A 143,095-nucleotide genomic window follows, 5' to 3' on the forward strand; every position below is an offset into this window, starting at 1 on the left:
GACTCCAAGATACTTGAAGTGGAGGACTAGTTCTAATTCTGCTCCGTTTAAAAACACATTGGATCCTTCGATTTTGACTGGTCGTTTACTGAACATCATGCATACTGTTTTTTTTGCATACTAGCAACTTACAGTTCCAAATTCTTAATGATAAAATATTTCAGTCAGAATTTAGATTGCAAAAGAAAGTATGAAAATTCAGGAAAACTCAAATTAGTATAGAGGTTATGGAATCATAATGGATTATCGACACAGTGTCTAACCGTAAAATACTACATCAAGCTCCAACTGGGATGCAGTCAGATGTGAATGTGTGGCTAGAAATGAGCTGAGTAACTATATCACTGGTATGGTAAAAGTTACTCAAACAATGATCAATTAAATATTTGTAATTCCACTAGAGCTTCCTTGACCATGATACAAATATTCTCTGAAGAATGAATTAGATCTATTTTTGCTACAATATACTCCCTCATCCTTGGACTATAGTTACATAGATGAGATTAGCTCAACTTCTCAGAACAAATGCTGTCTTGATTACTAATGAACTCCAATGCTACCACTAACACACAGATGCTCTCACACACAACACATGCATACTGGAGCTGAACTGAAGACCCTCTGTGGAAACACAGCAGGTGCTATAAGAAGCTGCCCTCTCTGTGTTGATGCTTTAAGGCCAACATTAAAAATCAATGATTTTCCAAATATTTAGTTAGATAGATAATTGATCTTGACGATGAAATAATAAAAATGACTATTTGTTGCGTATCTCTTTCTATTGATGAATAACAGATAACTTCTATATGTTGTTTCTGCAGTGTTAGTTTGCCTGGGCTTTCTCCATGGCTGCCAATGAGAAATGGTGCTTGTTCACTGAGGTGAATGCCCTGTTGGTCCACTCATAAACCCTGCATTTCTCTTACTCTGTTCATCTGTATGAGCCCATGCAGGAAATGACGAACACACTCTTGACGGAAATGTTTATGTATTTCAAATTAAGGTTGTGCCCTGAAGACACCCATTCATCTCTTTCACATTAACCCTATTAGCAGGCTCACTGACAGAGCACGCCGATATGTGTTGCCAGGATATTGCTGTTGTTATTACTGTGACTCTATTTTGAGATTCAATAACTCTATTAGGTAATGAGAGGGGTATTTAGGTGTGATAAAAAGAGTTGATGGGAATGAAAAAAACATATTTTGCTCAGTTTGGTAGAGCATTACCATGAGAGTGATCTATTATATTATATTATATCAAATTATATTATATTATATATATTATTTACTCTAGTGGAATAATCAACACAAAGCATGTCAGTCTAGTTTTGTCTCACAATGAAATTGGTTATTTTGATGATAAACATTAAACACAAATTATCACTGTTCATATTATTTCATTTCATTTCATTTCAAACCTTTATTTATCCAGGTGTATCCCATTGAGATCATTGATCTCTTTTTCAAGGGAGACCTGCTCAAGTAGGTTCCACATGAAACATTAAAAACATAAACAGAACAACAAAAAGGACATCATACAGCATCATTACAGGGATTACAATTTACATAACTATCCACATGAACAGGTACCAACAGCTTCCGATTGAGTAGCATCCAACCGAGCTTTAAAAACATTTAGTGGCACCAGATTGCTCAGTTTTCATTTCAATTGCAGACTATTCCAGGACAGTGGAGCTGCGCATCTAAATGCTATCTTCCCTAAGACAGTCCTAGCAGTTGTCACATTTAATAAAACCACAGCATGCGATCTCAGGCAGTAGCCACTTACAATTCGCTGTGAGATCAGGGAGCAGATGTAGGATGGAAGTTTCCCTAACATGGCTTTGTATATAAAAATGTACCAGTGACTGAGCCTCCGTACAGTTAGCGAAGGCAAACCAGCCCTTGCATACAGGGTACAGATTATGAATTATAAAACAATGAATATCCTTTAAAACTAAACTAAACATTTGCACAAGAACACACACATTAGCGTGCACTGACTGACATACTGATTCAAATCCGAGACAGGGCTGAATTTCTTTGGAAGACTGTCATGAAAATAAATCCATCATTCATCATGATCTTACTGATGCCATCTGCACATATGGCCACATACACATATAATTATACATGAACACAAACACACACAAGCACACACAAATGCGTGCACACACACAGACACACTCAAGGGCACACACTTCACCGTCAGCACATCAACGTCAGACAATCCAAACAGTGCCCAGTGCTAGGCAACTATGCCATCCCTGTGCAGATGGCTCTGATCATGTATATTTTACTCCAATCTGATGCACTCAAGTCCCAATGCCTACCCATGCCTTCTAAATGACGTTACTGGGGGTATGCTAGTGTTGGCGGGTGGTCAGCTAAATGGTCAGTGTTCACTTACCCCTGTATTCACAACTTTTAAGACTTTTCTTGTTGGAAACCAAAAATGAAAGAGTCAATGATTTTAACAAGTCTTTCAACTACCAAGCGAATCTGTCATCATAATGAATGGACCCTTATCTTTCTTTCATCAGATGAGCCTTAACGTGTGTTCTCATGAGCCGATTTTCCAGAGAAGTTTTGCAAACAGTGACACAGTCAATAGTACTGATTTGGGGCAAAATGTCTCAACATACAGTAGTGACTCAATACTGTATGCTGAGACATTGTGCCCCTATATCAGAGGCCCTTTTCGAAACAGGAAGGGTGGATTGTCCTGCCATGACATGTGTGGGTATGGTTTTCCATGGTACAGCTTAATGATGTACAGGAGCTGTGGCTGCGGCAGTGGGTTGGCATGGATTAAGTATGAGGCAGTTTGTAGCATTGACACAGAGCTAAACCACTATTATCTCATTTCAGTAATTTGTGCATGTTTGCAGACAGGGTGAGCTGCCCATGTAGCCAGGCCTCTTTAGTCACTCCACATTCCAATTATCATTATAACCATTACGAAATCGTAGTTATTTACACGCCCTCTTTTTCTTCTCCTTAACCTGTTCCATCTGCCCTGTCATCCTGCAAACCATTTGAACAAGTCAGAAGCACCGAATAATTAAAGTTGATATGAAGAGAACAATTGTATGTAACCATCCTTAACTGCTAAAACATATATCAAGGTTGGCTGCAATTACAACAGTTTAAATGGGCAAAACTATGATTTAAAGTACCTAATCCATATTTTGTATTGTAGCAAAATAAAATCACAGTGTGAAACAATAAGACAATATTTACAGGGTGGCTCAAAGTGACGAACCTTTCAAGAACTCTAACGTAGATCTGCAGGTCAACTTAGCTGACAGAGCTTTAAAGCAAGTCTGAGCCAATTTGTTGAGTTGCCCCGTCTGTAACTATATTGGTCTAACAATGCCATTCTTTGCTGCAGCTTGAGCATAAAAGTACTAACACCTCACCCTCAACCTCCTGTTAAAATAATACAATGGAGCATTTAGCAGCCAAATAACCCAATATTTTCCTCAGAGATTGAAAGAGAGCCAAAACAGAGCCAAAGAGAATGATAATTGGACATATTTGCCAGATGGCCAGAAACCCAACTCCAGATCAACAATAATGTTGCTCCACTAGATCTGTAATAAACAGTAGTTTGCTAACAAGTTCACCATATCAACTTAAAATAATTAAAGATTTATCAAATGTTTCCAGAAGAATAAGGATTTAATGAAGCCTTTAATACCAGCTGTTGGTTATTTTACAATACAGTGCCAGATTTTCAATGCTACTGAGTTATTCCAGCCAGTGGAAAAAATACATCCATCCATCTTCTCCCGCTTATCCGTGGTCGGGTCGCGGAGGTAGCAGAAAAAATGCAGAAATTCAAAATTCAAAAAGTTCTATGCAACACATAAAGTGAAGATATTAGTACTGTACATATTCAGTGTTTTCAACAACAGCATTTACAAGCAATGTTCACCTTGCTGCAATTATACCATGATTGCCTCTGTGTCGGAAAACGTGCTATATAAATAAACTAACCATAACCTTAACCATATAAAGATATTTTCTGATCAACTGTGATTGTAATTTGACCTATTTGTGGTTTGTCTGCTCATCTGTCAGTCAGCGACAGCCTTTCAGCTCTGTCAGTGTGTAGTACCACTCTTCCCTTTCCATTTCAATGTGTTTAAAATTAAATATCTATTTATACAGCATGTTTACAGGGGCTGGTTTGGCGCTTGCTTCATCAGAGAGCTGGGCTGTCTGTGGCAGCAGGCTGGAGAGGCTTTAGACTCTTCATCCCCCCCGGTGAGGCTCAATCCCCGTAGGCTTAGCAGCACAGGCCTAGGCAGCTGCCACAAGGCTGCTGGGCCTGGGATAAAATGCTCTTTCTCCACCACAGTAATGAAGAAACACTCAGAGAAACAGCCTTAAAAATGCATGCTGTGGTTTCACATACAGATACCTACCACACCCAATAAAGCATAAGATCATAACTGGCATTGGTGGATGTGTTTGTATTGTAACCTGGGTAAGGCAGACTGGGCTTGGTCGATACCGAATGTACAGTTGTGCGCTGGACTAGCTTGTCTTGTTGGTCAATTAACTATATTTAATAAGAATGTGAAACTTCGTCACTTCTTAATAGCTGGACAGCTGAAAAAAAAGCCAGTCCCATAAACATGCCATAATGACAACACACTGTGTCCTATTCATATTGTGTGCAGTGTGTTTATCTTTGATGTATAGAAGAAAGACACGTCTGACCACTGGGGGGCCTTGCAAAACAAATGTTTGACTTGCGCTTCACATTAATAGAGTATAAGTATCTACTGGGGAATATGACTCGAGAAGAATGTTGCTCTACTACTATTGATTCTTGACACACCTGCACGTACACACATGAATACACAGTAGAATCATATCATATCTGAGAACAGTTCATGTTGAGCTCTGATCTCCCCAACATTGTGTGCTCAGCTGTGTGTATCACCTAAGATCTGACTATTGACAAGTATTGTAGCAACACAGCATGAGCGGCCCCGGGGCTGTGCATGGGACTAGAGCTTTGAACAGAACTATTGACTTACTTAACAAGAAATAAATGACTGCTGTTGTTTGTATCCACTTGTTTTTGTGAAACGTGAAGTCATATTCCATGTCTCTATACTCTCAACCCTTTCTATTACAAGTTGTATACTCTTCTCTGCTTTTTTAAATCCTTTGCTTATTCCATGTATCACTTTTGACCAACCGTTCCCTCCCTTTCTTTTGTTCCAGTTAGTTATGTAATCTAAGTGCATGTGTCATTTGCGAATATCGATAGCTTAGTTCTCCATTGACACTCTCCAGCCAGTATAGTTAGTTACCCCACTCCAGGCAGCTGGGAAGCATGACACAACATACTGAAAATGTTTGATTTCATGAGGAGTTTGTGTTTTCATGCTACTGGTGTACAGCCATCAGCATTACCTGACTGTCAGTTGGTACTACATTTGAGTAACATCACATGCCTTGTGTGTGGGTTCAAAACAGTCTTGTCAGTTGATGTTATGCGACCGGTGTTGACTGCAAACCAGATAACACTAGTACTGTAGGATTCTACATGCGTTGCCATAAACTGACTAACAGCACGCAATTCCTCGCTGACCTAATTCGTTCTTATCTTGTTACGATAAGGTTGGTGGTTTTATTTGGTTGCCTGATGTGAACTTTTAAAAAATTCCCATGATCTGTGATGAACAAGACCAGGTTTTAAAGCTGAGATGGCAATTGAATGTGAAGGCATTTTTAGCTTGTTTTAACAGATCCTACAAAACAATATATGTAATATATATGTACTTTGGGATGTTGTGTCTTGAGTTGGTTCTGCACAGTCATTCTGAAAAATTGATTATGTTAGTAAGTAGATTGCTTTTGGCTGAAGAAAATGTGTTCTAGTTCTTCATGTCTTTTTGTAGGAAACATAACAAGAAAGCAAGGTGAACGTATACATCATGGAGATCTCATAGGCATGGTTGGAAATTTGTTTCACTTTTGCCGTGTATGTAGATGTCTTGCCCTATAACAGTAAATTACAATAATGGAGAAAAAAAGTAAATACATTGAAAACAAATCTAGTTATACATTGAAAGTCTGCCACATGTCTTCGAACATGCCTGGAAGAGAAGAGATGTTGCCCTACTGGGCACGAGGGGGCCTGTGGGGCCGCACACAGAATAAAATCACAATGTTATGGTTTTTTAGATAGTCCACTTCAGTGAATAACTTTTAGGCCACTCCACCTTGTCCTAAAGTGAAGTCTGTCAGCACTAAACTGTCATTGGCCTGCACAAAGAAATAACATAACCAACAGCCCCATCTATTGGTGGATTTGTGAAGTGCAGAATTACCAAGATATAGTTTTTTTTTTTATAAAAATGTTTACTGGTACAGTTGTTTAAAACATACATTTTGTCAGAAAGAATAATATAATATTTATAAATGTTAAAGCTACATTTACATACATGTATATACGTGTACACGTTACTTTTGAATTATTCTGTAATAGGCTAATTTTCTTCCTACATTTAAAGACAAAAATAACATGTAACATGTAATGATTTTCCCATGATCCTTGCAGAATGTCACCATGACCTTAAGCTGGCCACTTATGACTCTGTTTCTTTGAGTTCATGATTTCTTTCAGAAAATTCTCCAATTTACCAAATTCACATTCATATACGTCAACTAGAGCACATTCCTATGACTGGGTGTAGCGAATAATCTCACTCAGGTCATACCCTGTCACTGCAAAGGCGTGACCATCGCCGTCACAGAACTTGGCGCCACAGATTTGTGTGTCTGTCACACACTCATTGTGCAAATGGGCAACCTAAAAGGAAATGAGGAAAACACACAGTTAGGGTTGCTTTGAGAGTAAGTTTTGTTTAAATGTGGAGAAATTGACTAGAAAAGTGTGCCTTGATTGTGAATGTATTAAAACAAACAAGTTTTGTATTTTGTGTCAAGTCCAGTTACCTCCACACTTAGGGACTCTGGTTTGATTGACAGGTGCCAGACCCTGACCAGAGAGTCCTCAGCAGCAGACAGAAGCTAAAGAAAAAGAAAAATTCATGAGATATGCCCAAACACCTTAAGATCTAAATAATGTTGGTCATTTAAAGGTGGGGTAGGTAATTTTGGAGAAACCAGCTCGAGATCGCTAGAATTTGAAAATACACAGCCGGAAGAAATCTGCTACTTCCTTACAGAGCCCCTCCTCCAACACACACGAACGCGCACATGACCAATGAGGGCACGAGATAAGTTTGTGCACAGATGGAAGGCTGACAGGCAGGTAGGCCATCCAGTTATTTTAGCCGGGCCGGCTAAAATGATTGGTCGTGCTTTTTACAGTATTACGGCTTCCACAGACATATGACATATGACATATGACATATTTGTATGGATTTTTTGTCAAAGCACTTAAGATATTCATTGCTATCGGGATGTTAAGAGCATTCCATGGAATATAACAAAAAGTGTATCTCAAGCCGATTTCTCAAACTTACCTACCCCACCTTTAAGTAATTATTCATTTTAACTAGAACATCTAAAAAGCATAACAACTTGTTCTTGTTATCTCTATAAACAACTCTATATCCATTTGATTTATACAACTCACCAGCCCAGAAAAAGGTGCAATGTCCAGTGAGTATATCCAGCGAGCGTGGGCATTGACCTCAGCATGCAGGATTCCCGTCACTGCTTCATAGAGACGAATCTGACCTGTGCCATAACCTGCCACGGCTGTACCTTTCCATAACTTGACCGATGTGCAGCTTATACTGAAAGCAGTGAGGTTGATGGAGGGTGATTGCAATTAGGGAGTTCAGGGAAAAGATCATGGACATTAGATTAGAGCCAGGAGGGAAAATTAATAAGGAATAATGGGCAGTGCAACAGAACATAATGTGGAGTAGATAAATACAACAATGCATGATAAACAGATGAAAATGAACAGTAGGAGACGAGTGATGATGGAACTTTACCATGGATCTCATTATCAAAGCTCGATATTTTACCACTCAAAAGACAATACATTATTATGCAATCAAGTTCTTACTCAAAGCCAGGGATGTTGTTGAACCGCTGAAATTCCTCCCCGGACTTCCACACACACAGGTTGCCCCCATCATCCGCACTGATGAGATCAGCTATGCAATCCTGAGGCAACAAAGGCAGCAACAGAATTGATAGGATCATGTATTAAAACAGGTAAATTATTAATGTGTATGTATTGTATGTCTTTCAATCATGGAAAAGTTAGAGATATTCCAATTCAACATAAGTTCAGATAGACAAAGAACTAGCACACACACACACACACCATACCTGGCTGCCTGAGCACTCCGAGGCAATGTCAGTGATGGACTTCTTGTGCCCCTTCAGGACGTCTGACAGAGTAATATTACTGCCTTTACTGGGAACATCAAATACTAGAATTGAACCAGATGAATCGCCTAGAGACAGTGAAAGAGACGATGGAGAGTTGGCCCTGTATTTTAATATACCGTATAAATATTGTTCACTAAGTACAAAACAGCAGTGTAAACTTGAGTAACTTGAGTTGGAGTCACACATTTGATTACTTGAGCCCTTTGACATGGAAATACTTGAGATTCCCAAGCCCAAATATCAAATGTAGTTTACACTTTCACTCATTTCATGTTGTCACTGCTTATTCTCAACAAGTTGTGACTTAATTACCCAGCTCCTCTTAGCTTGAACAAATTCAACAGCATCCAATGAAGTTGGAAAAAAAACCTTAAGAACCAACGTTACTTTACTGAGCTCCACGGAGAAAAAAATACTAAAGATACATTTGTGTAAGATAAGTTTGTGTACAAGAAGTTTTTGTTAAACAAAAACAGACTGCAATATGCAAAACCTGCTTGACGGAAATTGCATTACATTTGTTAAAGAGCACATTTTGACCCGTTTAGGATAGAACATAGTTTAGGACTTGGGACTTGACTTAACACCAGTCAGTCTTGACTTGGGATTTGGCATGGTACAGGAGGTCAAATACTTGAGACTTACTTGTGACTTGCAAAACAATGACTTCCATTTCTGTTACTTACCAACACATATGTAACTCTTCCCCACTGCTGATATCCCCCGAGCAAACACTGCCTGATCTGGAATACAATTCAGTTCTGGATTAATGCTTTTTATCCCACATGTGAATGTGTGATTGCACAAATATGCATACATGAACACATGTGTAGATGTGTGATCAGTGGTATCAATAAGTACACCTGACAAGCAGATCCTGCCATTTGTGATTGTTTGGGTATAATTAGGTAGGTGTAGATGTCTGGAAAATGTTAATTTGATTATAATAATCAGGTCCTTCCAATGATGTTTTTAATTATGTTTGAGTTGTGAGGATGGATCACGTACACTGACACATTTACACGGAACAACAAAGTATCTTAGTTTATATTCTATTGTATTATACAGTATCTCACACTATTAAACTGCATCATATTTATTGAATCTTTACAAAGTGTTAATGCAAATAGTTGAGACTCTGAGTGCCTGCATCTGTTCCGAATCCACAGTTTAGATTAAATGTACCTGTAGGTGTATCCGGAGTATCCAGTGCATGCCAATACACCATGGTGGAGCCATCAGATTCATAAATCTATAAAAATGGATGTATAGGAAAATAAAAGGATGTAAAACACATAAATAAATGCTAAAAAACACACTCAATGACAGACTTCAGTCCAGACATAGAGGCTGCCAATGAACGCAGAGAAAGCAAAACTCACCTGGATGCCTTTCTGAGAGGTCACCACCAGCAGATCACGAGAGGGCAGAGCACAAAATGCAGCCTGAAAACAAGAAAACACAGGATTTGTTCATTTGTTTTTGTTTATGATGCAGAATATGCCAGAGCAAAATATAAAATGAGCCAATGTTAAAAAATACATATTGTTATCTTTGCCAGCAACTTATTGAATAATGTATTTCAGAGATTTCACATCGAGGGTGCATGGATCCCTAATTGCAAACAGTAGGCTACAAGATGATCTGCCCTCTTTACACATAGTCCTCTAACTTTAGGACATGCAGTAGAGCAATACCTTAAATATACATAGACGACAAACAATACTTTGTTAGGGCCAGTGTTTCCCTGAATATGTATCAGTCTACAGATATATGTGGTTTCCTAATTTAGCCATCAATTTCTCTCCCCTCAAATTGAGGAACTATACAAATGGGGTATCAATTCATTGTTATGATCTCTCGCTGCAGATGTTGCATTGGGAGCTGCTGACCTGCATGATGAGCGATGTGCTTGTGGCGACATTTGGCTCCTTGGACTGCAGCTGACGGTGAGAATAGTTGAGGCCGTCCCAGGATGCGCTGACCATGTTCACCACGTTAGCATGGACCACCGTGAAGTAGGTGAGGCTCCTCGGGGCGATGCGCAGCACGCCGAGGTTGTTGTACAGCGCTGAGGCGCTGTTTTTGATCTGGATGCTCTTCTCTTTGTGATACATTGCACTTACTTCTCTTAGCAGCTCAGTTTAAACAAATGAGGAGAAGATCCGGTGTAAATCTAACAGAATAATGAAAAAAAAGGGGGATCACATTCTGGTTTAATTTGATAAGAAGTTTCAGTTAAAACACAGCGTTGTTTGTAGCAATTGGCAGCACTAAGCACTTATCAATGCAGCAAGCTAACCTATGTTAGCTAAAAGCGATACAAAACATCGCAGTTAAAGGACACCGTTTGCTTTCTGTGCTGCACTTACCCTTCCTTTAGATTACTTTACAGTTGATCCAGCAGTCATTGGATCTGTTGTAATTCACCATTACATAAAGTTGCCATAAACGAAGCACTTTCCTACCTCTTCTTGATAGCAACAGATTACCTCCGCGTCGTCCGCAGCCATAGATACAACGCCAGCTCTACGTAAAACGTCATCAGTGCGTCCTCGGTTGCCGAGCAACCGTACACTACACAGAAAAGGGGTACAAAAAAGAACAGCGTATGGTAAGTTACTAAATAAACCTCACATCGTAACGTTATAATGTTGATGATTCGCAAGCAGTAACGTATGTATTATTATGCATTTTAACCGTGTGGTTATAAATAGCTTACCTTAAATACAATAACACTTCACAGCCCACTAGTACCAGTATCAGCTCTGATTGAACTAACTGACAACAATTTTAGCTAGCTTGATTATGTAGCCTATGACTTATTTCTGATAAATAATTAAATAAATAGTATTAAGAAATGTTCAACATATTTGACATGACGATTAAGATTGTGTTGACATAAACGGGGAAGGACTGTAAAACATTTCACAAAAATTAACTACACAAGCTAGTATTTACTTAGAAGATATCTTTAGATTGTGGCTCTCACACATTGTTGTCCACATTTGTTTTAGGATTTAAAATGCACGAAATTATGTATTTGTGATCAGGAGCATTGTATTGCTATGCTATGCAAATACAGTCCTGTAATGATTGATGGTATTATATTTTACATCAAAGTTCCCAAGATGAAAGGAAACCTGTCATGTTTGACTAACACCACCAGATGGCGCTAATGGCTACCATCTGACATTTCACTGCAACATGCCAACTGATGTTCTTAATTTGTTTACTTTTTGCCAAATAAATATATACTAAACTATAAGGTATTGGGTTTTTGATTTTCTCTTCAAAGTTTTTTTTCCCATAATTTGTGTTTCATGTTTCACACCAGCGTCTGAGCCACAATGCCCCGCTCTGCAGCCAAGTCCCAAGCTGATAAGCGAACGCCTAAGCAGTCTATCCAAGTGAACACACCTCCAATAACTCCACCTCCAGCTCAGTCCCAATTGAGGGACACGTTGAGCAAAAAGGATGCAGATGAGACAGTGGCAGAAGGCATGGAAGAGCTGAAGAGCAAAGCCATGGAAGGCTGTTTGCCACCTCTAACTCCAGCTCAGTCCCAATTGATGGACATGTTGAGCAAGGAGCACACAGATGAGACAGTGGATAAAATCATGGAAGAGCTGATGAGCAAGGTCATGGAAGGCTGTTTGAAAGTGGACATTGAAAGACAGGTAAAAGTGAAATGTGTATTTTGATTACCCAAAAATGTGAACGTCTGCCTACTGAGCTAAACCAATGGACAGACCAATGAAAATATTGATTGTGTTGTCATCAATTTCATCCACACGTACATATAGTATTTATGACGTTGCATTTTGCCCTTAAGCTAGTACCTTTCACTGCATCCTGGGCCAAGAGCTACCTCACCAAGATTCTGGAGAGGCAAATTCTGTGCCCAGATGGTGGAGAAGAACCAGAGGAATCATTGAGAACAGAAGACTCGGAGCCTTTGCCAGCAATCCTAGATGCCTGGGTTCAAGGATGTGTGCCAATCGTAAGTGTTACCCCTCGAACATCCCCCTGCCTCACCACAGATTATGTTGTAAATCTATATCTCTTTATTTGTTTCTAACAGGAGGCTGACATTGACCAGATTCCAGCACAAACAGAGCCAAAAGTCAACCAGGTGTGTAATGTTATGGCCCAAACAAACATCTCGCTAAAGCAATCTGAAAAAGAAACAACTCCCAAAAAACCTGTCATTAACAAAGTGCTTAGTCCTCGCCCCCCACCAAAAATTGATCTAAAGAAAAAGCAGCAGGTTAATTTGACTCCTAAGCCTGTTGCGGGCAAGTTACTGCCACCCCTGCCCTATTCTGCAGGGAAAAAAGAAGTGGGTAAAGAGCGTGAAGACCGGACACATTCTGTTTGTAACTACTCGACTGAATCATTATATCAGCATAATAACAAGCAACCAACAACAAAACTTGATCCATCCAGCCTGCCTCGATATTGCATCTTTCCTCAGTATGAGATTATTGACGACAATCATAAAAAACCCAACAGCAAGAAAACAAGTGGGCTATCCAAACATGAACCAAGATATGTCAAGCAGCGTGAGCAACTAAACAGTTCCAAGGATCAGCCAGCAAAGGGGAGAAATGAGGCAGACGTCTGGCTGAAGAAACTGCCTCCACAAGGAAAGGAAAGGATGGTCTCCTCTGGGCCTCTGAGGCTGGACACAATGGTTTTGGCAAAGGGAGTTTCTCTCGTGGATCCCCAGGCCGTTGAAATAAGCCCTCTCAGATGCAACCTTCCAACTCTTTCTACCAAGCTGAGGCCGATACAAAGTGTTGCAGCTGTGCCAATGTTTTCAGTTGATCAGTTTACCACAGGGCAACCACCTCGGGTTATCCCATTGCTCAAGTCCAAGAACCCTGACAACTAATAGAAAAACTAAGTGATAAATGTTTGTGGTTGTATTTAGACCATGTGTAAATGGGGAAAAAATTACTTCTATTACAAGAAAACTGTATGTTATTGCTGCTGTAGGCTTAGGTGGGACATTTTATACATTTTTTAAAGATTCTGACTCTATTATTTATCCGTCTGTATTTGTTAGCAATTCTTCATTTGCAATGCAGTGGTGAGATGCACTGTGCACATGGAAACAACAGTACCTAATAACAATAATATTATATTTCATTTATATTGTTCTTTTTGCAGTACCAAAATACCCTTTTTACAATATATCCATTGACATTTCTATGATATTTGTATATATTAAAGGAAAGCTTTGTATTCTATAATTGCCTCCCACAGCATGCAAAGATTAAGTAAGATATACAACTACACCACTGTGATGCAAGTACATTTAAGCATGAGTTATTAAGACTGCAGGCTCTCTGTTTTCACTCTTTTCCATCTTGTCATATGCAAAGATAAACAGTTGCTGTGGAACCAGATTGTGTTTTAGCCACAACTCAAAACAGTGATACATTTAAATATGTGTTGTGCATGTGTAAAAATGAATTAATGCGTTGTGCCTTCATAAACATCTGTTGTTCATGACCCCTATATTACAGGAGTTTCTACTATTTGGTTCATAACATTTGTATCAATGAAGGTAGGCTAATAAGATAAACACTTCTTTGTATAATACCTACAGTTAAACAGCATTAACGAATGCATCCTCAAAACCATACTTTTTAATCAACAGATCCAACAAACACTTAAGTCCAGTTTATTCTAATGACATTTAAGTGGTGGGGACAAGTCCCCAGCGTTATTACATGCACACCACTCATAATCATCTGCTGCCGTCAACATCTGCCACAGATCTGTAGGTATTGGATTCAGAAAATAACAACTTAAGTTAATATATAACTATAAATAAATAAGTGTTTTACTGCATGAGGTTTTATTTTTATTTAACTTTAGGCATCTATTGCTACAGTAACCCTATCCCTGACACATCAGTGCCACAAGAAGACTGTTCATGCAACCTATCTTGTTGAAGCCGGAACGAGTCTCGACCACGCTCGACGTACAGTGAGCCAATCACATTTCACCCCGGCCACTCTTCCACCAATCAGCGGAATATTTTGCTTTGTAGCATGTATGACTGACCCTGTGCACATGTGAGAGCGATATGAAGGGAAAGCAGTGTTGATCAAAACTTCAACATACCGGATTTTTTCTCACATTGGAATCAGATCAAACATGAAAAATAAGCAAACTGTTGCCGACGACGCAGCAGAGGTAAGACTGCTGACATTTATTATGATTTTAGCTGCTAGGTGGCTAACTACCGCTTAGTTAACAAACGAGGCAGTTTACCTAGGGCTACGCGGGTGCTGCTTGCATGCTTTGCCTACAAATTGGCAACTACGTTACATTGTTGAGACTTAATGTGCACTCTTTAATAATAGAAATTCAGTGCTTTCCGGTAAAGTAACAAACACTAGAACAAACGCTCCAATAACTACTAGTTAGTAGGCCCAGTGTGTATTGTATACCCTGAGTATGATGCCTTACTAGTTATACAATACAAAGTTGGATAAAACCGAGCTGCTGTTGATGCCACTGTATTTTGTTGTTTTACAGATGATTCCCTCCGAGAGTCATGAAGAGCAGGAGAACGAGGCTCCGTCTAAAGCTAAAAGGAGCAAACCCGAAGACGCTGGGGGGGAGGAGAGTGTGTATCATCCGGTGAAGCTGTCCCGGAGTGATCTGTACAAACCCCCCTCAGCAGAGGAGCTGAACCAGCTGAAAGAGGCAGAGAGTCTGTTTCACTGCAGCCTGCTGAAGATGCAGGTAAGACCTCTGACATGGACAGAGAATGAAGTTGTGACTTAAGGGAAGCCTGTCAAACAATAACACACAACCTTGCTCACGCTTGTGGTAAAATGTCTATGATCTATCACCAATAACAGATGGAAGAGTTGCTGAAAGAGGTGGCCCTGAGTGAGCGCAAGAAACAGCAAATCGATTCTTTCATTCAGACAGTCACCAAGCTGATCCAGACTGTACCAGAATCACCAGAGGTTGAGGTATGTAGTATTTCAACTTTAAGAAAAGCTTCATGAAAAGGCAAAACTTCCCACACTTTAACCTGTAACCTTATTTATTTATTAATCTCTATATGTTCAGGTAAGTGACCTGTCATGGCTGTCCAGTGAAGTGAAGGTCCCTTTCCTCCTGGTGCCCAAAGCAACGAAGGGCAAGTTCCACATGGTGCCTCCTGCTTCTGTGGATCTGATCGGCAGCTACCCCCTGGGCACCTGCACCAAACCACGCATCAGGGTGGACCTGGCTGTCACTATCCCAGCTGTAAGTCTCCTGCCCCCTTTTATATTTTAATACATCACCTCAAGCCTGGAAAGCAATGTGCTATTACCAAGTACTGAATGCAATATAACAATTGATTTATAATATTAAAATAGAGACTGATTTTTTCTGGTGCCTCGTCTTTTTGTTATTAGGATGTCCTCCATCCAAAGGATGTTGTGAACCAGAGGTATCCGAGGAAACGGGCTCTCTACCTGGCAGGCCTGGCACAGTATCTCGCATCTTCCTCTGAAATTGGAACCATGCGCTATTCCTGTCTCCATGGCAATCGACTCCGACCCGTTTTGCTGCTGACACCTCCAGGTATTTCACTTTTGATTTCGTATAATTTATTTATTTACTGGATGAGTTTAACTTCTGATTTCCTAATGTACACAATCCTTTAATCTCACAGTGTTTAAAAGTTTGAGTTGTGATAGCTATATGTTATGTGTTGTCTGATATTTCAGGTAAAGACTCCTCCAGCTTCACTGTAAATGTCCATGCCTGTCCGCCTCCTGGATTCTTCAAGCCCAGCCGTTTCCACCCGCAGAAAAATAATATCCGGACAGAGTGGTACACTGGATTGCAGAACTCTCAGTCTGGTAAGATTGTTCATCTAAATATAATCAGCCATCACAATTTCACTGTCCCCTACAATCACTCTTTCTCAGACAATGGTCATACGTTATTTATGATTGCATTTTCAGCAACAATCCAATATAAATATCATAATATTTGTTTTTCCTTTGTTGCAGAGGGCACCGAACCTCCCACCCCTCATTACAATAGCTCTGTTCTGGGGGATTTACTGCCCAGGCCGCACCTCCAGTTTCTTTCTGCTGTTGGCTCCCAGTGCTCCGCTTTTGCAGATGGGGTGGCTTTGCTCAAAGTCTGGCTTCGACAAAGAGAGCTCGACCAGGTAGGAGGCTTGAAAGGGTTCTCTGACTTGTTGAGAACTTTTTACATGTATTATGTATTAGTATTCTTACACCAATTCTCTGACCTCACCTTTGTATTGCTCTCTTAATGTCTTATAGGGCACTGGTTGTTTCAATGGATTCCTGGCTTCAATGTTGTTGGCTTATTTGCTGAATAGTCGCCGGATCAGCAACTCCATGACAGCCTATCAGCTGCTTCGAAACAGCTTGAACTTCCTGGGTAAGACATTTTAAAACCCACTAAACATGATACACGTTATACAGTAGTTGGTCTTACAGCAATTAGCTCGTATTACTGTTTTGAATATCTTGCGACTCACCCAACTCCTAATTCTAACCCTCAGCATCTACAGACCTGACAGTGAATGGAATAAGCCTCGCCAAAGATCCTGACTCTTCCGCTGTGAGTTGTATAAACCAGTGCATGTAGTTTAACCCACACTTTTTCTTAACCTCCTCAGTTAATCATATTCTTTCATATTCTTCTTTTTCCTACAGCCATCTATGGAAGAGTTCCACAATGTTTTCCAGGTGGTGTTTGTGGACCCTTCAGGACATCTCAACATGTGTGCTGACATGACTGCTTGTACCTACAAACAGGTAAATACTGTAAAAACAAATGTGTGTAGATAATTTTTACACTGGTGAGATTAAACGGCACTCTATTGACTATTTATAATTTGGTTTTCAGCTGCAGCATGAGGCATCTGTGTCGATGCAGTTCTGGGACAACCCCACGGTGGATGGGTTCCACAGCCTCCTCATGACCCCCAAACCCATGATAAGGACAAGCGACCATGTCTTCCAGTATGGATCTTTTTAACATATCAAAATCCTGTCACTTTTCTATTTACTAAATGAGCAGTTTACACATTCTCACACACGGACTACATTTTCCACGGTTTATCACATGTGTTTACTGTTTCTTTGTTGTATCTGTCTAAAGATAGTTCATACACCCTCCTATCACCTAAATGATGGGTAATAATGTCGTTTTGGAAAGATACTGTTCGCTTTCATCACTAAAGTACGTTTTCTGGTCACATCATCTGTTTTGTGTTTTTCATCTGTTACTCAGGTTATGTGAGCTGGTAAAGCTTCAGTCCAGCTGTAAGAAACTGGACCTCCTCAGTGAGTTGATGGACCACAGTGGAAATTATGTCCACACTGTGCTCCCCTTTATTCTGTCACTGCTGCAGCAAGGACTGGGCCAAAGGATCAGCCTCCTCACCCACTCCCTCTCTCCTGACCCTGAGGTGGGAAACATTTTCATTCAGGGTTTACCAATTTCTGGCTTAGAGAATTGATAAGATTTTATCGATAACAATTCCATTACAATTTTGTCTTATTGATCAGATTCTTATTCAGCAGTAATACTACTACTTTTAACACTATGTTTTTGACTCATAACTTGAGTTTGAACGTGCCTTACAATCATAAATCACTAAATGTGTTTGCTTTGTTTTTGTTTTATCACAGTGGTCTGTGGAGAGTGAAGCCCCAAAACACAAAGCCCAACCTCCCCTCTGCTTCGGTTTGCTTTTAAAGCCAGAGCTGGCAGCCTCTGTCCTGGAGAGAGGCCCACCTGCAGACAGCCCTAAGGTAAGCCACCCATCTGTTTTTTGTGCGTGTTTTATTTTCCTAGATATCAAAAATGCTACAAAGGAGCCCATCTATATTAGTGTCTACTCTGTACTAACCGTACAGTGTTTGATTACTGAAGACCATACGAAAGTTTTCACATATGCTAAATCTAGTATGTTTGTAAAAAAGATTATAAAAGAAAAAATGTTTTAGCATTCATAGACACAACTCAATTACTTATATTTGTGTGTGGCTAGAATATAAACTTATAAAAAAGCTTTTCTTATTGGGGGGAAAAAGAGAAAAACTTGTCACATGATTGTATGGAATGAGGTCTTTCAAGTGGGTTGTTTTGTTTGTCAGTTTTAAAGTTGTTTTGTTTTGCAAGGCGTATGTTATGGTTAGATTAGAATCTTTAATGAACACACAGCCAGGCTGGTGGAATTTGTGTTAACAATAATAGTGTTTCTTCTGCTAGTCGGCTGAGTTCCGCCAGCTGTGGGGCTCTCGCTCCGAGCTGCGTCGCTTCCAGGACGGTGCCATCACTGAGGCAGTGCTATGGGATGGAAAGAGCATGTGCCAGAAACGACTGGTCCCCAGACAGATCATTACACACCTGTTACAGCTGTATGTATTTTATTTTTGCTTTACATACTGAGAGACACAATAGACACATTTGTTCTGTTAATAATACAGTGGTTAGTTTGGTCAGTGAGTTTCTAGCTGTATTGTAAATGCACATATTAAGAATGCTATCTTGGTACAAAGGAACAAACCAGTGCTTTTTTTCTTTCATTTATTTTACAATTGAGGTTTATCAGAATCACAGAGGGGAAATTTACATTTGTTACAGCATAAAAAAGAGACAAAGACAGCTAAATGTCTTTATGTAAATTTGATTTGTAGACTATTGTGAAGAAATTCATTCAAAATGTGTTCTTAACAGCTGTGTGCAAAACATATTACCTGTGTTAAGGTAACGCAGTCAGCAGACTTTACAACATGGTTGTGTTTACCATGATTTAAATGTAAGATTTAGATAGTTAGGTATTTGATTGCAGCTCAGCTCATTACAACTGTCAAGGGAAAAATATCTAACCATTTGTCGACTACAAATATTCATATGTTTAGCGTTGCTTGCGCCTACAAATATAACACATCAACCGTGGAAAAGTACCTACCAGCTTCTTTTCCCATACTCTTGAAACATCTAATCAAAGAGTCAACCTAACACTGCCATACAGTAACTATTCTCTAACATGAATATAGGTTGTCATACAAGTTATGCATTTCTGTTTACAAAGATCATCATGTCAACATGCTCTGGGGCCAGTCTTGTACGCATTTTTGCAAATGTTTGCCCAGACTCTGACAATAAAGACGGCAGTGATACCCCGGGTACACACAAATAGTGTCTCGCCAGAGTAGCCAGTTTGGGGAATCTTGGACCATTTACCTTCCACCAGTCAAGAGGGTTTATGTCCAAAGAGGGTGCAATGTCTCTCAAATAGTAATCGACCTGAGCCTCAGAGTCTGTGGCATAGGAGGAACTGTAGTTGTCTCCTAGGAGCAACATCATGGTGTTTTTGGTGTCACTTCTCAGTTGGGAGGGCATAGCTGTCTCCTGGCTGATATCAGGTGTGACCAGGATCTCTTGGTGTTCATCCTTTATCACATCTAATTTAGCAACCAGTTCGTGCAGTTTCACCTTTGCCGACAGTCTTCCTGTTGGTGTCAGAAAGCTGAGATGTTTGTGACGAGGGTCCAGCATAGAGGCAATCAGAGCTGGTTTGGAGGCGAGGCCATTCGAGTCAACCTGCAAACAATACAATTAAATTGATATAGTTATTTAAATGGAATGCAGATTGTTTATCATAATCAAATGTTGTTGTTAGTTAGCACTTGTTCTGCTAAAATGATTGCAAAATGAGATTCGTTTATGCCTACCTCCATGTGATTTTGAAGTAACTTTTGAACCTTCAGCTTGAACTCGGAGACTTGTTCCACATCGTTTTCTTTTGGCACCAGATGGGTCTGAATAAGGCTGAATGTGATCGGGTAGATGTTTGAAATGGACACTTCTGTCTCAGCAGATATCACTGTTGTCGCCCATTTCAGAGTTGCAAGCACAGGTGTGAAATTCTCAATTATTTGCCAGCAATCGTCTTCAATCTCAAGCATCTGGGCTTCCTGTCGGTTGGTGATTGTGCGATCGGAGAGCACCGCTTTAATTGCCCACCGTTGCTCCAGTAATCGCTCAAACATATCACAGATTGTGTCCCATCTAGCTTTGCTTGACTGGATAAGCTTGTGCTGTGGCAGACACATGTGAACTTGCTTTTGCTCCAAGGCTTCACATGCCTGCAAGTTGTGATTGAAGTGTTTGACTAGTTTCCCTGCGGCAACGATGATGCGGACCAAATCCTCACTCAGCCCATCACTGACTGCCAGCTGCAATGTAGTAGCAAAGCAAGTGGCATAGTCCCAGGTGACAGGAGGACACTCATGGGCTGACATAATGCCTTGTGTGTCGTTATGAACACATGCAGTCACTTTCCCATAAATACCCCAGGTTTCCACAGTGTTAAAAAGCCTTTCTGTGACACTGTCTGTAGAAGTGTGGCTGTCGGATGATAGCTTGTGTGTCTGCAGCACAACTGACCTGCCCTGCCAGTCTTCTGTTATGAATGAACAGGAAACTGTAACATATCTCTGAAATGGGAGGGCTGTCCAGAAGTCAGCAGTGAGAGCCACTTTCTCCACTTTACCAAGCTGCACTAGAAGCTCCTCTGCTTTCTCCTGGAAATGCCCTTCTATAAGGCGTATAATATCTTCAGCAGATGGCATTTTATAATTATGCACAGTGTATGCAAGTAGCTCACGGAAACCATCACCTCTAAGCAGGCTGATGGGAAGCATGTCCTTCTCAATCATTCTGGAGATGAGCTCAGTCACCTCTGTGTGGGCTGCGACCGACACACCATCATTGGGCATAGAAGAAGAAGAAGAAGATGGACCTTTATTAATCCCCCGAGGGGGAAATTCAGTGTCTTGGTGCTTGTTTTTGATGTGGTACATCATGTTGGTGGTACTGCTCCTGTACTTAAGCTTTGTGTCGCACATCGTACAGTGAACCTCGTCGGCCACTCTTACGAAAATGTCCCACACAGAACTCCTCTTCGGGCGCTTCTTCTCTCCGCAGTCACGCTCAGTGGGGTTTGCATTCATGATATTTATGTTGGCGGACATAATAGCAACCTGCATTATTTCCGAATTAGCGGTACTCTCCTCCTCGAGGCTCTGAACACGGCATATGACCGGTTTCTCGTCTTCGTCCAGCGGTGCGGTTGACGCATGGTGCCTGCTCATGTGGCTCATCATGGTGCTGGTGGCTCCGTCGCAGTACTTCAATGTAGCGTCACATTTAATGCAGCGGACAATCTTCCCCTCTTGTTCAAAGCAGTCCCACACAGAGCTCCGTCTCCTGCTCGCACGCTTCATTGGTTATTCAGTCAGAGGACTAATGTCTGAAAATGCATGTTAGGTTAGCAAGCTAGCGTTAGCAAATTGTACGCCAACTCGCAAAATCGGTCTTTTGGCTAATAAAAAGCCAACATGCGACCAGTTTCACTTCGGCATTACCCAAACAGATGTACAGTGAGGCGAATGTGTGTTTGAATTTCTTGCAACCTCGTTTTTATAAAGAAAATAATATATCTATTATCCACCAGGCATGCCGATATCCCCGAAAGTGCTATACGGTATGTGGGGGCGCTGTTGGATGACGTCATCAAAACGGGAAGTGAGGTAATCTTCTTCTTCTTTTCTTTAATGGCGCTTCCACTTGGAGCATATATCGCCACCTACTGTTGATTTATTTAATGTTCATACTAAATCCTTGTCCTCAGACCAGTGTTTTTGAGGAACTTGAAGATCAGCTTGTTTACTTCATTTCTTGATTTACTTGTATATTGCCTTGAAATACATGTCCTTGATGTTAAAAGGTAATGCCAAATCGTTTAGGCTTAGACAACAAATAAAATATAAAACGTTTGTGTTATTCATTAAAAACATGCAGAATCAAGTTTTTTTTGTTGTGCTATGTTTATCCAAAAAGAAGATCCTGCATATTTTTTAAATGCTATTTGTATTTAATTAAGTATTGTTAATTACATTTAGTAGTTTTTGTTCTTGTTGGAACAGACATTTAATTAATGGTGTATTACATGTGCATTTTTGAGTTTCTTGCTTACTTATTTAAATGGTCTAGTCTACCAGATGGGAGATTGTTGTTGCTGTTTCATCTTATAGTATTAATCATGTGTGTGTGTGTATATATATATACATCAAGTTACTGACGTGTATTGTATTCTGCAGGTGCCTAGTACTGGAGAGGAGGAGAGTTTACTGGTTGTTCAGTCCTATGATGACCTGAGTAGAAAACTGTGGAGGCTGGAAGGTCTGCCTCTCTCCATCACAGCAGTGCAAGGAGCCCACCCTGCACTCAGATACACACAGGTAAAGCTCTTGTTCTTGACATCATACTGCTTTTATTACTGTAGTAGTAGTGAAAGTTAAATAATTTCTCCTAATTTGAATTAATATTATAAATTGTGACTTTGACGTTAGGACCGCTCCAACATTTCATTTGTGCCTTGCAGGTCTTTCCTCCTGTGCCACTCAAGATGGACTATTCCTTCTTTGACAAAGAAAAGACTTCCAGATCATTGGTGCCAAAAGAAGGCAAACCCTGCCCTGCTTACATCACCCCTATCACAGGTAAACGCCTACCACTACTAGCAAATACTTAGGAGTTTTAACTCTTGTTTAATCAGTTTAAAACTAAATCTAACTTTTTTTTTTCGTGTATTGTATTCATTTCTGTAATTGACCTGCTAAGTGACAACCCATGTATTCAAAGTAGGAATACCCATAGGTTCTTAACCACAGATATTAAGCTATTGGAACTCATGTTGATATGCAAACTAATATCATTGGTAACCCTGCTTTTGCAGTGATCTGTCACATGGAGGGGAGTGGAAAGTGGCCACATGACCGCTTAGCCATTCGCCACATCCGAACCGCCTTCCACATCCGCATGGGAGAGTTACTCAAGAAGCACCATAATTATACATGCAAGCCCTGCCCTACACACCTAGATGTCTGGAAGGTATATTTTTGAGTTTGTGTACAGGTTGCGCACTTATCTGTAATTTGACTGTGGTTTTTGTTTTGAGGAATCTAATTATACGTTTGTTATGTCTAGGAAAGTTGTTGTCATAGTTTTTTTACGTATTCATTTATCTATGCTAGCTAATTCAAATCTTTTTGTGCATCCAGGATGGCTTGGTGTTCCGCATCCAGGTTGCTTACCATCGGGAGCCTCAAGTGCTGAGGGAGAGTGTGAATGCCGAGGGGCTGCTGGTTGTTCGGGACAACGAGGAGGCTCAGGCTCTGGAGATGGCCACAAATCACAAGCCGATACTCACCAGCACATTGCATGGGTAAAACTAAAACAGTAACACAAAGCAATATCCGTGTGTTTGTTTTGGAAAACAGGGTTGTTGTGCTCTTACAGGTCACCACACTATTTTCAACCTTACATGTTGCTGATATAATAACACATGATACATTTTTATTGGTTCTAAGTGTTCACTTTATTCAACCTTTGGTCAACATATTTTTGCCTCTTTCCTGTTTTATTTAGCTTGCTCTGCACGCACAATTATCGCATTTTGTTTTGCTCCATCTTATACATATCATCTTGGTCTCGTTAGTCTCCAGCAGGAGCACCCGTGTTTCGGGGCAGTGTGTCGCTTGGCCAAGCGTTGGCTGGGGGCTCAGCTCTTCAGTGAAGACATCACAGAGGACACAGCAGACCTGCTGGTGGCGTCCCTCTTCCTGCAGCCCGCACCCTTTACTCCTCCTGGGTAACTACCAGTTCTACTTTTTAATAAATTGTCAAACTCATTAGTCTCATTTGTGGACACATTGTTTTGTCACTTCTCTTTGTTCTTTCAGTAGGTCATGTCAATATATTTCTGTCTCCCTCAGTTCTCCTCAGGTTGGCTTCCTTCGTTTCCTTCATCTGCTCGCCTCCTTTGATTGGAGGAACAACCCGCTGATAGTCAACCTCAACAACCAGCTTGCAGGCAAGCTCTCACACCCCCTTTCCCTCTGTGTCACGCAAACAAATACACCTCTGACCTCTTTTTATATACACACTGAAAGAACGCAATGTTAAATTGTTGTACACCTCTGTCACGTGCAGTCTCCGACTACACAGAGATCAAGAATGACTTCATGGCCTCCAGGGAGTCTCTGCCCGTCATGTTTATAGCTACGCCTAAAGAGATGAAACAATCCATGTGGACCAAGAAAGGACCCACTGTACAGGTCAGTGGAACAAAATACAAGCACTCAACTCGCTCAACAACAAATTTAATAGAATAGGACTCTACTGAATTTGAAAAATGCTTATTGCAGAAGAAAATATCAAATACTAATATGCAATCAAATAGATCACAAGTTTATAGATTTTTTTTTACCCTGTTTGTTGTAACACACAGAGAATCACAAACAACGGTGTAGAAAAGAGTTGCATGTTCTCGGCAGATAGCAGTCACATAGTTTCCCGATCCTTGAGCCTTTTCTGAGTGCACACTGGTCTCCTGGATCACACTGAAAATATATAACACCAACATAAATTGTTTAACTGAAAGATAATAAACACTTTTGAAACGGACTGAATAGGTTGATTTAAGTGATTTAGATAATTGCAAATGGACTGATTTGTTACATTACATACCACAGACAGATAGCCATGCTTTTTTCTTAGAGCTGGAAATTGATTGTTCTGTAGTCTTTCCAAAACTCCATGTAAATCAATGATCTGAAAAGGCAGAAATGTTATGAATTACTTGAAGGAATTTGAGAATATCAGCAGAACATCAAATAAGAAACAACATTTTGAAGAATTTTGACTAGCACTTGTGCTTTGGGAGACTATCAAGTGTAGCTCACCAGTTGCCTTTCATTGCTGTCCTCTGTCGTAGTGAAATAAGTGAAGTGTTTGGTTTTGTATCCCCCTGTTTGGCTGTAGAAGAGTCCAGTGGCACACAGTACTGAACAGAAAAGGGGAACACGGCAGCTTCCCATCGTGCGTAGTTGACCCAGATAAACTTCCTGTGCTATAGCACCTCACTCCCTCTGCAAGCCCAACATTAACACTGAGCCTCCCCCAGCATCCTCCTTTATACCGGTGGCAGAGAACAGGAACTTTGTGCTCTGTGACGTCCTGACAGAGACGTCATTATTTACTCCTCACAATGCACAGGATCATTTCAATTTTACTTTATTTGGTTGCACAGGGTGCATAAATCAGCTATTGTTGAATAAACAAGAGACCTTCAAGGACTAGCACACATTTAAATCGTTTTAAAACAAATAGCTGGGTCGAGTGAATGATCCTGGCTCAGTGTGTTATTATTGTTGTCTCAATACCTCTGAATGGCCACAAGGAAGCAGGAGGTGATGGTAAACATAACGGCCCAATTCCAAACCACACCCTACCCACTCCCGTCTGTAGTCACACTCGCAGCTTAACGAGGCTCCCTTCTTCCAGGTGGAGGGTGTAAATACAGCGGCAAGCTTTGGGATGAACTCCCCTCTCTCCAGCTAAAACAAATCAGCATCTCTTTTACAAAAATAAAACTCTAAAAATCTTTTATGGCATATATTTTTTGTAAACATATTTTTGTCTTAAAATCTGATGTTTATAAGCCGCTTAGTTTTAGCAAAAGTCCGTGTAAATATACACAGCCTTTGCCGTTTTTTAGACTAGACATGAGTAACTTATTCTAAGTTTAAACAAATACGAGGTAACCATGAAGTTGTTAACATCTGTATGAAGATATTAAATAGCTCTTGTTGTGCAGTCTATCAATGAATGTTTCCACGGAACTGTTTGTAAACACAAACAGCGTTGAGTCTGGTCAGGTAGTGCAGCAGAGGCCTGTACTACGAAGCCGGATTTTCGCTTAGCGAGCTAACTTCAGGGAAAACTCTGGGTTTCCGGTCCTACGACGCTGGTTCACTTTTTACCGGGTTAGATCTCCATGGTAACTTATGCTGAACGGCTAACCTGCTCCGGAGCAGGTTAGGTTCCAGGATAATGGATCAAATCAGTGAAAGCACCGCCTGCTGACCAATCAGAGCTCAGTGTGCGGAGTTTAAAGCTATCGAGTCATATTACAGGATAAAGGAAATACGGAAAAACTGCCGTTGCAGGAAAGACGGTCGGCAAAAATCAACTGACTGTGTGAACGTGAAAATTAATAGAATATCCCCTCCCATCTTCAGAGCAATCTGACTAATATAACATTAGCGTTAAGAAAGCTTACTTAAATATCTGCCACAACATAAGTAACCGGATCAGAGTAACATTAAGTGCAGTCCGCGGCACTGTGAGTGCAGACGTCGATGTGTCCCATTATCATTCATATCATATCACATCATAATGTATCATATATTTCCTTATCTGAGTCAGCTTCTTGAGCCGTATCTGGCCGTGCAACACTCACAGTGTCACATACTGTATGCAGAAGTATTATTTTAAAGGGGACCTATCATGCAAAATGCACTTTTGTACGTCTTTTATACATGAATATGTGTCCCCGGTGTTCCAGGGAACTCACCAAGTGTCAGAAAACACAACCCTCTCTCTTTTCCTCCATACCCAAATCTCTAAAAACGGGGTTGCAACGGATCTGATACAGACTGATACAGATTTGAACATTTCGCTGACTCAGGACGGAGGAGCTCCGCCTATATGGCCAACTCTCCACCTATCAGCGGAATGAGAGGTTGCCGTGGCATGGTAACAGCATGGTAACATGACACTCGTAACTCGGCCCCCTCCTTTGCAGGGGGGCGTGGTCAGCTGCAGCGCATGCAAAGACAGGGGTGGAGGAGAGCAAAATAGAGCGAAATTAGGCATGGCTAAAATGCATGATCTGTTTGGTATTTTGAAAAAGAAAACGTATACATATACCTTATATAGGTATGGTCCTACAATATATTATTCAAATATAGCATGATAGGTCCACTTTAAGCAACACATTAAGTTGACGAAACACTCGAGTCAAATGTAATTAAAGTCAGATCCACAGTGATATCATAAACCTGTTAATGTACGCATTCAAACACTTTTTCTTTTACCAGCTGTATTCACCTTGCAGGTGCAACTATGTTGCTTTTATCCTGGATAAAGTGTTTAAGTCATGGATGTTTAAAGTTTAACTTCTTCATTTGTCTAATATTATAGTTCACTTTTCATTCAGGAAGTATGACGCTGCGCTGTCAGTACGCTTCTCCATGTTTGTGATTGGTCAAATGTTGCTAACCCCGCCCCTTTCATGTGAACGCGCACTCAGCCGGACAGAGAAACCCTGGCTTGAGTTACCGAGTTGATAACGAGCGTCGTAGGACCGCTTAGCGAGAGCGCGTTTGTTTTGGATTAGGTAAGCCGGGTAACTCAAACATATCCAGGGTATGTTGAACTGGATTCGTAGTACAGACCTCTGGTGAAGTCAGGACCGATGCAGACTCGCTGTTTGAGGGCTTGATAACCCACTACCCCTCCACACTCGTTGGTTTGGATCAGCACTTAATGTGGCAGACCCTCCGCGCGAATGGAGGGGTAGTGTGTAGGGGTAGTGTGTAGGGGTAGTGTGTAGGGGTAGTGTGTAGGGGGCGGTTTGGAATTGGGCCAACATTTGAGTTCCTTTTCACAAAGAGATCATAGTAGGTTTAAAAATTGCATTTAACATTTCCATGATAAATGATAATGGGTTATAATCTCGTTAACTGTAAACCAAAAAACTAAAACTATTTTGTACAAGTTCTTCTTGTAAAAGTCATGACTAGTTTAAACATTGGAAAAAATGGGTTATAGGAAACCCTTTCAGTAGGAAGAAAGTCGCTTTAACTAATTAAATGGAGAGTAAGGCATAACATTTGCTCAAAATAGTGCAAATGGAATAATAGTGATGTCAAATTTCATAAAGAACATTTTATTGGACAACTTCATGCATTGATTTTATATTGTCCAAAATGACAAAAAAAAGAATCTTCAACCATTTTGCAGGTGTATAGATTTACTTGAGAGCCATAAAGATTAGATCCAATATAAGACACGGATCAATGTGCCCCATATTCAGGTTAGCCCTGTACCCACATTCATTTACTTCAAGTCAGAAACACTGGCACATGACCTTAGACTAACTTGTTTTGTTCCAGCTGTAAATGTAAGTACGTTTTTGCACTGATACAAAAAACATATGGGTGTACTTTCATCAGACGTGTTGACAAAATGCAGTAGGCGGCTCCTTGTAATACAACAATAGCTGGATATCGCTCTATATAATGTTGTTCATGTTGTTATTGTCTTTTTTCGTGTCTGGAATTGCTGTTTGTATTTTCTGTGCCCTGTGAAAGTGGCTATTGAAAATTCCAGTGCTGATGTTACATTACATTATTACAGTACATGTTACTTATTACATGGCTTAGTTGAATACTCGATTCTGATTGGTCAATTCAGAACACCGTGACACGTTGTTAATCCAGAACAGACAGACCGCTGTCAAGGACTTATTGACCGTTGTTAAGGACGCTCACATCTGCACAAAGAAGTCCGGTCGATTTATCTGTATACAGTTTGGCTTCGAACTGACAAGACCAGAGCAACAAGAAAACAGCGGAGAAGTAACGGGCAGAAACCCTCCTTTTTACGCAGCGGTCCAGACATAGACATCAAACGGCAAAACATATTCAGTGTGCAGTTCCTTTGGCATTAGGGCAGGGATATCTAGATACTTCCCAAGGTTTGACATAATTAATTGTGCTACTTTTAAAGCAAGCAACGATGTTTTCAAATCTGTAATCAAAAAGCTCCGCCTTCCTGCCGTTGCTACGTTTTTCAAACGGTAACAACAGACTATTTTCCTTAGCGGATGCATGTCAATTTAAATCAATACATACAACTATTTTTTAAATCAATAAAATCATTTTCTAAATCCATAAAAGCATTTCAATTAATATTGGGAGTCATATCGTTACTTTGTTGAGAATGTGGCCATGTAATAAGCGGGATAATGTGCAGCGACTTGGTCATTATGGGGAAAAGAACACCGACAGGCTGATCAGGAGCCCGACGCGAAGCGGAGGGATCTAGATCTGCATGAACACCGACAGGCTGATCAGGAGCCAGACGCGACGCGAAGATCTGCATGAAGGTGTTCTTTTCCCCATAATGACCAAGTCGCTGCACATTATCCCTTACTTGTTAGACGCTTTTATCCAAAGCGACTTACATACTCAATACTGTGGGCAATCCCCACAGGAGCAATTTGTGGTGAAGTGTCTTGCCCAGGGACACAGCGACATGCTGACTGCAGTGGGATTTGAACCTGTGCTCCCCTGCTCCGAACACCAACGCACTAGTCCACTGCGCCACAGCCTCCCCATGTTGTATAGCTTTAAAAGCACAAATGAAGGGTTATATATGACATTATATGACCTTTCAGAATATCTTCAGTGAATACGAAATGCTACCGAGTGTAACCATAATAGTGTTGTAATTTGTGTGTGTCTTCAGATGCTACAGCGTGTGGTGATGGTGGCAGCAGAGAGTCTTAAATTACTGGAACATCAGTTGATGGACAGCAACCAGACACAAGATGTCAGGGTGAGTAGAAAGCAGTTAAAGTGTCTCATTTACTATTATCTTCATAAATATCCTACTATCGGAATGAATTAGGTTAGAATATTTCAGCCTTGTGATGCATTCGTCTGTGATTGTGCAGGTGGTCATGCGCCCTCCGCTGGATGCTTACGACGTGCTGATTCAGCTGAACCCCAAGCAGGTTCCCCTGCTCGTTCAGGCAGTGGACCCCCCCACTGTCACCTTCAGCAGGGGCGCCATCGCCGGCAGTGCAGCCCAGACTGGAGGGGCCCTGCCTGTCGTGGACTACAACCCTGTGACCCTCTACTTGGCAGAGCTCAGAGTGAGTGTTGTCTGTCTGGGATAATCGTGTGTTAAAAAGGATGTGTGGTGGTAATGAGGCCTCTTTGACACGGGATGTGGAAGCTATGCAGCAGGATTTGCGCATGCAAGTCGCAGCTCGGCTATTCAGGAACAACGTCAATTCTTTGTGACACCCAGCAGCTTCCTGACATTACAAATGAAATACAGAGAAGAGAAATACCAAGAGGGTTCTTACATTGTTCACAAAACGGATAGTTTCCTAAAAACAAAGTTAACAACTTCTTCAGCAGTTAATGATCATGTCCTTCAACTTGTCCTTACACTCTGGTGCACCATTAAGCATGTTTAATGGCCAGGGTCTTGCCTTGTTGAGTAATCTGAACAAATAGTGCCTCTCCCTTTCCTTATTTCTGCTTTTTCTCCAATGATAGTGTGATAAATAGGACACAGGCTGTGTTATGAAGCTAAGACATAGTGTATGAAAAAGTCTACACTTACAGCCAATAATGATGAATCATGCAATCAATCCTAGAGTTAATTACAAGACTTTATCAAGCAGAAGTTAAAGTGTTAAAGTAAACTTTATATCTGCACGCCTTCTTACTTCTTACTGGGAAGAGATGTTATGACAACATCACACCCGTTTTGGCAGATCTTCATTGGCTTCCTGTCAGTTACAGGATCCAGTTCATGTACTTACTTGTTGTTTTTAAATCATTGCATGGACTGGCACCACTTTACCTGTCTGAGTTGTTGCACCGCCATGCTCCAGCTAGAGCATTGCGATCAGCTCAGCAAAATATGTTGGTGGTTCCTCGGTGCAGGAAAAAGACCCGAGGTGATAGGGCTTTCAGTGTTGCAGCTCCCAGACTGTGGAACAGCCTCCCAGTACATATCCGGACTGCTGAGTCTATTGAACTTTTTAAATCTCAGCTAAAAATCACCTCTTTGCACTGGCGTTTAATACTAGTTGAACATTACATTTTTACATTTGTATGTGTTTTTTATGTTTCTAGTTATTGTGCTTTTTATCATGTTTTTAATTATTGTTTTATTATTGTATTGTGTTATATCCATTGTGTTATTTAATATTGTAGTTATTGCCTGTACAGCACTTTGGTCAACTGAAGGTTGTTTTAAATGTGCTATATAAATAAATAAAGATTGAGATTATATCTAACTGAGGATTCGATTTTCCCTTGCTTTTCTTGTCCTGGCGTGTAGTTCTGTTTTGAATAAAACTTTCCCTTGACTTTTGGCCTAGAGCACTGCAACAAAATATGTTATGTCACACTTGTGTCCTGAATGTCTACTCCATCATCTTACCTAATTCATTTCAGGAAGCTTTCGGTGACCTGGCCCTCTTCTTCTGTGACCCGCATGGTGGAACAGTGATCGCAGTTTTGTGGAAGCCAAAGGCTTTCATGCCAACACCCTTTAAGGTAAGCCTCAGACATGTCCTCCATGTATAACAAGCTTTATCTAAGTAAAAACAGCTTGCATCGTGTGTCCTTAGACCTCCATCCTCCTCGTGTCACACGTCAGCATCAACCTCTCTCCTATGTTTGACTTTTTCCTTTCTCACAGACGTCACAGCTATCAGCTCGGAGCGTGGAGGTGACTGGAGATGAAGCAAAAACCATTCCTAACGTCGAAGCAATACTGGAGGACTTCTGCGTCATGGGAAAGGGTTTGATCAAATCAGTGGAAGCCAGGACTGAAAAATGGTCATTTTAAACGCAGTATTTTCACCGGGTACATTACAGTGCATTACATTATCTTTGTTTTGTTTGTGCCTGACTTGAAAACTTCAAACAATGGAAACATAAAGACATCGTGGACATTTTGTTAACAATATTATAGGTTAATACATTTGCTGTTAAAGATGAGCCAGGTGATTGTTTTGTTGATGCAATATCATGTCTAATAAATCTACACTTTTTGATTCATATTTGACCCCTTTGCCTTCTTTCTTAATCAGTAGATGACATTTGATAAAAGCTTGGCAGATTGGACACCACAGTGACTGACTTTTAGCCCTCACATTTTGTTCTGGAAATTTCCATGCTCCAATAAATGTACCATAAATTATAGCACTTCATATATTTATTAGGTAGACTAAACCAGTTGATGTCTGTGCTTGTCGCTTCTGTTAATTAACGTTCATGAAACAGATGTTGTCAGCCTTCCCAACCTCTGTGACGATAAACAGGCTTGTGATGCAACAAAGACGTTTTTGCTGGTTATTCGCAGTGTGTAAATAGACCGAATATACGTACAGAACATAATGAGTACATTCAGTTAAACTGCTTTTATTCCTTGGTTTGACAGTAAGTCATGTACATGGACGTGTGTGTTTAAATCTGTAACAACCTGGATGCAGGTAGGCTTTTTGGTCCTTAAAGACAGCTTGTTGCGTGACAATCCCTCTCTCCCTCTGCAAGGCTAGTGTAAGATTTCATGATAACCACCTGTTACTGAAAGGCAATAAAATCAGAGAGGCAGGTGAGGGAGGTGTTTAACACGGCTATAAAATGTAGTCAAATATTGTCGGAATCGATGTCACTGTAACATTCTGTTATGAGCAAAGGGTTTGGAGAAAAATCAAAACGCAACATGGTATTTCTAGTTTACTGCATATCTTTAATGCATTTGTTTATTACAATTAAAATTTGGTTTGAATTAGCAATTGTCTTACTGAAAATAATGACCTAATCTTTTTCTTTAAATTAATACATTTAGGAAAGAAATAATGATCTATCCGATGGTCAACGGCACAGTATAGATCCACAGTCTGTTTGTCATGTCACTGAAAAATATAGCGGTGAAAAGCACAGCATATAAAATGACTAACGTGCCAAGATGACACATTCAGCTGTGTCATAGGATGTGTATACGTTTTATGTCTGCAGCTGTTGACAGACAAAGCATGTTGTATCAATTAAAGTCCATCATAATTATAGAGAAAGTAGCAATGTACCAGTGACGACTTACTTAACCACACACACAGGACTGTGTGTGTTTCCTTCTCCAGGAAAAAAGGAGAGTGTTATAAATCACATTGTGTAATCTTGACAATGTGATGATCAATAATATGCTAGCTTTTCCCAGTTAACGTGTATCATTAAATCAACTTGCCACGTCAAGGTTTTGTCTGGATGCAAACCACAACTTGCCAAAATTCACTGGAATGATTCACTGATCATTTACAAAACATATCCTGGGAAAATGATTTGAGGATGCAAGAGAAGTAATATTACTGGATCCCAAAACCTGGTGACTTTGGGCATTACTCAGGGATTTCATGACCTGACATGACTTCAGATTTCCCTTTCACACAGTCGGGACTCATGCCATGGGGCTTGTTGCTGTACTGTCAAATGAAGTAGAGATTATCATGTGCTACTTTAAGGACTTGACCTGCAGTGAAGTGTTTGAGACCTTTAATTTCAGTGTGTACTTGTTGCTAACCTAATCTTTGCCCGCAAGGCAGTATGCTCCCGCCCCATGTTCAATCTGGCTGAGAAATATAAATCTATCTTCACCTGTCTGTGCTTAAGCTGTCTTCCAGCCTCTGATGGAAAACAACTGGCAAACTGGCACTCCTGCTGAAGACAAACACATCTGGTAGACATAAGGACATCACTCACAAACAGAAACAACAATGATCACTGCAATTTCCTAAGGACCTCAGTCTTGTAAAAAAGGAACTTTATCAAAACTTTAGAAAACGGAGTTGTTATTTCCGAAAATGCATAGAAATTCATGTTGGTTCAATAGCTTTCCCTTATGTTTGTGGGTACCACCATTCTTTTCCATTTCCGATTTACTGTCCTGCATGTGAGCCAAACCATTCCAGGAAAAGTGATTCAAAACCATATGGCCCAAAAATGCAGGTCCTCTGGCCATTTCCTTCTGGAGGCCTGAATAGGTTAACTGAATCAGAAAGAAAAAAAGCAAAGTAGAATAAATAAAAGCACACCCCTCAATCTATCTTTGTAGAAGATGGCAACCCTGGCAAGATAATTACTAGTACATTCAAATGTTTGAGCCGATACCAGAGGAATTTAGGACTTGACCACATATATGCACCACAGGATAATGGGATAATGCAGTATAACTGAAAAGTTTCATACAAAATAATGCTTATTTCCTATAACTACTTATCACTGTTCATGGGCATGCACTGGTATGCAGTGATAACCCCTGTCAAGCTGAGAAACCCTAACGCACCACAAAGTTGAATGTAATTCTTGTTAAATTATCAAATGTATTACTGTTGTCGATTTGGATTGCATACATTTATTATACCGAAATTGGAGTTAACATCCCTGTATGATACAGATGGGAATAACATTTTGATGAACCAGTCATCTCCTTCAGCCCCTCCCTTCTCAATTGAGACTACATTGAAACAGCTTTTTGTGAAAGGTTGCGCAACATTCATTACGCATGTCGGTTTGACGCTTGTGTTAAGACTGACTCAGAATGCCTCAGGGTCCTTAAATTATGAAATATGTCACGTACTATGGCCTTGTATGAACTATGGTATGCCCATGCTCTCATTAAAAAACATTCTGCATGCCTGTGAAGTGGAATATTCCCACAGATATTCAAGTTATCGTCCCTTACTTCAGTTTTCATAGGTAGCAGGGATATTCTGTAATTGAAAACTAAACTAAATAAAGCTCTCTTTGGCACGTGTATAAATACAGATATGCCCACAGAGGTTTAATGTTAAGGTAATGCAAGTTCATAATGTATTTCACCACCACTACAGAATAGGTATTGGTTCTTGCACAGCAGTTTTTTGGTTCCAAATGCAAAACAGGTTTAAGGGCCGACAGCCGGACTCGCTGCGGTGGAAACAGGAAAAACTGGTTCGCTATCGAGCACTGGCCTAGATCTGGCCCTGGAACCGCTATGGTGGAAAAGGGGTATCTGTGGGATTTCAAAACTGCAAATGTTCTCACACCTCTTTTGAAAGCAGACAAAGAAGGTATAATATGTAGTGATGAGGTTTCACACGGGGACAAAAGAACAGGACAGAGAAAATTAGGTGAGGGACAGAAAGGGAAAAGATAAAGATTTATGTGAGCGGGTGGGAATTAACCGGGCAAACAAATAAGCATTGCACTTACTGTATGTGTTTTGTTTCTACTCTTATGAAGACCAACATATATGTCACGATCTGTCTGTGTTGTGTTTTGTCTTGTCTTGATCTGTGTTTGGTTTCCTGTTTTATTTTGAAAAGTGTTCACCCCCCGTCTTGCCTGTTGCTTGTCGTGTTCCCTCCTGCCTGATTACCCGATTGTGTTTTCTCCTCCCTCCTCACCTGAGTCTTGTTTGTGTGATTAGTCTTGTGTGAATTTAAGTTCTGGTTTTTCTGTCTGTCATTGTTAGATCCAAGTTTGTCTTTGACTGTGTTCACAGGGAAGAGTTCTGTTTGTTACATTAGCCTTGAAATAGAGGTATTTTCTGTTTAAATCTGCATTTGGGTCCTGCCTGCTTCACTCAACCCTGACAGAAGGATCTAACCAAAGATGGACCCAGCAGATGATCCATTTGAGGTGGAGTTACATAGATGTACCTATTCATTGGCTTTCTGCTAGTAGGTGGAGGGGAGCGTCCAGCGTTGAGCAGAAAGAGGCTGCTCTGGCAGAGGCGCACCAGATGGCAACAGAGAAGCCATGTTTAGTGAAGTTCTTACCTGGCTGGATTATGGACTTCCTCCCGACATGTGATTCCTGGCCTGCTAGCCCCAGGCATGCTAGCCCCCTGCCTCCCAATTCCCAACCTGACACCATACGTCTCGGTGTGTTCTGTCTGGAGTCAGCCCCTGCTTCTTCCCCATTTCCTGCTCCTGTCCAGGATCCGTTCTCGGGTACTCGTCTGGCTTTTGGAGGTCCACGGAGCCTCCAAAAGGCTCCTAGGAGAAGGAGTCGCAAGTCCAGGTTAGCAGCCCGAGCCCCAGAAGCCATGCTTTCGGCTCCAGTACAGGCCCCAGCAGCCATGGTTCCGGCTCCAGTACCGGCCCCAGCAGCCATGGTTCCGGCTCCAGTACCGGCCCGAGCAGCCATGGTTCTGGCTCCAGTACCGGCCCCAGCAGCCATGGTTCCGGCTCCAGTACCGGCCCCAGCAGCCATGGTTCCGGCTCCAGTGCCGGCCCCAGCAGCCATGGTTCCGGCTCCAGTACCGGCCCCTGCAGCCATGGTTCCGGTTCCAGTACCGGCCCCAGCAGCCATGGTTCCGGCTCCAGTACCGGCCCCTGCAGCCATGGTTCCGGCTCCAGTGCCGGCCCCAGCAGCCATGGTTCCGGCTCCAGTACCGGCCCCTGCAGCCATGGTTCCGGCTCCAGTACCAGCCCCTTGTGTCCTGTCGAAGTTCCGGCCCGCTCCAGCCCCTCGTATCCTGTCGGTGGTCCGGCCCACTCCAGCTCCCCGTGTCCTGTTGGAGGTCCTGTCTCGCCGGGGATCCTGCCAACTAGGGCTGTGCGATTATGGCAAAAATCATAATCACGATTATTTTGGTCAATAATTGATATCACGATTATTAAATACGATTATTCATTGACTTTGAAAACATCCATTTATTGAACTTTAAAACAAATACAAATAATAATTTGAACAGTATCTTTTTAACTGTTGATTACCCTGAACATATAATTCAACTGAAAAACCAATACAAAAATAAATAAAATAAATGATACATTTATATTTACATTTAAATAAATAATATCAAAATAATAAATACCAATAAACAAGATCAAGCTACTAAACATACGTAAATATGATAAATACAAATAAATTAGACTAAAATTAATTAGATCAAATATGTTGCACTGCACTGTCACAACCAAGCAAAGCAAAATAATCGTTTTTTTCGATTATGCTGTTTTCGTAATTGTGGCAGGCCAAAATCGTAATTGCGATTAAAATACGATTAATTGCACAGCCCTACAGCCAACTCTATGTCCTGTCCCGTTGGGGGTCCCGCCGTCTACTGTTCTGCCGGGGGTCCTGCCAACTCCGTGTCCTGTCCTGTTGGGGGTTCCGCTGGGGGTCCTGTCAACTCTGTGTCCTGTTCCGTTGGGGGTCCCGCCGTCACTTGTCTCGCCGGGGTCCTGCCAACTCCTTGTCCTGTTTCGTTGGGGGTTCCGCTGAGGGTCCTGCCAACTCCGTGTCCTGTCCTGTTGGGGGTCCCGCCGACTACTGTTCTGCCGGGGGTCCTGCCAACCCGATGTCCTGTTTCGTTGGGGGTTCCGCTGGGAGTCCTGTCAACTACGTGCCCTGACCTGTTGGGGGTCCCGCCGACACCTGTCCCGCCGGGAGTCCCGCCAACACCTGTTCCGTCGGAGGTCCAGCCAGCTCCGAATCCTGTTCAGTCAGAGGTCCCGCTGCCACCAGATCCTAACCCGCCAGTGGTCCCGCCTACACCATGTCCAGTTCTGTTGGGTGTCCTGCTGACGCCTCATCCGCCGACACCTTGTCCTGTTCCGACGGTGGTCCCGTCGACACCAGCCCTTGTTCCGTCTGGGGTCCAGTCGACACCAGCCCTTGCCCCGTCCGGGGTCCCGTCTGTGCCTGTCCCGTCGGGGGTTCCGTTTGCACCTGTCCCGGCGGCTCCGTTTCCTGTCCGGCCGACACCGGTTCCTGTTCCACCGGGGGTTCCGCCATCTCAAGCTCCCGGTGCTCCCGATCCCTGTGCTCCTGCTCCGGTGATCCAGCTGACCCCGGAGGGGCCCCATCGCGGCCTACGCCGTCTCCCTGCCCGTCCTCCGGAGCTGTCCCGGTACTGCCTTCCTGCCCGTCCTCTGGAGCTGTCCCGTCGCCACCTTCTTGCCCGGCCCCCAGAGTTCCCCAGCCGTGGCCTTCACCCTCGAGCCCGGCCCCCTGAGTTCCCCAGCCGCGGTCTTCGCCCTCGAGCCCGGCCCCCTGAGTTCCCCAGCCACGGCCTTCGCCCTCGAGCCCCGCCCCCTGACTTTCCCAGCCGCTGCCTTCGCCCTCGAGCCGGGCCCCCTGACTTTCCCAGCCGCTGCCTTCTCCCTCGAGTCCGGCCCCCTAATTTACCCCGACGAGGCCTTCGCCCTCGAGCCGGGCCCCCTGACTTTCCCAGCCGCTGCCTTTTCCCTCGAGTCCGGCCCCCTAATTTACCCCGACGAGGCCTTCACCCCTGTCTTCGGCCCCCTGAGTTTTCCCGCCGCGGACTTCCCTGCTCTGTTGCTGTTCCCCTGGGCCGTCCGCCCGAGTCCCCCTTCTCGGCCTCTGCTTTGCCCCCGGGCCGTCCGCCCGAGTCACCCTTCTCGGCCTCTGCTTTGCCCCCGGGCCGTCCGCCCGAGTCCCCCTTCTCGGCTTCTGCTTTGCCCCGGGATGTCCGTCCGAGTCCCTCCTCCAGTCCCCCTCCACCCACCCTGTTGGACGTTTTGGACTTTGTTTGTTTTTTAGGAACGTCTGGGATCCGTCCCTTGTGGGGGGGGGGGGTAATGTCACGATCTGTCTGTGTTGTGTTTTGTCTTGTCTTGATCTGTCTTTGGTTTCCTGTTTTATTTTGAAAAGTGTTCACCCCCCGTCTTGCCTGTTGCTTTCTGTCTCAGTGGGTGTTTCTCAATCGCGAGTAAAGCTGCTGCAGAGCCACTATTTCAAGCATACTACGTCATCGAGTGCCGCCGAAGTACTGTTCCAATCTCCAGCATACTTGGAAATCTACCGAGCCCGGCGTACTCCGTTTGGAGAAATATCGAGGCTGCACATGAGTAGACTCCGCGGTCTTAAAATCCCCACAATGCTTTGCGCATGGACCGATTTCCAAAATCTGTGGCGGAAAATGTAAGGCGGGGCCTCTCATATGACGCACACCTGCACACTTGCTAGCCTGTTCCACTCTTTGTTTTCCGAATGGCAGGAAGTATTCTTGCCTCGCTTCTGAAGCAAGATGCTCGGCAGACATGTGCTACCAAGCAAGCGTACTCGCGATTGAGAAACACCCTGTGTTCCCTCCTGCCTGATTACCCGATTGTGTTCACCTTGTGCCCCTGTGTTTTCTCCTCCCTCCTCACCTGTGTCTTGTTTGTGTGATTAGTCTTGTGTGCATTTAAGTTCTGTTTTTTCTGTCTGTCATTGTTAGATCCTTGTTTGTCTTTGACTGTGTTCACAGGGAAGAGTTCTGTTTGTTACATTAGCCTTGAAATAAAGGTATTTTCTGTTTAAATCTGCATTTGGGTCCTGCCTGCTTCACTCAACCCTGACAATATATTCATAATGATGTGAAATTAGGGGCATCTGGCATATTTCAAAGGGGGTATTTTAAGACTGGAATTTGGGTTAAAGTTAGACTAATCATTATGTTATGAAAATAAAAATGTAAAAGGCAGATTGTTGGATTAAGGTTGATAAAGGCTCCATTTACTGTTTAGAGGATTTTGCAGTGCAGGCGGTTCTCCTTATGTTTATCTATATTACTCAATTGCATAATCAGAGACTAATCTTAGGAACTGACCTCAAATCTACAAAAAGTAGATAATAGAAAAGTTGAATTTATGATTTAGCAGATTTAGAGCACTCAGTATCTAATGCTAAATGTTGAGGGTGGCAAATAGATTTGTTAAGTGTGCAAAATAACATTCAAAGTAAACTTAATTGCATGTCATCAAAATCAAATATATATACTGTACACATACCACTTATTATAAAGGGACCTTTTAAAAAATCTAATTTAGATTGAGAAAGAAGACTCATCACAAATAATATATTTTTGTAGCTGCTGATAACCAGATTACACTTGGGGAAGCTATGGTTTTGAAAAGGCATGTTTTTGAAAGAAGCTGAAGTATCATGTATGTACTGAAATAGGTAAATGAAGCTGTGTGTGTGTGCGTGCATGCGTGCGTGCGTGAGAGGGCGAAAGTGTACCAGTGAGAATACCTCTGAATCACCCTGTAACAGAAAGGGAGGTGTGGGGCAGAGGGTGGGGCCCCTAACCAAGCCTGTCTTGCCTATATAAGAGGAGCCCAGTCCTCCCAGCTTCACAGTCACTCAGAACTACATCCATCTCGCTTCTCAAAGTCCTATCAGCCTCCAGAAAGAAAACATGGGCAGACAGAAGGTGTATTTGGAAAAAATATCCCAGTTCTTTCAGATCCGAAACCTGCTGCTGCGCCAGGCCCTGGCAGAATGTCTTGGAACCCTCATCCTTGTGGTAAGTGTGTGTGTGTGTGTGTTTGCATGGCACTTACACCGTATCATCTAAATCTATCTATCCATCTAAAAACAAATAGATTGTTGTGAAAATTGACATTTTAAAAGAGCTATCAAGCTTTAAATGAAGTGGTTATACCATCAACATTATGTACGTGTACATTTATAATAGCTGAACTTTATCCTCTCCTCTTTAATTTACCATTCCATTTTCTTCTGATGTTGCAATATGATCAATAACCCTTCATATGACAGCATTCTTATTGTATCGTGTTTGAATGATTGCAAAAGAAACATGACATTTATAAACCATTGATAGACTTCAAACAGAGTATAAATTGAGTTTAATGAGTTCAGAACAAACAGGTAAGTAACAGGTTGTTCAGGACTTGATGCTTTGTAGACAAAGGAGGTTTTAAGATGACACCTATAATTGCTTGGAAGCTGTGATCCCGGAACCAAGACCTCATGACATCCTATTATTATTTAATTTGGTTTTTGTGTGTTGTCAAAGTGCATAATAATGTCAAGGCTAAATAATAAGTCAGTATCAAAGGCAATAAGTTGCAAACTGCACTTTCAAACATCAGTAGTTGTTTAAGTTAGCCATATTAATATATAAAAGCTGTTTTCATTTGAAAGGATCATATGAACATTGTTGCACTGTAGCATAAACAGACACTTGCTTTGTTAATTCAGTAAAAGAGATCCATAGGCAAGGTTATCTACACTGATAACAAAGGCTACTCTTCAATCAAATGGTTTCTACTAAGCCTGTGTTGGCAGAAACTTGTCATTTAATTTAAATACTTTAAATACACCAGCTTAGTGGGCAACCTAAAGGCTCTTGTAATGGTTTAAAAGTAAAGTGTGGCTGTGGTGAGTTTAGTGACTCATTTTCAGGGATAAACAATGCCATTTCTAAAGGCATAGAAGCGTGGTACTTTTAATGCAAGTGAACATTTTATTCTGAAACACAATCCAAGTGAATCTTACAATTTATTTAAAAGATGTCATATATATTTCATTCATATATATTTCCCTCCATTACACCTTAGACAGAATTTCAATTAGCACAATATAATATATAAATGAATACATTGTAAACACAGATAAACACAGATGTGCAAAGGTCAACTTCTTACTTTATAAGAGCTAAGGACTGAACATATTTACTTATTGTTGTTAGTCAGACATTTAGCATGTTATGTGATAGAAAGGTGCAGCAGAGTAATTTAATGGTGACACATGTGGATGGCAGCACTGGGAGAGTCATGGCAGAACAAAAGGCAGCACATCACAGGCGTGACTGACATCATTCCCATCAGAGATATTCTCTCTCTCCCTTTGAAATAATCTGTCTCCAAATATCAGCGTGTCAAAATATTTGTTTTACTAGGGACAAACTCAACAAGTCAAACTGCTTTTTTGGAAATCATCTACTAGGATAGGTGACGTGTGTGAGGGTGTGTGTACAGTAGGTGTGTTTAACTCTTTGAACGCATTGATTTGGCATTCTTGGCATGTTTCCCTATCTCCTAGCAACATGTTCGAAGCATTAAACAGGATGTTTCTGAACTCAGGTCATGCTGAAGACATCATGTGCCTACAGGCTGATGTCAGCATAGTGGTTTGTCTAGTCCGGTATAGGTCACTATAAAGGGGCTTTGAAAGTATGTCCTTGAAGGTCACCTATAGGCAGTTATTGTCTTTGGTTATCTTACTGTGACTGTTTTGTTAACCCCCTCAATGCACTTTCACAATGTGCACTTCAAACCAATGTCCGTGCCTTGAGTAGCCGCAGGGGGGTTTAAGGCTCTTCATCATCACACAGGTACTGTTTTAGAAATTGGTTCCAGGCCAGCAATTTCTTTTAGTTTTGCCTTCAGCTCCTAAACAATTTCCAAATATGTGTTTTAGTAGACTGGCTACTGTGGGGTTTTCTTTTATAAGCTCCCCGGCTGTGCTAAAAGCTGGGAGTAGCTGCATGGATGCGTGCAAGCTAAAGCAGCCAATTGAATGTTGGCTGAGGAGGTGGTGGGGTGCTGTTAACTAACTACAACATTATAGCAGCAACACAGCAAGTTGTTGGAATAATTCAACAGAGGGAACACACATTAGCGAATGAGTACTTCAGAGTTAAGATAATACGGTTGGCTCACAGATTCAGAGACTGACCTTTCTAGAAGAATGTGATCCAAGTAAGTAAATTGGCTCTTACTAGCTCTTACTATCTTTGTAATCCGATGCCTCCGACATTAAGAAAAAACTCTGAAGTGAAAAGTCTTGAGTATTTTTATTTTTATTGTCACATCACACAAGCCTATCATGGCAAAACATCTGCCTTTCCCCCACGCTCCAAAAAAAGTAAGCTAAGCACATTCTAATATTTATGAAGTATTCTTCCAGTAATGTCTGGCTGGATAAGGGTTGGAAAAGAGTTTAGACTGAGCCCAGTGATGATGAACTCCCCTCAGGCGCCAGTCCTTCTGAGTGTGGTTCCCCTCAAGCGAACCTCAACATTTGAGTCCTGCGGTCTGACTGAAAAGCATCCTCATCAGGGGGCTTACAGAGCAGAAGCCTAGACATGGACCACACAATATTACTCTTGCTAAACACATACGATGAGCACACACACACACACAGATAATCACACAGTGTGCAGAATAAACAGTATGGCACCTGTTTGGCAGAGTTAACATCTAAAGGCAACATGTTCTTAAATCCTTCTTCATTTGACAGAATTAGTCCCCTTGCCCTTAAACATATGTTTTTCTCTTTTCCCTCATCCCTCAAGTAGAAACCAACCTGTGTTTTCCGCTTCCCAGACAAATCAGCTGGGCAGTAGCAGTAGAAATGACATACTGTACTCTCGTGTGCCATTACAAACACAATGGAGCTGATATAATTCTAAGAAGAGCTTATATAATGGGTCTTTGTTCTAAACGGTTTCACTGATTAACGTCACATTGTCTAATTTCACTCCTTGGCTTGACCTCGATGGCCTGACTAAGCACTAAATGTACAGTATTCATGTTTTTTCTTTATACAAGTCTGAGACTAGGTCATGGTTTGTGTGCAAAATGGGCACTAGACATTCAAAAGGCCTTTGTATTTCTTTCAAATAACACCTCAATATCACACACAGCACCCATCACATCATCAGATTACTTGTCCCAACAAAGGAAACTACTTAAGCTATTATGTGCACAAGACGTTTTTGGAGCCAAGCATAAACCTGTTTTTTTATTCTCTCTTCAGATGTTCGGCTGTGGTGCTGTGGCCCAGCTGGTGTTGAGCGGTGGTTCCCATGGCATGTTCCTCACAGTCAACTTTGCCTTCGGCTTTGCTGCCATGCTAGGCATTCTGGTCTGTGGCCAGATATCAGGTACATATAATTCAATATTATGATTGAACATGACTCAATTGGTATTATTTTTGCTGCATGAGAATAACTCCCTAATCAGAATAATGTAAAAATGTAACCCTTTTCAGCCAGTTCTGGGAGTCTGCATTTTTTTCTATAATTAGGTAATGATGTTGCCTTTAGGTTTGGTTTATAAAATGCACTGACCTACTGTCACACTGTACATTTGCAGGGGGCCATTTAAATCCAGCAGTGACCTTTGCCATGTGCCTGCTCGGAAGAGAGCCCTGGAGAAAGTTCCCCATGTACTTCCTCTTTCAGACAATCGGTGCTTACTTCGGCGCAGCTATCATATTCGGCATGTACTACGGTAAGGGATGGCTTTAGAGATGGAGCGACATTTAAAAAATTAATCTTGTTACGACCATTTACAGTATATAAACAGATGTGAAATATACAACATTTGAACAACAGTCCAAATATAAAATGTTTTATGCTTTTCTTTTTTTGTTTGTCTTTTAGATGCCCTGTGGGACATTCCTGGAAGTTTTAATGTGACTGGGCCTAGAGCCACCGCTGGCATTTTTGCTACATACCCTGGAAAACATCTCACCCTTGTCAATGGCTTCTTTGATCAGGTACCCATTTAAAATGTGAAAACAGCTCTCATAAACTGAATTCAAACTTGACAAATATAGGTTATACAACTCAGGTGTCCAACTCACAATTTCCTCTTACATGTTCCCCTCCGCTACATAGATAATCGGCACAGCAGCACTGATTGTTTGCATTCTGGCAATTGTGGATCCACACAACAACCCCATCCCCCAGGGGCTGGAGGCCTTCACTGTGGGATTTGTGGTTCTGGTCATTGGGTTGTCCATGGGCTTTAACTCTGGCTATGCTGTAAATCCTGCCAGAGATCTTGGACCACGTATTTTCACCGCTATGGCTGGGTGGGGCAGTGAGGTTTTCACGTAAGTTAAAAGATTTTTAATAATTGTGTTTATGTGAACTTGTGATACTCTTAAAGTGCTCTCTATCTATTGACCTTGTTATTTCAGGACAGAGGGATTTTCTTGTATAATTAACTTTTTGTTTGTCTCTCCGTAGGGTTAGAAACGGCTGGTTCCTTGTACCTGTTTTCGCCCCTTTCATTGGCACCATTGTTGGTGTGATAATCTACCAGGTGATGGTCGGCTTTCATACGGAGGGAGAATATCGTGACCAGAAAAGGTCAAAGGAGGAGAATGTCCGACTCACCAATGTCAACTCCAATGACAAAACAAATAACACTAGCAAAGAACATCTCTGAGCGTGCAAGAGAGCTACACAGCAAAATATGCGCTTTCTGTAAATACCAACACCCCAGAAATGTACCTTCCGGCCACAAATGTTTTTTACTAATAATCTTCACAGCTGTTTAGATATTTCCCAAATAAGCTGTGATTGGGGAAAAGGGCCATTCTTTTTTCATGACAAATGTATTGTATTATATTGTAGAGAACGATTGTGTGCGAGTGAGAGAAACACAACTTCATAAACACAGAATTACATTAATTCTTTTAGGAGATGAACATTTGGATCTTAACGTCTATAGCTCTCCAGTTTTAACAGTATTGAATGCGTTGTACCTATTTTTTTTTAAATAATATTTGAAAACTTGTAATAAGACATACATTTTTCAGTCCAGAACCTTTCAATGTTAACATTTTAATTCCTGGAAGTTGTCAGGAAATTGGGAAATTTCAAATTTCAAACTTCAAAATAAAAGATCACATTGACGAATAGCGTTTATTTTTTAAAAGCTAGTGAAATGACTCCATGTTCATGTTATTCGTTAAAGTCAACATTTTTGTGTAAAGCTTACATATGATAGTCGTAAATCCTTCCCACGAAATTCTTCACTGTACCATAGCTATCTAAAAGCAGCCAGCGGCTTTCTTTTGATAAACACTCTTTTTTCCCTGTAAAAGCCATAACCAGGAATTGTTAAACTAGCTTAGAATTATTGTGATATGTCAGCTAGAAAACATTAACCTTTCTATGACTTAAATGTAATCACAAGAAAACATTTAGCTTTCTAATTTCATGCTTGAAAAATATCATATATGTATTAACAAATGACTGTGTTTTTTTTAAGTACTACCACTACATTCTTATGAAGTTTTTATTGACATCTGTCTTCCTTATGACTGTTGATGTTTGGGTGATAAACTGGACTGTGAGCACCTTGGTAGATTGTATGTAGGTTAAGGAGAAATGCTTTTGTACTTATACAATAAAGTTTTGTTCTTGATTGTTGCACGTGGATCATGTTACGTTCTTGTGTTGTGCATTTACAACAGAAGTGACGGTTTAGAGAATGAACCAGCCGGGTCGTAAATTAGCAAAGCAGGAAACAGAGCAGTCACTCCATTCGCTCAGCTGTTCTCTAATAATGATGTTATGTTTCCAAAAGGAGACTTGCTCCCTTATTATGCAGTGGAAAGCAGTACTTTGCACTGCTATTTAAAGGCTTCACTTTATTTCCAAGCAAACCTCAGTATCCAAAAACCAGAACTGGGCTGCCCACCTTTAGCATAAATCAAATAAGGCAAGGGTTCATTTTGATAGAAAATATTGCCCACTTGCCACCTATAATCAAGATATGGAAACATGCAGGCTTAAATATTCCTGGTCTTTTTCCAGTATAAATCAGCAGTATTATTTAATTACATGCAACAGGTCAGAGCAGGTCACTTAAAAGCAGCTCGAGTTCCCTTTCTTCTTCATGATAACAAAGGGAGACCAATAAAATCCCAATGAATCAAAATGACTAATACTGAGCTTACTTTCCCCTCCTTGTAGTGCATAACCAAGCCTTAGCCAGAGGGAAAAACATAATCTACTGTTATTATTACAAGCAAAATACTTTGGAAAATTCAAGATAATCCTAATGCTGTTTGCTTTGAGGGTTACCAAAAGGTATAAAGAGGGGAAACACTGTACTAAGATTCAACAGGTTGTTAAAAATGACTGCTGTTGTCACTGCTATTGAAAGGTTTGCCAAACATCAGCAATGAAGGTTTGTCAGGCTACTTTCCCCTGCTTCCAGTCTTTATGCTTTGCAAAGCTATTCAAACCCAGATCCTACAATGGTGGTATACATCTTAAACACAGAAGGAGGAATATTCAAAACAGTTCCTCGCAATAGGCAATGATATAAACATTTCAAGTTTCTTCAAGGTGATAGCAGTGAAGCCGAAAGCCACAATGAAATATCAAGACCTAATGGTTTCCTTGAATTAAAGAAATTATTCGAAAATATCTTAACTGGGCTTTGGAAACTTGTAAGCATTATTGTGAGGTACACCATTTTCAGTTAATGGACTAAAATGTGCAAACCTGCCACCATGGTTGAAAGAGCTGAGACAAACAGCTCTCACCATGTGTTTTCTGTCTTCAGCCGCCTTGCAAGGTATCCCACAGTATCCCGCCAGAGGCTCTGGTGGAATTCTAACATCAGATCAGGTTTGATGTATTATGGCTCTGTAAGATATTGTCTCGGTAAATCCTTGCCATTTTTATTATTGAATCATTATTTTGAGGTCCGTAGGATTCACTTAGCTCCAGATGTAGCAGCTAGCCATATTCATCCAACCTTATTTAACCGCTTATTTCAACTACATAGACATTACTGGGGAATCAATGCCTTTAAATATGAAATCTAACGTTTGCCAAAATCTAACAACGATAAGCCAACATGTTGTTACCACCCATAAAAAGTAATAAAATACAATTGCTTGTTTTAGCGGGTACTCAGCTGTACAATGAAAAATGTATGTGGACGTTAGTAATCTGGAAGGCAAAGCTTTTAACATCATATGATGTTGCAAGAGGCATACCGGGTTTACAAAAAGGCCCCCAAAAGAGAATGCTTTCATGTTAAACCTGTATTATGCGCTCAATATAGCATCCCACATACCAAGTATAGTCCTTCTGCTACCTGGTATACCTGAAACATCTCCATCATATCCCCAAGGCCAGAGTCCTGCCAGAGTCTCAAAATATTTGCAACTGGCTTTATTTCAGCATTGCATAACACACTTTCACAGGAAAAACACGGTGATGCATTGCATAACACACTTTCACAGGAAAAACAAGCTGATAGATGTGAGATAAACATCAGCTTTCTCACCTTCTTATCACAATGTCTGGTTTACAAAGAAAGAACGACAGAAAGACAGGAAAAAAAAGTTACTTAATAAGGTGAATGGCCCTAGGAAGTTCAAACAACTTTCACCATATATCTTTACAGAGCAATAAAATGTATCTCACACAGTTGTATGTCTGGTTCAGGCTTGGACTCTAATGGTCTGTTTTTTTTATACATCACATAAAACACCTGAGGGAAGAGTTAGTACCATGTGCCGGCCATGTGTGGACAGTTTTGTGAAGCTGCAGTGAATCCAGAAAATAAACAGCGACATCAAAACGGGAACTATGAGGGACTTGATTCATTCCTATCCATTTAGAATCTTTTTGGGAGAATTCAACCTTGTGTCAGCCAGATTTACAATAGACAGACACAACCTGTGATGCAGTGAATGGACCCTTCATACCTCTGCCAACAATAGTCACATGCTGAGAAATACACAAAGACACTTTATTGTTAAATGCTCTGTTGTTAAACATGGTGAAAAGTACTATAAATTATATATCTTTCACATTCACACACAACAAAATAAACTGATCCATACTGTGTGGTAGGTGCATTTTCATATTTTTAAAGTATCAATTGTCTGTCTTTCAAGCTCTTGTGAGTAGTTTTTCTCAACTTTTTGCTAATTAATAAACCCGAAACATATCAAAATGAATCAAAACTTAGGTGGTGCTTGAACAATGCAACATTTTATATTAAACCTGCACAAAGAATGTTTTGTTTTTGGTCAATTTCTCTGTCTGTTAGCAGCATTTAATAAAAATGTAATAAATCCTTCTGGCATGGATGGTCACAATAATCCACATGACATATTCATAACTTCTAAACTATGCAGTGCAGAATAAAATGCATTTTACGGATTTTTTTTGGACCAACAATAATTTATTCAGAACACTTCTTCACTAAATGTTTGAATTGGTTCCTATTATTTGACATAAACTACCCTCATTATCGAATGCAATGTGCAATTGCAGCCAAACTAAGAATAGGCTGTCCAACAATCCTACAAAATGAGACTGCATTTAATTAGTCCATTAGTGGAAAGGAGGTATGTAAACCATTAGCAGATTTACGCTATAATTGGGGTTCTAAAATATTTGTATTAATTTCAGACTAGACTTCCAAAAAGCTTGCTCAAAGCGACATTTAATTTTTAGTTACAACCTTTGCTACTGTGTAACAGAAATAATGCTCAAGTGTGGGTGAAATGTGTATTATTTAGTGAGTGTCAATCTATGTATGTGTTGAAAACTGATTCAACAAAAACAAATAACACACGCTCCAAAGATTTTAGCATTTTCTGTTCTGGAATTTGGAAATGAATTGAAGAGTGTCCACCATGCAATGCTTAGAGGTAGAGGAAGCTCAGAAATCTCTGAGTCCTTAGAACACATCTGTTTAAGGTTGCTTCTGTTCCTTCCTCCTGTTGATCCCCTTTCCTCTAAGTCTCAAACTAAAATGTTGTCCACACCACTTCCCAATGTAAAGAGCTTTTTTTCTACTGTTTCTCGCTGGCTGGTATTTATATAGAAAACACTATACTTTTTTAAACGGTCATATGGAGATTGAGGTAAAAAAACATTCTGCTTCATCTAATAACTGTCTTGTGGTATGATCCTTAGGGATGAGCAGGGTGTGGTTAGTCTCCAGTCTCTACGAAACTACTTTTCTCCCAAAGAAAACATTTACTTGAGGTAAACAAAAACAAAAAGGAAAGGAATACAGACAAATTAGTGCTATTCTATAACTTTAAAGCTTGAATCACTTTAGCAATGCTAGTTCAAATTCCCAGGAACAAGCAGAAACATCTCAAAAAAGTTTACAAGGATAGTTTTGCAAATTTGAGCAAACCATTGTTTGGAGACTGTGAAACAGGAAATATGATTGTATACAGAGTGCTGAGTCAGTCCTCTCTCACACACCCCTTATTCACACAGGTATCACTCCCATCCTCTTCTGCCTCACCTGCAAACAAAACATGTTAGTGCACATAAAGATCAGCCTCAGTACTTGGAAGGTGAAACAGTCACTTTTTCTGGGCTCCAGCACTCACATGGGTTGACTTTCAGCTTTAAGGGAGTTTGAGGGTGTTGACGTGATCCAAATTGTTTTGACACTGCAGTCCATTGCAGAGAAGGACAATGATAGGGTTACAGTGCTAACACTCTTCGTGCAATGTATGTAAACACCTAGCAGTCAAATGATAGTGGAGCTGAAAGGTGCCCTCATTGGCATTGTTTATTTTTAAATCCAAAGAGCTGTATTACGCAACAGAAACATAAAACTAGAGAATGCAATTCCTGAAGAAATTGCTAGTGGGAATGCTTTATGCTGAAAAGCTGACGCTGCATTGCTATGCTGAAATGTAATGTGTAAGAAGAAAGTGAAGAATTTAGATTGAAATGATACATGAACACTGGGGGCTTGAATGTGTGATGAGAGAAGAAAAGAAAGTAAAAAGGCTTGGAAAAGCAGCAGAATATTTGAACTGCAAACTTTTGAACTAACTTGATGGCGAATGATCTGTCGCCATGCCAACGGCATTTGATGACATCCCATAATATGCTTAGATGCGTTGATGGCAGCATCGTTACCAAACCTGTGAAGTTTTGGGCCATTTGGAGCATTTTCACTGAAGTTATGAGAAAACCGTGTTTCATGGCGGGCATTGTGTTGCCATGGCAACGGCATGTCCCGTAGATGTCTTCACGGCTGGACTGTTAGCACACATGTGAAGTTTGAGCACTTTTTGGACATTTTCATAGGAGTTATAGCGACATCGTCTTTTATGGCGAGGGATGCGTTTCCATGGAAACGGCATATGGTGAGATCTCAGATTTGGCGTAGAGCTGTTGAGGCATGGACCGGTGATATACAAGTGAAGATTGGGGGACGATTGGACCGTGTCCATTGGACTTACAGCGACATTGTGTTTCATGGCGAGTGGTCTGTCGTGCTATTATCATGCAGAACTCAACATAACACAATTTAAAAGTATAAAGTATGATGAATCTAATTCCCTGATAACATTTACTGGCCAATCAAAACAAATATGATTTGTGTGAAAGCTAAATGATTCGTTTGCAAAAATAAATTAAAGAAAGAAACAAAGTAACCTTGTTTTTTTTCTAGGCATCAGGCATGTGGATGTGGTTTGGGAGGGTGTGGGATGCCATTTCATTTCCAGGGTGCTGTGTGCTGTTCATTAAACGTTGAGCCCTCTCATTAGTACAAACACTATCAGCAGGGGAAACGGGGTGTCAAGCTCCAGGTTGAGTGTACAAAAATGTCCATTAAAAGCACATATACCAGAGGAGAAGAGAACTGCTCGCTAATGCACTTTTAACAGAATCATGTAGAACAAGCTCTTCTTCTGGCAGTTTTGTCCAAACACGTTTACCTCATTTCTTATTAAATTGGAGGGATGTGCTTCACCTACCAAACAACACAGAGGCCTCTCCCAGGAAAACAACCGTATAACAGCCTTTGGTTTACTGCTGTAAACACACTCTTCCTGCTGGGAGGTTTCCGTGCCACAGGGAATGCCATGTTCCCTGGAAGCCTCATCAACATCATCAATTTAATTAGTTTAACTGGGATTACTGCAGCCCACAGACAGTCTGATGAAATTATTACAAATGGTGCTTTTGCCAGCAACCATTCCCTTTCCTCCTAACTCAAGATGATGATATTAAACTACTATGGGAATGATTTGGCTGATATACAACAAACACAGAAGAAGATAAAACATCACATACTATGTAGTCATAAAAACAGCACAAGTCATCTAAATGATTTTATTAGATATGTTTACAATATGAAAATACTTTTTTAGTAAAAAAATAACGAATATATTTGCCGCAAATTAGTGGTCTGCCAGGTAGCCATATAAAATGCAAAATTAAATGATAGTTGACGAAACAATCTCCACTCAAAAGCTGGTTCTGGTGCTTTCAACTTTATCAACAATCTTCACAGTGGACTTTTAAGGATGCAAAACCCCAAAAGTGCTCCGAATAATGGCAAGTTAAATACATCTTCATGACTACAGAGCCAACTTCTTCTGCTGATGATGAAAGTGTAGTAAGGATAAGCTCAAGTGGACCTTGAGTGGCGGTCAAAGGCAATTTTAGTATTAAGTACCCCCCCTTTAACACTTTAGTGCATTCCAGTACAGGATTATGCTGCCAGTCTAGTGTCCTTACTTATGTAAACTAGGTTATGATTTTTTTCTGAAAAATCTCAATAACTATATATTTATGATATAAAGTACAAGCTAAATAATACTTAATTCTGTTCTGAAAACAACTTTCTTGCAACACAATGGTCATTACACTTTCCTGTAAAACCCCAATTCCTAAAATGAAGGGTTTGAGTCTCAGGAGCCAAAGTGACACCTGAAGTAACTCAAGTGTTCAAATCTTCATATATGCAACAAACTAAAATAACTTTCCTTAGTATTATTCCAACTAAAGGCCTAAGCTATTGGTTACTTTGTTAAGTGCTTGAGTTGTAGTTTTATTAAGCATACAAACAATGGTTTGCTTAAAAACTAATTTACATTTATTTCATCCAATAAGCTATCTCTTAAATCAGCAGAAGTTAGGTCTTTTTCAAATCTGACAGTCCAACTCTTTTCTGGCGGCTTCATAGCAGCTTTTATCTTCCTTTTGGCAAGTATCACAGAAATGGTCCGATACTGATCCTTTGACTTGACATTTTATGAAACATTTTGTTTAATTCCATTTGGATGCCAACATTCTGAGAAAATATTCTCTTTTCTTTTAACCCTTTCAGATACATTCAGAAGATAATAAAGTTGCATGAGAAACAATGCTTGCTTGCACCGACAGAACCATGTTAAACATTATTTGCAGTCCAACGTTCAGGCTTCGTACAGTGGAGTAACAGTGCCATCCTTCCACTCAATCAGGATTTCTCCTCGTTGTAAAGTCGGGGTGGAGTGTGGGAACCGCATTGCATGCTGGGTCAGCGGGGCTCTTTCACTGAGCACCGGGGACCCAGGGACACTCGCCTCTGGCCTCGGTGTGTATGACTTCAAAACACACACCACCTTCTTCCTTCTGGCACAGCAAGACAGAAAAGGGCAGAAAGTTGGCGGCGGTAAAACATGTGGCTTTGTACCAGAGCTCTTTGAAATATATTGCCCTATTTATTCTATCCAATGTTTGTCAATGTCTTATGTGTACTATTATTATTGGCATATATGATATGATTAATCATTGAGTATCATTTATATATTTGTTTTATTACCCTAAAATGTCTATAGAGACCAATGTATCTGACCTACAATGACGTGAAAATAGAAATAAACAAGCAATTCTAGCTTCAGAGAAACTGTTACAGGTCAAATGTTTTCTATTTGACCATTTAATTATTAATGGATAAGCAAAAATAAAATACATTTATGTTATGTTGGTTTACTGATTAATTATCAAGTTAGCATTTCAAAAGTAAATCAATATGCATTTGATAAAATCCCTTGTGTGCGCTGTGTGTGTGTGTGTGTGTGTGTGTGTGTGTGTGTGTGTGTGTGTGTGTGTGTGTGTGTGTGTGTGTGTTTAGCACTCACCTATTGGAGTAAACATTAAGGATAAGAATGAGAGTCCCCAGGACCAGAGCCAAAGAGCTTAGTACCAACATGGTTATCTTCCAGCCCATTCCTGTATACATGTACAAAGACCAAGCCACACATCATTCATTTTACACAACCCACATTGTATTGTTTATGCATTTGTTAACATTTATGTCAAGACTCTGACCCTGCAAATAAAAGCCCATTGAAACTCCTTTACAAAGACTGCAACACACCCACTATAAACTCTGCTCTCAAATCAACAGTCATCCATCTCCACCTAGAGGTGAAAAACAACTACACATTTACTGAAGAAGGAAATGACAACTTCAGTGCTAAGAGAATCAGACTGCACTAACATAATGTGACAGCCTATGTTTCCAAGCAACTTTATTTATAACACAGACAATTGAATGCTATACAATTAAAAAAAGAAGTAATAACTCCATCAGGACCTGAACCTCTCGTCACTTGAACAGTTTCTTCCCCTCTGCTACCGCCTCATCAACAAGGACCGGGACCCCCACTGAGAGTGACTGTTTATCCACCCCACAAACATTATGCATTACATTAATACACATCATGTGAAGATATTGGGAGCCATGTTCATGCTCAGCTCTGTGTTTTAGTTTTTTAAGCTTTTAAGGTTATTTGTATGTTTAAAATGAAATACTTGTCTTTATTCTTTTTTAATGCTAAACAGTTTCTTAAAAATACTCGTTTATATTATTGTCATATGTTTGACCTACTATTGCAACTTATTTTTCTTATATCGTTAACATTTGCACCACCAGACACTAAAGCAAATTCCTTGTATGTTTTATCGTACCTGGCAATAAACTTGATTCTGATTCCTGTCCAAAATAAAAATCACATTTCCTAAGAAGGATGTTTCAATCTAGCAATAGTGTAATTAAACAGCTAGCCAGCATCATGTTATTTTCTTTGGTAAAGGATGGTCCAGAGTTCCTATTGCTAAAGGACATAGGAAAGGTAGCATTGATGCACCTTTTCCTTGACATTTAGATAATTTGAATGGCTTTTATCATGCATTTCACCCAGTTGGAAACCTTCCTCAGCTAAATGGACTAATGACTTCAGTTACTTCTATGCTTCTATGTCAGCCTACATTAAATGATGTGTTACCGAACTTACCATAGTCCATACTAAAGAAAATCATGGTGGGATCTTCAGGAGATTTGGTGCTCAGGGATGAATGAGGCACATCCATTACAGGATATGTTTGCGAGACCTCAACGGCCATTAAACCTTCAACTGGAAGTGGAGAAAAAAGGGAACATGTTACAACGAATCAACTCAACTAAAATCAAGGACTAAAACTGAACATCCTAGGTTGAATTGATATGCCTTTTGACCAAAGAAGCTACAGTAGTGTCTGTCCATCTTTATTAGTGAGACAGAAGTCAGTTAATCCAGGACCAGCTTGATGTAAAAACAAGATGGATCACATTTCAATGATGCAAATTCATGGCCTGTCTAGCTGCCTTCCATTAGGGAAATATTGATCAGTCAAGAGTCTGGTGAATAAATCAGATCCTTAGGCTACAAGTAGGCATTTTGTAATAAAAATCTAGAGGCCATGGCAAAAAACATCAGATATCAGATATAGAACATGGAATATCTTTTAGAAAGTGTCATGAGCTTAGTTTTTGTGTTTATAGATTCCTGTTTTATTTGGAAATGTATTTCCTCTATGTGTCTTGTCTGGTTTTACTTCCTGTGTTTGCCTTCCTGGGCCTGATTATGTTCTTCTTCTTCTTCTTCTCTTCGTTTTTTGGCGGATTGCAAACAACTTAAAAGGTGCATACCGCCACCTACTGTACATGAGTATGAATCATCATATCATACCAACTCTTTAACCTATGATCTAATCAAAATAAATTAAAAAAAAAAAAATTAAAAAAAACATGAAATAAATTAAAAAAAAAAAAAAAAAAAAAAAACCTATGTTCTTTCCTGACCTAATGTTAAATTCTTTTTCCTACCCCAGTTTCACTCAAGAATGTAAACAGTGCCTTTCTGGTAGCTCTCACTCCCTCTCCTTTTGTTCCCAAAACACCAATCACACTCCATTCCCTCTCTGCCTCTAAAACTTTAGCCTTTAGTTTTTCTCTTTCAGCTTTATAGATGTCACAATGTATCAAGATATGTTCTACATCTTCTTTTACTCCACAGTTCCCACACTTGTCACTGTCACTTTTCCCCATGATATACAGAGTACCATTCAATGCTGTGTGATTTATTCTGAGTCTAGCGATCGTGATTTCCTCCCTTCTGTTTCTTTCTTTATAAATATGAATTGTAATTGTCTTTTGTACTTTGTGATATTCTTTGCCTTTCTGGTCTTTCTCCCACCTTTTCTGCCAGACCTCCATCCCTTTTTTCTTAATTACTGCTTTTCCTTCTCCTTTTCCAAGTTGAACTGGTAATGTGATTTCCTTTTGTAGTGCACTTTTTGCTAATTTATCAGCACACTCGTTCCCTTTAACCCCCTCATGTGCAGGCACCCAGCAGAACTGCAGATCTATGCCGCCTCTGTGCAGTCTTAACAGGCTATGATTCAGTTCTATGAGAATGTCTTCTCTGGCAGTTCTTGTTGATTGTATGCTTTGTAATATGGACAATGAATCTGTGCACATCACCACCCTATCTGGTCTGACCTCTTCAACCCACTGTAATCCTATTATTACTGCCAGCATTTCTGCTGTGTACACTGATAATTGATCAGACGCTCTTTTTGAAATAGATATTTTAAATTCTGGGATGTATATACCAACTCCAACACACTCTTCCTTGTTCTTAGAACCATCTGTGTAAATTTGTAGGCAATTGTAATACTTTTCATTCAGATACATACTTGTTTTAATTCCCACTTCATTTACTTGCCACTCTTTTTTCCTTTCTACAATACTCATATCTATTTTAGCTTCTGGGAAAAGCCATGGGGGAACACTACTAAATGGGGTTGCTTTAGCAAACTTGATATTCTCCACTCCATATGCCCTCGTTCTCTCCTTACTCGTCCAGCCAAACCCACGTCCCTGGAAATTTGCATATTCCCAGCAATCCTGTAATATTCTGTTTGAAATATTTTCTTCTCCACTTCCTTGTAGCCTGACCCAGTATGACAGAGCAAGTTTCTCTCTTCTGATCTCCAGAGGTGTCTCTCCTGCTTCTATCAGAACTGCATTGATAGGGGATGACTTTATCGCTCCAATACACAGCCGCAATGCTTTATATTGTATTCTATCAATTTTTAAAAGCGATGTTTTTGCTGCTGCTCCATACACTATACAACCATAATCTATTGTGGACCTCATAATTGATCTGTAAATATCTATTAATGCTTGTTTGTCTGCGTCCCAGTTGCATCCAGCTACAGCTCGCAATAAATTTAATACTTTTTTGCATTTTGTTTCCACTTGATTAACATGCATTTTTCACGTATATTTGCTATCAAACCACAGTCCTAGGTATTTGAACTCATTCACCTTTGTCATTGGACGATCATATAGTGTTAGCTGTTGGCCATCAATCTTGCGTTTGTTTGTAAATACCATGTAGCATGACTTGCTTTCTGACATTTTGAATCCCCAGTTATATGACCACCTCTCCACTTGTTTAATCGCTCTAGCTATATTCTCTATTACGTATGGGGCATTTCTTCCCCTCATCCAAATAGCCCCATCATCTGCGTATAGAGCCGATTGGATGCATGTGTCTAAACATGTAAATATATCATTAATCATGATGTTAAATAATATTGGACTGACTGCACTCCCTTGGGGAATACCATTTTCTATTTCAAAAAAGTTGGAAATATCTGCTCCAACCTTTACTCTAAATGTCCTGTCTGTTAAAAAGGCCCTTACCCAATTGTACATTCTCCCTCCAATACCCATTCTACTCAATTTGATCAGTAACCCATCCCTCCACATACAGTCATACGCCTTTTCAATGTCAAAGTACACTATTGCCATTATCTCTTTCATTTTCAATGTTTTTTCCACATCATTACTCACTCTTACTAATGCATCTATTGTGGACCGCCCTTTACGAAATCCGCTCTGAAAACTACTCAGCAGCCCTTTCTGCTCCAGTATATGTGAGAGCCTACGGACAATGATCTTTTCCATCCATTTACATAGGTGTGATGTAAGAGCTATTGGTCTGTAGTTACTAGGGTTAGCTGTATCTTTCCCTGGCTTATTGAATGGTAGCACGACTGCTGTTTTCCACAAACTTGGCATATCTCCTTCTTTCCAGATTTTATTGAAAAGACTCAGCACCATTGTCATAGTTTCCATAGGTAACTGTCTAAACATAGCATAGCATAGCTGGTCTTGTCCTGGGGCTGTATAACCTGTACCTTGTAAGGCTATTTTGAGTTCTGACATTGTAAATTCCACATCAAGAGCTGACCTATTATCCTGTCTCTTCTCCTTCACGTTTTCATTCTCTGCTAGTAACTGCTGTTTTTGCTGCCTATGAATATCACTGAGATGTTCCCCGCTATGTACTGCTGCAAGTGCCCTTCCTAACATGTCTGCCTTCTCTTTATCTGTCACTGCCAGCCTCTCCCCATCAACCAAAGCTGGAATTTTAATGGATTTCCTTTTCCCACTCATCCGCTTAAACATGGACCAGACATCACCTAATTTTACTCCTCTGCCAATGGTAGAACAAAATTCTCTCCATGTTCTTTTTTTTTGTGTATTTGATTGTCCTTCGAGCAGCTGCCCTTTTCCTTTGAAACTCTATAACATTATTTTGTGTCATGTTTTTCTTTAATTCTCTAAATGCATTATTTCGCTCTTTAATAGCCCTGCTGCATTCCTCATTCCACCACTTTCTTCCTACCCTTGGTTGTTGTTTTGGGTATACTGTTCTCTGCTGCATTTAGAATATGTTGCGTTATTTGGCTTGTAATGACCTCTATGCTTCCCTCTGATGTTAGCAGGTGTACCGACTCCTCACACCATATCCTAAATTTCCCCCAATCAGCTTTAGCAAAGCACCACCTGGTTATTGCACCTCCTTCCTGTATATATACATTAGTATTCATTTTAGTAAGCACTGGATAATGGTCACTTCCTACTGTGGATTTATTCAAAACAAACCATTCGCATGTATGAACCAAACAGTTTGACACTAATGTCAGATCCAGGCATGATACTTTCCCCCTGTGTACATCTACTCTTGTGCCATGTCCATCATTAAGGCATACTAGTGTTCTTTCCTCCAGCATTTCTTCCACTATATTTCCGTTACTGTCTGTATGGTTGCTGCCCCATAGACTGTTGTGTGCATTGAAATCACCACACCAAACTTCCTTCCTATGTTTATTGCCTGCTATTTCTTTAAATATATCAGTGGTTAGATTTTTACATGGGTTGTATAAATTGATTATCCTAATGTTATCTTGTTTCCTAGGGTTGCAGATTTCCACTATAATACACTCTATATCATCAGGAGATTGCACCTCCCTATATGCCACACCATCTTTGAGAAACGTGGCACACCCTCCACCATTTTGATTATTATCTCTATCATGCCTTATACAGCTAAATCCTGGAATGACAAAGTCTAATTGAGGTCGTAACCAGGTTTCTTGCACACATATTACCTCAGGGACTACCTCTAGATCAGCGGTTTTCAAAGTGTGAGGCGCGCCTCCCCTGGGGGGCGCCAGAGAGCTTCAGGGGAGGCGCAGCGTGAGAAAAAGATAAAGAGAAACAATGAAATCTAGCTCGTTAACTTCAGCTAACTTTATGCGAGCGGCAACATGGATCGATTTTTAGTGAAGTTACCTAAAGTGAGAGAGGAGACAGCGTCTGGCCACCCCAGTTGGCAGCTTTGTTTTGAAATAAAAGTTGTGGCTCATCGGACATTTATCAGAGAAAATCCCTGATGTCCGAGTGCAAGTGAATGCAGCACAAGACGCGAGCCTTGTAACCCTGGCGCGAGCGAGGAAATGTGATTGGCGGCGATTTCATTTGAACGGGCGGCAGAAAACGAGAAGCATTCGGACCCAAGTACACGGAAGGAATAAGGTATTTGCGGTCTACAATGACAGAGAAGAGACTGTCAAGTTTGGCTGTGCTCAGCATTGAATCAAAACGCACTAAAGCTTTGGATGTTAATACGTTTGTGAGGCGTTTTGCTGAACAAGATGGTAATCGCCGCATTCAGCTGTAATAGGCACGGATGACTCGAGCATTAAAAACTGTTAAGATGATGACCTTACGTGTGTACATATATTTTTTTCTTTGTGGGGCTCTGCCCTGAGAAAGTCAAATAAGATGGTGTGTAAAACTACACTGCCCAGACAAAAATAAGTAACCACTTTGATTTAACTAGGCCAGTAGGTAAGGGCATTCCACTGGATAATAATACCCCTGCATTATAGCAACAACAATAATAATAATAATAATAGCAATAATAATTGGGAGGGGGGGCGCGGCTGTTCTTATATTCTTTGAGGGGAGGCTCACCTTCCCACACTTTGAAAACCCCTGCTCTAGATCATATATATATTTCTTGAATTCTTGACCATTAGCTATGAGGCTTCTTGCGTTCCACTGTAGTATGTGCAGCACCATGATTAAGGATCTAACCCTCATCCTGATTTTCATTTCCCCCAGCTCCATTTATAGTTAGCATTGCATGTATCTGATCTGCTTTAATATCTTTCATGTCAAGGAATTTTCCAGCTGCCTCCACAATGGCTTTGATTCTATCACTTTTCTTTTTTAACTGTAATGCAACATTTACAGTATGGCATATAAATACCACAAAATTCACCTTTTTCACTCCTAAAACATCATCATCCTCTTTACTCTTGGTGGCGCTGTGGGGTTGGATTTGAAGATTACTTTTTGGTGTGTTCCTGACATTTTGTATTGTAATGCTCTGCTCCATTCCACTAGGGTTCTTATTGATTGTTACTGTTCCCCTTACTTTCTTTATTGCTTCTGCGTATGAAACTTTGTTTGTAATCTTAACTCTCTGCACCTCTCTGGCCTCTCTCTGCACTTCACAACCTCCAAACGCAGCACTGTGATCTCCTCCGCAGTTACAACATTTAACCTTTGCATCCTTTTCACATTTTCCATACTCATGTTTTCCTCCGCATCTCGCACACCTTAGCTGTCCTTTACACTGCTGCGCTGTGTGCCCCATTCGTTGACATGCGTAGCACCTGAGAGGTTTGGGGATGTACTCCCTAACCATGAAGTTCAAATATCCCATTTGTACTGCCTTAGGTAAGATTCTCTCAAACTGAATGAGAACTGATAATGTTTCTTTGAGTGTACCATCCCGTTTGCTTTTAAGCCTTGTGACTTCCACTATTTTGCCTCCTTTTAATTCACTTTTCACATCTTCCATTGACATGTCCAATGGTACTCCTGAGATTACTCCTCTCAGTTTTGCCATTGCTCCTGGAACATGCGCCTTCATTTTCTCCCCATTCAGTGAGTTCATTCCCAGAATCTTTTCCTGCTGCTGTTTGTTATTGGCATGTATCAATACCCGCTTATTGTTCATGAATTTAGCAAATTTAATTTTTCCAATCTCTTTTTCAATTGCTTTGGTAAGTTTAATCGGGTGGTAATGCCCACCATCCTGATTGAATTCTATTACCACTTTCCACTCGCGTTCTATTTCTTTATTCAACATTGCTTGACTGTCATTTTGACTGACTCTTGATTTTTTGTTTTGCTTATCCTCGTCTGCTTCACCCGACCAATCCGACCAACTTCGAGCTCTTACTGAACTATCTCTTTCTCTCAAAGATCTTTTCTTCTTCGCAGCTTTGGCTATCATCCATTCCATATTGTTTCTTTGGCTACCATCTGAGCTGGTTGACATGATGAAACACTCAATGTACAGTTTATGCAAATCCGCCAAAATAACAATCCAATGCTACCGTTTCTGTATGTATCCGAATTTCCGATTCTCTGTGAACTTTCTGCCACGCGTCTCCAACTTCACTTCCTTCTTCCGGCCCCTGATTATGTTCACCTGCTGCCCCTGTGTGTGATCTCCCCTCCCCAGCTGTGTCTTGTTTTGGTGATTGTCTTGTGTGTATTTAGGCCTGTCTTCCCCCAGTGTTCTCTTTCAGTTGTTGTTTCCTTGGTGTGGTTCCTAGTCTCTTGTCGGCATGTTCTAGATTTCCCTCGTCTACCCTCCTGTGTCTTCTGAGTCTTCCCGGTTGGTTGCTAGTTTTCTTTTTGTTTGACCTAACCTGCTCCTCCAGTTTTTTTGTGTTTATTTTGTACCATCTTTTTATTTAATCAAGGTTGCCTTTTGTTACACTCTTATACTGTACCTGCCTTCCCTCTTTCATACTGTTTCGGTCCTGCCTACCTTTCCGCCCCAGTGACAAAAAGGTATGTGTAGTTTGAATGTTTGTGCCCATGGACTACTGTTTGCACACATTTGTTTAAATGCTAATCATTGTGCAAAATGGTTAAAACTTGCAAATGTTTAAAAACTTTGACAAAAGTAACCCATCAAAATGAATGGGAAGAGGGGAATCCTGGAAAGGCTTCTGCTCAGTGGCCATCAGATCAGACTGTGGCTGTATTGGGTAGCTTCCAGGTGTGTATGTGAACTATGCGAATGTGATAAGGGCGTTGCTGAAAGAGCGCTCTGCCCTCCATTAAGTGAAAGCCCTCGCTGAATAAATAAAAGAGAAGAATAAGCTTTGAGGAACAGCAACCTTTTCAATGCAAGAACAATTACTAAATGTATTATCCTTTTCAAATGTAGTGTTTACTTTGAGTTTTGACATAATAATTGAATGCACCACCAAGTTTGGAAATGGTCACTGATTTGCATCCAGACAAACAAAACAAATCTACTGTTTTTTTCTATTAATTCTTTCAGTAAATCATACTGGCATGACTGATTACAAAGGCTAGCTAGAGAGTATTTATACGCTTTGAACAGAGTTTCCGTTAGAATCTTTTTTCGCCGGTCAACATGTCCGTTAAAGTTGAAATCTTCCGGACAAAATGAGAGAAGTGCCGGTCAAAGGTCTTCTTTGTTATTTATTGAGCTTTTAAACAAATTGATAACGACTCTATATAATAATATAAGAATAATAAACGGAGCCTCTCTTTTCCTCCCCCTCTCCTGACAGCCCGTCAGTATCCGTCTCATGCAGCTGGCTGATCCAGTAATGAGTGACCCGACCGTAAAAATAAACATATTTATAACTAGTTTAGAAATAGCTAAGTGTGATGATCTAACTTGAATTGTGTGTTTTGCTCCGCTCACCGGTCCATCAAAGTGGGCGGAGCTGCAGGTGATCATGCAGAGCTGCGTGTCTCCGTCAGCAGCAGCTGATCTCTGATCTCTCTCTCCTGTCCGATTAGACTTCACTCGCGTTTATGTCCATATCGATCAGATCTAGCTAGTTCTAGCTAATGATATGATTGCCTGCGTATCAATGGACACCTAAACAATAAGCGACATTTTGAGAGAGATTTAGATTTGACATCTTCAGCATATTTTACCGGTCATAGTCCGGTAATTACCGGCTAACGGAAACTCTGGCATTGAGCTCATATAATTGAAAATAGTGTCAAGTAGCCTAGTTACAAAATTAGTAACAAAGGAGGGTTTTATCTAGCCACTGGTTATCTCTTTACGGAGCTTTTTGCCACTTTTATCAGTCACATAATGTTAGAAGACAACACACTAAACTACTGTTAGTGAAATACTTTTAGGTCCTTACATGGTTCAGCCTGTCTGCGTATATCAGACATGGCACTTGGAACAATCCTGTGTTCCAATGATTTCCCCAGGTTGTGGTGAAATTGGTGTTGGTTGTGTTTGCTGTCTCTCCCTTTGCACAATGTCTGGTTGTCAAGTGTCCGCCACCTGCTGCCAGGCTTGTAAATAAGACGAGGTAGAAAAAAATCGGGCTGGATTAGACATATTTTAGGTTTAATCTCTTGGTATACAGAGGGTTTGTTATAAAATATCAATATTTCTTCCCAATTTGCAATAAGTAATATGATTAATGTACTAACATCAGATGTTATGTCTCATGGAGCAGGTCCTCCTCCTGTTATACCATTCTTACCTGCTTATGTTCCCTTGAAAGAAAGACCAAAGTGGATTCTTGTGTGGCACTCAGGTGCAGCCCCTTCCCCATCAAAGTGAGGTGGCCCCTCTTGGAACAGGACCACGCCTGGTTGCTTGCCTCTCTGCCTATATCCTCCACTGCCTCTCCAGCAGCAGCTTCACCACTTTCAGCGTGAAAGATGCAGGACTGCAGGCGCACACCTTCATACTGCTCTCCAGGTGCAGTCAGACACTCCCCGGTGTGGTGGTTGCTTAGAGCCTGGCTCTGTGGGAGCCAGCGCCATTCCTGTAAGGCTGAAAATGGGCTGCATTCACCCAGAGATACTCTCCCTCCCGAAGATCCTTCCTGAACCTGCAGACATTTACCCAGCAGCTTGTTCTGAATTTTCAAGCCAGACGCCTCTGTGGAAGGGACATTAAACAAAAAGCATTGTTTAAAATAGTATTACAACTCATATAGTTTACCTCTCAGCCATTGTATTTGGGGAGGGAGCTAGGCTAGGTTTACAATTGTCAAATTAACCTAGGCTACATTTTTTAATTAAGAAAGAAAATCTGATAATTATAGGCAAGATATATCTGATATTGTTACTTTGTACAAACCCAGTACCTCACAGGTAAGATCTTAAAATGGCATAACATCTCTGAGGTGAACTTTCTGTTTATATTTCGCATAATATGCTAGTGAGTTGTCAAATACTTATTAAGTCTTGAAAAGGGGACACGAGGAACATGCATGGTCCCAACAGGGGGGATGTAAAGCCACATTTTAAGAGCTAGTAAATTGAAGTTAAATCGTCTTTGCTTCTTGGAGCAGGAGCTCCAACAAGCCGTTTAGGACAGAGAGTGAATACACATACTATACAGAGATGCTGTATGAGAAACCAATGTGAGTTTGGAAAATTGCACAATATAAATCTATTCTAGTACATCTCAACAATGGAATTATGATCAGTAGAAATGGCCATGACATGGGACCTTTAAGTAACTAAGTACTTAAGTAACATTTTTAGAAACGTGTACTTTAGTTAAGTATTTTTATTTGTTCTTTCTACTTATTAGTTCTACCCCACTACAATTCAGAGGTAAATCATGTACTTTTAGTCCACTACATTGTCGTTACACCTTTAGTTACCTTACATATTTCGATTATTGATAGGAAATATAATCAAGACTTTACCCGGAGGAACATTCACAAGCTACCCTGCAACATACAAAGTAAATGAAACTGGCTGCACCTGTACGAGCTGTGATAAACACATTAGTAGTAGAGTCCTACTTCTTCTACCTCTGGCCTACTTCAACACAACATTTCCCCATGTATTTAAGTAGCGATAAATCCACTCTTAGCTCACTTACATCACTACATTCTTCTTCTGAAAGATACAGGAGAGACGATTTAACGTTGACTAAACGGGTTAAGTTTTTGTCAACAAAGATAACTCTAGCTAGCTAACGTTAGCTCAGACTTGGGAAGTGTTGACACGATAAACACTACGCAACTATTTCGACAGCAGGTGAAAATGACCCTTTTCCTTGGATTGGAATCGCTTTCTTCTCGGTTTAGTAATCTAGAAATCACACAACTAACTGTTTAAAAGTTCAGTAGTACCTGCAAGCTAAAGGTTAACTTTCGTAACATTACCTTTGTAAATTACGAAGACGAGCAAATGGACACACAGCAGCATTCTTCCCATGGCGATGGCGATCACAGGCACAGATAGTTTGGGGTATTCAGTGGAAATACAGCCTGCATCTATTCAGCAACAGTAGCAAGTGCAAGTGGGCGGGAACAAAGGTTTATGCACCCTCCCTGTATGCATCCATCACTTGGATAGATGCATAGAGGATCCGTTCCTTCCTCCTCATAACTCTTCAGAGGGACATCTCAGTCTTTGGGGGACATGCAGAATTCCTTTGAAATACACTGTTATTGTCCAGGGAGAATGCATTGTTTACGCTCTGGTGGAATGTAACTAAGTACATTTACTCAAGTACTGTACTGAAGTGTAGTTTGGGGAACTTTGGAACAAATGTTATGCTACTTTAAACTTCTACTACATCTCAAAAACAAATATCGTATTTTGTACACTACATTTATTTGACTCTTGTAGTGGGTACTTTTTATACAAATTACATATGTTATATACCACTGCAAAGTATCCAAAATGTCAAATTACAGCATTAAAAACTCTAATAAGTATTTTCTAAAAATAAAAACAGAATAATATAATAATACAACATTTTTTAGAAGACCCATCCTGCAAAATCTGTACTTTTACTTTTGATACTTGAGTTCACTTGGCTGATAGAACTTGTGTACTTTTAAGTAAAATCTACCTAAATACTTTTACTTGTATTAAATTATTTTTAAAGTGTGGTATTAGTAGTTTTACTTAAGTAGCCTACAGGCTCTGAGTATTTTTCCAAAGATAACTTTGATTGCCCATTTCTATTTCTACTCTTTCACTGTGACAAGGTTTTGAGATGAAAAAATACATTCCTGTTTTCCACTGTTTATGCAAATTATGTTGCTGTTTTGCATATTCTGTTACTGTCCTTTTTTAGATCAACAACTAACACAACTCATAGACATTCCTTGTTTTCCACTATGGCAGGAATTAAATGTGTTTAAACCAGTGTGCTACAACTCCATGGACTACCAATTAGATTTAAGAGCATAAATCTGTTATACGTAAAAAACATTGTCCCAGGCTGAATAGGATTGCCCATTTGTAACTGAGGAATGGGACAGCTTTCAGGGCGGCATGGTCACATGATGTTTTTCTCTTTAATGATGCACCACAGAGCATGTGGTAAACCTTTATCCAAATAAACACATTCAGTGTGTGGGGGAAACTTCTGAAGTAATTGGAGTCAGGACTCAAAGAGAGACACGAGGAGAGCTGGAGCTTTGATGGCAAACACTGACGGTTTATTTGGAGCTTCGGGTGGAGAATTCACAAGACATATCACGGGCCACGAGTTGACCACACGGTTGAGATGCCACAATCAATTCTGAAGAACCCTCCTGTAGCTCGAGGTTTTAACTAGTTCAGAGTGTAATAATCAACATTCTTCAATAGATAGACTAAACAGCTGGGGAAACTGAATCACATTTGTTATCGCTTATGGCTCGGGGTCATCTACATCTCAAGAAGGATGTGTTCCAGGTGTCCCACAACAATAACTATCTCTGACCGAGAGTTGCCCGGTCATAAACTGGTAACAACAACTTCCTAGGGCATCCCCTCCTTAAGGGAGATAACGATAATAAATAAATATGAAATACAACAAAATGGAAGTCAATAACATTTAACAGTCAAGGCCATTGAAATGCCAACATAAAACTGGAATTTCCTGTTTTCCTGTAACCCTTACAATAATTTGTTGACTGTAAACCAGAACAGATAACTCAAAAATGATTTTTGAAAAGTCAGCTTTTTGAAAACCAACATGGCTAAGTTAAAATGTTTCAAAACAAAACTTCTCAATACTGGGTATTGTACTTACTTGTAGTCGAATGCGGAAGAAAACAATAGCCATATTTTTTAAACAGCATTTAAATAATTGATTTGGACAAAGTGTCTAGTGTTCATATGAGAAAGTAAATCAAAGGCCAACACATACATATGGCCAACCATTTCAGTGAATCAGTCTGAAGTATGTTTTGTGCGCACTGTATGATCTCACCCCTTTTGTCTGTCCAATGTATGTGAGCTTCCTTTATCGTTTGATACAGAACTTCCCTTTTTGCATGAAACAAATGGAAAATCACCATCAACGACTGAACAAATGCTGCAGTCCCACAATGGTTAAAGTTAAAATGCTTTATTGCTGATATTAGCTTGACATTTAGTGCAGGAGTACATTTGAAATATTTAAACATAAGTCTGGTTTCTGAAAGGGACAGTCAAAGATAAAGATAGCAGCACCCCACCCCAGTTACAAACACACAAAACAGGTTATTTTGGCTCTACTGTAGATCAGAACACACTCTTTACGAATGCAATTGTTTTTCACATATACAGCTCTGAAGAATAGAACAACTCTTACTGAGATAGCTAGTCTTTTTGTACTAGTTTTGTTGTTTTCCTTTTGAAGCTTAGTTTTTATAATCGGACCCAGTCCTACCTAAGTCGTCCTGAGGAGGGGAGAAAAGGGACATGTAGGGTGGAGGTTCTGTACCCTGCTGAAACGGAGGTGGAGCAGCATTTGAAAAACCATATGGAGCAGCAGGTTGTGGCCACTGGTTATTATAGCCACTTGTCATGTTTGCATGTTGACTGGGATCTGGTGCTGGGTACCCATAAGCACCTGGGCCTGCAAGTACAGGGTAGGGTCCCGGTGGGAAGGCAGGGGGAGGGAAGTCGGTGTAAGTTGGGGCCCCAAAAGACCCAGCCGGATAAGGGCCCACAGCCTGACCAGATTGAAGGGCAGCCAAGCTTGAATGAATGATGACCAGTGGAAACTTCACTTCTGGGTCAATGGCAAAGCTGATGTCCAAGTACACCTTGGAAACGGAAACAAAACAAGAAGTAAAATCAGTCTACATCAGAGAGTTTTTTTAATAAAAAAACATTTATGGAACTATTAATTAAGTTGATCATGCAGTCTGACTGACTATAAACACTATTATTGGATTATACTATAAAAATGTATACATAAGCTGGTGTGTTGTTTTACATTTCTAATGTTGTTGAATTGTGTGATGTTAGACAATAATTGACGGTGCTCCACTTGCTTTACCACCAATATTTGCAAACAAAAGCAAGTCATTAATGCAATTAATTAAGTGTAACAGGACCTTTTACACACCTTGACGTAATGCTCAACTGAGAGGATTTCACAGTTTTGGATGGTGCAATGTGCATCGCCAGGAATCTTCACTTGGCATGAGAAAGTTTCCTCTGAGCCCGATGTGATAGTGTCCCCCTCCATTTTGTACAGACTTAGGTCGCTGACATCAGTGGAGGCTTCGGCACGGTACACTATTCTCTGCTGTAAACTGACTTTGGGCTTCAATTTTTTGGACGAAGAGTTGCGGATTTTGGCACCAACAGTTAAAGTGTCACCTATCAAAAACAAATCATAACATCTGATTATGCAAATGTTCCTTTGTAAAATAAGATGACCACAAAAAAACAATTACACATACAGTTTACATACTGTATTAAGCTGGTGATTTTACCTGGAGAGCAAACCTTCATGTTAACGGTAGCAGACATTTGGACCTTTCCTTTGTCTTTTTCCACTGAACCAGACTGGGGACACTAGAACAAATAATACAGACAAACATGATTTCATATCAACTGAATGCCTCATACAGTGGAAATTATAAATTCAGTTGAAAAATGTATCTTGCTGTTTCCCTTTAGATTAGGCCATCCTGATTCCTCAAATGTTATATATCATAATGGGAAAACTCTCCATAATATATAACTGAATTTTCTCCATTCCAGACTTCATTCAGACATATTCTGTTTAAAACACAACTCCTCTAGAAAGTGTAAATAGTGGATCAAATTCATAGCACGTTTTATTAGGGTTCCATTTACCATTACAGAGCCAGGGTGTGACAAGCACTTTGACACAAACGTGAGCTCTTTCTGGACTACAGAAGATGGACGCCAGCTCCTGGACATCTTTGCTTCAAGCATGTAGACAATTCTTCCATGATACCCCTTAAAGGATGACGGCATGTCCCTGTAAGACAGAACAAGATGCAGTAATTGTTCAAAAGCAAACAATGACACAGTATGCTATATGATAGTAATGTGTACTCACTCCTGTGGGATTGTGAACCTGAACTTAAAGCAATTGGCCCCTTTTGGGAGTGCAGTGCCTGCAAAATAAGTGAGATTGATTTACACTTTTTGTAGAGACCTGACAAATGACAGAGGCTTTATTTACTCAGCAGAGCATATTTAGGCTACTTTGTGCATGCGTATTAGATTGAGGGATTTGGGTGGTTCCAGGAAGTTCCTGTGCAGCCCTATCAATTTCTGTTTATTTGCAGTAGGTCAAAATGTGTAGATTTATAAAATATAAAGCATAATAAAGTATATGGTACACATAAGACAACATTCATTCAATATGCATTGTTTAGGCTACCTGTCATTGTCAGCAATGGAAAAAAAAGTAGGGCTATTAGCATTTTTTTATATTTTCTTAAACAGCTTGTCTATATAAGTAATGGAAGTGTAATTTGCAGGTAAATCATTCATATGAGAAGCAACCAGTGCAGAGATTACCAATATTAAAAGCAATACAGGTAGGCCAATATATCAACCCTAACACATAGATCTATCTTATCAAACTAACACCCATAATATTAAAATAACATCAATTACATCCAAGTGTTGAGAAAAGTTGCGAAAATCAAAACGCCAACGCATTTATTTTGCCTACCTTTGTCATTCTCTGGCACTAAGTACTCTTTGAGTTTGAGGTATCTCCTGTGCGCAGTGCGCGATTTCCGTCTATCTCCGGTTCCCTCTGTCCAGTGTACACGAGCGTTCCCTTTGACTTTCACCACCAGCACCTTCAATTCGGTTTCTTTAGTCAAAGTGAAAGTGACTGTGCCTGCGATAGTATCTCCTTGAGAAATAAATCCTTTCTCGTTGGGAGCTTCGTATGTCACAATGAAGTCCTTAATCGGAGACATTTTGGATCGGTAAAACGGGCTCTGTTTATCACAGGTGTGACTACAGGAAGGGGATTATGGGTTTTATAGTGTTCAGTGAATCTGTAAACTGGCCAATAGTAGCCTACAAATTGTGTGGGTTACTGTGCGGCTGAAAATGGGCGCAGTTTAAATTCCCTCCCCTGGTTTCAGTGCTAAAGGTGTGGCTCACATGATGTTGAAACCTTTAATACAACATACTGTTAAACAAACCAAGTATTACAACAACATACACAATCAGATATACAGGTTTTACACCACTTAACTGCCCTATAAATAATGTTATCTTAAAATATAGGTTCAATAATATTAGTAATTATATAATTATTAGGCTATTTAAATGGTATTCGTGAAATTACAAAACTGGAATCAATTTGGAAAAAAACAAGAAGAAAGCTATATTTCATAATCTGTACCGACTGATCTCAAATATTGCTTTTTGTGATGGTGGGTAGATTTTGCATTGCACATTTCGATGTAATATGTTTTGAAGTGGTCCTGAGAGAATGGTATTGAAAGTGATGGGCAGCCACAGGTAATGTGTTTGAGGTCATAAAGAGACACTGGAACTTGATAATTATGTCTCCCTTTGTTTTTATCTATTTTATATTGTACATGGACACGTACTAAGGCCTTTTTTTATAGATCTGATTCTAGTAAACCCATTTTTTTTTTTTTTTTATTATATTTAAATGTGCTGTTGTAGTGTGTAGAGGTTTGTATATACTGTACAATATTACTAAATGAAAATACATAATGTTTAAAAATGAGAATAAGTGAAAATTGAAGTTGAGGCAAGGGAAGCCAGCCGCCTCTGGATTGGCTTTAGCATGGCCCTGACCAATCACAGGTTGGCAGGGGCATGACGTGAGCCTCATCTGATTGGTCAATCCCTCAATTTTTTCAAGGGAAGCCAATTTCGGCTACCCTCCTCTCGCAACAGAGAGTGCAATTTACTGTTTCACCATAACATCTAGAGGGGCGCTGTTTCACTCTTTTTAAAATACTCAATGAGAATGGGGGAGAGATGGGCCGGCAGCAACACACAGCACAGAATAATTACCGAAACTAAACGAAGTGTTTTTATTTATGTATTAAAATTCTAACTACAATCCAAAAAACACAGGGGAAGCCTGGCTTCCTTTGGCCTCCAGGAGAAAACGCCACTGAGTTCAAGGGATAATTCTCACCCACCTCTTGCTCTTGCCCTGCAGTTGTATGTGCCAGTTGAGCTGGTTCTTCCACCAGCTCAACTCTGTCCCTCATCATGAACGCAGGAGGCTGGCTGTATATCTGAACTCGCGCCCTCATCATTCTCTTCATCTTCTTCCACTTGTTCTAAGCTGCTGATGATAGTGCTTGTAGCAGCGCTGCTGCCAAAAAGGTCTGTACATTTGCTACATTTATATGCTTCACCTGCGAGTGACTTCACCTTTTTTTCTCTTGCATTCTCGGCCCCACCTTTTTTTTTTTTCGTTTTCTTTGATTTGTATCCATGTTTTTTCATTCTCCCTGTCTGCCGCGGCGTCTAATCCCTTCTCTTCGGCCCAATCCCAAACCACTCCCTCGACCCTACCCCTCTGTGACGGAGTGAACTCCGTCTGTAGCGACACTCGCAGCTCAACGAGGCTCCCTCCTGTCAGATGGAGGGAGTAAATACAGCGGCAAGCTTTGGAACAAACTCCCCTCTCTCCGGCAGAAACAGGAAATGCCGTAACTGTATGTAACAACGGTTTCAAATCAGCATCTCTTAGACAAAAAATGTAAATTAATAACTCAAATAAAACTCCAAACATCTTTCATTGTGTTACTTTTTCTGTAAAGCTCTTTTAGTTTTAAACCTGATGTTTATAAGCTTCTTAGTTTTTGCAACAGTCTGTAAATATACACAACTTTATAATAAAATGCACACATTTACCTTTTTCTAGACTAACCACAGGTACGATCCTAAGAAAAAAAAATATGAGGTTATCATGAGGTTGTTAACATCGCAGTTTATCAGTGGATGTTTGCTGGAACTACTTTTTAACAGCGTGTTTTCTGACGGACACACACAGCGTGATACTTGCCAACCTTGAGTCCTCAGAAATCGGGAGCATTTCCAAAACCACCGCGGGGGGGGGGGTGCTAGTGGATCGCCGGAGCTGTATTAGATTAACATTAACATGCTTATTGTAGTTGTAAGTGCACTGCCTTGCGGCCTGTAGCACCATATGTGTAGGCTGGACCTGTATTTTACAGGAAAGGAGTGAGCAGAGGGTAGAATTGTCGATTCTTGCTCTGTTTGCTGTGACTATCTTCCTCACCCTCTCAGACTTTCAGTTGCGCGCGCTACGCTACCATGGAAACCAAACAATGGTGTAGCTGTATTAAAGTCCGAGTGGAAACAGTCCTGAGTAAATCTGATTTTGTCAGAAATCGGGAGAAATGCGGGAGAAATATGACCCCGGGAGGAAACCGGGAGAGGGCAATGAAATCGGGAGTCTCCCGCGAAAATCGGGAGGGTTGGCAAGTATGAGCGTGACTTCTATGGGCATAGATATGTCTCATAATTATTTGTGTGAACATAAAAATTATTTGTGTGTAAATATGTGATTTGGAAATGTAAAACACAATCCACAAATGCATTTAAAAGATTTGCAAACTCACAAATAAATTTGCAAATGTAAAACGGATCTGCAAATACGCTAAATATGTTCACAAATAAAAAAAAGATCTGTGAATATCTCTTTAACATTTACAACTTTCGATCAGGCATTTGTGAATCCATTTTGTATTTGTCGACCAAAAATGCGCTTGTGGATCTCAACTCTCTGCTCGTGGATCTCAAATTTCTGCTTGTGGATCGTCTTTTTACACACACGGAATTTTGAGACAAACTTTCCTCTGGTCTCAGCTAAAATCTACTCGTGTAACTCGGTTATTTTCGGAAACCACGTGATGGCCTGCTGATGACGACATTTCCGCATGATTTCAAAGTAAGAGCATGATGGCTTGTTTAATGCTCTGTTTTTTTATTATAATGAACAGCGAAACGTTAGATGCATTCTTTATCATCATCATCATGTTATGGTGATACAGTTAGTTTGTGTTAGTTTATTGGTTCAATACAGCATATATCGAGCACTTTCGTAGGCATTGATGTTGAAGTACAGGCTACGCCACTTCGGGTCCCGGGGGAGCAGCTGGCAGCGAAGCAGCCCAGAGATAATTATTTCTTCATTGTTTTTTGTGTATTCAGTCAAAGTTACAAAGCACTTCACATTTTATTAATCGGCCTAATTTTACCTTACCAGTGCAGTAATAAAGTAATCTGTAGAAAAGCACCGTATTTAGGTCAGCCTTCATAGTAAGGCTACATTAAATGTTATAATATTCATCGTGTCCTTTCTACTGTATATGCATATATTCCTGTCTATTGCTTTCATTTGTATTTCATGTTATTATGTTTATACTTGTTTCCACACATTTCACAATTTGGGATGAATGAAGTATCTATCTATATATGATATCTATCTATCTGTCTGTCTGTCTGTCTGTCTGTCTGTCTGTCTGTCTGTCTGTCTGGTCCCAGAGTAACATGCTTTTGTGAGCACAAACTAGAGGGGAACAGCAAACACCAGTGTAATTTTGGTGAGTCTATGACCATCCTGGACAAAATGATAGGGGGGGTTCCAAATCTGGCAGCTACAATACCTTCTCTGCCGGATATGGAAGCCCCTCTTTAGATTTTCACCTGCTGGGCCCAGAGTAAAATGCTTTTGCGAGCACAAACTAGAGGGGAACAGGCAACACCAGTGTGATTTTGGTGAGTGTATGACCATCCTGGACAAAATGATAGGGGGGGTTCCAAATCTGGCAGGAGAAATACCTGCTCTGCTGAACATGTTATGTAGAGAACAGTGCAGATCTTCCCTATTGACACCAGGATTAACCTAGCCTAAAATAAGGAACATTAATAGTGTGATATAGGCACAGATATAAGATCAATAATACACTTTATTTTAGGGCACCTTTCAAAGCATTCAATGTCACCTTAAAATACAATAAAAAATAAAATATGAGTGGCATTACAATACAAACATGTGTTGAGTAGGAAACCACAGAGGAAAATTACATTCAAAGGAGCAATTCAAGCGAGTGAAGCCAGTTTGAACACATTGTCTTTTAGGATTGATTGAAAATAACAGTGTCTGACATATGTTATATCATTACTGTTATATCATTGCTTACTATTCGTGGTTATCAGACACTTAAACAACAGAGAAGGTTTTAAAAAATAGGACTATACTGACAAATGACATATTATCCTGTCATTGTCTGTTCTGTAGGAAGGAGGAACATAACAGTGGACTCAAAAACGGAAGTTTGTTCCAATACGAAGATTGTGACAGATCTGAAAAGTGTCCTTAAAACGAGCCTCCACGCAATTGTATGCACATTATTTATTCAGCCGTTTGCTGTTTAATCTGATGGGAAATATATCATTCAAAAGAGAGAAAGTAAATAGTATCTTTCGTTTTTCCGCTTAGAAAACTAGGCGAACGCTCAATACAGGCGATGACGTCACCTTTGCTCGTCCCCGCGAACAGGGCTTCAATCTACGGCATGGCTTCAATCTACGGCATAACACCGGCCGGCCGTCAACGGCCCTTGACGACCGGCCGTTCTGTGGTTCTCCAGATTCTACAGATGGCCAGTCCGCCCTTTCACCGGTGGGGAAATTGCAGGATTGGCTCCAGGTCGCCCTTTTTATTTACTACAAGACAAATGTGCCTTTTTATTTCATACAGTTCAATTTGGATTGAGACAGGGAAATAATCTAAACCTCACGCGTGGCGTTTCACTGTCAAGGGGGGCGATATAGCGTGTATGTAATTACATTGCAAATACTGACTTGAGCCCCACCACTGTATGGGTTAGCCCTACCATAGATTACCCAACACAAATACTCTGGAGCCGCCACTGGAGATAAGTGTTGTGCTGCCTTGTGGCTTAGACTTGAAAACATAGAACAGAATACAATTTAGTGTTCACACTCACATTAAATATGTAAAAGTCTTTACTTGAAAACATAGAACAGAATACAATTTAGTGTTCACACTCACATTAAATATGTAAAAGTCTTTATTGAAATCTACAGGGAAGAAAATGGCAGTTTGAGAGTATTACAAATCAGGTTTGCAAATGATTGGGTATTTATTAGAAAAAAATGTTTTCTGGTATGAAATTGACAGATTGTAAAATACAAAGAACATTCAGGCCTATATTTTACCTCTACGCTATCCAGTTTCTTCAAATAGCTTCCAAACATAAGTGAGGCAGATAGAGTATGTAGCCTATAAACAATACAACTGAAAGATTGATCAGTTAAAGACACCAGGGTATATGCAGGAATCCTGAAGTAAAATGTAATACCTTTTAAGACCTTTTTTAAGACCCTTTCCATACATTTTAAGACCTCATCGCCACTTCGAGTTTTAACCGGTTACATTGGCACAACATTTACTATATACAGTATTGATTGTCCTTCCTCCTTATCTTCCAACCATTTGGACGCAGACTTGCATTTCCCCATAACGATGTTGTTTAACAACCGGCGTAAACGGACCTTCGCACGCTATCGAGCAGTGAGCGTGCGATGTCCTGTTCAGATGACGTCAAATCCAACGGGATGCCATAAATAAACTACACAGAATCACACTACACACCTACGCAATGATTACATTCAGGCAAACTGTATAATACAACCTCTTTGGACAATGTATATACTTATTGAAAACAAGCTACAAAATGTAATACCTTGGAAAATGCCGTTTAATACTTTTTAATAGCCTTAATTTTCGCTAAATGTATTTATCAACTTTTAATACTTTTTAAGACCCCGCGGACACCCTGGACACCTGAGATAAACAAGGCACGTGAAATACACAGTCAATACTGAAGGCTGAAGTTTTATGTTGGCAGCTGGCAATGATCATTCTGAATTGACCATCACACAACCATCACATACAATGCATAAGTGATATTTTGGGTATACTTTTTTACATGCAAAAAGTTAATGTTGCACACGATGCCTTTTCAATCTCACATTCATGCTTAGAAATCAACAACAAAAATAAAGACACGATTTAGGTGACCGGATTAAACATTTGAACTATCTATTCGTTTTTTTAACATCATGATCGATCATGATTAATAAACCAATCCAGTCATCGAGCAATCATGCTATTATTTTGCAACTGATTTGTCAGTAGCAGTGGAGGGGAAAAGGAGTGTATATGCTGGAGGAGCTTCATCCGATTGACCCAGGAAGTCTGTGTTCATCATTGGTGCAGAAGGCCCCAGGTTGTACGATGGAGCCGTTGGGGATACATTGAAGGGTGAATAAGAAGGGGGTAGGTTGATCTCTGGGAGAGATGGGGGTAGGTGGATCGCTGGGGCAGCTGGGGGTGTTTGAAATGTTGGGGCAGTTGGCGGAGGGTGAATCACAGAAGATGAAAATGGAGTTCCATACGGAAAAGGTATCTCAGGCACTTGGTTGTTGTAGGCCCCACTCACATGTGCAGGCTGAGCAGGGTAAACACTTGGTGGACAAGGAAACGCCATTGGGTTACCTGGGTACACAGGTGGTGGTGGTGCTGAATACATTGGGGCTCCTGGGTTTCCAGACCTGCCTGAGGATGGGGAGACAGGATAAGGATACCTGGACACTGCAGGGGAAGGGAAGTCGCTGTTGCTTGGGCCCCCAACAGCCCCTGCTGGATAAGGACCTGCAGCCACACCAGGCTGAGGGACAGGAGCAAAGCCTAAAGGAACAACGACCACTGGGAAGAGGACCTCTGGATCGAAGGCAAAGCTGATGTCCAGATACGCCTAAGAAAAATATGACAGCTTAATTAGGACTTCCTTGACAATTTCTTAAGGCAGCTTGTTATGCTTTACAATAAAGATACACTGTTGCCTACCTTTAAATGATATTCCACTGAGAGGATGTCACAATTCTGGATAGTTGTTGTCTGATCGAGAGGAATCTTCATTCTACACCTGACTTCCAGCTCTGTATGGGCTTGAATACGGTTTTCCACCGCTTTGATGATAGTGCTCTCCTCGTGTTTGGTACTACCGCTAGCACGGTAGATCACCTTCTTGCCCAAACGGAATTTGGGCGTCATCTCACTGGACGAGGAATTGTTGATTTTGGCCAAAACTGTGATAGTTTCACCTATGAGGAAAACAACATAACATGTATTGTTCATTTTGTATTCATTGCCGCATAGAACAATGCACTGTGCTAAAGAGTGTGTCATATGAAGGCAGTTTATTGTTATGCCTGTGAGACACAACTTATCCACTTTATATCAACAGAGTTAAAAGGCTCAACCCCACCCACTTATTATTTTATTCATGCTACCTTTGTCTGATCAATTCCTTAAATCAGAGGGATTAGGCTACTTCCTTCAAATTACTTTAATCAAAACATTATTTTTAGCAACTTTTTTTTTACTAAAACCATCACTTACAACAGACTAATTTAATGACAGACGTTTTAAATTGTCAAGGGCACAGGTGCAAGCAGCTGTTATTAATGCCATTTGTTACACAAGTGCTTTTCCTGGAATTACATGTCAACATGTCTCTTGTGAAACAAACCTGCTACAGTTCCCTGAATATTGTTCTTGTTGGCAATAGTAACACTTAGGATATGACAATTCAACTATAATATCATCAGTACTTTAGTTTCATTAAAAATAATTCCCTGTTTTGCAAGTCTGTGATAAATGGTAGAGGAACACTTTCCATGACTTGAACCACCCTGTTTGAATGAGATTGTTTATTACCAGGGGCGTAGGCCATCCTGTCAATCGTGACTTCCATGTCTGCTTGTCCTTTGGAGAAAAGTCCCATCTCTTTCTTGGTTGCACCAATTTGGGGCAACTAGAACACAATAAACAGAGAGAATTATTACTTTTGATCCACTTCCAATACATTGCATGACTAATGGCACATTTCCACTCCACGGCCTCGCTCGGTATGGCTAGGCCTCGTTATGCCTTGTTAGTTTAGGAACTGGGGTAGTATCTATAGTAACGCAGTGTAGGCGGAGCCGTGACGTCATCTTCAATGAGCACCCCAGAAAAACAACATCAGCCGTTAGCTGTTAGCACTCAAGCTCACAGCTCCTCATATCTGTTCAGAAACTAGACAAAAGTCAAACAAGTACAAACCACAGACTGTCTGTGTCATGGCGAGTACAGTCGCTGGTTTATTTATGTCTGTATATAGGCCGTTGTTGTGAGTGTGGACGGTCGGAGCATATATTGCGTTAGCTTAGCCGATCTCCATTTAGACAACGCGCATTTTAAAAGGTTTTTCGCCTGCCGTCTGTCTGCAGACTTGTCAAAGCATTAATTCATGGTTTTTACTAACCGGTATCAGTATGTTGTTACGTCGGCATCATTTTGAAACGTGTATTACAATTAAATCACGGTCAAATATGTTCATCTTGTTGTAGTTGTAGCCCCCTTGCCAGCGATTCTCTCTCTAGTTTAGCAAACTCAGCCCGACTCAGCCCTGTTTGTTGGCCCCGATAGAACCACGATTTTGTCGGGCCAGAAAAATGGTGAAAAAGTAGCCCCGGGCCGGTGTTGTGTCAAATGATGCACCCCCATCATGAAATGCCCCCCTTGTCACGGGAACGCGCATTTCTAAATGACACGTTTACACCTTAAAACGATGTTTAAAACGAAAATTAAACATTCAGGGTTTTTATTAATGGTAATTTTCAGACTGTGAGTTGTTGCACCCCTTGCTATCTTACATAATAAAAGTGTCACATTCATGAAACTTGCTCCATTCATTGGTACTAGTCCTACAACTATACCCTAAAAAATGCTTGAGGGTGGGAATAATAGAAACATCTTTTTGGGTGGGGTGCATTTTATGACAGGCCTGGTTATCACAATATGCCCCCCCTTGCTATCTTACAAAATAAAAGGGTCACATTCATGAAACCTGCTCCATTCATTGGTACTAGTCCTACAACTATACCCTGAAAAATGCTTGAGGGTGGGATTAATACAAACATCTTTTTGGGTGGGGTGCATTTTATGACAGGCCTGGTTTATCATCCGAGTCAGAAATAAAACAAATATGGAGTGAGGGCTAGTCCTGCAATTGTCCAACACATTTACATACACACAGTAATTAATAATACATGTTGAATGAAATAAAGAAATAAAGTGACATATTATCCATACTAAAATTGTGTACATTATCACACATAAAATAAACATTCACTCCAAAATAATGACTATCATCCAATATTGTTTTAACTCCATCATAACCTTTAAATTACAACAGGATTGTTTGGTCATTATTTTGGAGTGTTTTGGAGATGGAGATAAATCATGGGTCAAAATTGACCCGCGAACACCATGAACGGTAACAGCTTTCGAACACAACACAAGGGTTAAAGATGAATATGACATGTTGTTCACACTGACTTTGATTGCTTACCATGTCACTGGACTCTAATCTTCAAAATGAATGTTTATTTTATGTGTGATAATGTACACAATTTTAGCATGGATAATATGTCACTTTATTTCTTTATTTCATTCAACATGTATTATTAATTACTGTGTGTATGTAAATGTGTTGGACAATTGCAGGACTAGCCCTCACTCCATATTTGTTTTATTTCTGACTTGGATGATAAACCAGGCCTGTCATAAAATGCACCCCCCCCCCAAAAGATGTTTATATTAATCCCACCCTCAAGCATTTTTCAGGGTATAGTTGTAGGACTAGTACCAATGAATGGAGCAAGTTTCATGAATGTGACACTTTTATTTTGTAAGATAGCAAGGGGTGCATAACGTGGCAAAAATATGCTGACAAAGACTATGTAACATTTGTAAACATATATTTTGATTATTATATGACAAATATGTCAAATTAAACAATACATTTTAAAGCACGTGTACTTTTTCTAACTATAATAAGAAAAAAAAAGATTAAAAAAAAAAAACTGAAAAGGAAGTGACGAATGAATTTCGACACCACTACCATCAAATACGGAGCGAAAAGTTTAACCACAAGAATCAAGACTATATGAGCTACCACTAAACAACTCACAGTCTGAAAATTACCATTAATAAAAACCCTGAACGTTTACTTTTCGTTTTAAACATCGTTTTAAGGTGTAAATGTGTCATTTAGAAATGCGCGTTCCCGTGACAAGGGGGGCATTTCATGATGGGGGTGCATAATTTGACACAACACCGGAACTAGGCATAGTGGAAACGCAACCAAAAACGGGCCCGGCACGACACGGCAAGCTTAAACCGCGCTCCGCGCCATGGTGGAAATGCGCCATTAGTGTTTCAGTCCTTGGGACGAGGACTGTGTGTCACTCACATTTCCTGGGAATATTATATTTCATTACTGTACATGGTGAGCAATTTCAACTAGAAAAGATTTCTACTGAAGAACTTACGTAAAAACGTTGCAAAAACATTTTTATTTAAATTCAAGCAGGACCAATTTAAATCCCATTTCCGGATGACATTTATCAAAGCAGAAGTTTTGACTTATCATGTGAAGCTCATGCCATTTACGATAGCTCTTTTCTATATACGTGTCTTAGTAAGCCAAACCAGTGAGCAAGCTTGCTGTGCACAATAGCTTGAACCTGGAACCCTCCAAATTAAGTACATCACTATTGTTGGGTAGTGGTGGAATATATAATCATAGCTGGATATCCCTAAACTGTAAGACTATCTACATGGCTAGATATAGCAAGGAATAACATAGAATGTGGTGTAATACCTATATTTTGATTTTATCTTCTCTGTTTCACCCCCCGATGACAAATGCTGTGTTCGAGAAAATGACTGTCGACTGTGACATATTTTCAGTACCGATGCAAATAACAATACCTGATATTTGTGTATCTATGTATCACTTTTTTACTAACCATCAGAGAATGAAGGTTGGAATAACACCTGGAGACAAACAGTATTTTCTGTTCCACTGATTGGTCCATCCTCCAACTCCTGGACAGCTTGGCTTCCAGCTTGTAGACAATCTTTCCATAAGGTCCCTTGAAGGATGAAGGCACGCTTCTGAAATAGAGAACCAGCCGAATAATTGTTATATAATCTGAAATGAATTACCATCAATAATTGTAATTGAATCAAATTCAGTTATGTGCTGAGATTGGCTATGTGTTCCTGTTTGCAAAGAAAAACATGGTGAAAGTGCAAATATCCTGTCTTGGTTGATTGTCTTGTGCGCTTACCCTTGTGGAATGTTTAAGCTGAATTTGTAGACATGGATTCCTTGGGGAAGTACAGTGTCTAAAAGGAACATTGATTTTAGTGTTAATATTTATATATTTATCCATGAAATGCTTGCTTTACATTTTATTATTACATAATAGGGCAAAGTTCTAATTTTGCCCTATTATGTAATCGTCATAGTTCAAATGTGCTCCTGATTAACCAACTATGTAATTTTACATATTCCATGTTTTTAAATTACTTTTGTATTGCTATGAATTAAGCTATTTATTTGTTACCTTTAGTTACTTTACAGATTTGTATTAATAATGTGAAATATAATCAACACTTAAAAAGGACTTTAGTTAAACATGGATTCAATTCACAAGCTAGCTAAAACTAGCTGCACCTTTAATTGTAATCAACACATCATATTATTCTGAAATGGATTATTCTGCTAATTCTTTTTTATGTTTACTTGAGTAACATTTTGAATGCAGGACTTTTACTTGTAACAGAGTATTCCTACACTCTGGTACTTCTACATCCTCTGGATAAAAATTAAGGCTTTATCCAGTCTTTAGGACTCATCAAAGTGCAAGTCATCCTTCACCCATTCACACACATACAGAGGCAGGCTGCATCCATGCAGGACTCAAGTATCCCATAGGGGTCCTAGTACCCCCGTTAGAAAAACACTGGGTTAAGGCATGCATAAATAACAAGAAATGTAGCGCCTACCCTTGGAGGCCTCTGGGAATAAAAACTGCTTTAGTTTGAAATATCTCTTATGAGCAGAGTGTGAATGGGTCTTATCGCCGCTCTTTGTCGTCCAATGTACGTTTGCGTCTCCTGTTGCTTTAATGAAAAAGCTATCTACTGTGACCTGCTTTAACAAGGCCAGGGTTACTTTTCCAGAGATAGTGTCACCCTCCGAAAACGTCCCCTGCTCATTCAGCGCGTCATAAGTCAACGTTAAACTTTGAATCGAAGGCATTGTCTTTGCGAGCGGCGAGCGTAGAGATTAAACAAGTAAAAATAAATAAAACCATGTGATCGATCCAACTTCGCGTTTCCAAACACTTCCCTTGAATGGTATGATAAGGGTGGCACTGCGGCGTCTGGTCTGTTGAAGACACGCCCTGCGAAAGTCTCAAAGACCTCTATCGCCATCCAATGTACAGAGGAGATAATGTAGGCTTTCAGGAAACCAGTGAAGGTCACGCTGGGCAAAGCACATTGAAATCATTAAAAAATAATGATATGGAGCCCCCTGGAGGTTAATCACAGGAAATAACGGCCTACACGTAAACAAAAATAATGGAGGAAATCAGAATTCCTTTATTTATCCCACATAGGGGACATTCACATTGTTACAGCAAAGGTGAAGAAAGAGACAACTAAATAAAATAGATACTATATGTTATGTTTGGTCGTTAAAGATTGACCAAAGACCAATATGGGCCCCTGGTTTTCAGAAACATTTTCTTTAGGTAAATAATTAGACCCACTAACAGGATGTCAAAACACATATTACAATATCTACTGTAAATAACATATGTCAGTTCAATGATTTTTTATTTACTTTAGTGATATAGGCATACACGCCTGGGTATTTATACTTTCACCAATTCGCTCTTTACTTAATATCGGTTAAATCCTCTAGACATTGACAGCATACGTGGCACTTTATATTTGACAAGTCTATAGCTCAATTTAATGTCGTTAAACCTTTACATGACACTGGTGTAATCTTTATATCCGAAATTGTTTGGGGCTTAATTAGTGAGGGCCTCGAGTATGAAGGTAGATATGGTGCAAAATGCGAGAACTTGATGAAAATATATTTTTTAAATATATTTTCCATTACAACTGCAACTTGGTTATTACAAACTCTCAAATCAGTCATTACAACTTCACGATTCTGCTCTGTGGCAGTATAAATCGACGAATCTGCGGCCTTGACTTTTGCTACACTTCTTGCGATGAATGTGTCGCTAAAGTAATTTTCACCTGTAGATGTGGGGGGAGGGAGGGGGGTTGGAGCCAGGGCCGGCCCTAGACTTTTGGGGGCCCTAAGCGAGCTTTGGCTTGTGGGCCCCCCTCACTCTAGTCTAGCGCGTTCTCACTACACACAACACAGAACCAACTTTTGTCTTATGATGTTAGCATAAGCACACATATTGTATAAATAAGCATGTAAACACCGTTGACCTAACCTCCTCTAGGGGGGTCCGGGGGCATGCTCCTGCAGGAAGAATTGTTTTTAAATATTTAAGTTAAAAGCATCAATCTGGTGCACTTTGAGAGCAAAATTAAGAGATCTATGGATACATCTCTCAACACCCATATGAAACAGAACTGTAAACAGATTTTTCTTTATGGATATTTTTCAAATCACTCCCCATTTAAACTGTATTCTTGTTTTGTCATATAGTATTTCATAACTGTTTTTCATGTATTCTCTCTCGCTGTCCATCTCATAATGTTCACATAGAAATGAGCTGTCAATAGGAATATCATTCAGAAGAATTATAATTGCATGCAAAAATCTGTCGCAAAAAGAGGTTGCACATTTAAATTCAGGTGTTGTTATGGCAACGTCAGTGGCCAAACAACCACATTTACTGCTGCAAATACGTTCAAACATGCTGTCGACACATAAAGTAGTGGCAACTATGCCACCATTTCAGCTGACTTTTTCTCAGAAATACTGTCACATAACATCCAAAAAACGACATGAATCAAAGATGTGTTGCTGTATTTTAGTGGTAAAAAAATGCATTCATCATCATAATTATTCTTGCCTATATATATATAATTTACACACAGTGCCTGTAAACCGGAAGAGAACCCTGGCATTTCTCCTCCTATTTGAAAGACTATGGAGGGATAGGGTCTTCAAAATAAGTTTATTTTGGGGATTGACTGGATGCTTTGACCGGTCCACTTCCTGCCCGGCGCTATGCAACGCCTTGCGTCGCGTCGAAAATAGACCAGCATCCTATTTTTAGTGGAGCCCAGCGCCGAGACGCTTCTGGGACGCTTTTGGGACGCTTCTGGGACACTTCTAGCCGTAACGCGGCGCGTCTGGTGGAATAGCAACCAATAGGCGCTTTCACACCAAGTACTTTGCCGTACTTAGTTCATGAGAACTTAGTTCATCAGAACTCTTTAGTTCTGATGAACTAAAGAGCAGATCACGTTCATAAGTCCCTGAGGGAGGATTAGGAAAATGAAGCCGCTGACGTCACTTCTTCTTCTTCTTCTGCTTTGGGTTTACTGGCAGGCCGCAAACAACTTCACGGCGTATACTGCTAAAACCACAAGACGTTAATTACCTGTACTCGGTGAGCCATATTGTCTGTTCTCTGTAAACCTCCATGTCTCTTTAAATATCCTTGCATCAGCGTCTCACGTGTTGGGCGCGCTCTCTTCTGACCATATTTGGAAGTACAACTTCCTACAACTTCCTACAGGTTCAACCTCCACCGTTGCTGCGGCTGCAGCTGGACCCTTCTCCAAAAGTTGGGCCATTTTGTCCTCATGCGCCAATGAGCAGCTCTCATAGGAAAGAACGAGACCCCGCCTCCGACGCTGTATCCAGTTCTTATTATACATCCATGGCTGGACCAACATGGGTTACCCCTAGATTCCACCGGGTCCGTCTGCGCCGCGTTACGGCCACGTTACGGCCACGTTACGGCCACGTTACGGCCATGTTACGGCTGCGCCACGGCGTTCACAGCGATCGCGGCCACTCTAGTCAATAGACGCTTTCACACCGGAGTACTTTTCCCAGTATAGTTCCGATATAGTTCCGAAAATGTGCGTTCACACCAAAAAAATCCGGAACTAGAACTTAGTTCATGAGTACCTTTCCACCCCCCTTTCAGTCCCTGCAGAGAGCAGCTACTTTCATGGGAGAAAAAGGTTCCCATTTCTGATTGGCTGGGCGGATTGCAAACCACGCCCCGTAAAACTCCAAAAAGGTTTTGTGAAGCCGCCATTTTATTTGCTTGCATTAGCATTATTAGCATTAGCCCAGTGCACCAATGGAGAGAGGCAACACAAAATAAAACGTGGGAGCGGTGGAGTGATGAGGAGATGTCGGCGTTCTGGCGATTTACTCGGAAGCCAGTCCCCAACTCCGGGGACTTCCGGCCGAGGACTTCGGGTGGCTATAATTACATATTATTTAGGTTCTCGGCTCTTTGTCCATTTGGCTGTTTAGCGCAGTGTAATTGTGTTTATTTAGCTAATTTGTATTTTAAACATTCAATTTAAAGGAATGCTAACTGAACAAGCATGTCAAGCTAAGAGCTAAGATATATGTATATATCTTAGCTTGACAGATGGAACAATGCATGTGCTCTAATTTTTACAAGAATCTGATTTTGTGTACGTTTTAAATATTCATTGAAGGAGTCTTTCACATTTGAATGTTTATTTATTTAAAACATTTATTAGTTGCTATACTGTAGACATGTATACTGATATTATTCTTTTAAGTGTGGTTTAAAGTAAAATTATATAAAGTTATTGTGTTGAGCCAAGTAACCCAGGTGGATGCAAAAAACACACACACACACACACACACACACACACACACACACACACACACACACACACACACACACACACACACACACACACACACTCTGCACACATTCACTAAGCCGAATAAAGTATATCCGGTCACAGCGATCTGATATTTTAAAGTTAAGTCCACACATATCGACCCTAAATAATAGTCTATATTAATATCGTTATTTGTAAACATATCCTCCTGGGACTCGAGGAAAAAAAGTGTCTTCCAATTGCCTTTTTTTTGTGATTTCCTGCCTATTTAGGGTTAAAAAAAGCATCTGGCAATTTAGACTTTTTTCATTTAATTTAATTTTTAAATGTTACAGTATGTCCACTGTAGAGGACGTCGGGACCATTTTAGTTTGAAAAGACAGACAAAATTAACAGATAGACTATGTAACGTATTATGGTTATAGAGTGATATTAATACAATAATACATTCACCTTTATTTAAAACATAAATAAGTAATTGATCTGAACATTGCTGTTTATTTGGTCACTAAAAAACTAGTTTGGTTTTTGGTGAATCTTTCCAGATCTTCAAAGACTTTGTAGTCAATGTACTGGAAAAGTACCTAATTGACTCCAGTCGGCACGGGCTGTGGGTCATCTTGACTAGTTTTATGGATGTGGTCTCCATTTGACCATGCTCATAGAAACAAAGCTTGCATTCCTGAGGCAATTCTCATTTTTCATGGCTCCACTTAAAATAAAAACAACAATAAGACATACGTGCTACTCTTGGCCCACAGAGGCCCATGTCTTTCCATCTGTCTCTCTGTCTGTATCTGTGCGCTCATGGAGCCTGCTGCATCTTCCCCCCCTTCTTCTTGACCCAGGTGTGAAATCCTCATCTCTCTCATTATCTGAGAGCTCAAAATCTTAATCTCCCTTAACTATCTGGTACAGAAAATGTCTGCTTCAGTTCCGTCTCCTGCAACAATATTGAGTCATTAAGTCCATGGAGATGGTCCTGACGTCCACTAGAATGGACATTTATAAAAGAGCTGTTATTTGAAAACTTGAATTATTTAATTACTTTCAGAACTAATTATATAGTTCCTCACATGTTAAAGGTCGGGTAGGTAATTTTGGAGAAAACCAGCTGTAATTAATGCAATTAATTAAGTGTAACAGGACATTTTACACACCTTGACGTAATGCTCAACTGAGAGGATTTCACAGTTTTGGATGGAGCAATTTGCATCGGCAGGGATCTTCACTTGGCATGAGAAAGTTTCCTCTGAGCCCGATGTGATAGTTTCCCCCTCCATTTTGTACAGACTTAAGTCACTGACATCAGTGGGGGCTTCGGTGCGGTACACTATTCTCTGCTGTAAACTGACTTTGGGCTTCAATTTTTTGGATCAAGAGTTGCAGATTCTGGCAACAACAGTTAAAGTGTCACCTATCAAAAACAAATCATAACATCTGATTATGCAAATATTCCTTTGTAAAATAAGATGACCACAAAAAAACAATTACACATACAGTTTACATACTGTATTAAACTGGTGATTTTACCTGGAGAGCAAACCTTCATGTTAACGGTAGCAGACATTTGCACCTTTCCTTTGTCTTTTTCCACTGAACCAGACTGGGGACACTAGAACAAATAATACAGACAAACATGATTTCATATCAACTGAATGCCTCATACAGTGGAAATTATAAATTCAGTTGAAAAATGTATCTTGCTGTTTCCCTTTAGATTAGGCCATCCTGATTCCTCAAATGTTACATATCATAATGGGAAAACTATCCATAATATATAACTGAATTTTCTCCATTCCAGACTACATTCAGACATATTCTGTTTAGAACACAACTCCTCTAGAAAGTGAAATAGTGGATCAAATTCATAGCACGTTTTATTAGGGTTCCATTTACCATTACAGAGCCAGGGTGTGACAAGCACTTTGACACAAACATGAGCTCTTTCTGGACTACAGAAGATGGGCGCCAGCTCCTGGACATCTTTGCTTCAAGCATGTAGACAATCTTTCCATGATACCCCTTAAAGGATGACGGCATGTCCCTGTAAGACAGAACAAGATGCAGTAATTGGTTAAAAGCAAACAATGACATTAGATGCTAGTAATGTGTACTCACTCCTGTGGGATTGTGAACCTGAACCCTTTTGGGAGTGCAGTGCCTGCAAAATAAGTGAGATTGATTTACACTTTTTGTAGAGACCTGACAAATGACAGAGGCTTTATTTACTCAGCAGAGCATATTTAGGCTACTTTGTGCATGCGTATTAGATTGAGGGGATTGGGTGGTTCCATGGAGTTCCTGTGTAGCCCTATCAATTTCTGTTTATTTGCAGTAGGTCAACATGTGTAGATGTATACAATATAAAGCATAATAAAGTATATGGTACACATGAGAAGACAACATTCATTCAAGATGCATTTTTAGGCTACCTGTCAATGTCAGCAATGGAAAAAAAAGTAGGGCTATTAGCATTTTTTTATATTTTCTTAAACAGCTTATCTATATAAGTAATGGAAATGTAATTTGCAAGTAAATCATTCATATGAGAAGCAACCAGTGCAGAGATTACCAATATTAAAAGCAATACAGGTAGGCCAATATATCAACCCTAACACATAGATCTATCTTATCAAACTAACACCCATAATATTAAAATAACATCAATTACATCCAAGTGTTGAGAAAAGTTGCGAAAATCAAAAGGCCAACGCATTTATATTGCCTACCTTTGTCATTTTCTGGTACTAATGGCGCATTTCCACTACAGGGCCTCGCTCGGCCTCGCTCGGTATGGCTAGGCCTCGTTAGGCCTTGTTAGGACTGGCTCACTTTATGCTGCGTTTCCATTACAGTTTAGTAGCTGGGGCAGTAACTATAGTAACGCAGTGTAGGCGGAGCCGTGACGTCATCTTCAATGAGAACCACAGAAAAACAACATCAGCCGTTAGCTGTTAGCACTCAAGCTCACAGCTCCTCATATCTGTTCAGAAACTCGACAAAAGTTAAACAAGTACAAACCACAGACTGTCTGTGTCATGGCGAATACAGTCGCTGGTTTATTTATGTCTGTATAGGCCGTTGTTGTGAGTGTGGACGGTCGGAGCATATACTGCGTTAGCTTAGCCGATTTCCATTTAGAAAACACGCATTTTAAAAGGTTTTTTGCCTGCCGTCTGTCTGCAGACTTGTCAAAGCATTAATTCATGGTTTTTACTAACCGGTATCAGTATGTTGTTACTTCGGCATCATTTTTTAAACGTGTATTACAATTAAATCAAGGTAAAATATGTTCATTTTGTTGTAGTTGTAGTCCCCTTGCCAGCGATTCTCTCTCTCGTTTAGCATACTCAGCCCAGTATCTCCTGTGCGCAGTGCGCGATTTCCGTCTATCTCCGGTTCCCTCTATCTAGTGTACACGAGCGTTCCCTTTGATTTTCACCACCAGCACCTTCACTCCGGTTTCTTTAGTCAAAGCGAAAGTGACTGTGCCTGCGATAGTATCTCCTTGAGAAATAAATCCTTTCTCGTTGGGAGCTTCGTAAATCACATTGAAGTCCTTAATTGGAGAAATTTTGGATCGGTAAAACAGGCTCTGTTTACCACAGGTGTGAGTGACTACAGGAAGGGGAGGATGGGTTTTATAGTGTTCAGTGAATCTGTCGTGCAAGTTGTGTGGGTTACTGTGCGGCTGAAAATGGGCGCAGCTTAAATTCCCTCCCCTGGTTTCAGCGCTAAAGGTTATTTAAGGTGTGGCTCACATGATGTTGAAACCTTTAATACAACATACTGTTAAAGGTGGGGTATGTCATTTTGGAGAAACCAGCTCGAGTGCGCTAGAATTTGAAAATACACAACCGGAAAAAATCTGCCACTTCCTTACAGAGCCCCTCCTCCAACACACACGAACGTGCACATGACCAATGAGGGCACGAGATAAGTTTGTGCACAGATGGAAGGCTGACAGGCAGGTAGGCCATCCAGTTACTTTAGCCGGGCCGGCTAAAATGATTGGTCGTGCTTTTTACAGCGCTACGGCTTCCACACATTTAATATATTCATTGCTATCGGGATGTTAAGAGCATTCCATGGAATATAACAAAAAGTGTTTTTGAAATAAATTACATACCCCACCTTTAAGCAAACCAGGTATTACAACAACATACACTATCAGATATACAGGTTTTACACCACTTAAGTGCCCTATAAATAACGTTATCTTAAAATATAGGGAAAATTATATTAGTAATGTTATAATTCTTAAGCTATTTCAATGGTATTCGTGAAATTACAAAACTGGAATTAACTTGTTAAAAAACAAGAAGAAAGCTATATTTCATAATCTGTACCGACTGATCTCAAATATTGCTTTTCGTGATGGTGGGTAGATTTTGCATTGCACATTTCCATGTAATATGTTTTGATGTGGTCCCGAGAGAACGGTATTGAAAGTGATGGGCAGCCACAGGTAATGTGTTTGAGGTCATAAAGAGACACTGGAACTTGATGTCACCCTTTGTTTTTATCTATTTTATATTGTACATGGACACGTACTAAGGCCTTTTTTATAGATCTGATTCTAGTCAACCCATTTTTTTATTTATTTGTATTATATTTAAATGTGCTGTTGTAGTGTGTAGAGGTTTGTATATACTGTACAATATTACTAAATGAAAATACATGTTTAAAAATGAGAATAAGTGAAATTTCAAATGGTTTATCTATAAATACAAAAATATAGGTATGTCATGTTAATATGAGAGATATCAGAATCAGGAGATAAGTGTTGTGCTGCCTTGTGGCTTAGACTTCAAAACATGGAACAGAATACAATTTAGTGTTCACACTCACATTGAATATGTAAAAGTCTTTATTGAAATCTACAGGGGAAAAAATGGCAGTTTGAGAGTATTAGATATCAGGTTTGCAAAGAATAGGGTATTTATTAGAAAAAAATGTTTTCTGGTATAAAATGAACAGATTGTAAAATACAAAGAACATTCAGGCCTATATTTGACCTCTAAGCTATCCAGTTTCTTCAAATAGCTTCCAAACATAAGTGAGGTAGATAGAGTATGTGTAAGGAATGCGTGGAAGGGTAGGACCCAAATGCAGACTATCAGAAAAGGTAAACGGTCTCGAAACAAAAACGAGCTTTATTCTTAAAGCTTAACAATAGCATGGCATGAAACACATAGGTTCTACAGAAAACTGACCGTGACCAACATGGTGGGAGACAGGAGAAACAAACATGACTGACATGGAGGAAGACAGGAAAAACCAACAATGAACCGACAGGGGAACACAGGAAGAGACAAGACTAAATACAGAGAGGGGTAATCACAAGACGAGACACAGCTGGGGTAAGGGAGGCAGAAACACAAGGGCAACAGGTGAACACAATCAAACAAACCAGGGAAACTAAGACAGGAAGGCAAACACAGGAAGAAGGAACAGAGAAGACACGAGGAAAACATTTCAAAACAAAACAGGAAACCAGAAAAAGACAAGACAAAACACAACACAGACAGATCGTGACATAACCCCCTCCTCAAGGGACGGATCCCAGACGTCCCAAAAAACATAGTCTAACACTTCAAAAAGGGTGGGTGGAGGGGGTCCGGAGGACGGGCCCGAAAGGGGTCCCGGGCGGACGGCCCGGGGGCAAGGCAGAGTCCAAAAAGGGGCGACGGCCACAGCGGGCGAACTCAGGGGGCCGGGCATGAGAGCAAAGGCAGCGGCTCTCAGGGGACCGGGCTCGAGGGCGAAGGCAGCGGCTGGAAGAATCAGGAGGCCGAGCCCGAGGGCGAAGACCGCGGCTGGAGAACTCAGGAGGCCGGGCTCGAGGGCGAACAAGAAGGCGGCGACGAGACAGCTCCGGAGGACGGGCAGGAAGGCGCCGACGGGACAACTCCGGAGGACGGGCAGGAAGGCGCCGACGGGACAACTCCGGAGGACGGGCAGGAAGGCGCCGACGGGACAACTCCGGAGGCCGGGCAGGAAGGCGCCGACGGGACAGCTCCGGAGGCCGGGCAGGAAGGCGCCGACGGGACAGCTCCGGAGGCCGGGCAGGAAGGCGCCGACGGGACAGCTCCGGAGGCCGGGCAGGAAGGCGCCGACAGGACAGCTCCGGAGGACGGGCAGGACCCAGTATCGACCGGACAGGAACCGGAGCCGACCGGACAGGCGCAGACGGGGCCCCAAACAAGACATGGGCTGGTGTCAATGGGACCCCGGATGTAGCAAGGGCTGGTGTCGACTGGACCCCCAACGGAACAGGACACAGAGTTGGCAGGACCCCCGGCGGGACAGGTGTCGGCGGGACCCCCAACAGAACAGGATCTGGTGTTGGCAGGAAACCTGGCGGAGCAGTTGTCGGCGGGACCCCCAACGGGACAGGACATGGGGTTGGCAGGACCCACAGCGGAACAGGTGTCGGCAGGACCTCCAACGATACTGGACGTGGAGTTGGCAGGACCCTCGGCAGGAGAGTAGTCGGCGGGACCTCCAACAGCACTGGACATAGGGTTGGCAGGACCCCCGGCAGAAGAGTAGTCGGCGGGACCTCCAACGGCACAGGACATAGGGTTGGCAAGACCCCCGGCAGGAGAGTAGTCGGCGGGACCTCCAACAGCACTGGACATAGGGTTGGCAGGACCCCCGGCAGAAGAGTAGTCGGCGGGACCTCCAACAGCACTGGACATAGGGTTGGCAGGACCCCCGGCAGAAGAGTAGTCGGCGGGACCTCCAACGGCACAGAACATAGGGTTGGCAAGACCCCCGGCAGGAGAGTAGTCGGCGGTACCTCCAACAGCACTGGACATAGGGTAGGCGTCGGCCGTAGAGCCAACAGGAGACGAGCCAAGGACTGCTGGCTTTCAACTAAGGCTCGCATCGTCTGCTCATGTTGGCCCAGAAGATTTCCCTGATGGGAAATGGCGTGCTGGACCGGAACAGAGGCCGGAACCATGGCTGCTGGGGCCAGAACTGGGGCTGGAACCATGGCTGTATGGGCCGGTTCTGGAGCTAGAACCATGGCTGCTGGGGCCAGAACTGGGGCTGGAACCATGGCTGTATGGGCCGGTTCTGGAGCAGGCACCCTGGCTGCTGGGCACGGAACCGGAACACGGAACCATGGCTGTGTGGGATGGTACTGGAGCACGGTACCATGACTGTGTGGGGGCGGTACTGGTGCACGGAACCATGACTGTGTGGGCCGGTACTGGAGCAGGCACCCTGGCTGCTGGGCATGGAACCATGGCTGCAGGGGCCAGAACTGGGGCCGGGAACCATGGCTGCTGGGGCCTGCACTGGAGCCCAAAGCATGGCTTCTGGGGCTCGGGCTGCTAGCCTGGACTTGCGACTCCTCTTATGAGCTTCTTGGAGGCTCCGTGGACCTCCAAAAGCCAGACGAGTGCCCGAGAACGGCTCCTGGACAGGAGCAGGAAATGGGGGACGGAACCATGGCTGCTGGGGCTGGAACCATGGCTGCTGGGGCCACGGCTTGAATCCTGGCCTTGCGTCTCTTTGAGGTCTTTTGGAGGCTCCGTGGACCTCCAAACGCCAGGCGGGATCCCAAAAAAGGATCAGAGAATGGAGACTGGCACTCAGGGCTACGCGAAAAAACTCTGAGAAATTCAGGCAACGAGCTCCTCAGCCATGGCACATTATCCACCTCCATTTGTGCTCTTTTCAGGACAGCCTCTTTCTCCCTGCTAGTCGAGGTTCCACTCCACACAGTATAAAGACATCGAAGGGAGTAATCCAGAGAAAGCAATTCAGCATCAAAATCAAAAACATAATCCGCTGGGTCCATAATTGGTCGGTTCATTCTGTAAGGAATGCGTGGAAGGGTAGGACCCAAATGCAGACTATCAGAAAAGGTAAACGGTCTCGAAACAAAAACGAGCTTTATTCTTAAAGCTTAACAATAGCATGGCATGAAACACATAGGTTCTACAGAAAACTGACCGTGACCAACATGGTGGGAGACAGGAGAAACAAACATGACTGACATGGAGGAAGACAGGAAAAACCAACAATGAACCGACAGGGGAACACAGGAAGAGACAAGACTAAATACAGAGAGGGGTAATCACAAGACGAGACACAGCTGGGGTAAGGGAGGCAGAAACACAAGGGCAACAGGTGAACACAATCAAACAATCAGACACACCAGGGAAACTAAGACAGGAAGGCAAACACAGGAAGAAGGAACAGAGAAGACACGAGGAAAACATTTCAAAACAAAACAGGAAACCAGAAAAAGACAAGACAAAACACAACACAGACAGATCGTGACAGTATGTAGCCTATAAACAATAAAACTGAAAGATTGATCAGTTAAAGACACCTGAGTTAAATAAGGCACGTGAAATACACAGTCAATACTGAAGGCTGAAGTTTGAGTAATTATGTTGGCAGCTGGCAATGATCATTCTGAATTGACCATCACACAACCATCACATGCAATGCATAAGTGATATTTTGGGTATACTTTTTTACATGCAAAAAGTTAAGATGCCTTTTCAATCTCACATTCATGCTTAGAAATCAACAACAAAAATAAAGACATGACCGGACATGACTGATTAAAACTTTTAACTATTAGTTTTTTTTACATCATGATTAATAAACCAATCCAGTCATCGAGCAATCATACTATTATTTTGCATCTGATTTGTCAGTAGCAGTGGAGGGGAAAAGGAGTGTATATGCTGGAGGAGCTTCATCCGATTGACCCAGGAAGTCTGTGTTCATCAGGTTGTACGATGGAGCCGTTGGGGATACATTGAAGGGTGAATAAGAAGGGGGTAGGTTGATCTCTGGGAGAGATGGGGGTAGGTAGATCGCTGGGGCAGCTGGGGGTGTTTGAAATGTTGGGGCAGTTGGCGGAGGGTGAATCACAAGAAGATGAAAATGGAGTTCCATACGGAAAAGGTATCTCAGGCACTTGGTTGTTGTAGGCCCCACTCACATGTGCGGGCTGAGCAGGGTAAACACTTGGTGGACAAGGAAACACCATTGGGTTACCTGGGTACACAGGTGGTGGTGGTGCTGAATACATTGGGGCTCCTGGGTTTCCAGACCTGCCTGAGGATGGGGAGACAGGATAAGGATGCCCAGACACTACAGGGGGAGGGAAGTCGCTGTTGCTAGGGCCCCCAACAGCCCCCGCTGGATAAGGACCTGCAGCCACACCAGGCTGAGGGACAGGAGCAAAGCCTAAAGGAACAACGACCAATGGGAAGAGGACCTCTGGATCGAAGGCAAAGCTGATGTCCAGATACGCCTAAGAAAAATATGACAGCTTAATTAGGACTTCATTGACAATTTCTTAAAGGTAGGGTAGGTAAGTTTGAGAAACCGGCTCGAGATACACTTTTTGTTATATTCCATGGAATGCTCTTAACATCCCGATAGCAATGAATATCTTAAGTGCTTTGACAAAAAATCCATAAAAAAATGTCATCTGTGGAAGCCGTAGTACTGTAAAAAGCACGACCAATCATTTTAGCCGGCCCGGCTAAAATAACTGGATGGCCTACCTGCCTGTCAGCCTTCCATCTGTGCACAAACTTATCTCGTGCCCTCATTGGTCATGTGCGCGTTCGTGTGTGTTGGAGGAGGGGCTCTATAAGGAAGTGGCAGATTTTCTCCGGTTGTGTATTTCAAATTCTAGCGATCTCGAGCCGGTTTCTCAAACTTACCTACCCTACCTTTAAGGCAGCTTGTTATTCTTTACAATAAATATACACTGTTGCCTACCTTTAAATGATATTCCACTGAGAGGATGTCACAATTCTGGATAGTTGTTGTCTGATCGAGAGGAATCTTCATTCTACACCTGACTTCCAGCTCTGTATGGGCTTGAATACGGTTTTCGACCACTTTGATGATAGTGCACTCCTCGCGCTTGGTTCTACCGCTGGCACGGTAGATCACCTTCTTGCCCAAACGGAATTTGGGTGTCATCTCACTGGACGAGGAATTGTTGATTTTGGCCAAAACTGTGATAGTTTCACCTATGAGGAAAACAACATAACATGTGTGGAGGAAACTTCTGTGTAGTAATGCATGGAGTCACCGACTCAGGAAGGAGACACGGTGAGAGTTGGAGCTTTGATGTCAAACACTGATGGGTTTATTCAGAGTATTCGGCCGGAGGATTCACATCACAAATCAAAGAGTCAGAGGTTCTGACTACACGGTAGAGTTGCCACGTCAATTCTGAAGAGCCTCTCTCTATGCTAGACCTTTTAACTGGTTCACAGAGAGAAATCAACATCTCTGAAGGAGTAGACTAAACACTGAGCCACCTGCGTCCGACACTCATGGCCTCAAGGATTTCACATCCTAGAGCCCACAAACACCGATAAAGAAGTGCCTCAGTGTTCCCACAACAATTACCCTTCGTGCCAGTCAAGTTGACCGGTCACAGAGCAAAAGGTTAGATATCTAGAAGAATTATTCCTTAACAGTTCCTCTCTTTTTATCATTTTTGATAACCTTAAAACATTAGTCTAATAATAATTCTGGTCAATACTTAAATCAATAGGCGTCTTCAGATTCGAGTGTGGTCTCACCTTACATTCAATTACATCACAAAGTAGAGTAAGATTGAAACATTCAATCACAATGATTGATACAGCCAATCATAATAGGAAAAATTATCTCTCATCAGTGTTTGGAGCATCTTTTGTCAATAAGCACAATAATGAACACACATAAAACACAGATACATAATAGCAAAATATTTGTCTTAAACTAATATCTTTTATCATTTAAACCATTAGTTAATGTCATTTATCAAACTGTAAAATCAAAACCAGCTTGCAGCTTAAAGATTTGCTTTAAGGCAATCACTAGTCAAAAGCATTTAAAACTTAGGATCATAAGATATCCAGCTAAGGCATAAAATTCACAGTGGTGATTTGATCAATCTGTAATCGGCAAAGTTGCAGTGTCCTCAATTTTAGGATTACTTTACGTTTACTTCATTACGCTTTAGCCAAGAGTAAGGCACTTAGTCTTAGTAAAATCAGTACATTCATTTTAGTCAAGTACATTGTTCAAAATCTGAAAAGGAAAAGTTAGGCAAATATTCAAAGACTTTTGTAAAAACCTGGAAAGGAAAGATTAAACATTCTTAAAACTTTAATTCATACATTTGTAAATGCTACAACTGATCTGTACCAAATGAAGTCTATCAATTATTCTTATTAGCCATACTTACCTGAACATCTACTTATGGTACTTGGAAAGGGTTCTTCTGTGTTTATCTAATGTTGAATATAGAATATCAATTTCTTTAAATTATACTTCTCTAATTTGAGGATCAAATATGCTACATAATTGTTATATGAACTATTATAAATATTTGTTTTGGGCCAAAACTGAAATTAATCCAGTACTTGAAACATCATTTTATGTCTGTCTGTGCATGGGTAATACATTAAAGAGTAGTGTTGTTAAGCCTGATTGCTGGATGATTAAGGATATTAACATTGTCTGTTATAATATTAGAAATACCTTATTATTTAATACCTTATAATCTGAAAATATTTATTTATTAATTTTGTTTAGTGTGAAAGTGTAATCTGATCTGACTAAATATATTAATCACCACTATTTAACACATGTCTGGTCATTGGAAATATAAAAACTAGGGCTGTCAAGTTAACGCGTTAATAACGCGTTAACGCAAAAAAAAATTAACGCCACTAATTATTTTAACGCGATTAACGCATGTGTATTTTTTGTCCTCGGCCGCCGTAGTTTCAGAGCGCATCGAGTTTAAAATACCATCTACAAGCTGATGCTGACAGCCCCGCTCCTGCTGCCCGCTTGTGGCAGACCACACTTCCACGCTCACCGGCAGGCCCGGACTGGCCATCGGGAGGACCGGGAGGGTGTGTGTATGTGTGGCGCGAGCGAAGCACACCTTACGTGTTGTTGTTAGCATCTGGTGCTAGCTAGCTGAGCTAACGGATATAAGGAGCTGTTTCAATGAAAACAGAGGAGCGACATTTCGCCGACAACTGCGCCGAGCACTTGACTTTATGCAGGTAGCCAGACAGCACACTCAGCACGGATAGTGCCGCAACACAGCTCATACACACAGGCATATATGCCTTGAGCTGCACATAGCTCCAACGATCCTCCACATTCACACACACACACACACACACACACACACACACACACACACACACACACACACACACACACACACACACACACACACACACACACACACACACACACACACACACACACACACACACACACACACACACACACACACACACACACACAGTATTGTATGAGAGAGGTTCTAGGTTGAATTGAGGCGAATATTTGTAATGTTCAGAGGTTGTTGTGTTTAATATTCATGAGAATATTTGTCATTGTTCAAATGATAATAAACAAACATATAAAGCATAGTTGTACACTCATATGTTGATAAGAGTATTAAAAACTTGAAAAATATCCCTCTAAGGTACATTTAGAACAGATAAAAAATGTGCGATTAATTTGCGATTAATCGCGATTAACTATGGACAATCATGCGATTAATCGCGATTAAATATTTTAATCGACTGACAGCCCTAATAAAAACCAATCATTAATTGTACATCTTTAAACATCTGGCCATTCAATTCAAAGTTCATCTTTGTACGAGAGCTGGAAGAACATGTCCGTCAGTCTTCCTGACTCGTTCTCCTCCTCCCTTTATGACACCGAGTGTCTGGTGTGTAAAGGCATCCTGATACTGTAGATTAGCACTGAGGTGCTGATTGGCTCAAACTCTTCTTCATCAGAGCGCCATATTTCAAACCCCCCAATTGCTCTGCTATTGTGTGGCTCATTCAGTGAGCTCTGTAGCTGACCCCCCAGTGAGACGGAGGCTCATCTGCCTGTATTCCTTCTGCTATCTGCTTGAGTACAACTGCGTATTCCTGATGCATCCAGGTGTCCCCCCCGTGATGGGAGAGGTTAGGAATACATCAAACTCCTCCAAGAAACATGGAACCTTGTATTATAGAAGCCTCTGAAGCCCTCGCTCGTCCTGCAGGGTTGTCTGCTAGAGCCCACCGAGCAGAAAGATGAAGAGAAGAACCCCCTCTTATCAGAAAGGTGAAGAGAAGCATCCCATCTCGAACAACCTCGTGCTTCCTTGCACGTGGCTGGGGGTGCTCTCTGCACCCGGAGAGTGTGACCCTCTCTCTCTGAGCCTTGGCCTTGAGAGCTGTCCTAGTTATTGGGTTAACACCTGATAGGGATGTTTTTCTGAGTGAAGACAACTCAAAGTAATGGATTAGCACATTATCGTTTAATTACAAAAATAGGATAGGCCCCTCAGAATTATTTGGGAGCCTTCCTGACACATGCACATTATCATTTTGAAGGTTTGTGTTAGTCATTGAACATACAAGAATCATATACTCATCAGTCCATAGCAGAGACATGTTATTGTAAGTTAAAGTGAGCTAGTCCCTGTGGAATTAACCCCTTCTCAATGATTCTAAATGTATATTAATTCACCATTTACCTTTTGATAAAATATTAGTTTATCAGAAATATTTTGTCTCTTCCATAAAACATAGGTTTGAGAAATAAATTACCCAATATAATTGACTCTTCTCTCCCTTTTCTTACATATGGTACATATGAAATAATAACTTCGGAGTCTATTTAAGCATGGTATAGTTTATAATCTATTAATCGAGAAGACTCAGTATCACCTGTGTGCAGTTTACAAAAAACCATTGTGATAAACATATATTATGCAGGAAATTGATACATTTGTTGGAAAACAAAGCATATCTGATTTGGGAGGAAAAGTTTCATCCCTTTAACATCTGAGTTATTACTGAAGGCATAGCAGGAATGATATTGGGTGTCTGAGGGTGTCATTACTGAGAAATGTCAAACAAAATCAAAACCTTACATTTGAAAACAGGTTTGCATTCCTCCACTTAAGGTGACGTTATCATTGGAAACAATAAAAGCTAATTGTTTTGATGTACAATCTATAAATTGAATTGTTAGAGCAGAACAGAATGGTTGTATTGTAGCCTGAGTTTTGTGCAGCCTTTAGTTTTACCAGGTGGAAACATTGTCTATATAATGTGAATACATGTAGAACTAGACATTAAGAGACCCCTGACATTAGGCCTATTTGAAACAATAGTAGGGGCTTTTACCAGCTCGCCCACTTACAGGACATCATAGCAGTATGAATAGCCTTAAAAACAACCCACTCTGTGGTAACGAGAGTCATGTATCTGAACCAAATGCCCTAAGTGAAGCCGTTAGTCTCATCTGACTGACCCAAGGGTTGGTGCTGGTGTGACAGGGAGGCTTCCAAGTGTTCATAGCAGATGTCATGCTTTCAGTTCATTGCTCGGTGGGGGGGGGAGCAGACCCATGTGAGACAGTATCAACGGCTGTAATGTTCAGTTTGAGGAGTGTCATTCTCTCTGGGAGCAGGAAATGGTGTCCATTCTCGGACCAGACCATTAATGTCATGTAGAGCAGCCATAGCATCTCTGTGACTGCACTCAGCCGGACTTTAGCAGGGCAGAACTGGGTGACTTTTAGTGAAGCCGTCCAAGGCCATAGACAAAATGGAACCACGTACTAACAACAGGGACACAAGGTCATCAATGTCTCTCTTTACCTTTGGCCTAATTGTAAAACAAATTAGTGGAAGAAATGTGGAACCCTAATCCATCATCATGTGAAATTTAGAGTTAATTTAAATAATTACTTATGGGTTGAAGTGAAATTAACATTAACATTAGAACTAAAGTCAGTCAAAATTGGACGTGCACGGATCAGAATCTAATCAATACACCATTTTCCCAGCTCCTGTAATGAAAAAGATATCAAGATTAGGTACATTACAGGAGTGTTAAAACATCCAAACATGCACACTTATCTTATTCTAGTAGAGATTAGAGAACAGGTCTAATGTTGTGAACAAAATGATCAAGTCAAAGTTATTTTATTTATTTTATCTTATGTACCACATTTAATTTAATAATTAATCTTAAATTACTCATAACTTTAAAGAAGGCAACAATTTACAATGTGGATAAGGTGACTGCTTATCCAAAGTGTGTGGGTGTGTGTGGGTGTGTGTGGGTGTGTGAACAGCTTGTCTGCCCAAGGTTAAAACATTTGGGACAGCAGTGAGAATGTTATGAGAAACAATTTGTTGCTTAGACTGAACTCGAAAGAAGCTAGACTGGAACATTTTAAATAAATCAAAACACCTGTACATTAATTAAATACATTTGACATTTAGCTTGAGCTGGGTTCAATACTTTCTTTATGGTATTTAAATTGGGCTCAAGTAGAACCTTTACATGGATTTGGCTTGCAACACAAAGTGATACCGATCTCTGTCTGTTATGATTTGAAAGTCATGATTTAAAGTGTAGGGCTGTGAAGGAGAGGCCCTTGGAAAACAACATCTACTTTTTTTAACTGTAATTACTTATTGTAAAGAGATTGCAACATTATACTTTTTAAAAGAATTGCTCAATTCATTTAACACATTTATTATGCACACTGTAATGAAAACGTCAACAAATATATTGATCCTGGCTTAACCAGCGACCTTTACTCTTTTGTTCATAAGCTCGGTTTCAGAAAACTTGTCAGTAGTTTAACAACTATTAGAATTGTAGTAATGTCTATGGAGACCAATTGGTTGATACGAGAAATCATTTGAAGCAGTTTAATAAAGAATGTTAAACTATATTTAAAACTGTAATTAAACTTCAACTTATATTAATTATCTGATTCCAGTGGCCAGTTGGAACAGATAATCAACAAAGTTTCCATTTTGCAGCAACAGCGCAAAAGGTTTCAACAATAATTTGTATTATGTCTGAGTCAAGTTCTGTCTTATCAGCTTTGTTTCGGAATGTGTTCAATACATTACGTTTTTTTTTCATTATTACCATACAATACATAGATTTAAGAATAAATGAAACAAATAATACAATATTGACCTAAAACAGCAGACAGATTTTGCCACCCTGACCTCCTCAGGCAGGTTGTTTACGACCAGCAGTGATGCCTCTGAGGGTCTCAGGGTGCAGGACGGGGCATAGGGTTTATAAAAGGTCACAAACATATCTTAACATACCAGCAATACAATTTAAGAATGTATTCTTAAAATAATATAATCTTATTTTCTTCTTACACCTACAGCCCTGAACAGTGTGCTCCTTGTTTACATGTTCCTCTGCACACTCAGATGCAGGACATAAAAACACTCTTTTGCTATTTATTTTCATTTGCAGCACATCTATACTACCAGAATTTTGCAAAACACTATATATTATTTATTTTTCTCAAGTCATTTACTTTTGGTGAGTTAACTAAAGCTTAGTTTATTTTACCCTGGCTATGGACTGATTCATTATTAGTTGTTACAAAACATGCACAAGACGGCGGTTAGACAAACCAATATAGACCCCTGATACAAACAATCAGACAAACAAACATGAACTCGTAATAAACACCAGTGCGTCAGCAACAGCTCATCCAGCTCAATTTAGTCCGAATTCAAGAGGCTTCAGAGGGGGTAGGGAATTATCTCTCAGTGGTGCACCTTGACTCGCGCTCCCACCCTTGTATACAAGTCTTAGATCGGTGCCTGGCAGCTGTCCAAGAGCAATAACTAGCTTATCCTCTTGCGACCCCACTACTCTGCTCTAGTGGTGCTATGCCCCCCCGATCAGGAGCGCATAGACTTTTTTCCGCTACCCTTTCTAATCCAAAACTGCACAGTTAACTGTAGTCCTACTCGACCAGCCTATACACAGGCTATCGTGTTCATCCCAACGATGAAACACAGTTTTGTTCTACACTTGCATGCCACTGCCACCCGTGATCAATTAGCCTATAATTTTATGTATGCACCCCCGGACCGGCACCAGCTCCTCCAGCATATGTAGGGAGCTGTGTCGCATCAGGTAATGCACGCACCTCGCACCTGCCAACTCGTCGTAAACGGCCACAAGCCACGAGAGGTGCTTTTAAAAACCGCTCGTTTTTAATAGAGACGGTGGTGGTGTGAGTTAAAGCTATAGACAAAAGCTGTGATTTTCTCCCTCTGAGTTCACTTCACCAGCCCATGCAGATACGGGGAGGTATTTTGCATCCCTGCTACTGCCTGTACACATGCCCCGAGCAGCAAAACGGCTGCCTGTACGGCACACATGTCCCGAGCAGCACACACAGAGGACACACACACCCGGAGCCGCGGCTGGAGCCGTGTTTATTTTTAGAGGCGATTTTTAAACATCTCTGCGACTGCCTGTGCGGCACACATGTCCCGAGCAGCACACACAGAGGGAACCAGCCAAGACAGAGTCCCTGGATGATCCCCTGGGGTTACTAGCCCCAAATGTTCATTAACCAAAACGAAACGCAGGCCGCTTAGCTTCACAGATAATTTTAGGATACCGTCAATCACAGATTCTGGTAAGGCAATGTCCAAATGTAGATTTGAAATCACACTTACCAGTTCTGAAGATTTGTTGGTATCCTGCCGACAACGCCAATTTGTGGAGGAAACTTCTGTGTAGTAATGCATGGAGTCACCGACTCAGGAAGGAGACACGGTGAGAGTTGGAGCTTTGATGTCAAACACTGATGGGTTTATTCAGAGTATTCGGCCGGAGGATTCACATCACAAATCAAAGAGATCGGAGGTTCTGACTACAACGTAGAGTTGCCACGTCAATTCTGAAGAGCCTCTCTCTATGCTAGACCTTTTAACTGGTTCACAGAGAGAAATCAACATCTCTGAAGGAGTAGACTAAACACTGAGCCACCTGCGTCCGACACTCATGGCCTCAAGGATTTCACATCCTAGAGCCCACAAACACCGATAAAGAAGTGCCTCAGTGTTCCCACAACAATTACCCTTCGTGCCAGTCAAGTTGACCGGTCACAGAGCAAAAGGTTAGATATCTAGAAGAATTATTCCTTAACAACATGTATTGTTCATTTTGTATTCATTGCCGCATAGAACAATGCACTGTGCTAAAGAGTGTGTCTCATATGAAGGCAGATTATTGTTATGCCTGTGAGACACAACTTATCCACTTTATATCAACAGAGTTAAAAGGCTAAACCCCACCCACTTATTATTTTAGTCATGCTACCTTTGTCTGATCAATTCCTTAAATCAGAGGGATTAGGCTACTTCCTTCAAATTACTTTAATCAAAACATTCTTTTTAGCAACACTTTCTTTTTTATTAAAACCATCACTGACAACAGACTAATGACTGATGACGGACGTGCTTTTCCTGGAATTACATGTCAACATGTCTGTTGTGAAACAAACCTACTACAGTTCCCTGAATATTGTTCTTGTTGGCAATAGTAACACTTAGGATATGACAATTCAACTATAATATCACCAGTACTTTAGTTTTATTAAAAAGAATTCCCTGTTTTGCAAGTCTGTGATAAATGGTTTTCTGCATTTATCATAGAGAGGAACACTTTCCATGAGTTGAACCTACCCTGTTTGAAGGGGACTGTTTATTACCTGGGGCGTAGGCCATCCTGTCAATCGTGACTTCCATGTCTGCTTGTCCTTTGGAGAAAAGTCCCATCTCTTTCTTTGTTGCAAGCACCAATCTGGGGCAACTAGAACACAATAAACAGAGAGAATTATTACTTTTGATCCACTTCCAATACAGTGCATGATTAAGTGTTAAGTGTTGGGGCAGAATAAGAAACATGAGTCCTTGGGACCAGGACTGTGTGTCACTCACATTTCCTGTGAATATTATTGTTGACTGTACACGAACATATATCATTACTGTACATGGTGAGCAATTTCACTAGAACAACTTTCTACTGAAGAACGTTGCAAAAACATTTTCTTTTAATTTAAAGTGCACCTATTATGCTATTGAAAAATATATTGTAGGGCCATACCTATACAAAACATGTCTGTGAAGTTTTTTTGCATAAAATACCAAACAGATCACCTATTGTAGCCATGCCTCATAGTGCTCATACCCCTCTTTTGCAGGCCTGTTAGAGAAACGTCGATTTTGGGTCCTTAGCTTAAAAAAAAAGAAAAGAGGAGGCGGAGCTAATGCCTGATCAGAATTCTACTGGAGATAAAGTTCAATTCTGCTGTGATAAAACGCCATCCTGTTCTAAACCACATCAAGGATTATTTCTGAAACAGTATGGAGCTCCAATGCTTTTCTCTTGCGGTTTATCACAAGGTGAGTTCCTTTTTTTATTTCCTGCTTTTTAACACTAGAACCGCCAATCGGGTCAATTTGACCCAGAGCTGTTTTTTATTGCGTGTAACTTTTTTTCAATAAAATATTAAAGTCTTCCAGTCCGTGACTTTTCCTGAAAGTGTGTTATGTAGCACCCTATGTTGTTAAAAAATTGTCAATATGAAGTCAGATTGAAGAAATCGCCCAAAAAATTGCCATTTATACCTATTTCCGCCAAGCGGGTCATATTGACCCCACCCCTTTTCATATAAACATGACGTGTTGCTATAGCAACGCCTTTGTCTACTGCGGTTCCTTATATATTGAGAGATAGATTGAGAGAGAGAGAGATAGATGGATAGATAGATAGTTAGAGAGGAGAGAGAGGAGAGAGAGAGAGAGAGAGAGAGAGAGAGAGAGAGAGAGAGAGAGAGAGAGAGAGAGAGAGAGAGACAGACGAGAGATAGAGACAGACAGAACAGACAGACAGACAGACAGACGACGACAGACAGACAGACAGACAGACAGACCGACAGACAGACAACAGAGAGACAGTCTGTAGTGAAGGAGTGCGCTCGCGCTGCGCTCCGCAGCAAACAGCTGTGGGGCGAGTTGAAAGTACATTATGCTGGCCGCGGTGTCTAAATAATGCTTCCGGGCCAGCGGGCCATTTATAATGTCGAGCCCTGAGAGTCCACAGATTATATTGGTATACGTTTCATCCCTGTGTGATCAAAACTCACTGTTCAATAAAAGAATATTTTACCTTGACAATCAATGCATTCTAATAGCGGGTCAATTTGACCCAGGTGGCGGTTTTAGGTATAAAAAATCTCTGGCGGTTCTAGTGTTAAACACACGTGCTCCTACAGTACAGGTTAGCTCTGAGTGTTAGCAAGGCTTCCTAATGTAAACAAAGACGAGATTACGTCCAAAACACGTCAGGCATTGTTTCTGATAGCAACTTTCTGTGGGTCTGCCGCCGAGCAAATCTGTATCCGCTCGTTGTACCCCCGTTTTTAAAAGATTCAGGTACGGAGGAAAAGAGAAAGGGTTTTATTTTCTGACGCTATGTGAGTTCCCCGACACACCGGGGACACATATTTATGTATATAAGACATCAAAAAGTGCATTTTGTGTGCATGATAGGTCCCCTTTAAATTCAAGCAGGACCAATTTAAATCCAAATCCCGGATGACATTAATCACAGCAGAAGTTTTGACTTATCATGTGAAGCTCATGCCATTTACGATAGCTCTGTTCTATATAAGTATCTTAGTAAGCCAAACCAGTGAGCAAGCTTGCTGTGCACAATAGCTTGAACCTGGAACCCTCCAAATGAAATGCATCACTATTGTTGGGTAGTGGTGGGATAGATTTCATAGCTGGTTATCCCTAAACTGTAGGACTATCTACATGGCTGGATATAGCAAGGAATAAAGTAGAATGTGGTGTAATACCTATATTTTGATTTTATCTTCTCTGTTTCACCCCCCCCATGAAAAATGCTAAGAGAAAAGGACTGTTGACTGTGACATTTTTTCACTACCGATGCCAATAACAATACCTGATATTTGTGTATCTATGTATCACTTTTTTACACACCATCAGAGAATGAAGGTTGGGATAACACCTGGAGACAAACAGTATGTTCTGTTCCACTGATTGGTCCATCCTCCAACTCCTGGACAGCTTGGCTTCCAGCTTGTAGACAATCTTTCCATGAGGTCCCTTGAAGGATGAAGGCACGCTTCTGAAATAGAGAACCAGCCGAATAATTGTTATATAATCTGAAATGAATTAACATCAATAATTTAAATTGAATCAAATTCAGTTATGTGCTGAGATTGGCTATGTGTTCCTGTTTGCAAAGAAAAACACGGTGAACGTGCAAACATCCTGTTTTGGTTGATTGTCTTGTGTGCTTACCCTTGTGGAATGTTTAAGCTGAATTTGTAGACATGGATTCCTTTGGGAAGTACAGTGTCTAAAAGGAAAATGGATTTTAGTGTTAATATTTACAGTGGTAACCCTGCTGTTAGTAGCTAACAAATAAATATGTTAGTAATGAACAGATTGGTGGAAAATAACACATGCACTTTATCTTAGATTTACAATGAAATGCTTGCTCTACATTTTATTATTACATAATAGGACAAAGTTCTAATTTTGCCCTATTATGTAATCGTCATAGTTAAAATGTGCTCCTGATTAACCAACTATGTAATTTGACATATTCCATGTATTTAAATGAAGTTAAACTACATTTAATTATATTGTTTTAATATTGTGTTATTACCACTTTTTTATAGCTATGAATATTTTAACATCACTGACTTATCGACCATGAACATCAATGGACAAAAAGAAAAGAGCAAACCGCATTCAGCAGTCTTTCTAAAACTTATTCAACATATTTCCCCCTTTGAAATATTTTTGTAGCCCTGATCAACTAAAATCATTTTGGGGGAGTAGCGCATATAACTATGCCTTTTGCATAAAAATGTGAAGAAAAAGACACCTGTTACAAACAACAACCATTAAATAGACGTTATTGACAAAATAAGAGATAAATGCAGCAGTGGGAAGTAACTAGTATACATTTACTCAAGTACTGTACTTAAGTACAATTTTGAGATAAATACTTTCCATTTTATGCTACTTGGTACTTCTACTCCACGACATTTATTTGTTTTAGTTACTTTACAGATTTGTATTAATAATGTGAAATATAATCAACACTTAAAAAGGACTTTAGTTAAACATGGATTCAATTCACAAGCTAGCTAAAACTAGCTGCACCTTTACCAGCTGTGATAAACACATAATTGTAATCGACACATATAATATTATTCTGAAATGGATTATTCTGCAAATTCTTTTTTATTTTTACTTGAGTAACATTTTGAATGCAGGACTTTTACTTGTACAGTAACAGAGTATTCCTACACTCTCGTAGTTCTACTTTTACTGAAGTCCAAGATCTGAGTACTTCTCCCACCTCTGGATAAACGGTAAGGCTTTATCCAGTCTTTAGGAGTCCTCAAAGTGCAAGTCATCCTTCACCCATTCACACACATGCATACAGAGGCAGGGCACATCCATGCAGGACTCAAGTATCCCATAGGGGTCCTAGTACCCCCGTTAGAAAAACACTGGGTTAAGGCATGCATAAATGACAAGAAATGTAGCGCCTACCCTTGGAGGTCTCTGGGAATAAAAACTGCTTTAGTTTGAAATATCTCTTATGAGCAGAGTATGTATTGCTGCTCCCGTCATTGCTGCTCCCGTTGCTGCTCCCGTCATTGCTGCTCCCGCTGCTCCCGTCATTGCTGCTCCCGTCCGTCCAATGTACGTTTGCATCTCCTGTTGCTTTAATAAAAAAGCTATTTACTTTGACCTGCTTTAACAAGGCCAGGGTTACTTTCCCAGAGATAGTGTCACCCTCCGAAAACGTCCCCTGCTCATTCAGCGAGTCATAAGTCAAAGTTAAACTTTGAATCGAAGGCATTGTTTTTGCGAGCGTAAGTAGGATTAATAAGTAAAATAAGTAAAACCATGTGATCGATCCAACTTCTCGTTTCCAAATACTTCCCTTGAATGGTATGATAAGGGGGGCACTGATGGCGTCTGGTCTGTTGAAGACACGCCCTGCGAAAGTCTCAAAGACCTCTATCGCCATCCAATGTACAGAGGAGATAATGTAGGCTTTCAGGAAACCAGTGAAGATCACGCTGGGCAAAGCACATTGAAATCATTAAAAAAAGAATGATATGGAGCCCCCTGGAGGTTAATCACAGGATATAACGGCCTACACGTAAACAAAAATAATGGAGGAAATCAGAACTTCCTTTATTCATCCCACAGAGGGGACATTCACATTGTTACAGCAAAGGTGAAGAAAGAGACAACTAAATAAAATAGATACTGTATGTTAGGTGCGGTCGTTAAAGATTGACCAAAGACCAATATGGGCCCCTGGCTTTCAGAACAATTTTCTTTAGGTAAATAATTAGACCCACTAACTAAAAGCAGGATGTCAAAACACATATTACAATATCTACTGTAAATAACAAATTATGTCAGAGTACTTCAATGATTTTTTATTTACTTTAGTGATATAGGCATACACGCCTGAGTATTTTGACATGCACTTTCTCCAATCACAATATAAAAAAGGTTGCACAAAAACTAAGTGTCTGCCTTGTATATGTATCATACAGGGTATCAAAGTATTGACAAACGTATTCATTGTCTTTCTTTACAATAAAGAGGTGTCCCATCAATGGTGATTAATAAAGGTCCATTTTATCTTATCTTACTATTACTACAGTCCGTTTAGGTCCTTACAGTTAATATTGGTATATATCCCATAAGCACACATACTGTATATTAATCTGTACATTAATACCCATTTTCAAATTCATGAGGTTTTGCATATCTGTTCAAAAAACATTTGAAAGTTTACATTGAAATTCCTATCATAATTACAAAAAGCATATGTATTATTTATCTCTATGAATCTTAAATGTTTCACACTTTCTCACAAGCTAGCAAAATGTATATCATAATTACAACTTCCTGCTTTTATTCTGACGCCTATTCCGGAAGTATTGCTTGAAAATAAATCATAATAAATAAGCGTTTTTAAAACGTTGACTACTTTTATAGGGTGTAACCATAGACTGTATATATAAATTGGGTGTAACTTATACTTAATACACCACTGACTTAATTCAACATTTTATTTTGAATAGTCACATTTTATTTTATTTTTTTCCTGCGGATTGTGATGACTTTACATAATTTAAAAATGTATAATTAGACCTATATCCTCCTGGGACCCAGCCCATTGAAAATGTAGTGGACATTTTGTTAACATGCATCTCCTTTTACTCTTTTGAGCTACTCTATCAATCCCTGATGTACTGTACAGAGGACATCCTGGTCTTTCCAGTGATATGTCATTGGTTACAATTGCATGCTGGGAAGTTCCTCTTTCTTTTCATCCAAAATGGCTGGCATACCAAAAACAAAATGTTATAGAAGCAGGAGAAGTCAAATATTGTTGAATAATTGTAATTTTTACCATCATATATGTTCTTGTTTATTAACATGTGAGGAACTATATAACTAGTTCTGAAAGCAATTAAATAATTCAAGTTTTCAAATAACAGCTCTTTTATAAATGTCCATTATAGTGGACGTCAGGACCATCTTCATGGACTTAATGACTCAATATTGTTGCAGGAGACGGAACTGAAGCAGACATTTTCTGTACCAGATAGTTAAGGGAGATTAAGATTTTGAGCTCTCAGATGATGAGAGAGATGAGGATTTCACACCTGGGATAGAAGAGGGTCAAGAAGAATGGGGGAAAAGATGCAGGAGGCTCCATGAGCGCACAGATACCTTGGTATCTGGCTTGATGATTGTCTTACTTTTAAACTTCAGGTCATTAATCTGCTTAAAAAGCTGAGGGTTATGGCGCGTTTCCACTACACGGCCTTGCTCGGCCCCGCTCGGTATGGCTAGGCCTCGTTAGGACTGGCTCACTTTATGGCGCATTTCCATTACAGTTTAGGAACTGGGGTAGTATCTATAGTAACGCAGTGTAGGCGGAGCCGTGACGTCCTCTTCAATGAGAACCCCAGAAAAACAACACAGCCGTTAGCTGTTAGCACTCAGAGCTCACAGCTCCTCATATATGTTCAGAAACTAGACAAAAGTTAAACAAGTACAAACCACAGACTGTCTGTGTCATGGCGAATACAGTCGCTGCTTTATTTATGTCTGTATAGGCCGTTGTTGTGAGTGTGGACGGTCGGAGCATATACTGCGTTAGCTTAGCCAATCTCCATTTAGAAAACACGCATTTTAAAAGGTTTTTCGCCTGCCGTCTGTCTGCAGACTTGACAAAGCATTAATTCATGGTTTTTACTAACCGGTATCAGTATGTTGTTACTTCGGCATCATTTTGAAACGTGTATTACAATTAAATCACGGTCAAATATGTCCATCTTGTTGTAGTTGTAGCCCCCTTGCCAGCGATGCTCTCTCTAGTTTAGCATACTCAGCCCGACTCAGCCTCGTTGTCTCTGGCCCTAGACCCACGATTTTATGAGGCCAGAAAAACTGTGAATTAGGACCCGCCGGGCGGTACTAGGCCAAGTGGAAACGCAACCAAAGACGGGCCGCTGACGTCACAGCCCTCTTAAACCGTGCTCTGCGCTGTAGTGGAAACGCGCCATTAGACTAGGTTTCTTTTTCAGAAACAAGTCCTGTTTCTCTTTTGAAGCCAGGAAAAGGCTAGTCACTGTGACCTTTTTACCTGTGCTGGACTATGGTGATTTGATATATATGAATGCACCTGCCCATTGCCTGGAAAGGTTAGATGCCGCCTATCACAGTGCTCTGAGATTTGTTACTAAGTGTAAAGCACTTACTCATCACTGTACCCTGTATGCCAAGGCAGGTCTGCCTTCACTTACTGTACGGAGGCTCAGTCATTGGTACGACATGAGATCATTATTCATCTATAAAGCTATGTTGGGTAAACTCCCAACATATGCTCTTTGATCTCACAGAGAGTGGCAAGTAGCTATTGCCTGAGATCCCAGGATGTGTTTTTATTACATGTGCCAAGTGCTAGGACTGTTTTAGGTACTAAAGCTTTTATGTGCGCTGCTCCTCTAGCTTGGAACACTATGCATTTTTTTTTTAAACTGAGCATTTTGATTCCCTTGCATAATTTTAAAGCACGGCTGGATGAAATGTTATTAGATACCTGTCATTGTGAATAGGTTGCTAATTTATACCCCTGTAATTATGTTGTGATGTCCTTTTTGTTTTCTGTTGTTTTTATGTGTAACCAATGTACCGCAGGTCTCCCTTGAAAAAGAGATCGTTGATCTCAATGGGATTTTTCACCTGGTTAAATAAAGGCTACAGATACAGACAGAGAGACAGATAGGGACGAGCTGGAAAGACATGGCCATCTGTGGGCCAAGAGTAGCACATATGTCTTATTGTTGTTTTTATTTTAAGTGGAGCCATCAAAAATGAGAATTGCCTCAGGAATGCAAGCTTTGTTTCATGGTCAAATGGAGACCACATCCATAAAACTATCAAGATGACCCACAGCCTGTGCCGACTGGAGTCAATGAGGTACTTTTCCCAGTACATTGACTACAAAGTCTTTGAAGATCTGGAAAGATTCACCAAAAACCAAACTAGTTTTTTAGTGACCAAATATACAGCAATGTTCAGATCAATTACTTATTTATGTTTTAAATAAAGGTGAATGTATTATTGTATTAATATCACTCTATAACCATAGGTCCCGACGTCCTCTACAGTGGACATACTGTAACATTTAAAAATTAAAAATTAAATTAAAAAAAGTCTAAATAGCAAGATGTCTTTTTTTTTTTAACCCTAAATAGGTAGGAAATCACAAAAAAAAGTTAGTGAATTAATTTAAGTTTTCCGCACTCTCGCGGGAATATCTCCGAAATGGAGCGGGCTTAAGTTTCACTTTCGATTGCACACGTTAATGTATATGCACACGTTATTATTATTAATAATAATAATAATAATAATAATAAAAAATTGATAAAATAAATTAATTCATTTGTTTTAATTTTCAATTTTAATTTTGTAATCATCTCGCGACCCCCACTTTGGGAACCCCTGTGGTAGAAGAGATTTGGTTGGTAGACCTAATGCGCATGTCAGAGGCCACGATCAAGTGGGAGGGAGCCCCATTTTTGCCGTGCGCGCAGCGATAGAACAGACCAACATCAGAGCCCCTCTATGTTCTATAGTATCTACAGTATATGGCGCTGACCAACATAAGTCACCGTCTGCCCAAACATTTTCCTCTCTGCTTCAGTAAGTCCTATTAAGCTGTTTTATTTTTTATTATAATTTGAGGTACCCGTCTGTAGACACAAATAGCCACACCATTTTTTCTTCTTCTAGTGGCTAACATGGCTAGCTAACGCTCTGGAAATCAACTCAGTGAATGTCGTCCAAGTAAATGCTCCTTACTTTGTTGTTGTTACAAGTTAATATCGGTTAAATCCTCTACATTGACAGCATACGTGGCACTTTATATTTGACAAGTCTATAGCTCAATTTCATGTTGTTAAACCTTTCCATGACACTGGTGTATAATCTCTATCCGAAAATGTTTGGGGCTTAATTAGTGAGGGCCTCGCGCGCTGAGTTTAACCCTTTCACGCATCGAGGCTACTACAGTGGACAGCTTTTCAAAAGGTGTTTTCTTGTATATGCATGGGTTTTGATGGCATAGTTGCACCATCAGCCACTACATAGGACCCTATTGCATCATCCCATACACTGCCACTCAGTGGAAAGTCACTGCAAGTGCATGATAAATGTCTCTAAACCAAGATGAACGACAGAAAGCCAGATGGACCAAGTCACCTGCCGATATCCTGCCAATCCTTTCATGGAAAGCGCTCCCTGCAGGTATAAAACATTTGGTGACATCAAGTAACAACTAAGGAATCATATAATTCATAAATTGTCAAAGTATTGATTTTATGTTTGCAGGAAATTATGATTATTCACCTGTCCACTAAAGTGGACGTCATGCATCACTGGCTATATTTCAACTACAATTCATACTGTTACTGCTACTGTTCTTCTTGAAAATACTTCATTTGCAATATCTTTTTGGGCCTTAAATCAATATAGGCTACTTAAGTTATTATAATGTAATTTTAAGTTTGCACATCTTTATTTATCTTTTTTTCCAAATGTACAGGTTTTCAGTTTAGACTTTAACGATACTGTCCACCTGAGTGGACATATAAAACATTTTTCAAAATTTGAAAGAACTAGATAAAAATAAACTAAAGTTAAAATCTTGTTTTTCATGCCCCAAGAGCAATAAAAACACTTGGTAAAAAAATCCTGAGTGAGGCTTTCATAATTCATGCATGAAAGGGGTGAAAGCGGCAAAAGGGCCATACTGGCGAGCTAAGGTTGCGGTCGAATACTCCAAAAAAACAGCTCCTAAGTTCTAACCCTATCGTCTATTCCTTGACCTCGGAGTGAAACGTCATGGGGTTAAGATGGTTGCTGGTTTTAGCTGGTTTTAGCTGGTTTTAGCTGGTTTTAGGCTGGTGTTATGCTGCGTTCACACCGGACGCGATGCGATGTTTGGGGGCGGCGCGATTACATGTAAAGTCAATGCAGAGACGCGGACAGACGCAAATTCGCTCCGACGGTGCGCATGAAGCGGTGGACGAGGCGCGAATCACGCGATTGAGGCGATTGAACGGTGCCGCGTTAAACGCGAGAGTTCAATCTTTTCAACTCGAGCGTCAAATTCACGTGACGCGTTCTCGCGGAAGCCAATCAGCGATGAAGATCTCAGCCGCCGTCACTGACGTTCAACCACACAACATCAGCCGTTAGCTGTTAGCAGTTAGCACACAGAGCTCACAGCTCCTCATATCTGTTCAGAAACTGGACAAAAGTTAAACAAGTACAAACCACAGACTGTCTGTGCCATGGCGAATACAGTCGCTGCTTTATTTATGTCTGTAGGCCGTTGTTATGAGTGTGGAATGAGCATAGACAACGTTAGCTTAGCCTGATCGACCCGATCTTCATTCAGAAAACAAGCATTTTAAAAGGTGTTTTGCCTGCCGTCTTGTCTGCAGACTTGTCAGAGCATTAATTCATGGTTGTTACTAACCGGTATCAGTATGTTGTTACTTCGGCATCATTTAGAAACGTGTATTACAATTTAATCACGGTAAAATATGTTCATTTGTTGTAGTTGTAGCTCCCGAGCCAGCGCGTCTTGTTTGAATGATGCGAGTAAACACAGCTGGCAGCCGTGGTGAAACTCCAGCGTTTAGAGCGATGCGATAGGAGCGATTAGAGCGAAGCGAATATTCGCATCGCGTCCGGTGTGAACGCAGCATTAGGCTGGTTTAGTTGGTTTACCAGGCTGGACAAGCTGGCCAGGCTGTTCTTGCTGGTTCAAGACCAGCCTGGTCAGCTAAACCAGCATAGCCCAGCATGGATGTCATGCTGGTCTATGCTGGTTTTAGCTGGTCTAATATGCTGGTGAAGCTGGTGAAGCTGGTCTATCAGCAGTCTTGCTAGCGAAACTGAAATAGACACAGACAGACAGAGAGGGCGGGACACGGGGGAACGGCGAGACGGCAGTTGTTGAAACAAAGCGGTATGTTTTGACTGGCACTAACGGTCGAGGAGTGAAGATCAGTTGAACGTTTCTGTGACTCCGCCCAGCGGCTGCTCTTCTGAGAGGCACCGCTCTGACAGCTCTGTCTACTGGGAAACACGCTAAAAGTCCTTCTGGAGGTAAGCAACACTACACAATTTCACCAAGTCTGAGAGTAAAAGCTTTCTCGAAGGTTAGTTTTGCTTTCTTACAACGTTACGTTAATGTTAACTTAACCTTACGTTTGCTAGGAGGCTAGCTGTCTTAGCTAACAACAGTTAGCAGCTAACGTTTTCTGCAGTTTGTGTTTCCCCTGAAAAACGTGATGCAGCTATAAGTTGTAAGTTAACTTAACGTTATCTTACAAGTTGAGAGAGTTACGTTTTGTTTTAAATCGTCAATGTAATGCCATTAGAGGTGTTGTGTTGAACAACACAACACCACCAACGCCATTAGAGGTGTTGTGTTGAAGGCTCCTTCCGGTTTCGCTATGAGTGGTCGCATTTTCGAGAGCTCCCGCTTTGGAGGTTATTCCTCACGATCTTTTACATATTTCATCCTCCTGACAATATGGATTATGGACTCCTACCTCAACTCATCAATGAGGCAACATCACTTAGAGAAGGAGAGTAGTGAAAGCAGGGATAAAATGAACCACAATGACTTTTACCTTCTCAACGGCTGGGAAAGGAAACACCTCGCTTTTGGAAGTGCAAGCATTCATGCATTATTAACTGCAAACCCGACGCGAAAGTACTTACCCCCCGTCAGGCAAACTAGACCGAAGAAGTATGATCGTCTTGGTCTTATTGTTAGCGGGAGACATCCATCTGAATCCGGGCCCGGTGCAGACAAGAAGCCATTCCTGCAGGCTCGAGGAGCTAGCATCACAACTAGCATCACAACTAGCATCTCTTCCGCTACAGCAACAACTACGCGACGACAACAGAGACCATGGAGACAGCGGAGACCGAGGAATCAACGGAGACTTCGACATTCCCCCGGGGACGCCTCGGCAGACAGACACGCATGAGGCAGTGACGAGAGGAAGAGAAACCGAGATCCGAGGGAACAAATATCCACCATGTTGTTAGCCACCCTGCTAGCATATCGACGGCTAAAGCTACAACGGAGCCTCCCTCCCCCCACCACCCCACCGCTCCAAGCACCACGGCAGGCCGCAAGCCGTTTGCTGTAACGGACAAAGACAAATATCTTCAAGCTGACGACATTATGCATTTTAAACAACAAAAATGGACTACATATTTTTCATCTGAACACTAACAGCCTGAGACACAAACTGGCTGAACTCAGGCAACTGTTCATGAACGGTAAGGCAAGCATATTATGCTTTTCTGAGACCAAATTGGACAATTCCATTACAGATTCAGAGATTGAAATTGAAGATTATCTTGTAGTGAGAAGGGACAGGAACGTGAATGGAGGTGGTGTCTGCATGTACATACATAAAGACACCAATTTCAAAAACCGTACTGACCTGCATCATGAAAATATTGAATCTGTGTGGGTTGAAATTCTTTTTGACAATGCTAAATCTGTAATAGTCGGGACAATCTATAGACCACCGGAACAGAGTGACTTTTATGATACATTAGATGGGTGTTTGGCTGATGTGGGGGATGTAGAGACAATTATTATTGGAGACTGGAACACGGATATGCAACGTAAAGACACGTCCGTCTTCAAGTCCTTCAGTAGGATTTGTGATCTGCACGGCTTCAGCCAGCTAATCACCCAACCCACCCGGGTATGTGAAACAACACAAACTACCATTGATCTCATTCTGACCTCTGACAGGTCCAGGATCTCCAGTAAAGGGGTTATAGCATGCGGTTTAAGTGATCATTATATGATATTCTGTACCCGCAAAAAGCTAAAACAAAAGGCCGGCTGTCACAAAACAGTCATATCTAGAGACCTCAAAAACTACTCTAGCGAGGCCTTTAACCTAGAACTGGAGAGCCTGGACTGGTCAGATGAGCTCAGTGGTACACAAGTTGAAGAAACATGGCTTGGTTTCAAAAACAAATTCTCTGCAATACTCAATGATTTGGCCCCCCTAAGAACAACCAGGGTAAAAAATCGCGCTGAGCCGTGGATGCACTCCGGCATACTGACCGCCATGAAAACCAGAGACAAAAAATGCTCTGAGTTTCATAAAAGTCAGTCAATGCTTTCCAAAAGCACGAGCAGTGAACTCCAGGCCCACGTGACTGAACTAAAAATTGAAAGAAACAGACTAAGAAATGACGTAAGCTCCATGATCAAAACTGCCAAAAAGAATTTCATCAATGACAAAACTGAGGAAAACAAAAATAAACCCCGTGAACTTTGGAAATTACTCAATAACCAGCTTGGCTGCAGTAAAAAACTCAAAACGAGATTTTCAAACGTAAACATAAAGACAGATAACAGGCTCATCACAGACAAACTGGATGTGGCCAAGTACTTGAACATTTTTTTCACAAACATAGCCACAACTCTTGTAAATAAATTACCCTCCCACTCAGGGCTTTTTGGAGTAGATCACATCATGACCTACTACAAAAACCTAGGGGTACGCAAAGATGATTTCAGTCTAGCAAGGGTAACAACAGCAGAGGTACTCATTAAACTGAGCGCCCTCAAACCTAACAAGGCCACTGGCCACGACAATATCCCCTCCAAATTCCTCAGAGACACAGCAACCGCCATCTCACCAGTCATAGCTCACATAATTAACCTCTCCATAAAACAGGGAAAAGTACCCAAAGACTTCAAAATTGCAAGAGTAACCCCCCTGCACAAAAAGGGCAGCAAATTGGACCCAGGCAACTACCGCCCTGTTTCTATACTTACCTCCATCTCGAAAGTCATGGAAAAAATAGTATATGAACAGGTCGAAAAGTACCTCGCAGAAAAGAAACTAATCTATGAATTTCAATCTGGCTTTAGAACATCCCACTCCACTGACACATGCCTTCTTTATTTGAACGACCACATCAAACAAGAGGTGGACGAGGGTAAATACTGCGGCATGGTGATGCTGGACCTACAAAAGGCTTTCGACACTGTCAATCACCCCATTCTGATTGACAAGCTAAAAGCAATTGGTTTTGATAAACTATCGGTGAGCTGGATGCAATCCTACCTGGAGGGGAGAGAACAGATGGTGGAGGTAAACGGTACTCTGTCCCCCCCCCTCCCAGTGAGCTGTGGTGTTCCACAAGGAAGCATATTAGGTCCGTTACTGTTCCTAATTTATGCAAATGACATGTCATCAGCATGTGACTGCAACTTGTTCCTGTTCGCGGACGACTCAGCCCTGCTGGTCTCTGACAGGAGCAGATTGCAGGTTGAAAAAAACCCTCAGCTCCGAGCTCGGCAGAATCTGCACCTGGCTCGCCGATAATAAATTATCATTACACCTGGGTAAAACAGAGTCCATTCTCTTCGGTTCGAAACATAATCTCAGCAAATCCGACGACTTCTCAGTTGCAGTGGGTGACATTATTGTCACAAGTAAGAAGGAAATTACATACCTAGGATCTATTCTTGAGGCAAACCTCTCCTGTGACAAAATGGCATCCAATGTAATAAAAAAAGTCAATCAAAGAACTAGATTCCTATACCGGATCTCCTCTCTGGTAAACAAAAACACCCTGAAAACTCTGGCAGGAGCACTCATTCAAGGGTACTATGACTATGCTTGCACGTCATGGTACCATAGCACCTCCAAGGCGCTAAAAATAAAACTTCAAACATCGCAAAATAAACTGGTCAGACTACTGCTTGACCTTTCATCTAGAACCCACCTCACCTCTGCCCACTTTGACAACCTAGGATGGCTTAGAGTAGACGACAGAGTACAGCTACTTGCAATGGGCCTGGTCTACAAGATCCACTACACCTCTATGGTACCCATGTACATGTCAAAATTCTTCCCAAAGGTCAAGGAATACCATGATCATAACACCAGAGGGAGCTCCACAAATCATGTAAAACCCAGATTTGGCACAAAAAAAGGGGAATACACGTTTCGCAATTATGCCACATCAAGGTGGAACGCTCTTCCCACAACTGTAAAGGAAAGTAAAACTATACTTACCTTCAAAACCTCTCTTAAAGAGCACCTTCGGGGGAAAGCATTGCAAAACTGGCCCCGGTAATGGTACAAATCTCAACCTGTCGTACAATGGACAGCTTCCCCCCCCCATCTATGTATATACTCGCATTTTAGACTCTGTTACTAACTGTATATCTGTAGACTTGGTATGTCTTAAATGTCCGGTTAGGATGTATTAGAACGAAATCTAAAATGAAAATTGTAAATAAGCCATCTGTATGTAAAAAACCACCTGTATGTAAATTGTAAATAAGCCATCTGTATGTCAAATATGTCTTATATGTCTTAAATGATATGATGAATTGGAAATGGGGGACCCTGATGTAAACAAGACGAAAGTCTTTCTCTGGTCTGCATCCCCTTAACAATTGTATGTTTTGAGCTGTACTGTACTGTACCCAATATACAAGCTGTTAATAAACTTTTCAATCAATCAATCAATCAAACATGAAGTTAGCTAACTGTAGCTCTCCACCAAAGGTTAGCATGTTAAGCTGTACTTTCTGTGGCAGCTAGCTTAATACAAAGAGGGTTTTTGTGCTTCATTGTAAACCTTTCTTACAAATGTGTGTTAATCTACCTGAAATTGTGGGGACAGTTTTTTTCTACTCAATGATACAGACCATTGTTGAGGAGATGCAAAACATACATATACTTTGAGTAATGTTACTTACTAAAAAATGAAACATTATCAGATAAGGACATCACCAAAGTGTGTGAGTCTGTCAGGGGATTTGATCTGTTCTTTGCATTTCGTACACACTGCTCTGGTATGAATTAAAAATATAATTGTAAAATGTAAATCTTGCTCTTGTCATCGTTCAGGCTTTGCATTTGAACCCCTATGACTGGTTGCGGACTTGAAGGGAACGCCTTCCTGACATCCAGGAAAAAGGTGAGATTCTAATCTAATCTAATCTATTTCAATGCCAAAAGCAAGTTATTGTTTTTAACTTTTTTAATATGATTTTTTGGGGAATTTTAGTTTTATTGGACAGTAGAGATCTACTGGAAACAGTGGAGAGGGAGGAGATGATATGCAGCAAAAGGCAGAGCCGGATGGTTGCTGCTCCGTGTGGAACGTGTTCTATCAGGTAAAGCACTTTGGTACCCAGTTATTTATGGTATTGAGTTTGAATGTAGCCTTTGGAAGGTATTTTCCAACAGTGCATTGTAAAGACTGAAAAAACAGGCTCAGGTTAAAGCTTGACATGATTTGGTCTTTTACTTAAGAGGATGTTTGTCCTCCTGTCTTCTCTTATTTCCTTATCTTTCTTTCAGGTGTAACATCTACCAATGGTTGTACATGACACCACCTCTTTGCTGTCCTACTAGTCAACCCTCCTGATCAGGGGCCTCATTTATAAAGGGATATACGCTCAAAAAATGGCGTACGCCAGTTTCTACGCAATGTTTGCGATTTATAAAATACTAACTTGACGGGAAAATGTGCTGTCCTCCACGCAAACTCTAACCCATGCGTACGCACTAAGCACACAAACGGGAGAGACGAGGAAGAAGGAGAATGGAGAGAAATATGGAGAGAAATATGTGGAAATAATACCATAAATAAAATGTTACCTCTCATTTATCATATGAAGAATTCATTTTCAAACATTGATTAAAGCCAATCTTAAAATGATTAAACAAACGCCTGTTTGAGACTCCTCAGTGCACACAAAAACATAACTTGGAGAAATAAATAAATACGGATATGCTATTTAAAACCACCTCGAATATGTTGTGTTAATGTTATGAAATGTTTTCTCATAAATGATGCGGTAAGCAGGAGGACAGAATTACGTCTAAACTGACGCCGTTTTGCATTTCTATAGGTTGTAGATACGAGCATGGTTTTATATACTATCACGTTTAATCGTGTTTTATGCCGTTTGCCAAGACTTGATAAGTCGCTCGTAAAACAAAGGAGGTATGGAAACTAAGAACACCGTGGTAAATTGTACAGCTAATATAACACAACCCATTAGTTGTATTTCCTTTAACTGGTGGATTATGGATATATAGTTGCTGATCGACAGCTGGAACACAAACCACCAAATACAACAAAAATAATTCAGATCCAGTCGTCATGACTCCACTCCGGAGGGATTCCCTGATCATTTCTTACAGTTTCTCATTAAGGGGGTGTCTCCTGTCCCCGGTACAAACACACTGCCTGAGGAAGGTTATGTGTATTTTTTTGTCATTAACTTTTTTCGGACCACTTATTTATTTATTTTGGTGACGATCCGACCTCCATGCTGCTACTCTGGTTCAAACTGCATCCACCAAACAATATGATTTATGTCCACCTCCCCACAATAACCAAAATCTGACACGGTGTGAGATGTCTTTTTTAGCTGTTCTATCGTAATTTCCTGCGATCTTCTTCATGCAGTCAGTCAAAATGAATGAATGAATGGGCGTTTCTTTGACTATGTATAGGCAAATATGGGCGTTACGAGTCGATTGTGATTTATAAAGGGAAACAGGCGTAGGGAGTGCCGTACGCACTTCCCTCGCCGGTACGCAATGTTTTGTGAATCGGAAAATGGCGGAAAATTTATGTACCTATTTTTGTGCTTTGTACTACGTAAGCAACCTTCCTACGTCAATCCTACGCAAGGCGTTATAAATGAGGCCCCAGAGCCTTTCCTAAATAGTGGTAAGTTGTTTTACAGTTCAGTGTACGTTAATTTAGCAACTTAATGCTTTACTGCTGTTGAATAAACCCTATATATATACATCCATCAGCAATCAATAAAACAAATCATCCAACACAAAATAGAAGAAATCTGGACCTATTCTATTTCTTTTTATACAACAGCATCTATTGGGACTGCTCATTGATGTCATCGAGAGCCATTGAGTCTACCTTTTGTAGTCGGCCTCTCAGAATGTTTATCATTTCTTTGTCTCTTAACATTCCTATAATCATTTGTTTTTTATTGTTGATATTGTTTTGTTCTTTATTTTTGTTGTGAGAATCACTTTGCAATTGTGTAAGTGCTATATAAATAGTTATACTAATATTATTGTTGTTACCATCATTACTATTATTAATAATGTCTTCTTTGTTTTCTTTATTTATCGCTGCAGAAATGTTCAAAAAGTTCCCTGTACATGGAACCATGCCTGTCCTCTGTTCCACATGTCTTCAGTCCGTTCTGGACCCCATGACTCGGACACTAGTTCTACCAAGGCTCATTAGAGGTAAGCAGTGGTAGGAGAGTGGAGTTATCTTTATATTTAGGCTGCAAGTCGACAAGAATAGATTACAAATCGCTTAAAAAATGGTTTAGATAAGAGGCACCATGTGTTACGCAGGTGTGGCGCTAATATAGTTTATATAATATGCGGTTGAACTTTAAAATTAAATTATTTCCGGTGCAGAGACAAACATTCGAGGTGGATGTATAAAGTACATACTGGTGTTAATAAAATATAGTGTATATCCCTCAATTTATCGACAATAAGAATAACAATACATACTTCCGGGTGTAAAGTAATATATCTACCATACTTTAGATCAGGGGTCGGCAACCTTTTTGATATGACGTGCCATTTTGAAATGTTCTTGTTAATCAGCGTGCCCACGGCTGGCGGGGGGGGGGGGGGAATCATTTTCCTCGCACACCGGACTCTTATGCGCATATATCCGCATAAGGGCATAAAGGTGCGCTGCATTTGCGCATCAGATGAGGCTCCCTCCGCGAGGGGGAGGGGCGGCCCTTAGTGTGCCGTATCAACATTAACTTTAATTATGACACCACTTTTATCTCCATCGGATTTTATTCCATCCATATAGGCAACCTACATAGCAACATTTTGAATAAACATTTTTCTCCCATAATCAGAACATTGAAATGATATATGAGCACTATACAACAATGCTTCAGCAATAAACTTAACAAATCGTTTTTAGTATGTAATTTGTTTTAAGCCCTGTGGTAACAAATGATATGCACAGTTGCCATTTCAGCATACTGCTTTCAATGCGACTCCTTCATATACAAAGTTTTGCAAGGGCAGCAAATGTTAAAAAATGAAATGTAACAAACTGAAATATGAGCACTATATAACAATGCTGCTATGCTTTTGAAAATATCCACATCGAAGAAGAAAAAAGAGACCGGGACAAAGAGCTCCATTAGGCAAAGCCATGTGTGCTACACATAAACAGAGTCATGTGTGCTACAAATAACAGTCAATGTGATCCCTGGCCCTGCTTTCCTTTGCTGAGCTCCATTATCTGCGGATCGTATTTTGTCACTTTAAGTTGCACACAAGCTTCAGAGTGGTCAGTTGTCAAACGACTGCGGGAGGGGCTGAGCACGCTCTTCATGTGCGAGAATATCTGCTCACAGAGATATGTTGAGCCAAAGACTGTCAGCAAAGCCAATGCAATTTTCCTGACACAGCTGAACTTCTCCGGTAGAGATATCCAACAGGTGAAGATGCAAGTGCTGTGATCATGTCTTGCCGTGGTTTCCAGCTGTTTCCGCAACTCCGCAAACTTCGTCATCCACAGTGTTGAACTCTTCAGCTCAATCAGCTGCATTATCATGTCCTGTGTATCCAGCCAGCCTATCACAGATACATCCAGTTCATGTCCATCAAAGCTGTCGGGTTTGATCAAGAAAGAGAACATGGGCCCATACTTCTGAAATTCCCCGAATCGTGTTGTGAACTCTGACTTCAGCTCGCTGATGTATTTGCATATTTCAGCGGTACTGATGCTGTGCTGCGTGGACAGCTCCCTCAAGTGGGTGAAGTAGCGGAAAGTGGAGGTGGCCACGTCATCTGAAAAAACTGCCAGCTTTCCAACAAAAGCCTTCCATGTGTCAAACATGTCCAAAACAGTTTGACCTGCGCCTTGCAGTTTCAAATTGAGCTCGTTGAGGTGTCCAGTTATATCTGTGAGAAACATAAGTTTCACAACCCATTTCTCGTCCTCGAGCTCTGGAAAGTCTTGGCCTTTTTCAGCCAGGAAGGCCTTTATGGCATCAAAGCAGCCAACAAACCGCTCCAAAACCTTTCCACAGCTTAGCCACCTAACTGCCGAGTGGAGAGGGAGATCTTTGAATGAGCTGTCCATTTCCTCCAGCAGAGATTGGAACTGTCGGTGTGTCAGAGCAGATCGCTTAACTATGAAGTTAACAATCTTCACCACTGTGGCCACGACCTCGTTAAGATCTGCATTTGACATCTTTGCACAGAGGTTTTCTTGGTGTATAATGCAGTGGAGTCTCATGATGGGGTGACCGACTTGTTTCTCAATTAATGTGACCGCTCCCTTGTTTCGCCCGACCATGGCGGGAGCACCATCTGTTGTCACTGCAAAAATCTTGCTTATGTCAATCCCTCGCTCCTCAAAATGCTCCATAAACACTTTGGCTATGTCCTCACCTTTTGTTGTTTCAGGCATTGGTTTTAAGCAGCAGAGCTCTTCTCTTACAGTCGAATCACAATATCTTACCATGACTGCCAAGCGTGGTATGTCGTTCACGTCCACGCTCTCATCCAGTGCAACGCTGAATACCGTGGCTTCTTTCAAACCAGCTGTCTGCTGCGCGCAAACGTTTTCTGCCAGTTCCTCGATGCGTCGTTCAACAGATCTGGCTGACACTGGGATTGCTTTTATTCTTGATTGTATTGTCTCTTTGTTTGGTAAGGAATTAAACAAAACCTCTGAGCTACAGAGGAAAGCTTCCTTAATATATTCACCGTCAGTGAATGGCTTTCCATGCTTCGCGATGCAATGTGCAATGCGATAGCTTGCTTCAGTAGAATCATTGTTAGCAGTGGCAAAGGCTTTGAGAGTGTTTGCCTGTTTCCCATAACCAGACACGGCACGTTTGATGGATTCAGCCTTGTCTGCCTCATCCTTGAAAGTTGTCTTGTGTTTGGTCTCAAAATGCCGTTTGACACTTGACGTCCGGCAAACAACATTTTCCAGACATAAAGTACACACAGCACGGTCCTTCTGAAACACAAAACCCCACTCTTCTGTCCACGAGGGCTGGAATGTCCGAACATTTATTTTAGATTTCTTAGGTAGCGGACCTGCCATTGTCTACCGGGCCTGCTCTGTCACTGATTAAAACAATTTTTTGGGCTGGAGTCGTAAATCAATTTACCGTAAATAACACGTCGCGCATATCTGCCAATTGCTGTGAAAGAGGTAATTTAGCATGCAGATGAGAAAGCACTTCAACATTTCCCCCAAAACAGCTCATTATGGGTACTACAATTTGTGAAGTGCCGGCGCGGCAGCAGTGCGTTCCTCCGTGGTGAAACGATCAGCACTACATCACAGTGGAAAGCAGCAGCAAATCGCCTGGAGTTAAAGAGAGCGGGGCTGCGTTGCGTGCATGGCTTCTTTCTACACGTAACGGGGAGACGTGCTCTGGCGGCGGTCCTACATTTAAATATTTTGCACAATTATTCCACTTATTCCTAGCGTGCCACTGGTTACGGTGCCGCGTGCCAACGGTGGCACGCGTGCCAGGGGTTGCCGACCCCTGACCTAGTCTATCCGTTTGAGACACAGCAGTATAACTTTCAACCCAAATCATTTTGTCAACAAACGGTGGTTTAGTAAACTTTTTTTGAATATATAAAATAGGTATTAATGAGATAATCTATTGATTATGTTTGTCTAACTGCTACACATGTATTTTATACATAAATGTAGATATTTGTGAACATCTAAATATAGTTGTTAAAGGTTTTAAGATATACATAATCACATCATGGGGTCATTAAGGAACAAATTAGGAGGGCCAGTCAGGCCACTAATGAGCTCAATCATTCACATGTATTATTATTACTTTATAAATTAAAAGTACTAGGGGTATATTACAAAACCTTTGAAGGAATCGCATCAATTAAAATAAATGTATGGCAAGTATGATCAAATTAACATAATGTCAAGATATAGCCAATAGACAATCAACATGCTTTGAATATAAAGGAAGAAGAACAATAAACAGATGAACATTTAGGTTTTATGTGTAAATTGTGAACAAACCATCTTAATACAACTGGCAGTCTAAGACAGCAAACTAAGCTTCTTTAACTGCTGCTAGAACACAGTTTTACCATGGGGTATTTCTAACAAGACCAAAAAGATATACAAGGCTTCCAAAACAGAAGAAACCAACTCAATACAGTATTTTAATTTCCTTCAAAACGACAAAAGCACTAATAAAAACCAAATAACAATAACATAAAGGAAAAGTAATTGAAGTGGTTGCCTGTTGTAAATACCTTGGTATCTGGCTTGATGATTGTCTCTTCTCTTGCGTTCGGTCATACCCCCCTTCCCATACTATTATCGGTCAAAATTGGCCGGTGTGTTTTGCACAGTATTTCTGGAACCCCTTATCCCATTTTGATGGTTGACATCTCATTTGAACAGTCAAAGCCAGAATGACAGCAGGGGTGAATTTCATTTTATAATTTTGCAATAAGTCAAAGATATGTTTACTGTATATTATAAAAATGCTTGTCATGTAGGCATACTGGAGATGGGAAGGCTTTAGTCAGTGTTGTAGCTGAGATTCTTACCGTTCCAATGATGTATTAATAATAACTTGGATTTATATAGCGCCTTTCATGAGACCCAAGGTCGCTTTAAAAAGAACAGGAGTAGAAACAAACATAACAAAAGGCAGTCAGACGAACAGTTAGACAGACAAAACAAATAGATTTGGGGCCAAAGACCTTGGCAGACTTGAGGGCCCTTTTGAAGGCGTCAAGCGTGGGGATGTTGCAGATCTCTGCAGGGAGAGCTTTCCAGAGAGTGGGGGCTGCCATACTGAAGTCTCTGTCCCCGAAGGATCGCAGGTTGGTGCGGGGGGCCAGAGTCTGAAGACCGCAGGTTCCGGGGTAGGGCATGTGGGAATTGTATTGATTTGATACAAGCAAGCCAGTGTTTCATTGTGTACTTTCAACTACAGTATATGGTCCGGCAAGTTCAGCATTCACTGTGATGAATATACAATAAGACACTGATACCGTTTTCCTCAATGAACATTTATTGAACAGAACATCATGTGGAAAATCAGAGGGGCACTATTCAAGCTGGTCTGCTTAAAAAAAAAGAAAGAAACCTTTTAAATTGATCCCAACAGTAAAATCAACATGATTTTAAATAAAAATGTAAGCAGCCAGGATTGACCTGCAGGAGGTTAAAGCCTATTTAAAAACTCCTCGGAATCCAAAGCTCTTCGGAATCTTTCACTGGAGTCCTTCAGCCTTTGGTGCGCTTCCTCACTCATGTTCTTGGTGAGGTAATGAGAACAAAGTTCCAAAGCACATTTTGTGTCTTGATATCTTGTTGAAAAAAAAAAAAGTTTAACTCCATCTGATTCAGCCAGCTCTACCCTTTTGGTTGACATGTTATGCACAAAACAACCTCTAGATGTCACTGTGGTTCGAACAGAAAGCCCTTCAGCTAGTTTAAATCTTTATATATAGTCTATGGTTTAAATGTCAGGCCTACAGCATGGCCACAAACCCCATCTAAAAACAGAGGCCTGATTGCATCCACCTGGGTTACTTGGCTCTACCCAATAACTATATATCATTTAACTTTAAACCACACTTAAAATAATAATATAATTATACATATGTGCATGTCAGTATAGCAGCTAATACATGTTTTTTTTTTTAAACATTCAAATGTGAAAGACACCTTCAATGAATATTTAAAACTTACACAAAATCAGATTCTTGTAAAAATGCAAGTACATGCATTGTTCCATCTGTCAAGCTAAAATACATATATCTTAGCTCTTAGCTTGATATGCTAACTGAACGTCGAGCATGTCAAGCTAAGAGCTAAGATATATACATATATATATATATATGTATTCCATTCCTTTACATTTAATATTTAAAATACAAATGAGCAAAATAAACACAATTACACTGCGCTAAACAGCCACATCGACAAACAAACGAGACCTAAATAGTATGTAATTATATCTAAAACCACAATACGTTAATTACCTGTACTCGGTGCGCCATATTGTTTGTCTGTTCTCTGTAAACCTCATGTCTCTTTAAATATCCTTGCGTCAGCGTCAGTGTCGTCAATTCGCTTTTAATCTGCCATGTACGGTAATGTCTCTCAGCCACCGTAGTGTCGTGTCAGGTGGGCGTGTCGTGTAGGGGGCGTGTCGTGTAGTGTCGTGTACTGGCCGCGGCCGCAACTAGACCCTTCTCGATAATGTAGGCTTTCAGGAAACCAGTGAAGATCACGCTGGGCAAAGCACTTTGAAATCATTACAAAATAATGATATGAAGCCCCCTGGAGGTTAATCACAGGAAATAACGGCCTACACGTAAACAAAAATAATGGAGGAAATCAGAATTCCTTTATTCATCCCACAGAGGGGACATTCACATTGTTACAGCAAAGGTGAAGAAAGAGACAACTAAATAAAATAGATACTATATGTTATGTTTGGTCGTTAAAGATTGACCAAAGACCAATATGGGCCCCTGGTTTTCAGAAACATTTTCTTTAGGTAAATAATTAGACCCACTAACAGGATGTCAAAACACATATTACAATATCTATTGTAAATAACATAATATGTCAGTTCAATGATTTTTTATTTACTTTAGTGATATAGGCATACACGCCTGGGTATTTATACATGTACTTTCACCAATTCGCTCTTTACTTAATATCGGTTAAATCCTCTAGACATTGACAGCATACGTGGCACTTTATATTTGACAAGTCTATAGCTCAATTTAATGTCGTTAAACCTTTACATGACACTGGTGTAATCTTTATATCCGAAATTGTTTGGGGCTTAATTAGTGAGGGCCTCGAGTATGAAGGTAGATATGGTGCAAAATGCGAGAACTTGTAAAACCTGATGTGAGCACTTGCAGAAAAAAAATCTGAGTTTGTGTGCATACATTTACACTTGTATACAATATCCACGTATCTGTGAACCAAATTTGAAGTCACAGAAAGAAAAAAAAAGTTGTATAGCTTGTAGAAAAAAAATGAACTTAGTGATGAAAATATATTTTTTTAATATATTTTCCATTACAACTGCAACTTGGTTATTACAAACTCTCAAATCAGTCATTACAACTTCACGAATCTGCTCTGTGGCAGTATAAATCGACGAATCTCCGGCCTTGACTTTTGCTACACTTCTTGCGATGGGGGCCCTAAGCGAGCTTTGGCTTGTGGGCCCCCCTCACTCTAGTCTAGCGCGTTCTCACTACACACAACACGGAACCAACTTTTGTCTTATGATGTTAGCATAAGCACACATATTGTATAAATAAGCATGTAAACACTGTGGACCTCCTCTAGGGGGGTCCGGGGGCATGCTCCCCCAGGAAGAATTGTTTTTAAATATTTAAGTTAAAAGCATCAATCTGGTGCACTTTGAGAGCAACATTAAGAGATCTCTGGATACATCTCTCAACACCCACATGAAACAGAACTGTAAACAGATTTTTCTTTATGGATATTTTACAAATCACTCCCCATTTAAACTCTATTCTTGTTTTGTCATATAGTATTTCATAACTGTTTTTCATGTATTCTCTCTGGCTGTCAATCTCATAATGTTCACATAGAAATTAGCTGTCAATAGGAATATCATTCAGAAGAATTATAATTGCATGCAAAAATCTGTCACAAAAAGAGGTTGCACATTTAAATTCAGGTGTTGTTATGGCAACGTCAGTGGCCAAACAACCACATTTACTGCTGCAAATACGTTCAAACATGCTGTCGACACATAAAGCACTATGCCACCATTTCAGCTGACTTTTTCTCAGAAATACTGTCACATAACATCCAAAAAACGACATGAATCAAAGATGTGTTGCTGTATTTTAGTGGTAAAAAAATGCATTCATCATCATAATTATTCTTGCCTATGTATATATAATTTACACACAGTGCCTGTAAACCGGAAGAGAACCCTGGCATTTCTCCTCCTATTTGAAAGACTATGGAGGGATAGGGTCTTCAAAATAAGTTTATTTTGGGGATTGACTGGATGCTTTGACCGGTCCACTTCCTGCCCGGCGCTATGCAACGCCTTGCGTCGCGTCGAAAATAGACCAGCATCCTATTTTTAGTGGAGCCCAGCGCCGAGACGCTTCTGGGACGCTTTTGGGACGCTTCTGGGACACTTCTAGCCGTAACGCGGCGCGTCTGGTGGAATAGCAACCAATAGGCGCTTTCACACCAAGTACTTTGCCGTACTTAGTTCATGAGAACTTAGTTCATCAGAACTCTTTAGTTCTGATGAACTAAAGAGCAGATCACGTTCATAAGTCCCTGAGGGAGGATTAGGCAAATGAAGCCGCTGACGTCACTTCTTCTTCTTCTTCTTCTGCTTTGGGTTTACTGGCAGGCCGCAAACAACTTCACGGCGTATACTGCTAAAACCACAAGACGTTAATTACCTGTACTCGGTGCACCATATTGTCTGTTCTCTGTAAACCTCCATGTCTCTTTAAATATCCTTGCATCAGCGTCTCACGTGTTGGGCGCGCTCTCTTCTGACCATATCTGGAAGTACAACTTCCTACAACTTCCTACAGGTTCAACCTCCACCGTTGCTGCGGCTGCAGCTGGACCCTTCTCCAAAAGTTGGGCCATTTTGTCCTCATGCGCCAATGAGCAGCTCTCATAGGAAAGAACGAGACCCCGCCTCCGACGCTGTATCCAGTTCTTATTATACATCCATGGCTGGACCAACATGGGTTACCCCTAGATTCCACCGGGTCCGTCTGCGCCGCGTTACGGCGACGTTACGGCGACGTTACGGCCACATTACGGCCACGTTACGGCCATGTTACGGCTGCGCCGCGGCGTTCACAGCGATCGCGGCCACTCTAGTCAATAGGCGCTTTCACACCGGAGTACTTTTCCCAGTATAGTTCCGATATAGTTCAGAAAATGTGCGTTCACACCAAAAAAATCCGGAACTAGAACTTAGTTCATGAGAACCTTTCCACCCCCCTTTCAGTCCCTGCAGAGAGCAGCTACTTTCATGGGAGAAAAAGGTTCCCATTTCTGATTGGCTGGGCGGATTGCAAACCACGCCCCGTAAAACTCCAAAAAGGTTTTGTGAAGCCGCCATTTTATTTGCTTGCATTAGCATTATTAGCATTAGCCCAGCGCACCAACGGAGAGAGGCTAACTTATGGCAACACAAAATAAAACGTGGGAGCGGTGGAGTGATGAGGAGATGTCGGCGTTCTGGCGATTTACTCGGAAGCCAGTCCCCAACTCCGGGGACTTCCGGCCGAGGACTTCGGGTGGCTATAATTACATATTATTTAGGTTCTCGGCTCTTTGTCGGTTTGGCTGTTTAGCGCAGTGTAATTGTGTTTATTTAGCTAATTTGTATTTTAAACATTCAATTTAAAGGAATGCTAACTGAACGAGCATGTCAAGCTAAGAGCTAAGATATATGTATATATCTTAGCTTGACAGATGGAACAATGCATGTGCTCTAATTTTTACAAGAATCTGATTTTGTGTACGTTTTAAATATTCATTGAAGGAGTCTTTCACATTTGAATGTTTATTTATTTAAAACATTTATTAGTTGCTATACTGTAGACATGTATACATATGTATAATGATATTATTCTTTTAAGTGTGGTTTAAAGTAAAATTATATAAAGTTATAGTGTTGAGCCAAGTAACCCAGGTGGATGCAATCAGGTAATTAGGACAGAGCCTCTGTTTTTAGATGGGGTTTGTGGCCATGTTGTAGGCCTGACGTTTAAAATAAATGATCAAATAATTTACAAGTTTTTATTCTTAGTTTCTCTTTAAACCTTTTCTGTTAAGATAAATGTTTTATTTTAAAAAGACACACACACACACACACACACACACACACACACACACACACACACACACACACACACACACACACACACACACACACACTAAAGTAAACAGATATGGTTCTAAACTGTATTGAAGTAAACATGTATTATTTTGAATTGTATTTTAGTGAACATGTATTGTTTGAACTGTTTTAAGTAATCACATATATACATATTGTCTCCTCACTTACAACTCACTGACCCAGAGATCCTGTTACACACACATACACCTCCTCCCACCAGCACACACACATATTCTTTTCAAGGTTCTTTCTGGGCATCAATATATCTGTGTACAATGTTTGGTTGTCTGGGAAAGAATAGTTTGTGTGAAATATTCCTTGGGAAAGTAAAGGAGTGAATATCGGTGCAGAGATAAGATTGACTCTGTCCTTGTGAACTTCCGAATCTCAGAAGAAAACATACTTTTTCTCAGAACTCTGATTCGCTGTATTGGACCCGACCAGAAGTGAATCCAACCAGTAAAAACACCTGGGGGAGTGAGCAGCTCACACAGCTCCTCCCCACGGACTCTCTGATTCGCTTCGGAGTAAAATGGGAAGGAAGAAGTCAACACATCTCCGCCCCAAAATATGAATATGAATACTGTTGTTTATGCATGTAAAATGCTTCTTGTTTGCTGACTGGCTGGTCCCGATACCTGTATCGCACAGCAGTAGAAACCTGAAGTCCGGAGTACTCTGTAAACTTGTATACGTGTTTTGTTTCTTACCAGTAAAATCAGATTATTGTTATAACCTTTATTCCGGTGTTTTGAATCCCTTTCTTTATTAAATATAACCAGCCTCATCTAACGAACGGCGTGTAGCGGAGGGGGGCTGTAAGCCACCATCCAACAGTGTTTGCTACAACAACACACACACACACACACATACATACACACACACACACACACACACACACACACACACACACACACACACACACACACACACACACACACACACACACACTCTGCACACATTCACTAAGCCGAGAAAAGTATATCCGGTCACTAAGATCTGATATTTTAAGGTTAAGTCAACACATATCGACCCTAAATAATAGTCTATAGTATATTAATATCGTTATTTGTAAACATATCCTCCTGGGACTCGAGGAAAAAAAGTGTCTTCCAATTGCCTTTTTTTTGTGATTTCCTGCCTATTTAGGGTTAAAAAAAGCATCTGGCAATTTAGACTTTTTTTATTTAATTTAATTTTTAAATGTTACAGTATGTCCACTGTAGAGGACGTCGGGACCATTTTAGTTTGAAAAGACAGACAAAATTAACAGATAGACTATGTAACGTATTATGGTTATAGAGTGATATTAATACAATAATACATTCACCTTTATTTAAAACATAAATAAGTAATTGATCTGAACATTGCTGTTTATTTGGTCACTAAAAAACTAGTTTGGTTTTTGGTGAATCTTTCCAGATCTTCAAAGACTTTGTAGTCAATGTACTGGAAAAGTACCTAATTGACTCCAGTCGGCACAGGCTGTAGGGTCATCTTGACTAGTTTTATGGATGTGGTCTCCATTTGACCATGCTCATAGAAACAAAGCTTGCATTCCTGAGGCAATTCTCATTTTTCATGGCTCCACTTAAAATAAAAACAACAATAAGACATACGTGCTCTTGGCCCACAGAGGGCCATGTCTTTCCATCTGTCTCTCTGTCTGTATCTGTGCGCTCATGGAGCCTCCTGCATCTTCTCCCCCCTTCTTCTTGACCCAGGTGTGAAATCCTCATCTCTCTCATTATCTGAGAGCTCAAAATCTTAATCTCCCTTAACTATCTGGTACAGAAAATGTCTGCTTCAGTTCCGTCTCCTGCAACAACATTGAGTCATTAAATCCATGAAGATGGTCCTGACGTCCACTAGAATGGACATTTATAAAAGAGCTGTTATTTGAAAACTTGAATTATTTAATTACTTTCAGAACTAATTATATAGTTCCTCACATGTTAAAGGTCGGGTAGGTAATTTTGGAGAAAACAAGCTGTAATTAATGCAATTAATTAAGTGTAACAGGACATTTTACACACCTTGACGTAATGCTCAACTGAGAGGATTTCACAGTTTTGGATGGAGCAATTTGCATCGGCAGGAATCTTCACTTAAGATTTCTTCTTGGCATGAGAAAGTTTCCTCTGAGCCCGATGTGATAGTTTCCCCCTCCATTTTGTACAGACTTAGGTCACTGACATCAGTGGAGGCTTCGGTGCGGTACACTATTCTCTGCTGTAAACTGACTTTGGGCTTCAATTTTTTCGATCAAGAGTTGCAGATTCTGGCAACAACAGTTAAAGTGTCACCTATCAAAAACAAATCATAACATCTGATTATGCAAATATTCCTTTGTAAAATAAGATGACCACAAAAAAACAATTACACATACAGTTTACATACTGTATTAAACTGGTGATTTTACCTGGAGAGCAAACCTTCATGTTAACGGTAGCAGACATTTGCACCTTTCCTTTGTCTTTTTCCACTGAACCAGACTGGGGACACTAGAACAAATAATACAGACAAACATGATTTCATATCAACTGAATGCCTCATACAGTGGAAATTATAAATTCAGTTGAAAAATGTATTTCCCTTTCCCTGTTTCCCTTTAGATTAGGCCATCCTGATTCCTCAAATGTTACATATCATAATGGGAAAACTATCCATAATATATAACTGAATTTTCTCCATTCCAGACTTCATTCAGACATATTCTGTTTAAAACACAACTCCTCTAGAAAGTGAAATAGTGGATCAAATTCATAGCACGTTTTATTAGGGTTCCATTTACCATTAAATAGCCAGGGTGTGACAAGCACTTTGACACAAACTTGAGCTCTTTCTGGACTACAGAAGATGGACGCCAGCTCCTGGACATCTTTGCTTCAAGCATGTAGATAATTTTTCCATGATACCCCTTAAAGGATGACGGCATGTCCCTGTAAGACAGAACAAGATGCAGTAATTGGTCAAAAGCAAACAATGACACTAGATGCTAGTAATGTGTACTCACTCCTGTGGGATTGTGAACCTGAACCCTTTTGGGAGTGCAGTGCCTGCAAAATAAGTGAGATTGATTTACACTTTTTGTAGAGACCTGACAAATGACAGAGGCTTTATTTACTCAGCAGAGCATATTTAGGCTACTTTGTGCATGCGTATTAGATTGAGGGAATTGGGTGGTTCCATGGAGTTCCTGTGCAGCCCTATCAATTTCTGTTTATTTGCAGTAGGTCAAAATGTGTAGATGTATACAATATAAAGCATAATAAAGTATATGGTACACATGAGAAGACAACATTCATTCAAGATGCATTTTTAGGCTACCTGTCAATGTCAGCAATGCAAAAAAAAGTAGGGCTATTAGCATTTTTGTATATTTTCTTAAACAGCTTATTATAAGTAATGGAAGTGTAATTTGCAGGTAAATCATTCATATGAGAAGCAACCAGTGCAGAGATTACCAATATTAAAAGCAATACAGGTAGGCCAATATATCAACCCTAACACATAGATCTATCTTATCAAACTAACACCCATAATATTAAAATAACATAAATTACATCCAAGTGTTGAGAAAAGTTGCGAAAATCAAAAGGCCAACGCATTTATATTGCCTACCTTTGTCATTTTCTGGCACTAATGGCGCATTTCCACTACAGGGCCTCGCTCGGCCTCGCTCGGTATGGCTAGGCCTCGTTAGGCCTTGTTAGGACTGTCTCACTTTATGCTGCGTTTCCATTACAGTTTAGTAGCTGGGCAGTAACTATAGTAACGCAGTGTAGGCGGAGCCGTGACGTCATCTTCAATGAGAACCACAGAAAAACAACATCAGCCGTTAGCTGTTAGCACTCAAGCTCACAGCTCCTCATATCTGTTCAGAAACTAGACAAAACTTAAACAAGTACAAGCCACAGACTGCCTGTGTCATGGTGAATACAGTCGCTGGTTTATTTATGTCTGTATAGGCCGTTGTTGTGAGTGTGGACGGTCGGAGCATATACTGCGTTAGCTTAGCCCATTTCCATTTAGAAAACACGCATTTTAAAAGGTTTTTTGCCTGCCGTCTGTCTGCAGACTTGTCGAAGCATTAATTCATGGTTTTTACTAACCGGTATCAGTATGTTGTTACTTCGGCATCATTTTTTAAACGTGTATTACAATTAAATCAAGGTCAAATATGTTCATTTTGTTGTAGTTGTAGTCCCCTTGCCAGCGATTCTCTCTCTAGTTTAGCATACTCAGCCCAGTATCTCCTGTGCGCAGTTGATCTCCGGTTCCCTCTATCTAGTGTACACAAGCGTTCCCTTTGACTTTCACCACCAGCACCTTCACTCCGGTTTCTTTAGTCAAAGCGAAAGTGACTGTGCCTGCGATAGTATCTCCTTGAGAAATAAATCCTTTCTCGTTGGGAGCTTCGTAAATCACATTGAAGTCCTTAATTGGAGACATTTTGGATCGGTAAAACGGGCTCTGTTTACCACAGGTGTGAGTGACTACAGGAAGGGGAGGATGGGTTTTATAGTGTTCAGTGAATCTGTCGTGCAAGTTGTGTGGGTTACTGTGCGGCTGAAAATGGGCGCAGCTTAAATTCCCTCCCCTGGTTTCAGCGCTAAAGGTTATTTAAGGTGTGGCTCACATAATGTTGAAACCTTTAATACAACATACTGTTAAAGGTGGGGTATGTAATTTTGGAGAAACCAGCTCGAGTGCGCTAGAATTTGAAAATACACAACCAGAACAAATCTGCCACTTCCTTACAGAGCCCCTCCTCCAACACACACGAACGCGCACATGACCAATGAGGGCACGAGATAAGTTTGTGCACAGATGGAAGGCTGACAGGCAGGTAGGCCATCCAGTTATTTTAGCCGGGCCGGCTAAAATGATTGGTCGTGCTTTTTACAGCGCTACGGCTTCCACAGATGACATTTTTGTATGTATTTATTGTCAAAGCATTTCATATATTCATTGCTATCGGGATGTTAAGAGCATTCCATGGAATATAACAAAAAGTGTTTTTGAAATAAATTACATACCCCACCTTTAAGCAAACCAGGTATTACAACAACATACACAATCAGATATACAGGTTTTACACCACTTAAGTGCCCTATAAATAACGTTATCTTAAAATATAGGGAAAATGATATTAGTAATGTTATAATTCTTAAGCTATTTCAATGGTATTCGTGAAATTACAAAACTGGAATTAACTTGTTAAAAAACAAGAAGAAAGCTATATTTCATAATCTGTACCGACTGATCTCAAATATTGCTTTTCGTGATGGTGGGTAGATTTTGCATTGCACATTTCCATGTAATATGTTTTGATGTGGTCCTGAGAGAATGGTATTGAAAGTGATGGGCAGCCACAGGTAATGTGTTTGAGGTCATAAAGAGACACTGGAACTTGATAATTATGTCACCCTTTGTTTTTATCTATTTTATATTGTACATGGCCTTTTTAGATCTGATTCTAGTCAACCCATTTTTTTATTTATTTGTATTATATTTAAATGTGCTGTTGTAGTGTGTAGAGGTTTGTATATACTGTACAATATTACTAAATGAAAATACATAATGTTTAAAAATGAGAATAAGTGAAATTTCAAATAGCTTATCTATAAATACAAAAATATAGGTATGTCATGTTAATATGAGAGATATCAGAATCAGGAGATAAGTGTTGTGCTGCCTTGTGGCTTAGACTTGAAAACATAGAACAGAATACAATTTAGTGTTCACACTTACATTGAATATGTAAAAGTCTTTATTGAAATCTACAGGGGAAAAAATGGCAGTTTGAGAGTATTAGATATCAGGTTTGCAAAGAATTGGGTATTTATTAGAAATAAATGTTTTCTGGTATAAAATGAACAGATTGTAAAATACAAAGAACATTCAGGCCTATATTTTACCTCTAAGCTATCCAGTTTCTTCAAATAGCTTCCAAACATAAGTGAGGTAGATAGAGTATGTAGCCTATAAACAATAAAACTGAAAGATTGATCAGTTAAAGACACCTGAGTTAAATAAGGCACGTGAAATACACAGTCAATACTGAAGGCTGAAGTTTGAGTAATTATGTTGGCAGCTGGCAATGATCATTCTGAATTGACCATCACACAACCATCACATACAATGCATAAGTGATATTTTGGGTATACTTTTTTACATGCAAAAAGTTAAGATGCCTTTTCAATCTCACATTCATGCTTAGAAATCAACAACAAAAATAAAGACATGACCGGACATGACTGATTAAAACTTTTAACTATTAGTTTTTTTACATCATGATTAATAAACCAATCCAGTCATCGAGCAATCATACTATTATTTTGCATCTGATTTGTCAGTAGCAGTGGAGGGGAAAAGGAGTGTATATGCTGGAGGAGCTTCATCCGATTGACTCAGGAAGTCTGTGTTCATCAGGTTGTACGATGGAGCCGTTGGGGATACATTGAAGGGTGAAAAAGAAGGGGGTGGGTTGATCGCTGGGAGAGATGGGGCTGGCGGGATCGCTGGGGCAGCTGGGGGTGTTTGAAATGTTGGGGCAGTTGGCAGAGGGTGAATCACAGAAGATGAAAATGGAGTTCCATACGGAAAAGGTATCTCAGGCACTTGGTTGTTGTAGGCCCCACTCACATGTGCGGGCTGAGCAGGGTAAACACTTGGTGGACAAGGAAACACCATTGGGTTACCTGGGTACACAGGTGGTGGTGGTGCTGAATACATTGGGGCTCCTGGGTTTCCAGACCTGCCTGAGGATGGGGAGACAGGATAAGGATGCCCAGACACTACAGGGGAAGGGAAGTCGCTGTTGCTTGGGCCCCCAACAGCCCCCGCTGGATAAGGACCTGCAGCCACACCAGGCTGAGGGACAGGAGCAAAGCCTAAAGGAACAACGACCACTGGGAAGAGGACCTCTGGATCGAAGGCAAAGCTGATGTCCAGATACGCCTAAGAAAAATATGACAGCTTAATTAGGACTTCATTGACAATTTCTTAAAGGTAGGGTAGGTAAGTTTGAGAAACCGGCTCGAGATACACTTTTTATTTATATTCCATGGAATGCTCTTAACATCCCGATAGCAATGAATATCTTCAGTGCTTTGACAAAAAATCCATAAAAAATGTCATCTGTGGAAGCTGTAGTACTGTAAAAAGCATGACCAATCATTTTAGCCGGCCCGGCTAAAATAACTGGATGGCCTACCTGCCTGTCAGCCTTCCATCTGTGCACAAACTTATCTCGTGCCCTCATTGGTCATGTGCGCGTTCGTGTGTGTTGGAGGAGGGGCTCTATAAGGAAGTGGCAGATTTTCTCCGGTTGTGTATTTTCAAATTCTAGCGATCTCGAGCCGGTTTCTCAAACTTACCTACCCTACCTTTAAGGCAGCTTGTTATTCTTTACAATAAAGATACACTGTTGCCTACCTTTAAATGATATTCCACTGAGAGGATGTCACAATTCTGGATAGTTGTTGTCTGATCGAGAGGAATCTTCATTCTACACCTGACTTCCAGCTCTGTATGGGCTTGAATACGGTTTTCGACCACTTTGATGAATGTGCACTCCTCGCGTTTGGTACTACCGCTAGCACGGTAGATCACCTTCTTGCCCAAACGGAATTTGGGCGTCATCTCACTGGACGAGGAATTGTTGATTTTGGCCAAAACTGTGATAGTTTCACCTATGAGGAAAACAACATAACATGTATTGTTCATTTTGTATTCATTGCCGCATAGAACAATGCACTGTGCTAAAGAGTGTGTCTCATATGAAGGCAGATTATTGTTATGCCTGTGAGACACAACTTATCCACTTTATATCAACAGAGTTAAAAGGCTCAACCCCACCCACTTATTATTTTATTCATGCTACCTTTGTCTGATCAATTCCTTAAATCAAAGGGATTAGGCTACTTCCTTCAAATTACTTTAAGCAAAACATTATTTTTAGCAACACTTTCTTTTTTATTAAAACCATCACTGACAACAGACTAATGACTGATGACGGACGTGCTTTTCCTGGAATTACATGTCAACATGTCTGTTGTGAAACAAACCTACTACAGTTCCCTGAATATTGTTCTTGTTGGCAATAGTAACACTTAGGATATGACAATTCAACTATAATATCACCAGTACTTTAGTTTTATTAAAAATAATTCCCTGTTTTGCAAGTCTGTGATAAATGGTTTTCTGCATTTATCATAGAGAGGAACACTTTCCATGAGTTGAACCTACCCTGTTTAAAGGGGACTGTTTATTACCTGGGGCGTAGGCCATCCTGTCAATCGTGACTTCCATGTCTGCTTGTCCTTTGGAGAAAAGTCCCATCTCTTTCTTTATTGCACCAATTTGGGGCAACTAGAACACAATAAACAGAGAGAATTATTACTTTTGATCCACTTCCAATACAGTGCATGATTAAGTGTTTCAGTTGTGGGGCAGAATAAGAAACATGAGTCCTTGGGACCAGGACTGTGTGTCACTCACATTTCCTGTGAATATTATTGTTGACTGTACACGAACATATGTCATTACTGTACATGGTGAGCAATTTCACTAGAACAATTTTCTACTGAAGAACGTTGCAAAAACATTTTCTTTTAATTTAAAGTGCACCTATTATGCTATTGAAAAATATATTGTAGGGCCATACCTATACAAAATATGTCTGTGAAGTTTTTTTGCATAAAATACCAAACAGATCACCTATTGTAGCCATGCCTCATACTGCTCACACCCCTCTTTTGCAGGCCTGTTAGAGAAACGCACATTTTGGGTCCTTAGCTTAAAAAAAAAAAAAGAGGAGGCGGAGCTAATGCCTGATCAGAATTCTACCGGAGATAAAGTTAAATTCTGCTGTGATAAAACGCCATCTTGTTCTAAACCACATCAAGGATTATTTCTGAAACAGTATGGAGCTCCAATGCTTTTTCTCTTGCGGGTTTATCACAAGGTGAGTTCCTTTTTTTATTTCCTGCTTTTTAACACTAGAACCGCCAATCGGGTCAATTTGACCCAGAGCTGTTTTTTATTGCGTGTAACTTTTTTTCAATAAAATATTAAAGTCTTCCAGTCCGTGACTTTTCCTGAAAGTGTGTTATGTAGCACCCTATGTTGTTAAAAATTGTCAATATGAAGTCAGATTGAAGAAATCGCCCAAAAAATTGCCATTTATACCTATTTCCGCCAAGCGGGTCATATTGACCCCATCCCTTTTCATATAAACATGACGTGTTGCTATAGCAATGCCTTTTGTCTACTGCGGTTCCTTATAGATTGAGAGATAGATTGAGAGAGAGAGAGATAGATGGATAGATATATTGATAGATAGTTATAGATAGAGAGATAGAGAGAGAGAGAGAGAGAGAGAGAGAGAGAGAGAGAGAGAGAGAGAGAGAGAGAGAGAGAGAGAGAGAGAGAGAGAGAGAGAGAGAGAGGAGAGAGAGAGAGAGAGAGAGAGAGACAGTCTGTAGTGAAGGAGTGCGCTCCCGCCAACGGGAGACTGCTCGCGCTGCCTGTGGGGCGAGTTGAAAGTACATTATGCTGGCCGCGGTGTCTAAATAATGCTTCCGGGCCAGCGGGCCATTTATAATGTCGAGCCCTGAGAGTCCACAGATTATATTGGTATACGTTTCATCCCTGTGTGATCAAAACTCACTGTTCAATAAAATAATATTTTACCTTGAAAATCAATGCATTCTAATAGCGGGTCAATTTGACCCAGGTGGCGGTTTTAGGTATAAAAAATCTCTGGCGGTTCTAGTGTTAAACACACGTGCTCCTACAGTACAGGTTAGCTTTTAATTTTTTGCAAGGCTACCTAATGTAAACAAAGACGAGATTACGTCCAAAACACGTCAGGCATTGTTTCTGATAGCAACTTTCTGTGGGTCTGCCGCCGAGCAAATCTGTATCCGCTCGTTGTACCCCCATTTTTAAAAGATTCAGGTACGGAGGAAAAGAGAAAGGGTTTTATTTTCTGACGCTATGTGAGTTCCCCGACACACCGGGGACACATATTTATGTATATAAGACATCAAAAAGTGCATTTTGTGTGCATGATAGGTCCCCTTTAAATTCAAGCAGGACCAATTTAAATCCAAATCCCGGATGACATTAATCACAGCAGAAGTTTTGACTTATCATGTGAAGCTCATGCCATTTACGATAGCTCTGTTCTATATAAGTATCTTAGTAAGCCAAACCAGTGAGAAAGCTTGCTGTGCACAAT

The 143,095-nt window shown here is 40.7% G+C and overlaps 10 protein-coding genes and 2 pseudogenes across 13 annotated transcripts in view; 3 read left to right on the plus strand and 9 right to left on the minus strand.

Annotated features, from left to right (window-relative positions):
- Nucleotides 1–6,398: 6,398 nt before the first annotated feature.
- wdr54 (WD repeat domain 54) lies at nucleotides 6,399–10,950 on the minus strand. 2 transcript variants are annotated; one of them, XM_034117648.1, is made up of 10 exons: nucleotides 10,778–10,950; nucleotides 10,298–10,581; nucleotides 9,788–9,850; nucleotides 9,591–9,657; nucleotides 9,092–9,148; nucleotides 8,343–8,470; nucleotides 8,074–8,174; nucleotides 7,633–7,795; nucleotides 6,987–7,061; nucleotides 6,399–6,840 (listed from the first exon to the last, which is right to left on the minus strand). In XM_034117648.1, exons 2-10 carry the CDS (start codon nucleotides 10,520–10,522, stop codon nucleotides 6,709–6,711), a joined length of 1,011 nt encoding a protein of 336 aa, XP_033973539.1. In that variant the 5' UTR covers nucleotides 10,523–10,581; nucleotides 10,778–10,950; the 3' UTR covers nucleotides 6,399–6,708. The 2 variants fall into 2 exon arrangements, with proteins under 2 accessions (XP_033973539.1, XP_033973540.1); XM_034117649.1 differs by having other exon boundaries at nucleotides 10,874–10,947.
- LOC117472461 lies at nucleotides 10,942–13,867 on the plus strand. Its single transcript, XM_034117647.1, has 4 exons — nucleotides 10,942–11,019; nucleotides 11,743–12,085; nucleotides 12,241–12,408; nucleotides 12,490–13,867. The coding sequence occupies exons 2-4, from the start codon at nucleotides 11,756–11,758 to the stop codon at nucleotides 13,300–13,302; spliced, it is 1,311 nt and encodes a 436-aa protein (XP_033973538.1). The 5' UTR covers nucleotides 10,942–11,019; nucleotides 11,743–11,755; the 3' UTR covers nucleotides 13,303–13,867.
- A 594-nt stretch (nucleotides 13,868–14,461) lies between these two features.
- On the plus strand, nucleotides 14,462–32,210 carry nol6 (nucleolar protein 6 (RNA-associated)). 2 transcript variants are annotated; one of them, XM_034118262.1, is made up of 26 exons: nucleotides 14,462–14,615; nucleotides 14,961–15,170; nucleotides 15,290–15,406; nucleotides 15,507–15,686; nucleotides 15,839–16,007; nucleotides 16,154–16,288; nucleotides 16,442–16,605; nucleotides 16,724–16,844; nucleotides 16,969–17,027; nucleotides 17,123–17,224; nucleotides 17,316–17,431; nucleotides 17,703–17,880; nucleotides 18,104–18,226; nucleotides 18,687–18,835; nucleotides 21,940–22,015; nucleotides 22,586–22,726; nucleotides 22,870–22,987; nucleotides 23,224–23,378; nucleotides 23,549–23,712; nucleotides 23,986–24,138; nucleotides 24,263–24,360; nucleotides 24,480–24,604; nucleotides 29,865–29,954; nucleotides 30,073–30,273; nucleotides 31,595–31,696; nucleotides 31,842–32,210. In XM_034118262.1, exons 1-26 carry the CDS (start codon nucleotides 14,577–14,579, stop codon nucleotides 31,989–31,991), a joined length of 3,435 nt encoding a protein of 1,144 aa, XP_033974153.1. In that variant the 5' UTR covers nucleotides 14,462–14,576; the 3' UTR covers nucleotides 31,992–32,210. The 2 variants fall into 2 exon arrangements, with proteins under 2 accessions (XP_033974153.1, XP_033974154.1); XM_034118263.1 differs by having other exon boundaries at nucleotides 16,160–16,288.
- Nucleotides 18,991–21,932, minus strand: LOC117472839 (zinc finger BED domain-containing protein 1-like). The gene is made up of 2 exons (XM_034118264.1): nucleotides 20,156–21,932; nucleotides 18,991–20,024 (listed from the first exon to the last, which is right to left on the minus strand). Exons 1-2 carry the CDS (start codon nucleotides 21,707–21,709, stop codon nucleotides 19,491–19,493), a joined length of 2,088 nt encoding a protein of 695 aa, XP_033974155.1. The 5' UTR covers nucleotides 21,710–21,932; the 3' UTR covers nucleotides 18,991–19,490.
- Nucleotides 32,211–40,258: 8,048 nt separating the features above from the next.
- On the plus strand, nucleotides 40,259–46,118 carry LOC117473133 (aquaporin-3-like). Its single transcript, XM_034118628.1, has 6 exons — nucleotides 40,259–40,448; nucleotides 43,709–43,835; nucleotides 44,047–44,184; nucleotides 44,337–44,452; nucleotides 44,574–44,791; nucleotides 44,928–46,118. Exons 1-6 carry the CDS (start codon nucleotides 40,341–40,343, stop codon nucleotides 45,127–45,129), a joined length of 909 nt encoding a protein of 302 aa, XP_033974519.1. The 5' UTR covers nucleotides 40,259–40,340; the 3' UTR covers nucleotides 45,130–46,118.
- A 5,683-nt stretch (nucleotides 46,119–51,801) lies between these two features.
- LOC117472444 lies at nucleotides 51,802–65,488 on the minus strand. 2 transcript variants are annotated; one of them, XM_034117618.1, is made up of 6 exons: nucleotides 65,379–65,488; nucleotides 63,732–64,135; nucleotides 63,381–63,537; nucleotides 54,770–54,889; nucleotides 53,612–53,702; nucleotides 51,802–53,099 (listed from the first exon to the last, which is right to left on the minus strand). In XM_034117618.1, the coding sequence occupies exons 1-6, from the start codon at nucleotides 65,428–65,430 to the stop codon at nucleotides 52,904–52,906; spliced, it is 1,020 nt and encodes a 339-aa protein (XP_033973509.1). In that variant the 5' UTR covers nucleotides 65,431–65,488; the 3' UTR covers nucleotides 51,802–52,903. The 2 variants fall into 2 exon arrangements, with proteins under 2 accessions (XP_033973509.1, XP_033973508.1); XM_034117617.1 differs by having other exon boundaries at nucleotides 51,802–53,102.
- Nucleotides 65,489–67,548: 2,060 nt separating this feature from the next.
- On the minus strand, nucleotides 67,549–70,515 carry LOC117472340 (arrestin domain-containing protein 3-like). The gene is made up of 6 exons (XM_034117485.1): nucleotides 70,145–70,515; nucleotides 69,521–69,578; nucleotides 69,292–69,439; nucleotides 68,925–69,006; nucleotides 68,552–68,808; nucleotides 67,549–68,246 (listed from the first exon to the last, which is right to left on the minus strand). The coding sequence occupies exons 1-6, from the start codon at nucleotides 70,398–70,400 to the stop codon at nucleotides 67,839–67,841; spliced, it is 1,209 nt and encodes a 402-aa protein (XP_033973376.1). The 5' UTR covers nucleotides 70,401–70,515; the 3' UTR covers nucleotides 67,549–67,838.
- Nucleotides 70,516–76,327: 5,812 nt separating this feature from the next.
- Nucleotides 76,328–82,778, minus strand: LOC117473130 (arrestin domain-containing protein 3-like). Its single transcript, XM_034118625.1, has 6 exons — nucleotides 82,445–82,778; nucleotides 81,724–81,781; nucleotides 81,400–81,547; nucleotides 78,260–78,356; nucleotides 77,387–77,643; nucleotides 76,328–77,294 (listed from the first exon to the last, which is right to left on the minus strand). The coding sequence occupies exons 1-6, from the start codon at nucleotides 82,698–82,700 to the stop codon at nucleotides 76,650–76,652; spliced, it is 1,461 nt and encodes a 486-aa protein (XP_033974516.1). The 5' UTR covers nucleotides 82,701–82,778; the 3' UTR covers nucleotides 76,328–76,649.
- Nucleotides 82,779–87,417: 4,639 nt separating this feature from the next.
- On the minus strand, nucleotides 87,418–90,099 carry LOC117472542 (annotated as a pseudogene).
- A 4,497-nt stretch (nucleotides 90,100–94,596) lies between these two features.
- On the minus strand, nucleotides 94,597–109,156 carry LOC117473131 (arrestin domain-containing protein 3-like). Its single transcript, XM_034118626.1, is given in 7 exon segments — nucleotides 94,597–95,195; nucleotides 95,197–95,579; nucleotides 96,056–96,312; nucleotides 104,873–104,973; nucleotides 107,170–107,319; nucleotides 107,496–107,553; nucleotides 108,765–109,156. Coding segments are annotated over 7 exon segments (1,506 nt in total). The 5' UTR covers nucleotides 109,078–109,156; the 3' UTR covers nucleotides 94,597–94,951.
- Nucleotides 109,157–134,852: 25,696 nt separating this feature from the next.
- LOC117472543 lies at nucleotides 134,853–137,298 on the minus strand (annotated as a pseudogene).
- A 1,303-nt stretch (nucleotides 137,299–138,601) lies between these two features.
- The window catches only part of LOC117473134 (arrestin domain-containing protein 3-like), a 10,618-nt gene continuing 6,124 nt past the window's right edge, over nucleotides 138,602–143,095 (minus strand). The window contains exons 4-6 of the mRNA XM_034118630.1: nucleotides 141,126–141,222; nucleotides 140,287–140,543; nucleotides 138,602–139,809 (exon numbers count right to left, since the gene is read on the minus strand). Of these exons, the coding sequence (XP_033974521.1) occupies nucleotides 139,183–139,809; nucleotides 140,287–140,543; nucleotides 141,126–141,222 (981 nt within the window). The 3' untranslated portion in view covers nucleotides 138,602–139,182. The remainder of the gene's footprint in view (nucleotides 139,810–140,286; nucleotides 140,544–141,125; nucleotides 141,223–143,095) is intronic.

The sequence above is a fragment of the Trematomus bernacchii genome, unplaced genomic scaffold (assembly GCF_902827165.1).
Source record: "Trematomus bernacchii unplaced genomic scaffold, fTreBer1.1, whole genome shotgun sequence".
NCBI lineage: Eukaryota > Metazoa > Chordata > Actinopteri > Perciformes > Nototheniidae > Trematomus > Trematomus bernacchii.

What these genes read in the sequence shown, in the direction of transcription:
- wdr54 (XM_034117648.1), bottom strand. Translation starts at nt 10,522, where the DNA reads ATGTATCACAAAGAGAAGAGCATCCAGATCAAAAACAGCGCCTCAGCG. An exon ending in GAAGAGTTACATATGTGTTG is followed by an intron (nt 8,471 to 9,091) that starts GTAAGTAACAGA and finishes CACTGTCTCTAG; the next exon opens with GCGATTCATCTGGTTCAATT. An exon ending in TTGCACCTTTTTCTGGGCTG is followed by an intron (nt 7,062 to 7,632) that starts GTGAGTTGTATA and finishes CTTTTTCTTTAG; the next exon opens with CTTCTGTCTGCTGCTGAGGA.
- LOC117472461 (XM_034117647.1), top strand. Translation starts at nt 11,756, where the DNA reads ATGCCCCGCTCTGCAGCCAAGTCCCAAGCTGATAAGCGAACGCCTAAG. An exon ending in AAGTGGACATTGAAAGACAG is followed by an intron (nt 12,086 to 12,240) that starts GTAAAAGTGAAA and finishes TTTGCCCTTAAG; the next exon opens with CTAGTACCTTTCACTGCATC. An exon ending in TTCAAGGATGTGTGCCAATC is followed by an intron (nt 12,409 to 12,489) that starts GTAAGTGTTACC and finishes TGTTTCTAACAG; the next exon opens with GAGGCTGACATTGACCAGAT.
- nol6 (XM_034118262.1), top strand. Translation starts at nt 14,577, where the DNA reads ATGAAAAATAAGCAAACTGTTGCCGACGACGCAGCAGAG. An exon ending in CTGCTTGTACCTACAAACAG is followed by an intron (nt 17,225 to 17,315) that starts GTAAATACTGTA and finishes TTTGGTTTTCAG; the next exon opens with CTGCAGCATGAGGCATCTGT. An exon ending in CCCTCTCTCCTGACCCTGAG is followed by an intron (nt 17,881 to 18,103) that starts GTGGGAAACATT and finishes GTTTTATCACAG; the next exon opens with TGGTCTGTGGAGAGTGAAGC.
- LOC117472839 (XM_034118264.1), bottom strand. Translation starts at nt 21,709, where the DNA reads ATGAAGCGTGCGAGCAGGAGACGGAGCTCTGTGTGGGACTGCTTTGAA. An exon ending in TACTTCAAAATCACATGGAG is followed by an intron (nt 20,025 to 20,155) that starts GTAGGCATAAAC and finishes TATTGTTTGCAG; the next exon opens with GTTGACTCGAATGGCCTCGC.
- LOC117473133 (XM_034118628.1), top strand. Translation starts at nt 40,341, where the DNA reads ATGGGCAGACAGAAGGTGTATTTGGAAAAAATATCCCAGTTCTTTCAG. An exon ending in GGTCTGTGGCCAGATATCAG is followed by an intron (nt 43,836 to 44,046) that starts GTACATATAATT and finishes GTACATTTGCAG; the next exon opens with GGGGCCATTTAAATCCAGCA. An exon ending in CATATTCGGCATGTACTACG is followed by an intron (nt 44,185 to 44,336) that starts GTAAGGGATGGC and finishes TTTGTCTTTTAG; the next exon opens with ATGCCCTGTGGGACATTCCT.
- LOC117472444 (XM_034117617.1), bottom strand. Translation starts at nt 65,430, where the DNA reads ATGGGAAGAATGCTGCTGTGTGTCCATTTGCTCGTCTTCGTAATTTAC. An exon ending in TTTCTTTAGTATGGACTATG is followed by an intron (nt 53,703 to 54,769) that starts GTAAGTTCGGTA and finishes ACATGTATACAG; the next exon opens with GAATGGGCTGGAAGATAACC. An exon ending in CTTAATGTTTACTCCAATAG is followed by an intron (nt 53,103 to 53,611) that starts GTGAGTGCTAAA and finishes TTGCTGTGCCAG; the next exon opens with AAGGAAGAAGGTGGTGTGTG.
- LOC117472340 (XM_034117485.1), bottom strand. Translation starts at nt 70,400, where the DNA reads ATGTCTCCGATTAAGGACTTCATTGTGACATACGAAGCTCCCAACGAG. An exon ending in CATGAAGGTTTGCTCTCCAG is followed by an intron (nt 68,809 to 68,924) that starts GTAAAATCACCA and finishes TGTTTTTGATAG; the next exon opens with GTGACACTTTAACTGTTGGT. An exon ending in CAGTTGAGCATTACGTCAAG is followed by an intron (nt 68,247 to 68,551) that starts GTGTGTAAAAGG and finishes TCCGTTTCCAAG; the next exon opens with GTGTACTTGGACATCAGCTT.
- LOC117473130 (XM_034118625.1), bottom strand. Translation starts at nt 82,700, where the DNA reads ATGCCTTCGATTCAAAGTTTAACGTTGACTTATGACGCGCTGAATGAG. An exon ending in ATTCCCAGAGGCCTCCAAGG is followed by an intron (nt 81,782 to 82,444) that starts GTAGGCGCTACA and finishes TGTTCCTTTTAG; the next exon opens with ACACTGTACTTCCCCAAGGA. An exon ending in CAGTGGAATATCATTTAAAG is followed by an intron (nt 77,295 to 77,386) that starts GTAGGCAACAGT and finishes TATTTTTCTTAG; the next exon opens with GCGTATCTGGACATCAGCTT.